A 139,999-nucleotide genomic window follows, 5' to 3' on the forward strand; every position below is an offset into this window, starting at 1 on the left:
GCAATGGCAGGGAAGGGTGTGGATGGTAAGGCTGGTCCCCCTTCCCTGCCATCCAGGGATGCAGCTGAGCCCTGGAGCAGGGGCACCCGGTGCCCTGAGGTGTGGGGACAGCACTATGTCCTTGTGCAGCTCTACCACACACACCCCCCAGCTGCCCCCACGGTTTGCTCTGCCACAGCCTGCCTTTGTGAAAAGCACCCATACCTGGCTCCTGGAAAGGCATCCCTGCTTTCCCAGCTCATTTGGCCCCTGGTTAAGTAGTCCCTTTTCATTAAAGGGATTTTAGGTGGCCATGCTGTCTAGGAGCACTGCAACTTGGGGTTTTTTTTATTACTTGAATTTGTCCAGCTTCAGTTTCTAGCTAGCAAATGTTTTTTTGCCTTTGCTTGGAAGATTAAAGAGCCCAATACTAGTTAGTTAATGAGTAAGTGAATTAATTAATGGTTCCTCATACCCTGTCTGCACTGATACCGCTTAGTCCCTGACATGGTTTGAACAGCTCTTGCTCTTCCCACTGACCTGGTCCTCCAGCACTGGTAGCTGCCACCACCCATGCAGGGAGATGGAGACAGTCCCTGGTGGTACTTGCTGTTCCTCCATGGATGCAAAAACCCTGTATACTGGCCAAAAGTGCAGGTTCAATCATCAGGACTTTTTCTTCCTTCAACATCAGTGAGTGTGTGGACCCAGCTGGGACATCATGGGCACCCAAAGACCCTGGGGACTGTGAGACATTGAGCCAGGGCTGGACCCAGGAGAGTGCTGGAGAGGGGCTTTAGAGATGGGTGTTTTCTTCCATTGTGCTGTTAACATGGGTGTTTTGGGTAGAAACCCCTGCTCCAAGCTAGCAAAGTCCCTGTGATAGGGATGTGCCTGTCCCTAGTGCCACCCTGCGGTCCCCTCAATGCCACCAGCCAGCTGGATGGAGGTGGGAGACGAAGCAGAAAAGGAGCAGTGCTGCCCTCGGTGTTGGTGCAGGAATGACTGCCCTGTCCTCCGCTCCAAGCAGTGGTCCATATGTGTCCCTGTCCATATGGGACTTCACTGAGCAGTGCTGTCTGGACACAAGGACAAGGCTGGAGCCAAGCGAGGTTTGGGAGCACCAGCCTCATGAGGTGAGAGCAGGTAGCCTGGATGGCCCAGCCAGACCATGTGGGGTATGAAGTAAATGTTGGGCTAACACACCAAGGCAATGCCAGGCAGGGAGAAGAGCTGTTTTCAGGTTAAATGTCATTATGACAGAGAAACAGTAAATGGGAAGGAATAAATGGAAGTGGCAAGAAAAGGCGTCTGTGCTGTCCAAGCAGAGGCTGCACCAGGGCTTGATCCACCAAGCCCCAAACCTCTTGGAAGATGCTGTCTTCCCTTCTGTCCTCTCTCTCCCTTTACAGAAACTGTTGGTCTTCATTGCAAGGCCAACCCCTGACAACTTTTCTGTGAGGTCTGCTTGGGGAAGGGTGCCCACTGCGTGGGGCGGGCTGTGTGATGCTGTGGCAGGGATGGAGCTCACCCAGGCCCCCTTGGGCATGCTCTGGCTTGGGAAGGAGGACTGAGGTGTTCGTTTATTGCATCAGGCTCAGCTTTCAAACATCTCCCTGCCATCCCCATCCCCCCCTTTAATTGATTCTGGGTAAGAAGTTCTGGCTTTATTGTGCCACCGAGCTGAGGTCTCCCTGTGGGAAAAGTCACACCTTCTGAACAGCTTCTGATACCATGCAAATGAAGGACAAGTCCAGGAAACGCTTTCATCTCGGACCTGTCCAGCCCCCTGCCCATTAATTACACACATTTCATTTGTGTGAGAGCAATTCTTCTCGAGGAGGGGGTGGGGGAAAACCAGGGCTTGTGGATCATCTCAGCCCCACTCTGTAAAGACCCCTCCTTGGAAGGAGGTTTACAGCCAGAAACAGGGATGCTCAGTGGGGGATCCTGTATTTCTGCTATCACACAACTACTCCAAATCAAACTGGCTCACCAGTGGGCTGCACGAGGCCAGTGGGGAGGGCTCAGCACTGCCCCATGCCCTGCTTGGTGCCAGCAAGCCCCAGCTGTGGACCCAAGTGTCACAGGAGCATCCTGGAGGGAGGTGCAGGGTGGAGCAGAAGTGACCTCAGTGCTGTCCCAAGGGAGCAACTGTCCAGGGCAAGAAGCTCATCGGTTGGGTAGGTGACCACAAAATGAGTCCCGTGTAGGGAAACATCTTTCCATGCTGCTACTGAAATGCATATATTGGGAGACTGCATTATGCTGTGACACAGTTCAAAGCCTTCTTGGCCATGTGTGGACCAGACCCAACTCTCCTGGTTAGCCTTGGTCTCTCTGTGCTACTCTCTTTTCTGACCATGGTGTCCCTGGCATGGCTGCAGCTGAAGACACCTCCAGGCTGGCTCCTGTTTTTCTGGGGCTGATGAGGAAAGTCAGCTCTAGATCCTGGAGAAGGCACAGAGCAAGGGGATGTGGAGTACTGTCAGTTTTCACAGCCCGTTTCCTGGCCATGATAATAACACTTGGCACTCTGTAGCACCTGGGATGCTCCAAGCACCTACACATCTGCTCCCCATTACCACCCTGCTTCCCATTTGCAAAATCTCTGCCCCCTCCCCATGCATACCTACAGCAGTAACAGCTCACCCCCTAGAAATGGCAGCACCTCCCATCTTTCCTCCTGGAAATCTCTTTCAGATCAGGGTACCAGGGAGCTGCAACCACATTCTGCTTTGAGGTCAAGGCTGGAGGCTGCCCTCCAGGACTGGGGTAAGCAATTCAGGGTGGCTTTGCTGTAGAAGACCTTTGGTGGGCAAGTTTTCTGTTTGCCTTTTCCTAGGGTGATGATGTGCAATCTGTATTCTCTGATGTTGTCCCCATGGGCCTGGGGAGACATGGCAGCTGTGGCTTAGTACATCAGAGAAGTTCTTGGGAGATATTGAAGAGATATTTGGGACTAGGTTAATGGGAACCTGCAGACTTTCTGGGTCAGTGTTAGCATGAAAGTTGCACCAGGCTCTAGCAAAGCTTCTTGTCCACCCATTGGTCCTGTGTCATGTCAGCCAGTGGATGAGAAGGGCTTATGTGTGGATAGGTTGAAGATTCCAACCACTTCTCCAGATTACCTGATTACTAGCCCAGGCTGCTCTGTAATGAAACACTCTTGAGATGTATTGTACTGGGGGAAGAGGGGTTGTTCTTTGGTTTCATGTGACTTATTGCATCTCTACTGTGTTCATAGTGGCTGCAGCACCAGAAGGTCCCTCCAGGGTGTTGGATTTGATGGCCAGGATATAATCTCTGGTTACAAAGTCCTAGCTCAGAGGCCGGAGGACTCTTCCCTGTGTTGGGAAGAACCATTCCCAGCCATGCTCAGGTATTACAACTTTGCTGAACTTGTGCTGTTGATCACTGTGGACTGGAAATGGGATGGCGAGGCTGTCAGAACTTCCCTGGTTCTGAGGATGCCATGATCTGTGCCCCTGCTCCTGTTCAAGTCCTCTGTTCAGACACAGAGTAACCCCTTTCAGCCATGCTTATGGCATTGCAAAGAGTCCCCACTTGCTGGGATGACCTCTCCCGACAATATGGCCAATAGTATTTTGTTTGTTTCTTTGTTTTTCTTAAAGCTTTTATAGGAGAAAGAAAAACTCAGCCTCACTCTTGCTGTGATTATTTTGCCACCACTTTCTGCTGTAGTAGTGCATCTTGGTGGTTGGAGTCTCTTCTTTTATGAGCTGCTCACAGAGTAAACGGCAGATGTGCTATTTTGTACAGTTGGCTGTAGCAGGTGGCCTAAACTGGTGAGACAGACCAAACCATGAGTCTAGTTGCTACTCCAGCAAAAGAGAGTCCTGGGAAGGGATTTGAAGGAGGGATGGAAGGTGTACCTGTGGAATTTAACAGCAAACATGAGAAAAACTCTAACCACACTATAAAAAATCCCCCCAAAAGCTGCTAGAGTAGCTGAAGTGCAGGATGATGAGACCCAGACTGTACTTCAATAGGAAAATTTTGGTTGCTGAGATGTGAAATGGGACCTTGTGTGCTGGCTGTACTTGCATGATCAGGCTTCAGGATGCGGCTGCGCTCCCCATCACCCCGTGAGAAGCAGATGCCCAGCTGGGAGCCGGCCCTTTGGTAATGGCCTGCGAATTTCCCTCCACTCCGTTAATTGCCGCTTGGCTGCTAGTTACAGCTCCAAGTCAATTGCTGGGAGTGTTGGGCCCTGCAAAACAACCCCTTGAAATCAGTTGTTAGCCCAATTAACAACCAGTTTGGCTTTGGTTCAGGCTGTTAACCATCAAACAGCTAACTGCTGGTAATGATTGATTTCTCAGCAGTTGGGGATGCAGTGGAGGAGCCAACCTGTTTCACAAAATGCCATTAAAGCCAAGACTTTGGGAACGCATCTGGCTCAGACAAACATTCAAGCTGTCCCACACCAGTAGAGCAGGTAAGGTGATGGACAGGATTTCTATCCATTTTGATAAAAACAGTTAGGTTGTTGTGGCGTGTTAGGATGAACAGGCAACCGGTGGACTGGTGCTGCCACTGCGTTCCAGGTAGGCATCCAACACTGCTTGTAGGGAAACAACTCATTGCCATGGAGCACCATGGTGTTCAAAGCCTCCGTGGACAGGAACAGCTCGGTGTCCAGCTCTCTTCCACAGCTGCTGTTCCAGATGGTGGACTTGCAAAGATTAGTTTGTCCTGTTCAGATGTTTGTTTCCCCAAATCACCTGGGCTGTTTCTGTCTGCACAACCAGTCCTGAACTTGTATGTGGAGAGTGGTTCCCATCAGCAAGCCCAGTGGTGCCTTGAGAGCAGCCTGAGACACTGGCCTGTGTCTGCTGGCCTGGCCACTGCAGACTCATCTGCAGATGTGAATATCTCTATAAAAGCTGTAAAATACTCTTTGAGTCACAGGGTTCAGGCAGGGGTTTGTTTAAACTTACTGGTCAGCTCTTCATCCAGTTCCTTCTGCTGTTTTAGGCCCTGGTTCTCTGCTGTGTACTGGCAGGTTGGTTTGAACATGTTGGTGGTGCTACATCAAGGGCTTTTTCCCCCAGGATGTTTCCCCCCTGATCAAAGGGGCCAATTCAAGCTGTAGCATGTATGAGGAGGAAGAAGACAGCCACCTGCTAGGGAAAACCTTTGAAAACACGGAGGATGCACAGCAGAGGTTGACCTTGTGAAATGTACGCTCCAATGGCGCCAGGTAACAGAGCAGTGCGGTGCAAGGTGTGAGTGCCTCAGCATACACCACCCTGTTCCTCACGCTTCTGAGGGCACTTGGAGCCTGTTGTCCTGCCAGGGCCTTGGCACTGTGGCCTGAGCTCTGTTTCTGAAGCTGGGTCCCGGTACCTTTGGGGACTACACAGGCACCCAAGGCCCGTGAAAATGTTTTGAAGATCTTCCTGCAAGGTTCCTCCAAGTGCAGATCTTGCTCCCCTCAATGCCATTCTTTTGCTGCCCTTTCACAGGAGGCACGGTCATCCCAGATTCCCAGCAGTACGTATGCCAGTCTAGCGCATTTTCTGTAGTTAGCTGTATTAGATATTCCTCGTGCAAGCAGGACAAAGTTGCTTATTTAATCAAATACCTACTAAAAGTAGCTCTGTGCTCTCCCATGTTGGGATTCTTGTGCCACCCTTATTGAGGAGACTGGGGAGGTTGGTTGCAACTGGGACTCCTCCTGTGCTGGGCAGTACACGTGCAGAGAGGTCCTGCATCCCTGGGATCTGACAGGATTTCTTCCTCCCATCCACACAAGGAGAATCTGATTCTCACAAAGGGAAAAATGAGAAGTTTGGGGTAAGCAGGAGACCTGACAACCCAGTTTTCCCATTCCTTCAGTCTGTTGGGCAAATGTTTTATTCGCAGCTTGTCTATTTAATTGGGCGGAATACAGCAGTCCCGGTCCGTGCATCTTCTGAGTGTCTCATTCTCCCTCAGCTGTTGCTAAATGCATCCTTCCAGGAGGTGGTGATGGGTGCCTCTCACCTGCTGAAGTCAGGCGAGCTCTGTCTGCTCAGACTTTTCCTGTATAACAGAGAAGGTCAGTTATAAACAGAAACTGTTGGTTTTGTTGGCGACTTTTTTTAGACATCAAAAATGCTGCATCATCATCAGGCTGACTTAGCTTTCAGCAGCCAATGCAAATGGATCAAAATCCTCAGCAGAGAATTCAGCAAGGGAAGCAGTGCAGACTTTCCAGGACTATTTTGCTGGAGTTTCGTATCCTCATTCCTCCTTATACTTTGTGCCACAGCAGCCGGTGCTGTTCTGGGCTTTGCCCAGACACAGGGTGAGTCCCGAGGAGCTCCCAGCTGGAGCTGAAAGCAAGTGGCATAGTCCTGTTTTAGAGGAGTGTGGGAAATTGGTGCACAGAAAGAATAAAATCCTGGCAGAGCAATGAATCAGCTGAATCAATTCCCAAGAGGCCAAGAAAAGGTGTGGAAGTGGTCCAATGGGGGAAGCAATGTATATATACAATAATCTGAGCTATAAATGAAGTACAAAACCACAAGACTGATCTTTTTCTAAACCTCAAGTCTGATTCCCCAGCTTTGACTGAAGGTTGGACTCTGTCCCATATCCAAGCTAGAAGGAACCTGCTTTTGTATGTGACTGGATTTCGAGGTCATGGGGATTACTTTGAATGTCTGTTCCAGCCTTCTATAATACTAAGGTGAGAGAATCCTGCTTATTGTATTTCAAGTGAAAGCCTGAGTTCTTGTTTACAGAAAAAGAAGCCTATCCTGCAGGGACTGCACATTTCAGTGTTATTTGGTATTTTTTGTTCAAAATTGCCTAATTTCAACTCACAGGACTTGATCTTCCAGCTCACAGTTTTATCCAACCTCACCAAGCTTCTGCAAGCACTGCAAGTGGGTTTTCCAGGTCTCTCCAAGCTCTTGTAGGGATTTTTTAAAGCTTATTCCAATCTGTCAACATCTCTTGTGAAGTGTAGCCAAGCATTTTGGCTGCAGTATCTGGTGGTGGAGCCCATTGTTGGTTTGGCTGTGTCCAGGATCTTGCGGGGAGAAATGCTGCAGTGACCACCCACTGGAGTGACCTCTCTCTGCTCAGGGATGTATTTTCCAAAAGGTTCTTGCAACAACTTTTGGAGTTATTGAAGCTGACTGTGGAGCTGTAACCCTCATTTGGTCTGGACCACTGTAACTCCAGTCTGTTTGAAGAAGAGAGGCATGGATGGACCCTGCAGGAGGTACAGCCACGACATGATTACAGTCTCCTGTCTCTTGCTTCCTGAGGCAAAGGATACAGCACATCACCCAAGCAAAGGTAGCATTTATTCTGTAATGAATCCTGAAATCCTGAGTCTCACACTTTCCCAGGAGGGCTCCACTTCTGGGTCATTCAAATGTGCAATTGGTGAAGTCTGAGCTATTTTTGCTCTCAGTTGTGATGAGTAAAGCTGCAGTTGTTCCTATGACTTTACTAGACTGACTCAGGATTAGTTCAAATATGAGAAGAGGTTGGTTGCCTCAACCTAATTATCCTCAATGCCCATATCTGTAATTATCCTACACTAAGCCAGCACAGCAACAGCAGTGAGCATGTAGGTTTTCATATACCTGAAGGTTTTGGCAGAATCTGTATTTGAGGAGCTGATTGCTGTCCCCAGATGTTGGAGAGGTAAGGTGCTGTGGAAAATGCAAATTCCAGAGACTGTGACTTGTGGCAGTATGTGAAACACCTGCCTCACTGACCCCAATCCCACCACTATCACAACCTGGTTAATCATAAGAAAATTTATTTTCTACTAATTGCTGCTGGCTAATAAAGAGGCACCCCCAGCTCCTAAAGGACTGGGGGAACAGAGATGGAAGAGCTGTGGTTGCTGACACATGCTGGGCCTTTGCAGCCCCATCGTGGGGCCTGGAGAAGTGTCCACACTTCATTCCCTCTCAGAATGATCATTGCAAGGAGCCGAGGGTTTCACCACCTCCCCCTGCAGAGCCGTGGGTTCGCCATGCACTTGACACCGGCACAGGCGGATGACTTGTACTTGATGACCATTTCCACTGTGGCAGCTGCCTGTCCTCAACCAGTGCTCCCCCCATCCGCCTTGCAAGAAGAGATACCATTCTTGACACAAGGCTGAACACCAGGGTGCTGCAGTGTGATTGTGGAGGTGCCCTCCCCTCAGGTCATGTTGCCAGCTGGTGTGGTGGGATGCAGCAGCCTTTAGGACAACATGGTCCCAGATACTCCAGTCCCCAGCTAGGGCACCCCAAATGAAGTCTGGGGCACCCTGGGGGACACAGTTTGTCTTAAGCCTCAGTGAAGGTGAGAAACTTCCCTACAGGGAGGAGAAAAGCACAGCTGAGATTTTTGCCCCAATGGTGTGGCTCTGTGAGCTGGAATTTCAGACAAACATTGCTGCGACATGGAATCACTTTACATGTAGTGAGGATTGGGTATTTCTTTTGTGTTTGCTAGCTATGATGTGGAACACTCTCCTGGTGGTGTGAGCAAAGGGCCTGACTGGAGGGGACAAAGCAGGCAGGAGGTCAAGTCCTACCTGGAAAGGCAGAAGAAGGCAGAGAAGCCCTCTCTGCCAGGCAGCTGGGCTCACCAGCAAGAGAGTGGAGGAGGGGCTGTGGGTCCCACCCCTGTGCTCCCTGAAGTACATTCCCTGGGAATGAATGTGAGTAGGAGAGGGAAACTAGAACCAAACAGTCAGTGAAGTACATGGGTTGTTAGTCCTCCTGTCACATTGAGGGCATCCAGAGATGACAAATGTGCTGCCTCTGCTATAGAGACCAAGTGAACTCCTAATGGGCTACTTCTGAGGACCCTCACTTAGAGAAATGCCAGCGAGGCAAAAGCTCTGTGACACAGGCAGCTGCTTTATGGCTAGTTTGCTGGGCAGCACCCACTGCTCGCTGCTCCACCCCAGGGCTGGGTGCACCCATGGCCCGGGACCTGGGCTGAGCCAGCTGTGCCCCATCCCGATGCGTGACCTGGAGGAGTTCCTTTGCCGCGTTGGGGAAGACACTGGACACCAAGTTCAGACTCTGCTCCTCTGTCTGGATGGTATCACAGGTACTGTGCATTCAAACCTTCAGTATTCATGGGTCTTCTGGCCTTCCTGGTTGCCATCTGCTCAGGGAAGCTCTGAGTGAGCTGACTTATTCTCAGGTGTGCTCCCATTGCTGTTTTTTATGCATGTGATACATACTGCCATTGCTCTTATCTGAAGCAGGTTTTGAACTTTTATTTGAAGCAAACTACCTGTTAAGTGGCCACAATGCAAAAAGCCACAAGAAGCCCTAAGCGGGGTCAGACAGACAAAAGGTAGGGCATGAAGAGCTCAGGGCAGGGAAGAGGAGATTCATCAACATGGTACAGAGCCCTCATTCCCAGGAACCTTCCTGTGCTGCTGCTTGCTCTGGTTTAAACCCACAGCTGGTCCCTACAAGGGTAGGAGCTTCTAAGTTATTAGCTGCTACAATGTTTAAGGGACACGCATTGTGGGGAAGCAAATCTTTCTCCATCAATGCAGTGAATTTATACCTCCACCATCAGCCTACACTGAGAAGCCTCAGCCCTAGACAAGTCTGAAGGCAGCAGGGTAAAATTCAGGGTGCTGCAGGACAGTACTGTGGACTTAGCTGCAAGCTGAGTGCCTGAATTAATGGCGAGAGCTGTCATTGCTGTTGTGGAAGGCAACAGGTCTCCTTGAGTAATTTGGCCTGTATTGAGCTGCTATGGAAATGTCTGACCTTCCTTGAAACTAGAGCATCCAGCCCAGCCTGCTTGCCCTCCACAGTGATCTCTGGGCAGGAAGCACAGACGTGAGCGATGAAGGCAGCAGCTTTGCTGAGGAAGTGCATTTAATTCGATCTACACTGCAGTTTTTGTTGGAAAAAACGTTGATGCAGTAACATTCTGCACAGTAACTGGGGGTGGATTAAAGGTCACAGAGATAATGTAACATGCTGAATTCATAGGCAGCAGATGGGAAGGGTCCTAGACCCACTGAAAAAGTCTCCCTGAAGTGTCTTCTCTGTAGCTTCATCCATTCTACTCAAGGACAGGGTTTACTTCTCTTTCCTAGAAAATTTCACTCTTGCCTGGACCTTCTTCCTGAGATTTAACCCACATTGCCCTTTTCTCGATTTATCCTAGCAGTCCTAGTTAATACAGTTCTTTGCCCTGCTAACTGTTTTTGCTCAGGGATGTTTTACTTCTGCGCACTGGGAATGCTTGACTAGCGAGACTGGACCTCAGGCTTTCCTCCGTGCTTTAAATTATGGGGTGGCAGCCTAGCATGGTGCAGGTGGAGCAGGGAAATATCTTCCACTTGTGATGCAGAGAAAGCTGTGCAGATATAGCCCCCTGAAGTAGGAGCTTTCTGTATATGCATCTGGGTCTTGCTGCAGAGCATGCTCATGGGCAAGAGGAGGAGAGGGTTTCCTCAATCTAATGCAACTTTTGTGGTCATCTAAGGCTGATGCATAAAGTCTCCTGTGATGGAGAGCAGGTCTGTGGCAGAAGCATTTTAAGGGACTGTTCTCAGAGGAGTTAAATCCAGCATTGTGGTGTGGGAACATGTGTCTTTGTGGACACGGGAGAGTGCCACAGATTTGAGCTCATGACATGGAACAACTGGTTGACCACCTGAGCTCCTCCTGCCCCCTGTGCAAAACAGATGTGGTGCCAAATCACTTAACAAGGCACTGGAAGCTTAATGCAAGTTTCACAGAGGTTTCGGAGCATGCAGTGAAGGATGCTGCAGTGCAAAGCATTGCTGTTTATTCCACTGTTATCACCCAGCAGAGAAAAATGCAGGGTTCACTATGACATCTACTGAAATGTCATGGGAAAAAAAGCCAAAATCCCGGCAGTGAAGTAACCCTGTCCTGCAGACAGACCCCCCACAGTATTTTGTGCTCTGTCCCAGCAGAGGGAGCCCGAGTTTATTAACAAATCCTGATCCCTGCGGTAGCACCTATCAAGGTGGTACCGAAGGCCCGGAAGGATGCGTGCTGGTGGAGGAAGGCTGCAGCAGGTGAAGGGTCCTAGCAGTGATGCCGAAAGCAGGGCTGAGTTTCCCACCAGAGAAGCAAGGTACTGGTTCACCAGGAGACCCTGCAAGTAACTCTACTTCTGGAACACTGCAACCACGCCAAGACATAGGTGGCCTGCAAGAGCTGGTGGATGTGCTCCTTGTGTGGGGAAAAAAATTTTGTACTGAAAGGTGCAGCAGAGCCATGCTCAGATGGATGCACTGAGTTGAGTTTGCTTCAGAGACTTCCTTCAAAGCACAGTGACCTGTGTACTGGGCCGGCCAGTTTCAATCCTGTCATCTGGACAGTTCTCCTGATAGTGTTCAAAACCATTGGTCACTGCGGTGTCACATCCATAGCTGTTTGCCACCTCGTGCCTGAATGTGATCCCGTTCTGGCTGCGTGGCAATGCTCTATAACCACTGCAAGCACCAGACTGTGCCACAGCTTTTAAACCCAGTGGGATTTTTTGCACTGATCTCCCTGGGTTTTGGAGGCTTTGTGTTAGTGCATGGAGGGCTCGTTCAGGGAAGCAGGAGCAGTTTTAGTGAATGACGTTCTCAGAGCTCATGGGAATGCCCTAAGTTTTCTATGCTGATAATGTGAGATGAAATGTCTCCTAGAGAGACAAATGAGTCTTGGCTGTGTGTTAGTTCTTACAGTCAGTAGTTGCACTGATGCCATGGATGCACATGTACAAGAGACACAGTACAAGATTATTTGAGAGATAAAGGTCCTGGGATTGGAACGCAGGAGGGTCACAGATAATTTTAGGCCAAATCCAAAGCCCCTTGTTAGCCCGAGTGAGCACAGAGATAATTGTTTTAGAAGCTGAGTAACAAACTGGGATGTTTCAGGGCACAGGGATGGAAAGACAAACAATTTGAACTGTGCTCTGCAGAAACCAGCAGATGGATATTTTCCAAGGCAACATTTGAAAGGAAGGTTAAATTTCTCCAAGATAAGGAGAGCTCCAGCATGGTGAAATGCATTGCACCCCCTTTCCCGCCCCCCCCCCCCCGCCCTGTCCCCCATCCTATGATAATAGCTGTTGCTGTTGTGTTGGAAACCTAATGCTGATGAAAGAGTTAAAGGCTGGTTGATGGGCAATATCGGTGACACACCTCTGAATTGAGCATACTCCTGGAGTGAGACTGCGGACTGGTGTTACTCAATGAATAGAGGCCACTCCAAGGGAGTTTTTCCTTCAATAGAATGGGGTCAGGGAGCTGCTTTGGGGAACAATGGTTGCCACCGGCTAGCTGAATTTCTTACAATCACACACCATACCCCCTGATCAAATAGCTCCTTTGTCAGTCTGATATAAAAACATGTCATACAATGATGATCTGGAAGAATGACAAGAGCTGGCCTTTCAAAGAGATCAGAAGGGCTTGTTTCACACAAAAAGAGCCCCCATCAGAGTTAAGACAGAAAAAAAATGGAGAATAAAAGGGGGTGAATGGAAACAAACAGCAATAACAACAACAACAGAAAAGAGGGCAAGTTGGAAACTTGGGTCTGGCTTGTTTCACAGCATCCCATGGCCGCAGCAGTGCAGCGCAGTCGAGTTGAATCTCTTTCGGTATGGACATGGATGTCAGATTGCGCTGCCATTGGGTTCCCATTGTCATTCTGCACTGGGACAGAAGAAATTGCTGGATGGGAAAAGGTCACTTGGCCCAACGAATCATCTCACCCCCCCGAAAGTGTCTCAACACCATCTCTCTGCTTTCTCACTGTAGTTCTCTCCTCTGCCTTTCAAATACAATGTTCATCTGCTGCCTTCATGCTCCTGTACAAAGTTCTGATTGCTCGGAAGACTGTTCTTGTCCATCTGTTTGTATAAGCAGGAAAATGTCTTTATTCTCCCCCATTCCCTTGTTAACTTTCATATTTTTTGTTTCTTGGAGTGTGTACCCTATTTTCAACCCTCTTCCCAGGATTTTCTGGGACATAATTGAGAGTCTGGATGGAAAGAGTTTTTCCCCAAATAACATTTTAAGATGTGCAGGGAAGCGGATCCCTCTTGGCTCCTTCAAGGGGAACTGCATTCCTACAGTATCTATCGCAGGAGTCCCAAGAGATGGCATTTACACACAATTATTTGCAAGCTAGAAAAGTTCAGCAGTCCTGGAAATGGGGAACTGGGGCTGCCAGGCAGCTACAGCACCTACAAGCATTTGAAAAAGCTTATATTAAAATTTTATTCTTGTATTATGTAAAATAAAGAGTCAGAGAAGTCAGAAGAAATCACAGCATGTTAGAGACTGAGCTCTTGGTGTACTGTTCCTGAAAATGCACCCACAAAAATAACAATTCACTGAAACTTTGCCCCATGTTTAAGTGTTTTAACATTTTTTTTTTAAATCTTATTATCACAGCTTTGTTTTCCACAAAATGAAAAATAAAAGAAAGGGAAAAAAAAAAAAAAAGATAAGAAAACCAGAAAGAAACGAACAGTGCTGAAGCTGCTATGAGACTGTTACGTTTGTATGATTAAACATGTTAATCAGGAGGTACCTCAAAGCAGACATAACTAACTCACTCTAACCATGTTCATTTATACTCTATGACAAATATCTATCATTATCTAGGATATCTTCATTGTACAATATTTTATTTGCCCTTTTCTGCAATTTTGTATAGAATCTATTTTGCTGCATGTTACTTGGCATATATTAATTTATAGGAAAAAGTACTTGGTAAACTGTATTTACACAATGTACCATATACAGAGAATATTTATAAACACACACAAAATACTGACATGTATAAAACAAATGAAATTGTTGTTGACCTGAACAGCTAGGCTCTTCAATTCCTTTACCTAAAAGTCTGTATTGCACACAATTAGGGTCAAAATTAATCACCTCTTCTCCTGAACTACAGCTCTGAAAAGCTGTGCAGCTGGCTCAAAATAATTAGGCCACATTCTGTATGCGGCCCAAATAAAGATAGTTAGAATACACCGATTACAAATCTCTGGTAGTTTAAGTTGCAAGGCAATTACTGGATGCTACCAGTGTGTTTGAGGTGCTAGAGGAAAAACAGCCCACGCTGTGTTGTGCTGATTGTGGAATGATTTGGAATTACAGTATTAAAGCTCACAGCAAAGTAGTGCAAAAGGCAGGTGAGTCATAGCACATGCAGTGTTAAAAGTCAGAAGTTAGATGCTGAAAACAGTATTTAGGCACCCAAATAAAATGACATTTCCAGTGGTGGTGAGCACCCAACAGCTCTGCTTGACTTTCACAGATACTCAGCAGGCAGTGGCAGACAGACAGACAACTGACCAAGTTTGTCAGTCTGGAAGACAGGTTTTAGTGCAATGGCTTGTATTTAGGATTGCTCCAGCTGGAAACTTCAGGTAGCACAGAAGGTGACAATTCAGTTCTTAAATGGGGTGTACCTGCCCTGGGACGAGGTGACGGATGACATGACCTGAGCTGAATGCTTTCTTAGTGGTGAGTGAGTTCCTGCTGTGCTGGGTTGGATCCAGCTGTTGTTCAAGTATATCAAGACCTTGATGTTTTGTGGTCAACTGGAGCTCCATGAGAAGAAGCTCTTGGAGTACTATTATCTTCTGGCTGGACTTTGCAAGTCCAGTTTGACTGGGAGAATGTTGATGTTTTTTTAGGGTGTGCTATAAAATCCTCCCTGGGGCTCAGGTCTGCTGGGTGGTGGTGATATCTCACAACACCCCTATTTTTCTTGCTTAAATTGCTTTGCCATGGTGGTGTTTGGCTTTCACTGGACATGTCTGGTTTGTGGTCAGTTTTGGTTGCTGGATTTTCTTTAATACGGAAGTTCTGGATAGGACAAGTGGATAATTTTTGTGTTGTTCTTGGGTGATAACATGTTTCTATGTAAAACAGCATAATTCTGTTAAATGCAGTGAAACTGTTTTTTATGGCAACATCACATCTGGCCCTGAGACCCTGGACAACTCAGGGAAAGAAAATATATGTTAAGGGAACACTAACTGTGTAACTAACTATTCCAAAAATTGGAAGGCATAAAAGTCAGGTTGCGCTCACATGTTAACTCTGTCCCTTTGTCAACAGGTGGTATGATCAAAATTTAAGTGACATTTCTGCATTCTTCAGGCTGCTGGCTCTGCTGTGCTGAATCTCGCCTCTTCAAATTTCCAGTGAACCTGTGTGCATTCTCCTCTGGTTCTTACCCTGCAGTTATAACCTCAGTATTGGGAGCAAGCCTGGAAAATTTCAGCATGAAAACCGAAACCTTCCAAAAGGTAGGAGCAAATAAAAAACAGAGGATATTAATATAGAAACAGCTGGACTTCAGCTTTAATAATGTATATATTTTAGAGCACGTAGCATTTTAGATCAAGTACAGGTATTTCTGTGTGCTTCTGTTGAATCAGGCCTCTTGCCAATAACACAATGAGAGGCTGGTAGACTATATTAAAATATTAATTACCAAGCCCTTTTCTTTTGACGGTTCTGCTAAAAATACTTCAAATGGATATATGAGAATTGATCAAAGATTCTACAGGTTGTTGCCACTGCTCACTAGGCATTTCAAACCAAAGAAGAACCTGACTCCCATGAAAAAGATACCATGTTTTTACAAGCAATAAAAAAACACTGGTCACTTGATTGCTGTGGGGATGGATATAACTAAACTGGGTTTTCTTAAGGCAGAGAGCACGATCTAAGAGAAACAAAAAAAGACATGGGAGAGGGAGGGAAAGAGTGAGCGAGTGAGAGCTGAATTGATTTCAGTCTGTTCAGGTCTAGCTGGAAAACACAATGCAGCGAAACGGTCCCTTAGTCGGCAAGCTTCTTTTCCTAGGTTTTTCCCATGGTTTGAAGTGGAGAGGGAGGGATGGCATTAGAAAAAGTGTGTGAGAGAGAGAAGGCTGTAGGAAAGGCAGAGAGATGAGAGACATCATTTGGAAGGGTGCAAAATAGTCTGTTCCTTCTGGAGAGTGGAAAACTTTGATGTCCATGTCTCTGGTTTTAAAGTGGCAGTGTCAGGTTCAGGCTGAAAGGCCCTGGTATTTGAATCTTTGTCCGTGCTTGTACTCAGGACTCTGCCTGTGCACACACCTGCACCTCCAAACACCTGCTAGTGCATCCATGCAGCAAATGGGCCTTGCACTTCGGAGCAGGCAGCAGAAAATAAGCAAGTAGATGGCTTCAGTGACTCCTTGTACCGAAGTTCATGCTGAAGAAAAAGCACACTTGTATATTTGTGCGCATGGAAAGATATGCAACAGGAAAAAGTGCTGTAGGCTTTGCTCCTTTTAAAAACCTATTCTCTTCCTGGCATTACCAGTATGGTTATAAGGCTCAGAGTGTGTTGCAAGGCTCACAATGTGTAGATGGATGAAAAAGCACAGTTACAGTAAGGAGAATAATCTAGAAGAAGTGCTGTGATCTGTCAGCCATGACACACTAGTAAATTCAGTTTCAAGAGTCACAACTGATGTCTCAAAGTCAGAAGCCCTTTCTCCTCTGCAGGGTCACAGGCATCTTGCACAGCCTGGCTGTTTTCTCCTTTGAACTATATTTCAGTATAATGCTACTAATAATTCAGACAGACTAATAATGATCATTCCAGTGTAAACCTGGAGGAAAAGAGAAAGAACAGGACCAAATTTATCACTCATGGCACTGAAGTGAATTCTGGTAAGAGCTGATCCAGAGTGCAAGTGACTCTTTCTCCTTTCCTCCCTTCCAAGAGCAGAAACCTTTGCACTCATGGTGGAGCTGAGAGGGCTCGTGCTCTGCTGTGTAGCAAGCTAATCTTACTGGAATCTGCACCCCAAAATTGCACCAGTCACCAACAGGCTGTGAAAGCAGAAAAGGTATTTGGGAATTCTGTAGAGTTTCAGATCAAGCCAACAAGAGACATAAATGTTACTGTGATGGTCTTGGACTGTGAGGTCTCAGTTTCTAGCAAGAATAGAGGCATAAGTGCATGGAGTGGCTTGTGGGCCCTGATGGGAGACAGACAATGGATCAATTTATGTTCAATTGACAGACCCCCTTTACTGGAGGGGGAGATTTTGACTTGAATCTCTGGAATGTTGGCATTTTCCTTTCCAATACTCATTTTCAGTTTAAATAGAGTGAAAGGCCTATTTTCATGGCAGGTGGGCTAGAGAAGGGAGGTTTTAATGACTCTTTATTCTTGGATTTATAATCCGACACGCTGTACGCACATGTCTGTGTCACAAAACTGTGTGAGGTGCCCAACACCCATCCACGCATTGTCCAGCAGATGTTAAAGCTATCAAGTGTGTTTGCTTCCAGTTCCAAAGGAAAACATTCTCTATTTTGGGATGTGGGATTTTTTTTTTAACTGATTTAAAAAAACAAACAGAAATAGTCTTGGAGAGGTAGGGCTTACATGATCATAAGAAACCTGTGTAAATGAGGATCTAAGGCCTGTTCCCTGACCCATAAACTGGGTTAGTAATTAGTTGTTCGTGCAGTTTGTTGTTGTCGTCACAAAACCCGAGGTTAGGCTGAGGACTATTTAAAAATCACATGCATTAGCAATATGGGATACCTAAACATACACTTACTGCAGTCACAGGGCATTAGTTGCTCCTTATAATAATACCTGCGAGTCCACAGTCACAGCAGAGGTCGTGTCACGAGAGGTGCTGTAGCAGCACAGAAAGCACAGTGTTTTCCCCAAGGGATTTACAGCTGAAGGCCCCAAACTTACAGATAAATCTGCCAGGTGGGACCTGGCACTAGTGTGGGGCTCCATTTCACAAGTAGGACCTACAGCGTATTGACAGGGTGATACCTTACTTCATATTTTTTTATATACATGTGTGCTTCATTAATAAGAGGATAGAAGGTAAAATTTGCCTTATGGCTTGGCATAAGCTGAACTAAACAGAAATAAAGTCTGTTTCTAGCACCCACCAGATTCCTGTTACTGCACCATAAATCTCTTAACTTCCAATTGATGAATTCTGTGTTTCAGTGATGAGATAGAACAGAATTAACCAGCTAGAAATAAGAATTGGCAGCCTCCCGACTGCAAAATCTTACCGTGTAAGAAAGGACTGCTAGTGAAATGTTGCCTCTGGGTGCAGCGGAAGAGAGAAGGAAGGCTAGAACTCTAGTAATTCTGCAAATTTGTAATTGCTGCAGGTAATTAGGCTCTGTCTGGGTTATCTTGTCAAGGAAGACCCAAAACTGCTTGTAGGATTAGGTTTGCTCACTTTTCTTGAACAAATTATTACCTTGTAAGTGATGTGACGGTGGAGCATCCTCCAAGAGCAAGGGACCCCTCTGTACCCGTGGACACACATTGAGTCAGGACACTGTCAGTCACTCGTGGCCAGGAACTGCGTGAAGTAGTCATGTAGGTGGAAGGCAGATGCAGGATAAAACAGTATCATAGTCACTGCTACACCGGGGATACTCTTACATTGCTTTACAAACACTCCAAAAAGTTGTGGAATAGCCTGTGGAATTAATGAAAACTGAGCTGAAAATCTCTAGAAACAACTTTGTCAGTCTTGATCTTACTCTCAAAGAAGCCAGTGGGTATTTGAATGTTTAGTTCCTCAGGCTCTAAGTATGAAAGGAAAAAGCCCCTAAAATATCTTCATAGGTAGCCCCTATAAAAGAACAAGATTCAAAAGCATTCCTTCAGGAGATCAAGGACGGTCCAGCCTTTGAAGCCTGGAGGACTGGGAAATTTAAAGATCTTTGTGGCAATCATATTGTGCCATTAGAAATCTACCATTTGGAATTGTAAAGTGTTTAAAAGGAATGATTCCAAATTCCACAGCTGTCTGGTGAGTGACAACTTGATGTGGCCTGGGGGGGAGGAAGAAGGTCATTGTTAGGAAAACAGTTAAAATGAACATTTTCTGAACAGAGACTTTAGATAATACTTTGATAAATGAGTTTTAAAACAAATACAATATTCTGGGTAACTTCCAGAAAATAACAGATTAGCAAAACAAACAAACATAACTCAAAATGCAAAGACACGAAATAGGTATGTGGTTGGTACTTAGAAAATAATAGAGGTTTGTTCAAAATAAAATGAACAATAAACAGAGTCTGAACCAGCAAGATGAGACAATTCTGCTGGCTATGGAGCTGATACTTTTTATTGCACTGCAGTTTTGCCAAGCAAGAGAGCTTCTGGAAGGCTTGGCTGTTCATTTTGATACACTAAAATATCTGAGAATCCGTTTTTATTGCCTTTTTTCCCAAACCATTCAAGCAGCTCGGCTGCTGATCAAAATACAAAAGCATTGCATGTGCCCTGCAAGTGGATAATGAAAGTGATTCCCTCAGTTTCAGTATCTTTGTCAGCAGTGTAGTGAGAAATGTAGACAAACAGCATCACCGATGACAAACTGATTTATGGAATTGTTTGTTTTCATAATTTTCAGCATAATTATGACTAAAGGTCCCGATCCTGTGACTGCTAAGAACCTTGTAGGGATGGCTGCTGGCTGGGTACCCTTAGTACTCATTAAAAGCTCCTTGTCAATGTGGTTTGGAAGCACACAGAATAGAGTCTGTATGGACTACTTTTAAGGGAATTTTTTTCCTCACACTTTAACAGGACCCATACCAAATAGCTTCTAATCCTGATTTCTTCTGGCAGACCTTTTATAGGTAAAACCAAATCAATATGTATAATTTGGGATAAAAAGGATAAAATTTACCCCTAAATTCAGTATAACCTTTTAATTTTATCCTCTTTAATCCTTTAATAATTTTTGTGCTTCTCCTGCAGAAAAGCAATTTTGCTAATCACCTTTGTGCCAATCCCTGCATTCCTGACAATAGCGTGAACAGCTTCCATCAAAGTCTTTGATGTGGGAAAGACACACACACATATAATCTGAAAACAATTCAGCTCCTTGGTTCTCAATGGTGAGCACTCTGCTTTAATAGAGTGCAAGTTCCGTGGAGGTTTCTAATCCTTTCTGCCAAACAGAAGAGACACAGTCAGGTAGCACACCTTATTCAGAAGTTAAAATAACATGTTACTTGCTCTCGGAGAAAATCAAAACAACTCAAGATCAAAACCAGATTCCGGCAACCCTAACAGGATAGACTTTCTACTCAGATAACTCTTGATCTAAGTGTGTAACAAGTAACCTGCTTTAATCCCTCAAAGCGATGGTGTTACAGATAAGTACTGTAGTAGAGAAGGTGTCTTAAGTTTCAGAAATACACAAAAGCAGTGGTTGGAAGGAAAAACAAAACAAAGAGCTGTCCACATGATTGTGTTTTTAGCTAGAAAGGTGTATTTGAGGGCACTGCAAATAATAAAACCCATTGAAGACAGAAAAAACCCAACCAAACAAACAAAAAAAAACCCCAAAACAAACACCCCCCCCCCCCAAAACACAAGCAACCAACCAAACAAAAAAACCCCACAAGACAGGCAGATATTGAAATGCTATTTCTTCCAAGCTGGATCTCATTGACTTACACTGTTAAATCACAAGCTTTACAGGTATAAGGCCCCAAATTTTTAGCTGATGGACCCTGCAAGCCATGATACTGGAATGGTCTGCTACTTCAGCACAGAACCCTACCCCATTTTCTAGAGGTTCAGAGTGGTCCTGGGCCATGAAAGGATTGGGGTCTTTGATTGTAAGATTTGGGAAGGACACATTATTGACTTCATGATTATACTGCACTGAGCACCTGCATGGAGTTCTTTATTAGAGTACAAACAATATAATGGAAATAATCACGCTACACATAGTTTTAGTAATGGTTCAGAATGTTCCTTAATTCTTGCTCCTGCAGACACCTACATAGGCACTTACTTCAGCATTGCTGGGAAGGCCGGTGCCATTGGGTTTTTAGGCTGTGATGCACAGCTTTGGCAGCTCCACAGCAGTTCCAGTAGCTGAAACCATGCCTGAGAACAACTGTATGCAGTTGCATGTCAGTTTCTCAAAAAAAAAACAAACCTAAAGGACAAGAAAATAACAGAAGATACCTATGTTTTGGGCAAAGAATAATTATTGTTACTATGTTGTAAGGCAATTATTCATACTAGAAAGCAATGCTACATTTAAGAGCAACATATTGTAATCTTTTCTTCATATTACTCTCTGTCCCCTATCTGGAGCATATTTGATCCTTTGTGTGATTACTGTGTGCCAACATTTTTCATCTTAGCCAAATATTTCATGGTGGTTTATACTTCCAGTCACAATTTGGAGAGCACCAAGGCCCTGCTCCTATAGATGCCCTCGTCCACATAGCTTGGTCCTGGTATCCCAGAGAGTCATGCTGCACGTGTTACTTTGCACCGAGGCTCCTTTTGGAGTTCCCTTGGTAAAGTGGTGCAGCCACAGACTGAAGGCTACTGTACACTGGAATTTGGGTGTCACACCGTACAGGGAGACACGCACTATGCAGGTGTTGTCCCCGTAGAGGAACAGAGTCTTAGACCAGAAGGGTCTTAGTCTGATATCCTGAGTTAGGACTCAATAGGTCAATTCCTGGCTGAAGTTTTAGTAGTTGTCATCTAGGTAGGCTCTCTATGGGGATAAAGCCCCAAAACAACCAAGCCAAACAAAAAACCCCCCCACCCAAACAAACAAAAAAACAACTAGTATTGGTTGTTTGTTTTTTTTTTAAATCCACTAACAGTGAATCTACCGTAACCTTCAATAAGTTGTTTCCAGAGTTAATTTTATTCACTAGCAAAGTATGCTTTATTTCTTATTTTGTTTCCCATCACCATCTGTCAAGAGATATTCTCTCTTTGTCTGCTGAATAGAAGATCCTGGTATCACTAGATTTTTCTTCCCATTTCAGTGCATCATAAGGTCTGATCACCTCGCACCTTAACCCTCTCTTTAGAAAGCTAAACAGACTGAGCACTTTAGGTCTCACTATAAAACATGTTTGACAGTCCTGTAATCATTCTTACTACTCTTCTTTGAAACTCCCCTAGTTTTTCAACATCCTTCTTGAAATGTTGGCTGGACAGATTATTTCCAAAGCAGTCACAACAGAGTCAAAAACCAGAGGTAAAAGAACTTCCCAGCTCTTGTTTGTTTCCCAGGACAGCACTAGCCCTTTGGTCACCGTACTGCCAAAGGAGCTCACATTCAGCTGATTATTCATCTTAATGAACTCTTTACGGAATTGCAGCTTTGCAGGATAGAGTTACATCCTTTCAGTGTGACCTACATTCTTTGTTCTGAGACATTACATTTGGCTTGATTGAAATACATACTATTTGAGTTCACTTAAATGTAGGGTTATGTAGCCATAAGCATCCTTCGCCTCTTGTCCCATGCTTTGTGCCTTCTGCAAAGCTTTGCTGTTAATGATTTCAGATTTTTTCAGGTTGCTAGCAAAAATATTAGTGCAGGGTCCATAAGCTGTCTCTGTGGGATCCTACTAGAGAAAGACCAACTTGTTAATAGATCTGTCTTTATGATAACAATTTAAGACGAAGAAGTCATTCAGCTTTTAATAACTTTAATGGTTTAGACATTGCAAAAGTGTCTTACAAAAGAGCTAAGTTTAATGTCATCAAAAATATATTGTTGATATTAAACTACATTCACACCAAGCTCCCATAATTTCATGTTAAGCAAAATTTGTGATATTACCTCCCTTTCAGTTCGCCACTTCAGAGCTGTGCCAGATGTGCTGGTATTTCACCTGAGCTCAAACTTAGGTTGAGAAATTTTTAATTACTTAGGCCATCTGATTCACTCATTATAAATGCTGATAAAACATTTGCTGCCTTATGGAACTTCCTTGACTTCTAGGGTGTATTGAAACTCAGTGTAAATGGACCAGACAGTTCCTCAGCCAGCGGTTTTGAACCTCTCAAATACGAGTCTTCCAGAGCTGGTGATTTTGTCGTATGAATATTTGAGTGCTTGGTTTACACAGACAAGATGACCTTCTGGAACAGGATGCAAGTACTGTCTAAAGGCCTGTATGCTATCGTAATCTCATTATATACTGAAATTTATTTTCATACTCTACTGTGCAAAAGGAGATGTGGACTGTGGGGGGTGATACCTGTTCAAAGCATTTTAGGCAGATGATGAACTTCTTATAACTTATCTATTTCTTAATTTTGAGGGAGAAACTTCCCTGAGCACTTCAGGCTTCTATAGAGTGTAAAGTACTATAAGAAGGAATAACACAACACTAGACTCATATTTTCCTGCTCCGCTCTCTGTGGATGGGTTCCTTTGCCATTTTGGACCAGAATCCTTCTGCGTTGTCAGTACTCCAGGCTCCTGTGGATGGCAACAATGACTCAGTTATTATGAACAGCTCTTTCGTGGCTGTATGCTTCTATGTATGTACACACGTGTGAAGTACGAGCTTTGTGGAGCCCTGGAAGGGAGAATGAACTGCATCTGAGGTTCCCAGGGAAAAGCCAGCCTTAAATCCACGGTAGCAGGGCCTGCTCTGAGGTGGGGAAGACTCATTCTTTTATGTGGCCCAGGAATTTGGGAGTGTTGACAACTGCTGTGCAGCACCAGATGACCCCTGCTGTCACTTTGTGGGTGACAGGCACTCCTGACCCTGCTCAAGGATAATTAATGAGCACTAATCACCTTGCTCTTCACCTTCCTTCGCAGGGGCGCAGTGCCTAGCTGGGGTTGCTCCAGGTGGTGGAGCAGATGGCCTGGTTACCTGGCATCACCGTTCTCACCATTAATTATTCCCGTTATCAAAGAATACATGCATCAGGTGACGTTACGGATCTCAGCTGGAGGAACACAGGCCCGTGCGCCGGGCTGCAGGGAGGGGAGTCCCAGCGGCTCCCGTTAATGAACCAATTCGCTAATAAGGGTGGGTTCGGCGGCCTCGTGCCCCCTCCCGCCCCGTCAGCCGCCTCCTCCCCCGGAGGGGGGCAGTGACAAGCAGCGGCTCCTGCCCCATGTGACTGGGGAGCGGCTGCCCCCGTCCATGGCTTGGCCTCCCCCGGGCAGCAGCAGCTCCGGCTCCCGGGGAGGAGGGGCAGGAGCTGCTGCTCCATGGGGAGGAAGGGCAGCCCCCGATCCCCCCAGGCGGAGGGGGGATCCCGGGCCGCCTCCCCCCCCACCTCCTGCCCCCCCTCCCCGCTCTGGGCCTTACCCGAGGAGCTGCTGCTCCTCATCTGCTCCTACCTGGACGTGCAGGCCTTGGGCCGCCTGGGCCAGGTCTGCCGCCGCCTGCGTTTCCTCAGTAGCCGCGATCTCCTCTGGAGGCGCATAGCCCGTGGTTGCCTCAACTCCGGCTTCACCCAGCTCGGCACCGACCTGTAAGCGCAACCTTCCCGGCGGAAGGGCGGGGGGGGAGGCGGCCGCGGCGGCTGGGAAAGGCCGGGGATGCTGCGGCCTAGCTGGTTGCTAAGGGGCGTTCTGCGCTGCTGGCGTAGTCGCTAAGGGGGGCTCCCTGCTGCCGTGAGGGGGCGGAGGGAAGGGGGAGCTATTCTCGAAGCGCGGCTGCGCTGTCTTTAGCCTACGCCACGAGGGGCGGCGAGGCCAGGGGAAGGGCCGTAGCGCCGGGCCCGCAGCGGGGCCGCCCCTGGGAGGGGAGGGATCGCGTGTGGCGGTCCCGGGGCGATGGGCCCGGACCCCGGCTCTGCCAGGAGGGCCGGGGTTTGTGGGAACGCTCTCCTTGTCCCGCGAGGAGGCGGGTGAGGGTGGCGGGGGCTTCCCGGGCCCCCTCACCGCCAGGCCCGGCGGGAGCGGCTCTCACATGGTGAGGCCCCAAGTCCAGATTAGCTGGGACTCCTGAACTCCTAGAAAAACACATAGGGCTGGGGGCTTCGAGCTGGGGGAGCACGAGAAAATGGACAGAGCCACCATGTGCACCCGGGGTGTCTGCTGCGTGCCCGTGCTCCATGCTCCCTGCCCCTTTCTGAGCAGCGGCCCCTTCCATGGTCTCGACACTTCAGAGAAGAAACTGCAAGGAGAGAGTCTGGGCTGGTGTCTTGCGTAAAGCTGGAGTGTGGGCTTGGGTACCTTAGTAGGTGCAAGAGCCTTCATGACAGGGCGCCCCAGAAGCGTGTTTCTTATATTCTTCTACTTACAGAGCAGTTTGCTGGTATGGCTGTCACAGAGAAAGTGACTCTTTGTTGCTTCTGGGTTTTGAAGTTTTGTGGATAAGAGGTTTTTTTGTTTGGTTGGTTTTTTTTGTGTTTGTTTGTTTGTTTTATTTCCCCAGTTCAACAGCACATCATAGGTTAAGAATAGGTGTGAGCCCTCTTGGCTTTACGGTATGTGACACTTGTAGACTAAGTACTTCTGGGGTTTGGGTCTTCACAGTGGTTGGGTAAGGACCCAAAGATGGCCTTTCCTGTCTCCTCAAATTTGCTAGTGTACAAGACGCTACTCTGAGGTAGCTGCTGTACAACATGGCCTTTTCATGCTACTTCAATTATCCCAAGAGGAAGTTTATGATCTTAGGATCTATGATTCCCTTCCTATGTTTCTGTTTAGCTGCTGACCCAGGATCTTTTTTGTCATCCAGTGGTTCAGAATTATTTCCCTAAACATGAATAAAACAAACAGATGTCAGGTTTTGAGGCCTATTTTGCTGTCTCACTGTCTCATCAATAGCACAGACCTTAGGGAAGCAATTTTGGCTCCTGCAGACAAAAGCAGAACTTGTTGGTGCTGAAAATCCTCATGTTGGGTTTTCAGGCCAGCACTTTAACCCATTCGGTCTTCATAGATTGGGGGCTGTAGCCAATAGAGATGACAGCCAGGCACTGAGCTTTGAAAGTTAAGCACAGTTGCCTTGGAAGTCAACAGGAGTAAGCACTGCAGAATGACTGTGCGTTGGACTCTGTCTGCTGTGATATATGGTTTTGTCTCCTGAGGAAATGAAGTTCTGTATTTTTCATTAAGAATAAGGTGATACTATGCTCTTTCAGTTGCAGGAGGGATCAGGTGTACAGCAAAGCGGGTGCAGCATATGCAAGGACTACCGCTTCCCCCTGCAGAGGAATGCAGGTCTATAAACAGCTACAGAATAGGTTTGCCAGGTCAGAGGGTTTAAGTGAAGGCTGCTTGAGCCTTCCTAGGGATTTTGGTGCTGTTAGATTTGCTATAACGGGTTTTTTTTTAGTAATTCTAGGCTGTGTTTTTGTGCCGAGTCCTATTTTCAAGTTTTCTTTAAACAACTTTAGTACTGAGTGCTGCTTTTAGCATTGGTCAGCACTGCTCTGATCCTAGGAAGTTCAATCATGGGTAACACGCCAAGTGACATTACAAACTGGTTATGCAGGAGTATAGACATATCTGGAGGATGAATCCTTTCATTACTTTTAACTTAATGGAAGGCTCAGACAATTTTCAGTTCTTTGAAATAGCATGCCAGATCTTATGGACAATACCTGAGAGCTACGTGTTTTCGTTGTGTGGAGATCCAGCATCTAGGGCCAGTTGCAGGTGTTTTCCTCCAGTACGTTTGACAGTTCTGGCAATTGATGAGAGACAAGGGCATGTTGCAGTACTGGGAGAGTTGGGAATCTGTACCTCTCCAGAAGAACCAATGTGAGTACATGTGTTGAGTTGTGGTACAGCTGTAAAATATGTACTTAGCTGAAGAAGAGTTCAGTACTCTCCGTGGCAGCTTGAGGGTTTTCAATAGCCATGTCTCTTCCATACCACTTGTTCCTCATGTACGTCTCCAAGATCAAGAGCAATCTCCAAGATTGCTGCTCTTGCAGTTGAGGAAGCAGGATTTGCGGAGAGAGGTTATATTTTATTTGACTGATACAAAATGCGGAGGGAGTTGAGGTAAGCTGCTGGGCATACAGCCTTTCTTCCTGATAGTAATTCTAAGTAGAAACCTGGTAGGTTGTTCACTGAAGTTTAAGTTTGAGCTGAGTAAATATTTAAGCTGAAATATCATTGGGTAAATAGAATGGTGCTGAAGATGATGCATACTTGGACCTTCTTGATGACTGTGCTTTCTTAGTGATACAGAGTAAATCAGGAGTTTGTCAAGCTTGGCTTTGACTTTCTCAAGAGTTGAAGCTTCTGCTGCACATTCTGGATAATGCTGCTGAGATGAACGCTGGTTTTTGCTTTTAAAATTTTTTTTTGTGCAATACTGTCTGCAATTGAGAAAGCAAAGGCTGGAACCGTTTATGGTTAATGTACTTAATGAAATAACGTGCATGGTTCTAACATTATATCTTAAACTGATGGTCCCTGGGAGGCTGGCATAAGTTAAAAAAATAGTCTAGGGAGTATTTACTCTTTAAAACAAAAAACCATCTTAGAATAGTTTGATCATTTCTACTGTTAAATGGCTTTTGATAAGCCATCTGTTAATGCTCTGTAAATAGAGATAAATTTGAGCCTAGAGTGTAAGATAGCCGTGAAACTTCTCCTCCTGCCCCCACTTCCTCATTTTTTTTAAACGGTGATTAACTTGAAAATTACACCATTTCTTTAAAATGTTGTTTCTCTTAGGTATATCTTCAGATAATTGTGACAAGAAGATCAGAGGGGGCAGGCTTTAGCTTGTATGTGAAACAACTGTTTGTGCAGTCAGCTTGCTTATAAAATATCTTCATGCCAAAATAGTGAAGAGAGGAAGTTTATAAGAAACCGGTTGTAAAACCCTAGCTATTAGCAGCATGGAAAAGATAAATTGTAGTATACCTGAAACTATTTGATTTCATTTTTAAAATTATCTACTTCTCATGTTGTCTACCTTTAAAAATTGCCAGCTGTGGTTATCTTACCCACATACTTAGGCTTAAACAATGTTAAATTGATTTGCTAATGTTGTCAAAGGAAGATGTGGACTTAATCCCAGACACGGGCTGTTATGCTGAAAAGCATATTCACAATGTTGACAATCTCTCAAATTTGCCCTTTCTGGTAGATTCAGCTGATCAGGAGCTGCTGGGGTAAGTGAAGTATTTAGGGTGTTGGTTCAATTGTGGACTTGCAGAAGAAGAAAGAAGTTTGCTCTGAGCAAGGTTTCTGTACACTTCATTCCTTAGAGGCGGGGTGGAAAAATCACTAGGTTTGAATCAATGTGAATTACTGTATATTAGGGACAGCAGGTCCTGACTTGAAAGTGTTCTTAAAGCACATTCTCAGTGTTAAAAGTGTGCTGTTTCTTCTCTGAATCAGCAGTAGGTAAATGTTTAAAAGAATGTTGTGTCACTGTTATGGAAGTATGGAGTGGATTTAGATGGATGTGGTTATTGGCACGTGTCCTACAAGTCTCTTTATGTCAGGCTGCCACTTATTCTGTACGGTTGTGTTAATTTTATGTATAGACCTGTACTGCAGTGAGACCTTGTCATGGGGATGGTAAAAAGATAGTCCCTGCGCTGAAGATTTTTGCTTCATTCAGTCATAGGAGCTGCTGAAGCAGGAGTTGAGCCCTGTCTTCATGACGTAAGGTGAATGGAGCATTTTCGTTCCAAAAACACATGTCAGCATATCACAGAAAAGTTATGGCTTAAGAACACTTTCTGCTGCTAGACTGTAGCTGAGAAGTAGCACAAAGGCTTTGGGGTTTTTGGTGAGTATAGTGATATTACAGTTGTGTCTGATAGACTGTGTCTGTTTTGCCAGCTGTTGTGCAGGCCCAGCAAGAGCAGTCTCTGCCCTGACGAGCATGCTGCCTAAATAGCCAGGGTAAACAAGGGCTGGGAGGGGAAGCAGAGGCAGAGAGATGTCAACCAAGCTGCCCTCTGAGCAGCAGGTCAGTGTCAGAGCCAGGAATAGCAGAGAGTGCTTTAAGCCCTTGTCCAGCGCCTGCCTGCTGGACCACCTTGGACTGGAGAAATCAGAGGGGCAAAAAGCTCATTGCAAGGTGGCTCTTTATTTAAAGTATGGAAGAAAGGAATAAAGTTGCAGCTGGGCAAAACTTATTGTTACGAAGGAATTTCAGAGAGCAAGTTAAAAGTTGCAGTCTCAATAGCTTGACGATATGCTCTTTGTAATATATTAATAGTTGTTGTCAAAATGTAGAAATGTTTCACTGCATGTTTTGTCTCTCCCTGTCTCCTGTTCTGCCTTGCGCATTAGGATCAGGGTATATTCTGAGGTTCAGAGAAACAGATTCATTAATGGATGAATTTATAGTCTTTGAGTATTTAAGCACTTGTGTAAGCATTTCTGTAAGTTAATAAAAGCTGTGTTTTCTCCAGATCTTGGAAAAATATATACACCTGCAGGAGCAGGAAATGGCCAATCTATGCAAGTCAAATCCAAATGCAAACTGCAGCAATCATAGGAGACCTCTGCGTTTGGTTCTGGAGGGGGAGAGAGTGTGAATGCCTGTAAAACTGCTTCAGTTTCCTTCATCTTTTAAAACTTGTTTTATCAAAATTTCATTACTTTAACTCAGAAACGAAGTAGGCAATGAACTGGTGCAGATTATGCAGAGGCGAATACTCTGGGGAGGATATTGCAATAACGGCAAAAGCCTGGAAGAGGGCACACAGCTATTGCTTTGTGCTGGAAAAGTCAGTGGTTTTTAGAAACTTCTGTAAGATCTGTTCTTATTCTGTCTTAAACTGTTAGCTCTGGGCAGGACAGATCTGCCAGGACAGCTCCACAATATCGAAACTCTTTATTGTTCTGGGAATGTGAAGTGTCTTGTACGAGATTTTTCAGGTCTGCCTACCCTCCCCTTAAAATCTTCACAAGTTCTAAGTGGAAGAATAACTTTATATAGTTCAGGGTTTAAAAAAATATGTGCTGTGCTTGTTACTATTATCCCTGTAACCTTCATAAGTAGATAAGCTATGGGTTTTTTCACTCTATCAAAATAGTACCCTAACAGTCCACTGTTTCAAATCAGAATATACATGGCAAATGTTGAGCAGCTGCAGATTTTCTCGGATCTTCCTAGGGCTCTGAATTTTGAAGCAGCTCAGATTTTTAGCTCCCGAAAGTCCGCTTAAGTCCTTGAGAGAGGCAAAATCCTGCCTGGAGTTTTTAGTCGTGGTCCCATTGCAATCATTTGTAAGGGAGAGGGCATCCAATGGCAGAGGGGTCTGGCTCAGTCTTGGCGATGATGTTTCTTTTGGGAAGCCCATGTGAAGGTGTGCGTCTTCGCTGTGTGTACAGAAGCTCGCCTGCAGCTCTGCTTTTTATTAGAGTCTCTGGCTTCTTCATGCAGGTGAATTGTTCATGAGAGCTGTGAGGTGGAGTGGTAAACCTGCACAGCCTGGTAATGTCTAATCGAGATAGTGCCAAAGCACCAAAGGAGGCAAGGAACAGTGAGAGAACAGCCTGGAGAGCTATCTTCCATCTCAGAGTTATTTGAACCCATGTCAAATAGGAAGAGGGGAGCTAAATAAGGGTCGTGCTAAAAGAATTCAGGTGGAATTTTTGTCCTGGAAGAGACATTTTGAAAGCCGGACGACTTGTTGAGGACAGCAACAGGAGCTCCTGACATAAATAGCTTTTCCCTCTCAGCTCTCTGTTGGTGGCCCTGCACTGAGATGCTGCCTCTCAACAGGTGCGTCCTGATTACACAAATAAGTGCAGTTGGTCCCTGTGTTAGCCATCCCTGCCACGGGGCCAAGGTTGAAAGTGAGGCTTAGCCACTATGACCTATTTGTTCGTCTCTATGACCCTTCCAGTTAGGCCTGAGGCAGGCTAGTGACAGCTTTTATGCAGATAGCAGGTTTTGTCCGCAGAAGAGATTCAGTCTCAGCAGGTTTCTGCAGATTTGCATTTCCAGATGAGCTCTTCAGCACTTAACATGTAGTAAAATGTGAAAGGCTTCATTGGGTTAGGATGCCCCATGCAGCTGGGAAAATAGACAGTATAACATGTTGGTGTTATCTTCTGCAGCACGGTATATGTTGTTGCAGGTACCATTGTTTTGGCACGTGCTGAAATTGTAGATGGGCAGTAAGAATCTCCCCAGGATTCAGTAAAGCACAGAAGCTCTTGCTGTTGCAGAAATACCATTTCTGGTGGCAAAGGACTTTGGCTGGGGAGGGGAAAGCAAAAACTGTTGGAGGTGAAGCTTTAGGAGGAGATGTGCTTAGTCTCTGGCTGACTGATTCTTGCTTTCATTGTTTTCTTTTGGGGCCCAGGCCAACAACTGCCATGGTGGCTGAGGTCACCTGGGTCAGTGGTACTGGTGGGGGGATAGTCCCAGTCTCTCACTTCAGCAGCTGGGAAGTGTGCTCCAGAAGGAATATTACATTTCTTTTGGTAACTCTGCCAAGAAAGAGAGGAAATCCATAATTTGAACAAAATACTTTAACTTTTTTTGGAGGGTGGGGTGAGGTAGAAAGGGGGAAATGAAAAATCTTTTATAATGGGTTGCTTGGGATGGATTTTATCCTGGAACTCTCTCTCAGGCTGTAAGAAATGTTCAGCTTCTCTTAGTGTAAGGAAAGCCTTTGTAAAGGGAGCTTCCGTCAGGACTGCATGCAATCCGAAATGTGCGTTAGCTCAGGTCATTTATTGCACTGCGTGGCTTGGGATCCTTTTTGGATTAATTTAGCTAATAACAAAGATACCCGTGCATGTTCTGGATCGTGTAACTTTGTGAGCTGTTGATAATTGTGATGCCCTAGCCTGGGTGGTAGAGTGATGGACTCTGATGCATTTTAAGAACATTTTGCTTGAATTTAATGGCATTTTCATATTTGGTGTTCACTGGTTCCTTCATCTTGTGTTTTCTGTGATCCTTCCAGGATGCTGGGCTGCACTTCAGTTGCTTTCTGATGCAGGGCTGTGAGGGTCATGTTAAAAATATCAGTCCTTCCTCAGTGAGTCAGCCTTCAGCAGTCTTGAAGTTCACTGTTGGGTGGCTTCCCTGAGAATGTGAACACCAAGATTTTGGTTTTACAGAGTACCTAAGCATTTTAAGCATGTGGCTTAGTATTTTGCTGGATTGCAGACTAAGAAAGGTCAAGGTATTAACTGGCTGATGGATAGTGGTCCCTCCACAGCATTTTATATAGCATTTGTCTTCATAAGGTGAGTTAGTCTCCTGAATCTTTGGATATTCAGACCAGTTGTAGAAGGGGAGACACTTGGTTAAGTCAACCACTCAATATAGATGTGTGATGTCTGTTGATTGTCCTAGGTCATCTATAAGATTTGCATGTATAGAAAGTGTGTTGATCATGATTGAAGCAAAATTATTTTTGTAGGGGAGAAAAGGATCTTTTTGTATCAAATTATTAAGTTTATACTGTGATGCCCTTTTTAACTTTATAAGATTTGAGAACTGCTCTCATGCACTGCAGTGATGCTCATCACTTTTTTATGTATTGTGTGAGTTGCCCTGGGGGTTGCTCTTGAAGAGGCAAAATCAAATTGCATCTTGGCACTTGATTCCATCACTGGGCTTGATTTAACTTCTCTTCTGGTATAGGAGATCAAATGTTTCTGACCAACACTTGAAAATCATTGCAATTTAGTCTCTGCTGCCCTGGTACTGGCAAATGGGAGGGATGTATCTGTCCAGTTTCTACCTACCCTTTCTCATGGCCTGCATATGTTCTGTCCACTTTCTTGCATCTCTTTTGAATAAATGTTTGCAAAAGAAAAGGTGGATGTTTCTAAGACATGTTTCAACTAGCTGGATCCAGAATTGCTATATGGAAGAGGCGGGCTAGATGAATAATATACCTAATAACAGTAAAACAAAAAGACAAAAACCAAACTTGCCAAAACCCTGCCGGACCTCAGCCATGTAGTCTTTCCCCCGCTGCCAGCCCTTGACCCTTCCAGACAGGAACCGCTGATTTGTGTTGAAGAATGAGGTGTCTGTTACAGGAGTAACTGCGATAGTGAATGGGTACTCTGAGGCAAGCCAATGTGTGGGTCTCTTCTGAAATTCCTCTTTCAGCTGCAGGAGGACCAAGGCCTCTCTCCCAACTGGAAAAGTGACCAGCAGTGTAAGAATGAGGCTGCTTTTTTGACCGTGGATTCACCTTTTTCAGGGCCTTGGAAATTACATCTAGTCTTAGTAAAGTTTGTGCACTGAGCGCAGGATGTCTGGTTGGGCCAGTACGCGTTGGGAGGGGGCTGTGGCGTGAGTGCATTTTCCATCACTGTGCAGGCTGGTGACTTAAAATCTGTACATGGGGAGAACTTAACTGAGGATTGAGTGTGGGGAGAAGAAGTGTTTTGGAGTAATGAATGGAATTGGATGTAGGCGGAGAGCCTGAACTCTGTCTGGGAGAGTAATAAGCAATGAGAAGGCTGCTGGACCTGACTTTTCAGTGCTGTACATTCCTCATCTCAGACACTATCTGGCTGCATGAGCTCCTGCAAGTGCTCTCTTTAAAAATGGAATTCCTCTTCTTGCAGCTTAGGCTAACTCTATAGTTATGTGGTTTTGTTGTGGTGTGTTTGTTATTTTGTTTTGTTTTTTAAGGGTTAGGAAGAAATAGAGCTTGTAGCTTCCTAAATTCAGTTTTATTTGGTGTAGCTCTGCTGATCAGAAACTTATAGTTGCAAAGCTTTATAGGGGATGAAAAGCTTTTCTGTGTGTGGTTTCTGTTTTTGTTTCAAATGGATCACATATCCAGGAATGCAGTCAAATTATGATGGTGACTAAGTGCCGGAAAGCATAGAAAAGGGGAGGGGATGGTGAGCAGAAAAAAAGGAGCCTGAGGCTGTGGAAGAATGGCTGGGAAAATGAGAATCTGGCCAGGCCCCAGGGCCAGGTTAGAGATTTCTACACCCATTAACAACCACAGGAGATGTTTATTTACAGAGACCTAATATTTGTTTTAAAAATGATGGAGTACCCCAAAATCCCACTTTCCAAAAGTGGTTTGGGGGCACAGTAGGGATGGGAGGAGGGAACCAGTCCTGAAAGGACACTAGTCCCCATCTCTTAAGGATCTTCCCTTCATTCTATGCATCTGGGAACATTGTTGAGAAATGCATTAAAGGGGGAAAATCTCTTGTAATCTAGTAAGTAGTTCACAATCCCCAGTTACAAAGGATAACTTCAAGAGTTTCTTCTTGTTTCTACTTTTCTGATATTTTCTATCTAAGCGGCTCTACCAAGGATATTGAATAATTAAGTGTATGATATGAGAAAGAAGGGAGCTAAAGCTGCCTTCCCCCACCCCTCTTCAATCAAACCTGGATCATGAAAGCAAAACAGATGTTGAACAGCTGCTTGAACTGGATATGATCATGTAGACTCAAAAGAGACCTTGGTTCCAGGTCTCTGTGGTACCTACCTTTTGTCACCTCTTGAGCTGTGTTGATCTTGGCTTGTCTCAGCTCATCCCAATAACTTTGATTTATATCCCAGCAACTGCTTATGGACTACAGTCTCTCTTTTAGTAACATTGTCTGACTGTAAGCAGAGAATTTTCCAGCAATGTGGTGGAATTCTTTATCCTTTGGTGAGCTGCTGCAAGAGATAGTCTTTGTTGGAGCATGTGTGCATTGGGTGGTTATACAGATTAACTAATTTTATTTTTAGTTTGAACATATCTTGATTTCTAATCATTGTATCTGGTTATGTGATTGTCAAGCAGGCGGAGGTCTGGAACAGTTTCTTTACTGGCCTTCTGGCTAGACACACTATTCTGGCTTCTAGTTTCAGTATTTTCCTGACTACTGTTTCCTCCGACTGTTCTTGTATGGTGGTGTCCTTATCTTAACTGGCCTTCTTTAGTCTCTATTGGAAGAGTGTTGTCCTCTTTCTCTGGTTGTTCTGGTATAATAGTTACTTTCTGTACCATCTTGTTTTGATTACATTTTGTCTGAACCTGTGTTGTGCTCAGTATACTAGATCAGGTCTTGATCAGATTTAAGAGTTGTAGACCCAGTGATCATCAAGGATGGCTTTCTGTGCTGATAAGCACCCACTCTATTCAGTGTTCCTTTCTTGTCCACTCTTAAAAGCGTGCTTGCTCTCATGTGGCATGGGCACCATCAATGTTTGCCACTCCATCATTTGTGGAGCCAGAGTGAGAATGTACCTGTGACCAGCTTGAGTGTATTTGTCGTCTGTATAACATCAGTCCTGGTTGCTAATCTCGTCTCTCTTCCTCTGTCTGCAGAGCGGCTGGCATTCCAGTGAAGGAGAGGGTGAAAGTATCTCAGAACTGGAGGCACGGACGCTGCCGGAGGGAGACAGTCCTGAAATGGAAATGCAAGCAAGTGGCTCCTTTCTCTTCTACTTTGTTCTGTGTCAGCTGCTGCGGGGCCTTGGGTTTGCATCTGTACACTGAAATGAGGTGTTTCCTGCTCCTTGTGATCCACAGGGTCTTACAAGTGACGTTGCTGGCTAGCTGGATGTGGGGTAACTGGAGTTGCTGTCTTGCCCTAGGTATCCTCTCTGAGAGTTGAGAGTTCCTTTCTTAGTAAGAGCTTGAATTTGTCATCGATCTGATCTGTGAAGTTCCAGTTGGATTTAGCAATCTTTACCACGGACTTGAAACTATTAGGTTCCTGTCTATTGCTGTATACCATTAGCAATTTTCTGTCCTCACAATGAGCATACGTTGGTCCCAGGTGTGGACTTGTTTGTCTCCCATGCTTTATCCTGGCCCCTGATTTGGATGTACAAATCTGAAATGCTAATTACCATCCTTCTACCTTATGCTGCTTCAGTCTCCTACCTTATGCATCTCTCTGTCTCAAAAATAAAAGAGAAAGTATATTTGACATTAATGAGAGGAGGCTGTTATACTATTGCTTGCAAAGATGTACTCAGCTTTCAAAGCAAAGCATAAGTCTCTTGTCTGAACAGTACATCTACATTTTCAGCCTTCATATCATCAGACAGAAGGAAAAATTAGACTATGGTTTGTTAGTTGCTGAAGAACAGGGACATGCTACTGAGCTTTCATGCCTTTCTGTGCTGTGTAGATTGAAGCGATGGATAATGTGCCACTGCTTGTCTAAAGTCCTGGGAGCAGCTGTAATGAGCAGAGTGTTTTTGGTGCAGGTTGTATACCTGCCTTTGAAGTGCTTGCGATCATCTGTGAAGACAGGTTCTGTGGATGTTAGAGATCATTACTAAACCAGCTTCCCAAGTAAAAAGGCAAGGACTGATTTAATGAGGCCACCATCCAAACTGCATCCTCTAATTTTCATTTATCCTGCTTCAAATTTGTCATTTTTCCTTATGAAAAAGCCATAGAAAAAGGTAAAAAGCTCATCTGCAGTAGGAGGAGAGCCACAGAGACTGGCTGTAGTCAGGTAAGCTGGATATTCACTTGCTTTTAGAGGGCTGCATAGGAGTGGAGGAAGGAAGTGGAAATCAAAGCCCACCTAAAACCAAAGCTGCTGCTACAAATATGCCTCTTATTTTTTCCATGCATATGAGCAAGTCCCAAATGAACATTATAACCTATGCTCAAATGCTTTGTCTCTGTGACAAAAAGCCTGTTACTGGAGGTGAATGCAGGCAAGCAAGAACCTTCTATCTAATAAACAGTTTGGCCTCTTGCTTGTTCTTGGTCCCTTGTTGTGATGTTATGAGGTGTGGCTGTGTCTAATAGCTCTGCTGGCACAGAAAATCATGACCCTTGAGGATGAACGATCTGCAAAAAAAGAGGGAGACAGATTTTTATGAGAAGTCACTCTGCTTTCAAAACAGTTTGTTCCTGAATAGTTTGAAAGTGGAAGGGCTGCTCTATAGAAAGCTTCTGGTTTTGCTCAATGTTTGCATGGGTATTGGTGCACTTGGCAAAGACTGTGGAGTGGAGACAATTTGACACATCCATGCCCCATAGGACATGAGCCCTGTATCTCTTTGTATCCGGCCTTGTCATATGCAGAAGGCCTATTTGCCAATTCTTTGGTGGCTATACAAAGGTAAGATCTTGAGCTAAGACTTGTCTGCCCAAGTATGCATTGTAGCCAGTTCTGTATTTTGGTTTTGTTTCAAGAATAAATAAACTTCTTGTGATGACAGACTTGATTTGGACATTGCTTGAGTGTCTCCTTCTCAGTCTCCCAGGAAGTGAAGTATATTTTCCACTTGTAGTTTCAGTGTTCAGAATACTTTGGAAGAACTCCTTTAGCAGTCCAGTGCTCTTGGGCCTGGCACCTGTCTGTGGGAAACCACCACTGTTGCATGGATAGCAATGAGCAGATCAGGTGTATAGGCTCTTCTGAAAGATGGGCAGCAGAAATCAAGAGATTGCTCTGCAATTGCTTTTGGCTCAGCAGTGGAAGCGTTCTACATGAAGAAAAATATCTTCTCTACATTATGAGAACAAAGTTCTTGGATAGCATCAGGCTTATCCTGCTGCTTTACATATTAACATACAGAGAAAGCAGGAGGTGGAGGACTTTGTAAGAAGACCTGTGTTATTTGGTGTGACCTGCTCCCCTGCTCAGATGCATGTGAAACCGTGGCAGCTTTGTGATCTTTGCTGGGGATCAGCAAGTAATGTGCAGGATCAAAACGGACTGTTTGCACCAAGAGCTTCATATTTAAGGCTCTGTTAGAAATGCTTGGCATAGCTTGCAAATGCCTGATAGTCTTAGTTTCTTTAAAAGGGCTCATGAAGAGGGGTCAGGGAGCCTTAAGTATTTCCTATCTAAACGCACTAGAGTCTTGGCCATATTCTCTTTCAGATATTCCATGCTTCCTTTTCTTCAGCTTTCGATTAGAAAAATGCCAGCAATGTGATCTGCTCTCTCTGTTGCTAGAGAAGCTTCACTTCATGGCTGTGCTACTATATTAAGCCCTGCTTTTGCATGTGACCAGCAGCTTGAATTTCAGAGTTTTCTTGACTGGACATTTGATTTTGTTGATATGTTTACATGTGCAATTTTTTTTTTCGTTTTTGTATGTGAGGCTTTTTGTTTTCTTCTCCCCACTCCTGCACCTCCCCAACCCGCTGTCTGTTTGCAGTTTGATGCCCTGGATGGAGCTGGATGGCGAGTATCTCTACCTGTCTCAAGCAGAGAACATCCAGGCCTACCGACTCTGTCCAGATGGTACAGGTTTGCAGCGTCACCCTCAGGCTATCTTCTCTGGCCACCAGGAGGACGTATGTCGCTTTGTTCTTGTCAACTCCCACATCGTCAGTGGAGGGGGGTAAGTTGGATGAATGAAGGAGCCCAAGGAGTGTGGCAGTGAAGTTGAAAAGGTTTTGTGTAACTTCAGCCCAGAGCCACAGGTTTGATCTTGCTACACAGCATCCTCATGCTTAACTGTGTTCAACTGCTGCTGCTTCATCTCTTATGATTTGATTCTGTCCTGAAAAGGCTTCTGCTGCAGCAGTGGTGGAGCTGAATCCCATGCTGTGGAACTTATAAAATATCCTTTTCTCTTTAGAACTTGTGCAGCTGTCCACAGGATTGTTGAATCAGGACTGACTGATCACACATCCAGGCTGATGTGCAGTTTTCATTTATTTCTCTGTTACAGTCAGGCTAGACAGACTGTGTGCTGATATTCAGAACTTCTAGTTAACTGGGACTGCAGTGATGCATAAAACTTTATAGAGACAAGTCTGTATTTATTAGACCTACTGATATAATTGTGGAGAGGCAAAAGACTGCCAAATATTCCAGCACACACATACTTCTCCAATCAATTTTGCATTTGACTGGCTTTTTTCAATACAGCAAATAACATAACTGTTATTTATAAAGTTTTAGCTATTAATATATACAGCACTTAAGCACAGAACTGGGAGATACAAGCGTGGCTGTCAGCCCTGGACACCTTGAGACTGTCCCCTGTGAAATGTAGCCCAAAATTCAGGTGAAAATGAAGGCATGCATTTAAAATTCCATTAACTGTATTGGTTGAAAAAAAGTCTAAATGTTTTTGTAGTTAATTCAAAGCACAACACCCTGCACAGCTGCTCTGAAATGAATGAAAAGTTGAGGCTTGGACATGGGTGAGAGTGACCTCTCACTTCTTCCTTTCCTCCAGCCATTCAGCATCCAGCCAGGATTCTGGCAAGCACAAAGCACTAGGAGGAATGGCTGCTCTGCTAGTTTCTGCAGCTTAACTGAAAGTGGAGGGTGGGAAGACAGCCAGGAAGATTTTTGTGGGCAGCAGATCAGGCTTTGACTGGCCAGGTGTGAGACTGCAAGAGAACAGGTGATGTGTGAGGTGTGGAGAGTTAATAATGCTCCCACAAGAGATCAGTCCCAGTCTTTTTGTGGCACTCCTAAGCACTAATGGGAAATGGGTATCCAATGGAGATGCAGCTGATATAGACTCCCTGCTGGGGGGTTTGTTTTTCAGAGATGGAAGTATTGTCCTTCACAAGATCCATGGCTCCTACAGTGTCAAGTTCTCTGCACATGAACAGGAGGTGAACTGTGTGGACTTCCAAGGTGGCCTCGTTGTCAGCGGCTCCAGGGACAGAACAGCGAAGGTGAGCAGTGATATTCCAGCAGCTGCAGGTGCTGCTGCAGAGGTAACCTCCGAGGTCTTGTACCACAAATGTTTAAGCGTCAGCAGAACTGTTGTGAGCCCTGTTGTGTGTGGCTGCAGGCGGAGCGCTGGGTATCTTCACGTAGGCATGTGTCTCTGAAAGGATGCTTGCTGTGCCAAGCTTATAAGAAAGAATTTTGGAGTCCTTTGCAACATCAACTGCTGTTTTAAACTAGAAAGTGCAAAAGGCAGCAGCTGTATTTTGCTGATTTTCCTGTACAGCCATCTAATGCTGTAGTAGAGATCCATGGCAATCAGTTTGATATTTGCCATATGTATCTCAAGCACATCCTTGCTTTGTGATGCAGCACTGCTTCATATGCTTTCTATTGTGTAGTTGATCTCTTTAAGAGATATCTTTTTCTAAGTATGTGGGGTTGTGATTTATTTGTGTGATGTGTGTGTTGGTTTTTTTTTATGGTTCTTGGTTTGTGAAGTCAGACTATGAATACTGTAAGCCCTCATTTTTTTCCTTCAGTTATCATTACTGGATCCTGTTACATAAATTTTGCCTATTTCTTTTTGAGGCACGACCTTGTTGGTTTTTGTCCTTCTGGATCTGGTTGGTGTTCCTACATGGACCTGGAAAGTTGTTCTCTTGAGCTGTAGCTATCTCTGTTTTAGTAGTTTAGGAAACTCCATGTGGTTGTTTCACCCTTGTCCTGCTATCATGATGCAGTACCTGTTGCATCTTCACAACTACTTGTTTCATTGTTGGTGGAAGTGATTGCTGTATGTTGAAAGCTTTGGCTGTTACACAGGGTAGGCTGATGGATACTCTTAGTCCCTGGTACCTATTGTAGAGCATTAATGGAGGTAAGAGGAAAACCTGCTCTTCCTGTTTTGCAAAAATGGAAGTTGAGGCAAAGAAAGATTTAAAGGTCACTTTCGAAGTTTTATAGGAAGTGTGTGGTAGTGGGTAACTAACTGACAGGCTGCTGAGCAGCATAACCCTATCTATTCTCATTGGTCCCTCTGTATGGGTGCACTTCTGGGTAAAATCACTCCCAAGCAGAGCAGTGTTCAGAAGCAAAGGGTGCTGTTGGGGTTGCTGCTTGCCTCCTGGGAGCAAGGCCTTGATGCTGCTTTGTCTCACACTTAAGCAGGGCTGCTCCTCTCTGTTCTATGGAGGCTCTTTGCTGGGAGAGTGTCTTCTTGCTGCTTCCCTGGCAGCTTGAGGACAGACCTCCCCGACCTTGAGAACAAATTCCTGAAGGCCAGAGGGGAATTTAAGGCTGTTTTTCTTGCCCACCCAGTGCCCCCCACAGCATAGGCTCTAGGGATGCTCACCTCGTATTTTTTATCATCTCTTTTGTAGGCTGCCTTGTTTGCATGAGTGAGACTCTTGGAGGGTGTAAGGGACTCCCTACCAGCCTTTTAAAGGGGCTCTAAGTGTCTAAGCTATTGAGGGCTCTGCTGAGTGTTGATTAGGACTAAGCTCTGAAGAGCTGCTAATGTACATTCCTGTGTGATAGGCACCAGATAGTGTGCTCTGAGCAATATTTTTAACCTGTAGGAGATAGGGATGCCTTAAAAGAGTTAAGCTTTTCTGCTGCTTTTGCTGACACTAGGTGCTAAATTCCCCGCTGACAAGAATAGCCTGCAATCCTGGGCATTATCAACAAACAAACAAATAGGGCACTCCCAGCTTTGAAGTCCTGAAGTGAAACATTGGGGGTTGGTAACAGCAAACTGGGGGACTCGAGTCCTTGCCAAGAATGAAGGCAAGGTGGAGAAAATGACAGCCAGAAGCAGAGGCCCCAGCGAGAATTTGGGGGTCTTTATTAGGACCCAGAAACAAAGGGGTGTGTGCAGTGAACTGGTGGAAGGGGCTGTGCAGGTACGCGCTGATGGGGGAGGGAAGAGATTGTCTCATGTTGTCAGTGAGCAAGGGGGGCCTATTTGAAAATTGCCTGGGGTACACTTAAGAAACTTGGTTGAAAGGGGCTGGGCTTATAAAACAAACAAACCAACAAAACAAAAACAGGATAGCAAATGATTAATTTTATAGATAATATGAATGGAAGTTTTTCAGGGATGGTATGAAGTCTTCACACACTCTTCAACAGAACAGCAGAGATTTGAGCAAATCCCACCTCTTGTTTATTTAATTACTGAAGATGAGAAATCTGAGTGCTGCCCTAGAGAGAATGTGGTGATAGGGGTGCTCTCTCTGTTACCAGTGGGATGGAAGGTTATACTCATAAGTTGAATCTTTGTGTAACTTTTAAGTGCTTGTTTCTGCCAGTGACTGAAGGTTCTGCTCCTCAAAAATAAGTCATGGGAATTCAGGGACAGGGTCTTGGGGAAGGTGAGCATGGCATTTTTGGCAGTTCTTCCAGCACAACATTAGCAGCATGTGTCCTGCCTTCTGGGTGATGTGGCATAACATGCATCTCTCTCTTTAGGTTTGGTCCCTGTCCACGGGCAGAGTTGGACAGTGTCTACATACAGTGCAGACAGAGGATCGAGTGTGGTCCATTGCTATCAGCCCATTATTAAGGTAACTGAGATCTTTTTATTCCCCATTTCTGACAGAGAGAAGTAAAGGAATTGGATAGGCTGTGTGCCCACAAGTCTCTCTGAGGGACCAGTGTGACACTTCAGGGCCTTGGTCTGGGTGGAGGCTCATCAGGTGCTTGTGCCTGCAGCAGGAGCTTGGGGAAGAGCATGTGGCCTTTTTTCCCCATAACAGCAGAGTGACCTGCTCATAAAGAGGCTTTGAAAATGGCCCTGCCTTCTTCCTGTTACTGTCTCAGGTAGGACCTGTTCGTTCTTACTTACAGAGTAAACTCTCTGATTTGCTAATTAGAAGCAACAAGCCAGATCCTCTTGAGGTTTTCTGTACTGGAAAGATGCCAACTTATGGCAGAAGAGATGCTAAGCAAAAAGCTCCCTGCTTGGGAGTTGTGTGCAGTGGGTAGAGCTCAGTTTTCTACGAGCATGTTGCACTGGGAAAGTTGGAAGTGGAGTTCAGGGATGAGGTTTTCCAGCATCTGTTGCTCGTAGTTCCGTGCTTGTAGTGCAGGAATAATGCTACAACTTCAGCATGGTAGGCAAGGGTGGTACCTACACAAGTGTCTTCCAGGGTGTTTCAGAGAGCTCCCGTTCTTGAGGAAGTAAATATCTGAGAAACTTAAAGTCTTGCTGTTAAACCAGTATGCTGACCAGCAACGATCTGTCTCTTTTGTTCACTGTTAAGCTGGTCTTCTGCATGCAAGAGAGATTCTTCCTCAGCCTTTCTCAAAGAAGGGGAGAAGAAGAGCTATTGTTGCTGCCCATGTGATGTCTGCAACTAGTTGTATTTCTGTTTTGCACAAGCCTAAAATTCTTCCCACAACTGCTGTCCTCATTAGATTTCCAAGTTTGTTTTGCAGGCATGAGGAAGCTAGTGGTATGGAGCTAATGGCATTATCAGGGAAATGACCCTTGAGGCCTGCTATGATTTTGCTATTCCCTTGTCCCATTGCTCTGAGTGTTTGAGACTGATAGTGTTTTTGAAGAAGTATCACGTATGTAAATGCTGCTGCAAGATGTTAGATAGAAGCCCTTTGCCATCTTCCGTCCTGGAGGGGCCCCTTTTCTAGCAGACAGACTGGCCCTAGCACCATGGCTGGTTAGAGCCCAGTGGCATACTGCTTCCTACTCCTAAGTGATGACCTACTGAGGTGGCCCCTTGTCAGGACGGTGTTCCTCTCCCTGGTGTGCACGCTTGTACACATTCTCTGTCACAATATTTACCCACAGTCTCCCCGCCCCCCCTTTTCCTCCCTGCAGGGTGATAAATGGGAGGTGGTGGTAGAACAGCTACCCCATGAACAAGCGGGCTTACGTTTTGCACTCCTTTTTTTTTTAATTTTTTTTTATGAGACTGTGGACTGTACCAGCCTCCTCTGCTAGCCTACCTTACCGCCTCCCCTTGCTCCTCCATATTTTGGAGAAGGGGGGGTAGAGAATTAGAGCCAATTAGCCACGTCATTAATTCTTCAATTTGACGGCTGATATAGCAGGGCCTGAAACACGCTGCTGACCTTGTATAATGGGAACCCTGCTCCTTAACATATTGACGATGGGAGAAGTTAATTAAAATTCCACAGAGAGAAGGTGTCGGCTAACCTATAAACCTGTCGCTTCTCAGAACAAATCGCGGCCATCCTAGAAAAGAGAGAGGATCAGAGCAGGAGGGCATGTGGTGGGGGAGGGCCAGGGCAAGGGGCAGGGGAGATGAATTTTTCACTAATAGGTTTTATTGCCTGCTGTCTAATGAGGATGAGTATCAAAAAAGATAATATCTGGTTTCTAGCAAGATCTACTTTGGGGAGCCCTGTGGTTTCTGTTTTGTTTGCAAGAGCCCATATTTCATCCGTGTGCATTCCCTATGCACTTGTATGTGAAGCTTTTCCTCCTTTGCAGTCCCCATCCTTCTTACTAGAGCTTGGATGCATTTCTTCCTCAGTGAGGCTGAACATGACCTATAACCTCCACTTCCTCCTAAACATTTGACGTGCCCTCCCGATTCTCCCTTCCCAATTGTGCCGCTGTAAACTGAGAGCTCCTCCATGAGAATGGTTAGGTCTGCAGGTGTAGAATCAGGCTCCAGCCACCGAAGTATTTAGGCCCATCATTGCTGAAAACCCATCAGCTCTCTCTACTGTGGCCACGTACGGCTCAGTAACAGCTCAAAGCAATTGTGTGTGGTGGGGTAGGAGCAGGGACAGTTCCTGCAGCTCTAGCCATTCAAAAGTGCTCTGGAGAGGCTGCAGTTTCCTGACCTGGAAGTTTGCCAGACTAGGACTCTCTAGAGTAGCCAGGGTTGTGCTCTTGCTGAACCTCAGCTGTTAGTGGGCAGGACTGAAACTTTTCTTCTTGCTTTTCAGTGATATCTTGCTCTGTCTGAAGCTCACTTAGAAAGTATCCCATGTGCTTCTGACGCACAGCTGGGTTTTCTGCTGTAGTCCTGCTCTGTCTGTACACCCAAACTAAACTTCAGAGATTTCTGCTCCTAAAGTACAGTTCCTCTGGCATCAGGCATCCTTCTTGGGTATTCTGCTTTGATTTGTCCACAGTTTCCCTGTGTCACTACAGAGATCCTCCTGCAGATGTGCTCAGCTAGGGAGGAGGCTTCCATGTTCTCTCTGTAGCGATGCTGGGCTGGCTGCTTGGAGGGTCTGCAAACAGCATGATTCCTGTAAGGGAGAATAAGTAGGGTGAAAGGGTACCAAGAGTACTGGATCTTCTCTTCTTACTGTGTGTTGGAGAACTGTGCTTAGTCCTTTGTATAACCTTTTCAGCCATGGAAGTGCCGTCACATCCCTATGGGTTATTGGAGCTTTACTGCTTTGGGGATCCCTATCAGTGCCTTGCAGGGTAGTGGGGATGGGGAGGGTATTGTGTTCCTTCTGGGTTTTCAGCAAATTTTCTGCATAGCTGTGCTGGTTGGTGTGCTTGCGACAGCAAGTCACATGTTGTGTGTCACATCAGGACTAGAGGAGAGTCTGAGAGTATCCTTAAAATTGGATACTTAAAATAAGGGTGCCTCAGCTTGCTGGGGCAGCTGGTTTAATAGGTCTTCAAAGCTGTGCTTCTCCATGCGTTAGTAAAATGCTGTACTTAAAGAGAGGCTGTGTACCCTAAACCATGTTTCTTAGCTGCTTGTAATCCCCTTCCCCCCAACTTCATTTGCCGTTTGAACTCTACGTCATGTTGATGTTAAACTTACATTTACTGGTGCTTGCTGCAGTGACTTATGTGTGCTCAGGGACCAGGGCAAGCCTGAGTGCAGTGGACCAATTCAAATGTGCAAGGTGAGGCAAACTGAGGGGTTTCTAGTGGAGCAGTGGCACCTTCATGCTTTGTGATTCCCTGAGGTGGCAGTAGCAAGGGAAGAGAAGTGACCACTGTACACTGTTTAATTTGAGGAATAGGTTTATGGAGAAAATGAGGTCAAATTGCCTGGCATTTATGGCTGCAGAAATGTAGGATTATGACATATGTTGTACTAATGAAATGTTCCTTTATTTAGGGGAAAATTTAGTGCATTTTTTTCCTACTGATAGAGAAGCTTGTAAACTGTAGCGGAAAGAAAAATGTGGACTTTATTATATTCTTTATTAATCTTGGATTTGGAAATTCTTTGGTGTTGGATTAAAAAAATATTCAGGTCTAACCTGGCTTTTTCTGCTGGGTCTGGCCACTGGCTTTTGCTGTTTGGATTTTAAAATACTTACCATGAGAGCTGTTTTTTCCATGTTGTACTTGAGGTGTATTGGATTTTAAACCAAGAGAAGAGATGATGAAGGTACAAAAATGTCTTTCAATGGGCAACTGTAATGTGCCCTGTTGCAGCAGGGGTGTGCTTTGGGTGTTCAAGCCCAAAAGATGGTCTCTCCTTTTCCAGCTGTGTCATTGATCTACTGCATTACTTGACCTCTCCTTGCAAATGTTGCCTTTGTGTAGGCGCAGGTTTACACCAGAGGGAAGGAAAGATTGTGCCAAAGACCAGCTATATGCACTGGATCTTTAAAGAAAAAAACAAGTAGTTCTCTGAGCAGTTGAATTTTAAAAGCCAGGCTTGCACTCTCTCTTCTATGTATGGAGTGTTGCAGTTGAGACCTGACTCCTCTATTTTAACATGCTAATTTGAATCTCTGTTAAGCTTATTCCCTCTTCCATGGAATATTATGAAGAGGTAATATCTGGGGAGACCTTTGCCCCTGTGGACAACCTCAGACAAATTGTAAAACATACCCAAAACTTGCTGGGGAAAGGAAGAAAGAGAAGGGTTACTGACAGGCACCTTCACTGAACGGGCCTCTCTTCCATGGGAATCAGTGAAAATGATTAATTTTGAGGGCTTCTTTTTAGTGGTCATCTGGAAGCTTTTTGTGAAAGTTAAACAATCTGATCTTGGATATTGCATTAGAACAAAACAATTCACTTGAGTCAGAACAACTTTGCAGTGGTTTTAGCTGTATAATTGAAGCCTTAATGTGCATCAGTTTAAATGTTTGATAATGTTCCCCCCACCTTTGTTTCTTGCTCTGCTTTTATCAGCAGGTATCCCTTATTCTGTATCAAGATGAGCTGTTGGCTCTAGCGGTGCTCTGTTTTGACCTAGCTTTGTGCAGTTAACCTCTCTGAGCCTTCTAGGAGTTGGGACAAGTAACTGGGTTTTATTCTGGTTTGTGCGTTGCCAGCAAAATAGCAGGCAGCAATAGCTCTGCTGTCCTTTGGGAGCCTGGTCGGTTTGAATAATTGAGAAGGCACTCTGACCTGCAGCTGTTTCTTCAGCAGGGGCAGGAAGAACCTGCTCAGCTGTGAGATCCCAGGGTGGACTTGCAGAGTTAGTGGTGGTGTTAACTACCATCTCTTTCTGGCCTTGGAGACTGATGTGGATGTGGGTTTCTAGATGTGTGCTAGTCATAACTGACTTGGTGCTCTTTCACCTCCAAGCTGAAGAGCAGGAAATGAGTATCGGTTTCTCCCCTCTGGAGCTAAAATGACACCTGTGTCTTGTCCATGTGCCCTGACTGTTCCCTTGATGTTGGGAGGAAAACGTCTTTATTTTACCTATTTTATTTGTGTGATAATGACTCTGTTTGGTCTTCTTCACATGGGTGAACACATGAACATATATGTCCCTTTTCCCTCTCCTCTGGAAAAAAACACATATTGCAAACACTTCGATAGGCTGAGAAACTGCAACTTATCTTTCTTTATTTCAGTTTCTTTCCTTTGCCCTCTAAAGCTCACATGGCTGATGACTTTGTTCCCTTTTTGTCACTTTTGGCCAATACTCTAATGTGTATATATATATATATATATATATATAATTTTTTTCCTGTGACTCTGTGAATTGGCTCACTAGCAGTTGTGGGCAGGTGAGCAGGTTTTGTGAGGCAGTAGCTGAGTTAGAACCCTGGCAGCTGTTTCTAATCCTGTTGAACAGTGTTGCATATTGAATTCTGTGCCCCTCCCCCCCCCCCCCCCGCCCAGTTTTTTCTCATCTTTCCCCTTGCTTGAGGGGAATGTCTGTCTCTGAAATCTTGGTGGAAGCATGTCTCTTGTGTTGCTTGGTTTGCACAGGAGAATCCATATATGTTTAATCTATGTGACAGAAGAAACTTAGTTGAGGGGGCTGGCAGCCTTATGGTTTGAAGTTTCTATTTCCAGTTTTCAGTCATTTTCTCTTTGCTTTTTAAATTGGCGGGGGGAGAAGGTAACTTCACCAGACCTTGGCTGCTGTTTACCTTTGCCCGGTTGTGCAGCGTGCCTTTGTTTTTCCACCTTTGATCAGTGTCCTCCAACAGATAATTTAGCAATTGCATCCTAGGGTGGAAGTGTGGAGTTAATGGTAAAATTAGGGTTTTTTTCCTTTCCTAACTTCTCTGGCTGATGGAGCAGTGAAGGGGAGAGGGGAGGTGAAGGGGGCCATAAATTCTAGACCTGGTGATTCCACTCCTTGTAGAGAAACGAAAGCCTCTGATGTCTCTTCAGCACTTTCATTAACATTTAAATTAAGGGTTTGTTTTCCAGGCGGCTTCAGTCGCAGCCCTTTCATAGCCTGACACATGGAGGCTCTTCTCTCTCTCTTTTTCTCTCTCTTTTTCCAGCTTGCAAATCAGTGTACAATAGTAATCACTGCTGTATTTTTTTTTCTGATCTCTCAAGAGGGCGGTGACCTGACAAGCTGTACCAGAGGTTCAAAGAGAATCAGAAACGGAGTGCAAAGGTAGATGAGCAGGAGGATGCCAGGTTTCACTCCTACAATTAGAGTGGTGTCTGTTCCCTCCCCTGCCTTTCAAAGGGCTACTTTTGGGGGTGGGGAGGGACAGAGAAGGATGGACCTTTCTTGCACGGTGAGAGCCCCAGGTGCAGGTGCCTCTAACCAGGCTCAGCTTCCACTGTTACTCCTCCCAAATGAGGCCGAAGGTGTCACTCAGAGGATGTGAGCTCGTGCCCTGAGGTAGGAAGTGGAGCTGTAGTGTCCTAAGATAGCAGCCTAGCTCCTCTAAAGGAGTGTTGATTTACACTAAGGACAGCAAGAGGCTGGTCCTCAGCCTGCCATTGGCATTTGAAAGGAGGGTGATTGTGGAGGATATTGCCTGTCTTCTGTGCTACAGCGCTGGAGTCATGTCTACTCTGAGCACTGCAGCTTATTGTAACAGTAGAGTAGATAGCTGGGTTGAAGTGTCCATTTGGATTTTGGCTTACAATAGCCTAATCCATGCCTTGTTGGAGCTAAGTATTTCTGGTATCGGAGCTAGCTTGTTTAACATCAAGAAGAAAAAACTGTCTTCTACCTGCTTCAACAATTGTGTAAGAGCCAAGGAACAAGCAGACAGTTTTAGGAAGGACAATGACTTGCAGTGGACAAGCAGTATGGTAGGATTTTTGTAAGCATGAGTCTTTGTCCTAAAGCTCATTTGGAATCTTCCACTTCTCATCTTACACCCAGTTGGTAAGCACTGGTAGGCTGTTACCTCTGTGAGCTCTCTGATGGAAGTTGGGGGACTCTGAGTAGCACTGAACTGGTGTCTTTCATGAGCTAAAAGTGGATAAAGGCAGAGAAAAATGAGCCAACACAAAAGTATTTAGCATAATGAAACCTTCAGCTTGCTTGCTGTGACTGTCACACTGTTTGTGTCTTTGTTCTACCACTGCCCCAAATTTGCTTGCTTTTCGCTGAGAGCTTGATCCAAATGGTCTTTGAAGGATGCCAGCAGGATGAGAACAGCAAGCTGGCAGTGGGATCAGGAAGGGTATTTCCTGTGTGCAGTTGGATATGATACATAAGGAGGCATGCCAGAACTTTCTGTTTCTTCAGGATTGGCCTTATGTGTGCTGGTGGTGGTGGCGATAATTTATACCAAGTGGCTCTTCTGGAGCACCTGATTCAAAACCATGCACTTTTAGAAGCCCTCTATACATGCTGAAAAGTGTTTCGGTTATGGGGTTTGGATTTTTTTGCCCTTTTGTGTGAACTACTATAGACTGTAGTCAGTCACTTCTTGTGTTACTGTTGTCAGCTTGAAGCATAATGTCTAACTGTTGTGCTACTGAGTGTATGGTGGTGGCTCTCAGACAGTGATACAGAGCAACTTTTCTGGGGCAGATGATCTTGTTCGTCTTCCAGGTGCTCCAAAGCTGTGTTGGGATGTGCTTCTCTGATCCCATCTGACCCATGCTCTGTGTTACACCACATGTCTGCTTGCTCTGACACTGCAGGTGGGTCCTAACTCCTCTCTGTGAGAGATTTCTGCATAGTCCTAAGAACTACCACAATCAATGTCATCTTGGTATCTTTATCCTGTATAATGCAAGGAGCATTCAGAATGCCTGCTCTGCACTGCTGGCATCCAGCCACTCTTCCAGGTGCTTCGGCTTTTGGAGGTTCATAGACTCATACCCTCTGAGTTTTTCTTCTTCAGGGCCCAGTGTCAGATGGAACCAATAATTAAAGGGTGTTCTAAATGTTGGTTACAAAGAGGATGGAGACTCCCTTTTTACAAGGAGTCACATGGAAAAGACAAGGAGTGATGGGTACAAGTTATTCCTAGGGAGATTCTGATTAGACACAAGAAGGAAATTTTTCGTGATAAGAATAATCAGCCATTGGAATAATTTCCCCAGGGAAGTGGTTGATTCCCCAACATTGGACACTTTTAAGATTCAGCTTGATAGGGTGCTGGGCCATTTTGTCTAGACTATGCTTTTCCCAGTAAAGATTGGACTGGATGATCCTTGCGGTCCCTTCCAACCTGGTATTCTATGGTTGTATGATGCTGAACTTGTTTTGTGAGGGCCACAACCTGCACAAACCAGAGCTATTGGGAATGGCAAAGAGGATGCTAAGTAGTTGTCACATAGGGTCTTCAGTCATGACTTCTGAGCCACCTCCAGTGTTGTTCAGTCTGTAACTTTTCAATGAGGAAGGCACTAAGTGGGGTAACTCCTACTAAATTCTCTTTGGAAGCTCCACTGTATTTATGGGTGGGGGGATGCCTCCCCTCCCACCTTCCCCCATGTTGTCTCAAAAGGCCCTGGTGCATCTTTGATTAGGTGTAGGTCAAAAGAATTTCCACATTGTGACCTTAATAACTGGGGTTGATTGGCAGGCGGTCTGCAGAGAGGGAGCAGCCTGTCCCTTTCATCTCCCTTGGTGCTGTGCAGGGACAATGGGCCAGCATATTTTCCTTGTTGTTCCTCATTTGAAAAGGGTCTGGTATCTCTACTAGGTACCTGTGACATGGGGGTCTTGATTGGGGTCTCATAAAGGGCCCTGTCAGTGTGTCCAAAGGCCAGGAATACAAAGGCGATCAGTGGGTGGGGGTCTCAGCTGACCACTGAAGAAGGGAGGGGAGGGTCCTGGAAGCAGTGGAGGGAGAAGCAACCCCTGATGGGAGACCTTAAAGAGGGGAGGGAGGTTGGAGGCGGCCCATTTTTGTCCCGAACTCATCAAGCACATCTGCAGAATTGTCCCAGCCACTGCCTCCCGGTTTCAAAAGAAAATGATCGTTTGATAAACCGTCCTGATTCACGACTTTCTCACAAGGGAGGGAGACCCACCTTTGACCTCTATGATTTCACATTGGGCCCAGCTCCCCCCCATCCAATTGCTGGAGAAACTTTGAAATGCATCCTTTGCGCTCCCTCTCTTTCTCTCTCTTTCCCTTCACTCTCTCTTTTTTTCCCCTCTTTTTTTTGTCTCCCCCTCCTCCTCTTCCCACCACCCCCACCTTCCTCTCTCTCCCGCTTTGTAAAAAAGTAGGCGTACTGCTTTGGAGTTTAGGCAAGTAATTAGTAAAATCTTTTCTGTAGCACAATAAAACCAGAGCGCTTGGCCTGCATATTCCCACAATTTACATACTCGCGGGCATTTGAGAAAACAGGTGGCATTCCTAGTGCATCACTGCCTATGAAAATCATTTGGAAGGCAGGAGGGGAGGGTGCTGGGACCCACTCGCTCCTGCAAGCTATAGGAATGTGCATGAATATATTAAAATGTTTTCACACAATGCGTGTATTTTCCAATGGGAAGAGGCGTCTTCTGGATGAAAGGCGGCTGGCCCAGACACAGGCCTCATCTGAACGCTCTTTCCCACTCGGGGTTTGTTTTCATGGACCATATAGAGAGGGGGCCTGGGGGGGGAGGAAAGGGCAAGGGTACTATCTATGAAGAGTAAATCTTTGTGTGCCTCTTACCCACTCCCTGTCTGTGGTCCCAGAAAGTCGAGTTATGAGGGAACAGTGTCTGCAGAGGGGGGCTGGAGTAGGGAATCATCAGGACTTTCTGCAAAAGCTTTTGGAGGCATTGCAAACATAGAGAGGAAATAGGTTGTAATGGAGCATATAGTGCTCTGACTGACGGGTTTCAGGGACTGCAGCAGGAAATGACTGGGAGGGAGCTGGCTATCTTGGGCAGTATTAGCAAACTGCCTATTCATAACAGAAAACACTCTTGCAGTACTTTTCCAGCTTCATCTTATTGTCCAAGAACAGGCTGCTCAATGCTCAACCTGGGCAATGTATCCAGCTGTTCCTTTCCTTTTTCCGAAAGGGTAATTGTTCCAGGCTGTGCCGCAGGTGGAACCCAGCACTTCCTGCTCCATTTCAGTTGGGTACCACTTAGCTGTGTTGCCTCCAAAGATGTTCTTTGGGTGCTTTCAACTTGTAGGGTGTTGAGAACATGTATGGTGAAACTTGTGTCGAGAGAGTGTAGATCAAGGATTTCCTTTCTAACGGACAAGAGTTGAAGGAGAGAATTGAAGTGAAGGGGGGGAGACGCTGAACACAAGTAATGAATGTCTTGACTTAGGAGCAGGGGGTGTGTGTGGGGTTCAGCCCCAGGGATACTGTTCTATTTGAGAATACTGGGGCAGACTGCAAAGGGGCCTTGTTGGTGGAAACGCTAGGTTGGTGGCTGGATTGGTTTTTTTTTAATTTTAATTAATATCGTTTTGGTGAAAATGCTTTTTGAAATTTCTATGGGAAGTGGTGTAGCGTCAGCATGGGGATCTGGATGCCTGTCTCATATGTGCTACAGAGCCTTTGTAGAAAGCTCTTCTGCGCAGTCATCCTGTCCAGATGGGTTCTGCCCTGAGGATTTACAAGCCTGCCTGCAGCCAGCCAGAGCCACGGCAGCACAAATTTATGGATGCCATGAAGAGCCCACACAACCCAGCTCAAGCCCCTGCTCTCCTGAAGAAACTGATCAAACACAGGTCCCAGAACAAGGCATAACCTATTTACAGAGGAGTAGGAAGAGTGTTACTGAGACATTTTCCTTAGCTAAGCCAATTTTCTTTGTCCTTTCTATTCTGAACAGAATATCTCTGTTGACAGGTGGGAGAGAACGTATTCTCCAACCCTGCAAAGAGCTGAACGATTCAGCATCTCAAGACCTTTTGCAAAAGAGTATTCTTGCATGGCAGCTATTCCTAACATGGATCTGCAGAAGTAGCAAAGCTCTGTAATGCATTTTCTCCCAGCTGGCTTGCACTGGTCATACTGGTGTTGGTCATGGTGCAAAGGTCTCTAACCTTTTGTTGGAAACAACCAACTACCCAGCTGGCAAGAGGGCTTATTTTTTATTTTTAATTATTGTCTTCCCAATTCCCTGCTCTCCCCCTTCATCTTTCTGCATTTCTTAAAGAGGCAGTGGAGGGAAAAAAAGCTTTGGTTTTTGTTTGGGAAGGGGGTTAGAAAGGGGGACATGGCCTCTGCAACCTCTCATAGGGGTGTCTTGTCAGGGCGCGGCATGAAGGGCACAAACAGATCATAACCTTTAAATGAAAATGCGATGGAGGGGAGAGATGAAAGCAGTGAAACAAATTAGATACATCTAGAGGGGGTGCTCAACTGGAGAAAATTAGCATTTCTTCCTAATTGGAGTGCAGGGCATTCCATTACAAGGTTTCATTACAAGGAGGGAAGCACTGGGCCTCTTTGGGGGATTCCCCCCTGCCCTCAGTTCTTCTAAAAGTAAAGAATATATTTGGGAGAGAACTAAGGGAAGGACGGAATTTATCAGAGTGAAGGTTGCAGACTGCTGCTGGAATAGGATTGATAGTAATACACCAGTTCTCTGTTTATTAAGAGAAGAAAGTGATGATTGTGTGCACTTGAAGTCAAGTGCTAGTCGGAGTTTTCCTGAAGGAAACTAAATAGTTTACAGGAGGCTGCAGGTGATGGTAACTTTCTGATGCTGGTACTTGCTGGATCAAATTTGTAGACTGTATCCAAAAGTTTGTTTGAAGCACAGGGATATGTGTTTTATGACTAAGTTCAGTGGAGTCAGTTCAAGTTTGCTTTCTACTGCATATCAAGTCCATGCTGTGCAAAACACTTGTTTGAGGCAAGTCTGTCTGATTCTGCCTCTTAACTAGGGCTGTTGTGTCCAACGGGAATTTGGAGAGATCCTTGGGAAGGCAGTGTCCATCTTCCAGTGCAGAATGTCTTGTGACGGCACTGGGGCTTGTGCATAGCTTTGTGGTCCAAATAGCTTGCACCAACTTGAGAAGCAGACATACATGGATGCTCTTTATATGGGCATATTTATGTATAAATGGGTGTTAAGAGTAACTTTGAGGGAATTTAAGTGACAAGGTTTTGCATTGCACCTCTGGATTAGGAGGGGAGGGGGAGGCAGTTTCTTTTTTCCAAGCAGGGACTGGATTATTTATCAGTCAGTGCTCTTGGGAGAGGGGGAGAAAAAAGAGGAAAAAAAAGAAAGGCAGATTTTCTTCAGCCAAGTGGTAGGCAACATATATTGCTTGGCTAATCTGTAGTTACAAAATTTCCTGTTCCAGCTGAGGAGAGGGAATAAATAAGCACAGGAATGTAGATTGTAGGAAACTGCTGAAGGAAGAGTCCTGTCCGCACAGAAAGTGATTCCTAGCAGAGTGGGACAGGGTTTATGGCAGCAGTGCTGAGCTGGCTCTGTCATCTGTGTGCCCAGGATGAGGTTGCAGATGACATGAATTTGCAGAATTCATAAACATACATCTCTGACTTAATCCTTGCTGCTGAATTTGGGTATTTTGACACAGAGCATAGCACAGCCCACAGGAATATCTTCAGGCCTAGAGAAAATACTGTTAAAATGAAAGCATGGCTCAGAGATGGGCTTTTCTCCCATGTTGAGTCTGGCGCTTATCGGGATGATGATGTCTCCTATCCCAGCCTTTTCCAGCCACCTGAGTTCTCACAAAAGCTGCTTTGCAAATTGAGAAAGTGCATCGGTATGACTCTAGATTAGTAAAGCAAACTATGTTTTAAACACTGGGGGACGTAGAGAGGAGATGGGAACAGCACCAGAGTGGCTGGAATCTGGAGAGGAGCAAATAACTAGGAGGAGATAGTCAGGTTTGAAGGGAAATTGGTTTCTCTGAAGAATGGGAATTTCTTTTCAATGTGCGCAGTTGTGCGCTAATATGCTTGAAATACAGCATGCCAGAGTGCCCCTTGCCTGCAGCTAAACTTCAGCTTCCCTTGGTAGCTGGCATCCTGCATCTCTGTTGTGAGTGGAATCAGACACTGGAAACATGTGGACAGAACTGTGTGGCTATGACTCTCTCCTTGGCTCCATTGCCTCTGGTTTCTTTTTCTTTCAGTGTGAAACTACTCCAGACTGGAAGGCAGATTGGAAATTCTGTTCCCTCTGCAGTATTGCCTGTAGTGTGTTCTGTGGTTCACTTTCTAGGATTTGTCAGGTCTTCTCTACCTTCCTTCCCATGTGCACAAAGCACAACTGCTGCAACCATTTTCTTGCTCTAAAGAGATGTTGTGTGTTCATGGCATTCCATTCACCATCTGTGCATCTGCCTCCATGTGGGATGTACTCCTACTGCTTTGTAGACATCCTGATGCTTCACAGGTGCAGGCTAATTTGGGGCCAGGTATTAAAGCCAGCTTTTAATGTGCATTGCCCTAATTAGTAAATCCTTGTTCTCTTCCCTCTGAGGTTGAGGTACATGTTCCTCTAAGTCTAGCTGTCCATCAAAGAGGACTTGAAATGAGGCCCTGCTATGGTTGGTAGATACAGGAGCTAATGAAGAGAGAGAGCCCATTTCCTTTGAGAAGAGAGACCTGTACCAAGGTGATTGATAGCCCAACAGATTTATTAGTGTGGGGGCTGGATAGAGGCTTGCATGCTGGAACCCAACAGCTTTTTTTTTCTTCAGGGGAAAAAGAAGTCTGGTGGTCATCTGTGTATGTACCTCTTGCCCCTCCTCCTCCTCCTGCAAAAAAAACCAAACCACCTAAAGAGAGAAGTGATCAGAGGATGCAATTACAGACTAATGTGTGCCAAGCAGCAACTGTTACTATTGCTGTGCTTGGTCTCTGCCTCCTGGTGCAGCTGTCTTAAGGTTTGCACCTGTGCTTTGTTCAGTGACCTGCTCTGCCTGTCCAGACTGATTTAATGAGGGATGGGGATGGAGCAGAACTGTCTGATGGAACACGATTTCTCTTGCTTCTTATTTTTTGTCTTGTGCAGAACATTGATTAACACATGTAGCCTAGAGCATGTTTTCCTTTTCCATATGCTCCACCTGTATTTTCTCCTCATTCTAGTATCAATGGCCTTGTGTGAAGCAGTAGCAAACCACTAGTGTTGGAAATACTTGCTGGCCAGTTGTTATTTACAATGGACTTCACCTGTAGGCATTCCTGAGATGTGGTAAGCTCATCATTTCTTTCCAGTGCAACCTCTGACTGGAGTCCACAGAGATGCAGCCTAACCTGAATTGATGGTCATGTAATTGGATCTTGTATATCCACATGATAAAGATCAGTGACAGCTTCAACTGGGACTAGCTTGCTGCAGAATCAAATACTGACACTTTAATGTGCTCATTGCACTGGAGGATGTGTGAGTGAGCTCGGTTCTGGCATTTCTTTATGTGGGTGTTTGACTTGCCAAGTCAAAATGGTTCTTTTAATAACTGTGGTTTTGGATGAGATTTCCTAACCTCTCAGAGTGCATGGGAATAGAGCAGGCCGTGGAGGGGGAAGGAGGAAACTGTGGTTTCATGCACCTGCCCACAAAGCTGCCTGTGCATCTAAAGCTTCCAGACTTCTGTTCCTTGAAGTGTTGGAGGACTGACTGCCAGCAGGTTGTCCTGTTGCACCTGGATAGCAGCTTACTAAGGGGCAGGAGCCAGTGTGGTACTTCATATTTCTTTATCAGATATTTCTTTATCAAAGGATGTGTTTTAGGGAATCCTCTGTTCCATTGCAGACTTGGGAGATGTGTGGCTGAAGGGACTTCTTCTCAATCCTTTCCAGTGAAACTCCTTCCCTCCTACTTAATTGTCTCTGTTGTCTGTATGTTGTTTTTTTTTTTTCCCCTCAGTATACTGACATTAAATGTCATAATAAATTATTATTCACCTTCTTGCCTTGTCCTTTCCCTGCCTCTACAGAATCTGTTTTGCCTGATCCCTTTCCTGTCTTCATCTGGCTAATCTCAGCTATCAGTGAAATTTAATAGTTCTTGACCTGCCTTGCAACCCAGCCTGATTACAGATACTGAAGATGATAACTTACACTGTGAACTTTTTTTGTTGTATATTGTTGTCAGGATGGTTTGAGCTCTGGCTCCTGCAAAACTTTTTCAGTGGCTTTTTGCCACTATGGGATCTGTGTGGGAGGTGGCCGCTAAACATCCTTATGCCTTAGACATGTGTTGTCTGGTTGTTTAATGAAGTCTCGTGTGCCTTTCTCTGCATGCAGGGCTGGGGCTTTCTGGCCTGACTGGTAGGTTTTGTTTCTCACTCTAGTGCTTGCTCACAACCAAGCTTGCCCTGAACCTGCAGACGGAAGGCAGGGGCTTCATCTGGGATCTTGGTCGCTTAGGGGCAAACAGATGAAATGCTCCAAACAGCATGAAAAGCCTGAAGCAAATCATATTGCATAGAGTGAAGAGCTGGGGAGGGGGAGGCTGCCCAGAGCTTTAAAGGCAAGTGAATTTAGGTCGTTGCAAGCGTGTCTGTGTTGGGGCTGGAATGATCAGAGCAGGAAAGCTCTAGGAGTCATTTCATGGCTGAGTTAAACACAGATGAGGCTTTGCTTGCCTCCTCCACAGAGCACCTGTGTCTCTATGCCTCAGTGTCCTGGAGCTCTCTGTGTGCAGCATGTGCTACATATACACACTTCTCCCCTCTCACATTTCCAGGTCTTTAGCTTCTTAAACCCCTCTGAGTATTATTTCCTACTCCTTTGCTGAACAACAAATTGAGACTTCATTTGAATTTTTTTTAATATCACAGAGCTGAGGAGGAAGATCAAGCATTCTATTTTTAAGTGATTTGGCTTGTTTCCCCGTAAGCATGAACAAGTAACAGCTCCTGCCTCTGTATGATGTGGAGAAAGAACTGCTGCCCTTTGTGGTAAGATGATAGAAGTCTACATTTGAGAAGTCCTCTTCTTCTTTCACACCCTGATAACTTGAAAAAGATTATCCCGAATTGGGAAGTTTGAATTTGGTATACGTGTTTGTGTATGTTTATGGCAAAAGGAATAAGAAAAAAATAATTCAGGACTTGTGGCACCAGGAAAACAGATTTCTTCCCATCTCTGCTTTTAAACTGAAACATTATTGGGTTTTAGTTATTCTGGCAAACCTGAAAGGATTTTCCCCTCCCCCTGACCTCACTGGCATGTGTGGATTGCTGGCTTATTGAAAAGTCATTTTCTGTCATATGTTCTAAAGGAAAAGTTTAGATAAGCTGTCAACATATATATGCATTCTTAAAAGAATACTTGTCAACTGAAAACTCTGCCAGTCACGTCTGAAAGTATATTGGGATTGGCAGTCCTGAAGCTTAAAAAATAGAAAGGAGATATTTTTAAAATAGGAGAGGTTTTGCAGCATGATTCCTTAAACATTTTCTGCTCATGGGCATGTGTTTAGATTTCTGTCCAAAGCAATGACAGCTGGACTATTTACTTAAATCAATTCTACATGTCCGTTTGTTGTAGAGTGTGGGGTTGTAAGAAGAGAAAGCCCTGGACACTCTAAGGTTTGTGATAAGGTGTGAGCATAGGAAACATTCCATGTTTTCTCCCACTTTGAAACGGGCCTGGTCAGCTTGGGTCTGCTTATATTTGTTCTTTGTGTCTGCTGCCTAGATGCTGGCCTTGATTTCATGGCAAGCATATTTTGTTCAGAAGTGTCAAAAGGTTTTTTTAGAGGAAAAACTCTCGAGCACTGATGAGCTGGAGGCGCACAGGATCTAGCTGAACTCATTTCTGTGGCAAGTACTTAAAACGGTTTGGGTGAGGCTGCAAAAAAGTTGGACTGAAGTTGAGAAATGGACCTTTCTGTGGGAGTCTTGAGTAAAATGCGAAAGATGTAAATGATCTGAAGAGAAACCAGGGTATTGTGAGACGGAGTTGGGCAACTTCTCCAGTTTGCCACCTGCTGCAGCATTGAGTCACAGCTGTGTATTTTAAGCAGCTCAGAAATTACAAGTCTGTGCCCTAGGGGTTGTGCTGCCTGTCTCCTTGATACATATTGAGTTTCTGAGGATCTCTTTTACTTGTTGTCAGGATTTTTGTGACTGAATCATCTCCTAGGGCTTGCTCAGCACTCCTGCGTAACTGGTGCTCTGATCAAAGTGGGCATCTTTTCACTTGCCTACTTTTCATTTGGTTGTTGTTGCAGAATAAGGACCAAGCTTTTAGATTGTCACAATTCTTGCTTTCCAGTAGTATGCTGCAATCATAAGGGACACAAGATGAGTATTTTCAACATATAATGACATAAAAACAAGAAGGCCTTATCGCACTGGAGTTGTGATCAAGTCAGCTGAGCAGGTTTAATTTGTCTATGGGCCTGGAGCTGACCAGCCAGGACAAGGACTTCTATTCTGATGGCAATGGTGATAATTCAAAGAAAGTGTAGATCCTAATAAGTCCTGAGAATCAACAGAGGTACTGTGCCACGAGATGGCTGTTTCTGGGTTGTGGGACAGCTGATGCTAAAGTCTGGTGTGACACAGGAGCAATACACTGGAAGTCATGTGGTTTGGTAAACACACATGCAGCAGGTTTCCTGGTAGATTCTGCTACAAGCCTTTGGTTCTGCAATAAGGGAGGTGGAATAAGTGAGGTCCCACTATGAAAAGCAGTTTTGCTTTGCTAAGGGAAAATGGCTCAACAAAAAGAGAACCTGGAGCTTTCATTGCTGTCCTCCTGGTTCTGCTTGTTGCCTGACTTTTGGGGCAGATGCTGAAAGAGGTGAATGATTCTTCTGTGATTTTTCTCAGCAGTAACAGTTGTCACTCTGTCCTTGGCACAGTTGTGGCTATCCTGTCTGGGACCTGTGATGTCCAGTTTCCTCTCTGCAAGTCTGTTGCCTGCCTTAATCTCAGTGCAAACGTAGTAGACTAGAAATCCTGTCCTGGGAGTGTAGACTACACCAGGCCTTCAAGAATCTGTCATGCATCACACCTCTTCACATGCTCCTATTGTACATCACTGGATCTCTTTTCTCCTTTACCCCTTTATTGGCATCCTGCACTATCCTGTTCCATGGGCTGGGAAAAGATGCCTGACATAAGCTGAGCTCCTCGATGCATGTCCCGCCGCTGACCGTGCCCCTGCTCTGCCAGGCAAGCTGTCCTACTGCAACCCCCTCCTCCTGCTCGCCCCAGATCAGAGCCCCCGAGAGGTCTTTGTCCGCCTGTTGAGAGCAGCCCCTGTCTCGCCATTCCCACATGGCGCACCCTCCCCAGCAGTCCCCTCCCCATTCAGCAGTTTGGGCTGAAAGAACCTTGGCTAATTACGCCGGGCTGAAAATTACCACTTTGCTGCGTTCTCCTGCTGCCGGGCCCATTTGTGTGGGGCCTGTAGTTAGAGGGAACAAAGTCCCCCCTGTGGAGCCAGGCAGGCCCCAAGTGTGAAGCTACAGGTACAAGCAAGAGGGGAATGAAGGGAATAATTACCAGCTTCTCCAGGTGAAAGCCCTGTTAAAACTTCAATAAGCCAATTAGGGGCCAGGGTGTATGTGGGGGGAGAGTCTCCCCCACCTATAAGTGATTCCCACCAGGCAATTAACAGAAATCATTTTGCAGAGGGGAGGGTAAGAAATGGCCCTTAGAAATTGTCTTGGGATAGGGGGGGCCTGAAGCAGCACAACTGCTGTAGTGGTCCTCGTGGACTCCAACCTCCTGGCTCACTGTGTGGCCTGAAAGTGTTGGTGGGACTAGGGGGAGAGGGAGGAGGGAGGAAAAATGGCAAAGAAAAAGGAATCGCTGGAGCTTTACACCTGGGCAAGCTTTGAGAAAGTGAGGGCTGGAGTTCAGGGCTTCTTGTAAGGCTGTGTGTGGGCCCAGAGCACTGAGCTCGAGGGGGACGCTGAATCTAAGGACGTGGGTGAGGGTCAGGCTCAGGGTGTCTTCCACCTTGTGGGGGAAGCTGATGGTGTCAAGTCCAGAAGGGAGGGGAATAGGTGCTGGGTGTAAAGGCTAGAGGTGGGTGTTCAGGTGGGTGAGAACTGGGTGCTGGGCCTTCAGATATCTGCCTGATATATTTGCTGGTCTGAGGGTGCCCTGCCTTCTCCCAGGGGCAGATGGTATCTCATGTCTCTCATCCATGGACCACATTTTGCTGCTGCTCCGCTAGCAGCTTCACCCATTTCTTCCTTTCAGTTGGTTCAATCAGTGATTTGCTCAAGGTAGAGTTTTTATGAAGTCACCTTGCACTTCCTTTGCACTGTATTGCAGATGGCATGTGCAGCAGTTGGGGGCGGAGTATGCTGTCTGGTGGATACCTAGCAGGAGTCTTGCCAGTCTGTTTGAATGGCTACTCTGGGGAGCAGAGCAAGAGTAGAACATAGGATGAAGTTGCTGCAGATGGCTGAGATCACCCTAGTGATGTTGTAAGGAAGAATGCATAGTGTAATTAAAGAAGTCCAGTACCAGCTTTGGTTATTTCACCTGCACTTGGAAAAGAAGAAGAAACAATTAAAAAAAAAAAATCTCTAAACTCCTCAAAACACAAGTGTAACCTTAGTAGCAACTTTCTTTGCCTTTCTAATGTTACAGCTACTGAAAATCAAAAATGTCCCATGAGGTTTTATTCTGATTACCGATAAGCTGAAATTACCTCACTGTAGTTGTTTTTAACCACCTGGACTGACCTGGAAGTCACTAGACTTCAACCTTTTATTTTATTTTATTTTCCCTCCTTTTTCTCCCCAAAAAGTTTTTTTGTGGTAGGACTGGAGAACTGTATTTCTTGTATAGCCCAGCTTTTAGACTCAGAAGTGGTTTCTCAGCAGTCACATTTCGTTTTGATTTGGTTTCCAAGGTGTAACGCAAGTGGGTGCCTGCAAAGAGAGCTCTTTTCGTGGAAAGGCCTGGTAAGAATGCAGAGACAAAACAGTTTTGACGTGGGCTTTCTGCCCCCTTTGTTTGGTATGTGTTGTTCAGACCAGTGCCCAAGTTACATACTGGATTACGTTTCTTCTATGGTTTAGGAGTCTCTTTTCCTGCAATAACAGTAATAACTTGATCATCAGTTGGGGATTGAGTCTGGATAGAGCTAGGGATGCAGGAGTTCTCATATAGAGACCTCTGTCCTGAACAAGTGCTTCATGCCTGGCAAGCCCAGATGTTGGGGGAGCAAGGAAGCATGATAAAGAGTGTTGGACATATCATACAAATAAGTATTTTACACTGTTAAACAAAGGTTATCAAGCCTTTCCCTTTCATGAAGGAGGAGGACTTATATCAACCCAGTAGAAATACTTGTGCAGCCACAAAGGCAATTCTGTTTGAGGTTCTGAAAAATGACAGCAGTGCTGTGAAAAGCACTGTTTGAATATCCCTCTTGTATGGGAACATCCAGGACCCTCAATCAACTTTATAGAGCTAGTCTGAGTGTGGTCCTGTTCTGGACATTTACTTCTTCATAAAAGTGTGTGTCATGTGGAGTATTGGAGGAAGAAGGGTGACATTTAGATGCCAGCAGCCATAGGAACATCAGGATTGTAGGTGGACTAACTCATTTCTAATAAAGAGTATTTTCCTGTTCAGTGCTGCAGTGTGGAACAGGCCTGTGTGCATTTGTCTGTCCTATCTGGAATCTCTGCCTTAAGTTGTTGAGCTCAGTTTTTCTCTGGAAATGGGGATTATGTTCTATGTCTGGTTGCATGTTTTCACAAAACTTACCTGCTGCAGGGTTGACAAAGTGACAGAGAACAAGATTATTAGGATGACTTGGGCAGACAATATGGGGTGGAACTGCAAAGCAATGAAGGCAAGATGAAGGTGTTTTGGTTGGGTACCTGCTAATCAGCTCGCTAGAGTAGGGGTGATCCATCTGCCATGCTGTGTATTGGGCCTTGGGGGATAATGAAGGCTTATTCTGTTCTTCAGCCTGTGGGTCTCTCAAGTCTAGAGCAAGACATTGGAGTTAGAGGCCAAGGCGGAGGGTTGGAGAGGTAAATCTCGGCATTCCTTCTACCCCGAGGCATGCAGTAAGTGATGTGGGAGACAATGATGCAAGCATTTCTTCTATCAGAAGCACTGGAGTTCTGCCTCAAATGTGAGACTTCACTGTTTCAACTCAGCATCTCTACAGTGCCCTTCAGTACAAAATGCAAATGCCTTTTTTCTGGGGACCACTTTGTGCTACTTCACTTGAGGCTCGAGGCAGCATGTGCATGAGCTGTTTGTCTGTGCCTGTGTCGCTGATTCTCTGTGCTAGACCATGCCGGTTCCTCTTGGAGCAGCAATGGTTGTAAATGTTGTGGCGTTCATGCAGCTGTCCTTATGCATTTTGTTTTCTCTCTGTGTGGAGTCTCTGGTGGGGAGTGGCAGAGCTCTTCTGTACTTTCTCTGTGGGAAATACACAGTGCATATTGTGAGTGTAGTTCAACACTGAGCTGACTGGTGCTCTGAGGGACACTGCAGCATATGCATGAGGCTTAAGGAACAAGGAGCAAATGTGCCAGCACTTTCCAGTCCATTTTTGGTACAAGCCTGGTCGTTTGCCTCCAGCTGCTGGTTCTATTCGGCAATGTTATTCAGCACTGAACAAAGATGAGGCTATGCTGCAGCGGGCCTCTGCTTGCTTAGGGGACCTCAGTCCTCTTATTGAGTCCAAATACAAGACTACCTTACATGCATGCAGGCAGTTGCCCCAAATATAAGCTCAGCTCCAGAGAACTCTAGAAGCAATTCTTTGTGCTGAGTCTGGAGTAATGCAGGGATTTGAGGACACTGTCAGCAGACTCCTAAAACCAGGCTTAAACAAAGTGCAGTGTGGATACCCTTGAGCCTTAGACAGCAGCCACCAGCACAGATAGAAAATATTTAAGTCAGTTGGATGGATGTTGTTTTGTTTTTCTTGCACTGGGGGTCTGGAGTTGAATCATTGCATGACAAGGATGCGGAGGGAACATGGTGCATGGGACTGGAAGGGTGGGAAGGCTCTTGAGGACTGAGGAATATGGAAAGACCTAGCCTGGAGCCAAAAGCCAGAGGGAAATTGCAGAGCTGTAATAAATTGGATACAATCTGCATTTGTTATTTCAGGCTTCAGACAGTTATATCATGTGTCATTGGCTTCTTTAGTTTTTCCAGTCTTACCATCTTCTAAATAGCCTTCCACTCCCCACATTCCCTGTTCTGGAAAGTTGTAATTTTGGCCCATTAACAGTGGCCAGATTTTTGGTGCAACTGCCTTACTTGCTGATTTTTGTTCAATTTGCTGCTACTGAGTTGTTAGTTTATAACCCAGCTGTCCTGACTGATTTCTGAGACAATGAAGGTGGTTCAGTTCTCCGGTCATCCTGCAAGAGGCGCAAAGTAGGGCTAAAGGAATTGGTCTGGGGCAGCAAAGTAGCAATACCAGCCCTGCATGCCCACCCGGTCCTGGTTTTGTCCAGCATTGCCTGAGTCAAAGCTAGGTGGGACGTCTTGCATGTTTGTGGTGCCTGCTTTCTCATGGAGAAGAAAATGCTCAACTGATGCTGTGCTTTTTTTTTTTCTTCCTGCAAATTAAATATCCCTGAGGAAGGAGCACCTGCTTCCCCGAGCTGTCTCCCTCGCTTTGTGTGTGTCTGGCCTGCTGGAGAAGCCTCATACTGGAGGTGCCAAAACTCCATGTGCTGAGTTTTTGACCCCCTCCTCTCCCCTTCACAATGTTGTTACTGTTGCATGTGCTCCCCAGCCTCCTGGGCTCTTCAGCAGGGGCTCCATCAAGTTTGTGTGACCTTAGCACTGTATTCATGCTGGAGGAGTTACCTTCCATAATGATGTCAACTGATGAGGTTAGAAGGATGGTGGCGGTCGCGATAAGACATGACATGTTCTAATGATTCGCCTTAGCGAGCTGCGTGTGTGTGTTGGGGGGGCACAGAGGGGCTTGGAGAGGGGAGGTGGGGGCCCCACAGGTGCCGACAAAGACTTTGACCTTTGCTGCTATAATATCAGTGTTTCACAGGCAGGGCGGTTTGCTAACCCACTTTCAGCCCATCAAAAATTGATTTAATTGCAATTTTTTCCCCCAATTAGGAGCACTGGAGCTTAACTAATTGGAGTAATAGAGAGTAATAAGGCTCTGATAAAAAGCCTTCCTCTGCCTCCTTTGTATCTTGTGTCATCGCCTGTCAGAGGTCAGAGAGCTTGCATATTCTATTAGGCAGAGTTGCCTTCATTTGTACAAATTAGTTTACCCAACAGTAATTAAAATGCCAGTGCGGGTCGGGGAGAGCTGAATACAATTGATGGGCACGTTGGTGAAGGATTTGACAGCTCTGGTGGCCTCCCTTGCCAAAGCGTGTCAGTGCTGAATCAAAGGCTACACAAACCCACAGACCCGTGCGTTTAACCCGCGGCACCATCGGCACCAACTGCTTTCTCTCTTCTCTGCTCTCCGTTTCAGACTTGCTTTCTCTTCTCCTTCATTTCTCATCCCACTTGAGACTTTTTAAAAAAGATGTTTCCCATCTTTGAGCTGTCCTTTCTGTTGATGGCTTTCATAACGCTGCTACCAGCCCCCCTGTCGTCTCCCTTGGTGCTCCCCCTCGTCTCCCCCCGCCTTCCACATTTGCAGCTGCAGGGCTCTGTTGAGTAATAACTTCTTTGTTTCCCGGTCCGATGAATCTCTGTATATAATAGTCTCCAAAATGGAACAACGATGTCCCATTCCAGGGGGCGGGGGAGCGTGCGAGGAGGAAGGAACAGGCTCTTGCACGTGTCAAGCAGATTCTGGATTTGAAATCCCTGAAGAGCAGAACAGGACTTGAGAAGCAATCTGTTTACAGTACAGGGGAAAGGCGCAAGCCTGGGGCACAGAGGAAGCTGAGAGAAAAGCGGTTGGAAAAGGCGTTTCAGCCAGGTTCCTTCAGTGACTTTGCATTGTAGGATTCCTATCTCAGGCAGTGCCTGCTCTGAAGGCTGCGCTGATGGTGAGGAAAGTGTGTTGTACAATGGGGTTTGTGTCTCTGGAGCTAAGACTGTCTCCAAGCCTCATGACAAGCAGCATCTTTCCAAAAGGACTGTTGGGCAGCTACATCTTACCCTCTGGTTCATCCACATCTGGCAATGTTCTGTCCACAATGGGGTAAAGAGGGATGCCACAAGTGGGGTGAAACTGTGTAGTTGGCACCTTGGGAGCAGGCATGGGATCATTGCAGCTGGACTGTAGCCAGAGCACTGCTGCTGTTGCCAGAAATGCCAGGGGATCTTCAACAACCACAAGTCGGTCAGATGGAGAGAAGTTCTTGTGTTTCTTCCAACAGCATTGCCAGGATGTGTGTTCTCTCTCATCTCCTGGCCCAGCTTCTCTTGTGGGAGAATGATCTCTATTGAAATATCTCAATATCTCTTCTGTAGCATAGAGGAGTTCTGCCTTCAGTAGAAGCAGTTTTCTTTTTATTTCTCTCCCTCCCTTTTCTGAGCGGGAAGTCTGAAATGGGAAAGAGAACATCAAAGTATCAGATCAGTTGGAAAATGCGTTGCTTTGGACAACAAAATTATGCCCTGTATGAATTGTGTGTCAAAGCTCTGCAAAACCCTTGCCTTATGGTACAGCAGAGGTGGAAATTCTGTGTCGTCTTGCATGTTTTTACCTCCTAGGGGATCCCTGTGAAGACAACATGCCCTGTTATGGAAGCCCTGCAACAGTGCTCCTTCTTCCATTAAAGGAGCCTTTTGTAGGAAATGTGTGGTCTTGGTACCCAGCAGGTTTCACAGGTCAGAGGAAAGCTTAGTAGTGACGGGACTTTGCACCTCTGAAGCCATATGAAAACTGGACACAGTACTTTTTATGAAGCTTGTATATGCATCTGGTCAGTGTCTGTGTACATCAGTAGTATCATATATACTTCAGAGAGATGGGTTGTCCCTGCCACAATGTATATTGAGTATCTTTTGCTCTCCTCTTGCCAATTTAGTCTCTCTCCAATCTCTCTGACTCCTGAAAACGTTGTAGGCAAAATAAATGATACTAACTTAGTAACTCAGCTTGCATTGTTTCTTTTGGGCAGTTGGCAAGAACAGTTGTGAAGATGTTGCATTCTCTTGGTCAGAGGTTTTTGGTGTGTGTGCTCTGTGCTTCCTAAGACAAAAAGCCTTGTTGAAGGTAAACTGAAAGAAGCAAACCTGGCATAAGGCTTCAGTTCTGCTGAACGATGTCTCAAGTTTTGGAGCTGAGCTTTACATGCTTAGCTCCAATTTGCAAGTTGATTTAGACCAACCAAAGCTGACTTGCGTTGCCCTTTTGCTTGGAGTGAAACTGTCACCTCTGCGAGGTTCCCAGTTAAGAGAAGCCTGGGGGTTGAAGGTGTGTACCTGCAGACCAGACTCAAGATGAGGGGTCCTATATCATGCCCCAAGAATCCAGACTTCCAGGTCACTTCCCTCCCAGGCTTTGACAATTTCTTATTGGTACCACTTCTTGTGCATGTCTTTTGAATGCTGCTTTCTAATCTTGGCAGTGAAGGTGCCCCACTCTTCTGGGAGAAGTCTTATCTTTGCTTGCTAATGGGCTCCAGCCTGTTAAAGATAAGGCCTGCAAACCTGATCCTGCTTAAGTATGAGACAAAATTCCTGTTGACTGAGCGGAGTCAGCTTTACCCAGAAGATACTTGTTTGTGGCTCTGAAGCCTGTATGCAATGCTGGAGAGAAATCTCTTTATTTAATTCTTTTTTTTTTTTTGAGGGGTTGGGGGTAAGCACTGAGGAAGGAAAGCTAAAGTCCAGAACTGACAGCATGAGTGGGGATTAGACCTTGCTGTTCCTCCCACCTTTTTCTCCCTGTTGGTGTGCCTCCATGCTAATTTAGACCTGTGGCAACCATCAAAGCCTTGTGCATACCTTCTGCACAAAGGAGGCCTGTCTCCCACGTGAGGGCGTTCTCTGCTGGGACAGAGTCAGTTTGTCCCCCAAAAGAAAAATCTTAAGCATCAAATTGCCTGCTTGACTGACTCTCTGACTGCTATTATGTTTCTAACCACGGTAATTGGCTTTAGTAGTTATTAATGGATTATGTTTGGGGAGGGAGGGACAAAACCCAACACCTAGCTTTGTAGCTGAGGGACTCCCTGACCAAAGTGCTGCTTTCCAGACATGGGGTTTGACCAGTGAGCTGTCAGAGTGCATGTCTCTTGCTTGTTTTCCTCTGAGATGGGAGATATTGGCAAAAGGGAAGCATTCCCTCTTGTCCTGCACTATGGTGAAGGGAAGGCAGCTATTGAGCAGAAACCCTGTTTCCAAATACAAAATGCTGCACACTTTCCAAATTGGTCCTCATGGCTGCTGCACAGCAGCAGGAATTGGTTTTCCTTAGGCTCTCAGACGTTGGGCAGGGACTTTCATGCAGTGGAAATGTGTGCACACTGCAGCATCTGTGTAGAGTGCCTTGTGTTACAGGCACATGAGGCCAACTGCATGTGCGCTGCCAATGAACCTGGGGTTTTACATGTAAGAGAGCCTAATTGGAGAGACTTTGAAATAGCTCTGGTGCTGTGGGCCTTGTCTGGCCCTAAAGGGCAGCTGGGAGTCACAGGACTTTTGGACATCTCCAGATATGTGAGTTTGGGTAGAATGGATAAAGATGGCAAAACAAGAGAGCCTCGATAGCTGTAGCTCTTAGGAGTCCTGAGTTCTGGCCCTACTTCCACATAGCTCTTCTCTGGCTTTGACTAAGTTGAGTGTGTGTTCACCACGTTGCTGCTGGGCGCCTTGTTTCTCGCAGAAGTCAAGGACACTACAGGAGTCCCTTCCTGGTACAGTAGAGGCTTGGAGACACCTTCTGACGATCAAAAGAAGAATGTTGTAGAGGATCAAAAAAAATGTTTAAAACCTGCTATTTTTACAGACATGATGTTGTGTCCTTATTTTGCTTTCCTCTTTCAGCTCCTATCCTCATGTCATGCTGCAAAAGATGTTGAGGCAAAGCGTAGAGCTGGCTTTTATTTAAAGCAAGGTCCATTTCCTGCATTCATGCCTTTCTTGTTGCGATGACTTTAACATAGCTTTGGCATTTTATTCTTGGTAGCTGCAATAAATGTGGCTTTTTGAGAGGTCACTTATAGCTTACTTAGAAATCTTTGTATGAGCTGCTTTCTCTTATTTGGACTGAGAATAAGAAGTTGTCACAAAACAGGCAGTGTGGTGTGGAGAGGTACAGCACCCAGGTTCCCACTGCTTGATTTTAATGATTTGTTCCTGTCTTATCGACTAGTTTGAGGCCAGTGTCTATCAGGTGACCTCTGGAGCCAGCATGTGCAGCTGGGACATAACATTGCCAAAGAGGACTTTGGAATGGACCCTGCTGGAGAGTGTGAACTGAGCCAAATATTGTTGCAGGAGAGCTGTGCTGCCTGTAATAGAGAGTGCTTGAGCACGGGGAAGGGCAACCTGATCCAGCTTTGAAATTGGCCCTGCTTTGAGCAGGCTGGACCAGAGACCTCTACCTCTGTTCTGTGATTTGTTAGGCCTGTGATGCTGCAGCCAATTCATGAGTGTGCTCAGAAGTTGCCAGCAAACAGAAGTGAGACATGAACTAGGAAGTAACAGGGAATTTTCCATGGGATCTTTCTGCAGCTTGCAGTGCTGACTGTTTATGCACTGTGATGACTACTGTGCCGACTGTTTTGAAAATGTTGTTGCAGTTTACAGCTGCTCCTGTTTTAGATTTTCCCTTTGCATATGCAAACACATCTTTGTCCTGTCAGTTCTCTGCAGTTGTGATCTGCTGCATCTGGGAAGCTGAGCTACTGGGAGCTCTGCAGCATGTCACCCTTTGCTGCTGCCTGCCCCTTGTGAAATGCATTGGAATATGCTGAAATAGTCTTGGACCAGAATTCAAATCTGTCTTGTAGCCTGTTTTCTCTGTCTTGCTCATGCACTATTTCTTCAGAACATGAGGATTAATAAGTATTTTTTTCTTGTTTGCCTTTTTTTTTTTTTTAACAGCTCATTTGTGACGGGGACAGCCTGCTGTGGACACACCTCACCTCTGAGAATCTGGGACATTGAGAGGTGAGTGAGCTTCAAAGTTACAGGGGAAAACTTGATGAGAAAAGTTAATAACAATGAGAAATGCAATATTTGAGATACCATAAAATCATTGCTTTTGTCCATGTAGGCAAGGGATTTTTAAACCTGAGATGTGAGATAGAGTGGGGGACAGAACAAACTCTTGTGGAAAGGTGTATTTAGAGGGTGTTTCTGGTTCAGTAGGGAGAAAAACAACTTTTCCCAGCTTTTCTAGTTGATGGCACGGCCATCTTCTTTTCTTCCCATTACCAACATACAATCCAAATATGCCCATTACACTTTCCTTTTCATCTGTCTCAGTTGATGCTTCAGCCTGAGCCAGAGGGGTGAGGAAGGTGACCTGCATCCTCCCACTCACCCACTTGCCCATAGTGCTCAGAAACCGAAGGCAAAGGCAGGCTCTACAGCCATCTTGTCCTGGCTGGTCTTTCTGGTAGCTCAGGGAGGCAAGGAGTGGTGACAGGTTATCTACTGGAGTGACTTGGGCATGTTGTCTTCTCTCTGTCTTAATAAGCATTGAGGAGGTTAATTGCTGTGGCCTCTGATTTGGGGCCATTGAGTAATTCCTGTTGGGTAAAGGTGCTGACCTTAGCAACTGGGGAAAAGTTGGGCTCAAATCCTGACGTGAGACTCAACTGCTGACAAATTTGAAACTCTCAGCCTGGGGGTCTTTGTGTAGTGATGGACACATAGGAAATATTTGGCAGGATTATTGAATGGCAGCTCAGCTTTCCAGGGCTGGTATGCCCTGGGTAGGAGTGGCCCAGCACAGATTATCAAGGGAGTGCTGTCAGGATTGAGGTGAGCTGGTGGGCTCTGGGAGAGGAGAGAGGAGAGCAATGGAAGAAGCGGCCCCGAGGGCTGGCAGCAGAGCTGTATTTGAGGAAAGGAAATAAAGGAGGATTGATGTTGATGCAGGGCAGGTCTGAGGATAATTGCCTTCTAATCTATAGTTGAGGTAGTTTAGATTGTCTGAGTTAACTGCTTCAAATACAAATATAAACCAGTTTCTTTTTCTCTGAAGTAACAAAAATAAAGACTTTGCAAAGGATGCATCTCACAAAGGACAAACTAGAGCAGGAAAGACAGTGCCAGTACATTCAGCTCTAGTGCATGTTTCTCAGTGACCTAGTCCAGTGGTGCCTTTGGAGTACCCCAGAAGGATGCAGGCTGTGCTGTGATACCCCTGCCCATCAAGTCTTCCGGCTGCTCTTGAATAGAGGCATCTGACAGGGGTGAGGAGATAGGCAACCTTCTCCCCCCTACTTCAGTCTCCCTGACAGCCTTTCCCAAGCAAGCCTGAAGAGATAATAAAGCTGTGTAGAAAATAGGATTAAGGTAATGAACAGGCACAACGGAGTTTGATCTTTCAATAATGTCAAAGCCTGAGTGACAGGCAAATAAAAAAGCCAAGGCAACCTAGGCCACTGGGCCTCTGTTGAGATGACTGCAGTGTCAAACTTATTCTCCCCTCTTCACCTGTCACAGCAGGAATGCACTGTGCCACTGGGTCTTTTCCTTTCTGGGGACCTGTGTTGAGCTGGAAGTCTTGTCAGCATGTGCAGGGCAGGAGACTGAGTAGGGAGCATGGCCAGGAAACTAGTGTGTGAAGCTTGATGTGGTCATTCATAGTGAGTACAGAGCTGTCCTTCCAGGTCTTGACTTCTCCATAAACTGTTCTTCCCAGCAGAGCTTTGAATTAATTTTCAAAGGCTCCAGTGGTTTCCAGAAGCAATCTCGTTGGGAAATGCTATTTCTTCCTTCGAGGCTTGTCTGTGTTGTCTCTCTGGTCAGACTCCAGAAGTGGGAGGAAGACATGGAAACTCAAAATCTTAGAGCTACTCAGGAGTGAAAAGCTCCTTCTGTGCTCAGTGTGTCCTAATAACATCTGGCAGACAGAACCAGGCCCTCCGAGTTTGCTGCTTACCCCTTCCGTGTGGCCACAGAGGGCCAGAATCTGACCCATAGAGGCTGAATGTGGAAAGGACATTATCTCTAAGAGCAGAGTATAAGCAACTTTTCTGTCAAAAATTGAGGCAAGATAAAGCAATGCTTAAGATGTGTTGTTTAAAACTACAGGATCCTTAGCACCACTTAAATGTTTAGTGCTGTCCAAGACCAGTTAGTTGAGATAACTGGTTTTTTCTGCATGGGTGTGTGTGTAAATAACATTGCAGCAGTTTCTGTGGCATTTTCTTCCTTTGGGGTAGGTGGTCTTTTTTTCCAACAGCTGAGAGGTAGAACATGCTACAAAAGGTTTTAAAGCTTAAATAACCTTTTGTGTACTGATCTTCTTAGTTCCAGGCCAGATAAGTCCTTGGCTGGTGCTTGTAGCTGTTGGTCATGGTATGTTTTCGTATTTATGACCTTCGCTGTTCCCTGACCCTGGGGTGGCCGTTCTCATCCCTCCAAGAGGAAGGGGATAATGTCTTGACCTGGAAATATGTTCTGGGCTTTGAAAAGGGCTTGGTTTGGTTTGGTGGTGAGGACATTTTTAGTGGAGAAAGGAAACGCCTCTTGCTGCAGCCCACCCCCACAACTGTCTTTCATTTCTGACTCTGCTGAGACAATGGTGTTGGATCAAAGCCACAACAGGCAGCAACAAGCAATTGTCAAGGGGAGTCTAAAGCAGAGGAATGACCACATAATGCCAGGATGCTGTCTCTGATGGCTGAAATTCCAGCTGCTGCTACACCTGGCCTTTTCTCCTGTAATGAAGGAGGATTTTTTTTTTCCTTATGCTTTTGAAGCTCGGTAGCTGCACCTCTGGAGGACATATCCCACAGATGCCAGATTGTGCCATCTGATTGCTTTTAGATGTGGAGAAGTTGCTGTGCACTAATTGTCACTAAGGATCAAACTGTGTGTGGGGAGGGGAGCTATGGATAATGTAGGTGATTAGAGGTCTGCATAGGAAAGGAGAACGATTTGCGGTATGGGCCACTGGATACTAACCTCCTTGCATCAATTGTCAGGCCTTGCTGATTCTTTGGCCTCTTGCAAGTCCCCTTGTCCCTCTGTGCCAGTGAGGGATATGACAGCAGCTGCCCCTCTTGCAGGTCAGGTAGTCCTGCTCCCTTTTGTCTTCCCCTGCTCAGACCTTCCTGTCTCATCTGCCAGTGCTAGTGTGTGGCTCAGCAGAACAGCCTGTTAATGGCAAGCAAGAGAAAAGGAAACTTTCTTCAGATCCTGTTCCTCTTTCTTTCTCTTTCCTACCTCCTATTTCCTTTGGGAATTTTATCTCCTTGGGAGATGAAGGTGATGCACCACTGGGAACAGCTCTAAGGCCAGCATTTGTCATTTGCCTGTGGAGAATTGCTGCTCCTCAGCCTGTCCTGGTGGTCTGCATGTCTTTAACTGAGAAATGCCCCTGCTTCAAGGATGCTTCTCCGTAAAGTAGAATATTCTAGAAGTCACATAACAGCAACTCTTGGAGCTATTCTGCTAAGCCCGATGTTTAAAATGGACCAGTGATCTGTCTGGCACAGTAGTCCTCAAGCTGTAAACACTTAGAATGCACAAGTCCTACGTGGTCCTTTCCTGTGACATGACAGATGCAGGGCACGAGAGCTGTTGTGAGAACTGAGCTCAAGTTAGCTATGCCCAGCAAGCCACCCCAGATCCTCTGCCTTTTAAATATCCAGTCTTTGTCCATCTTCTCCCCTCTTTTGAAAGCATTTTTGGCAGAGTGTTTTGTTTTTAAGAACCCTCTAATTTCTTGTTCAGTTTTTCTCCCTCTCCAGAGCCCTTTGAAAGTGGCTTTACACCGTCACTGACACCAAACTGACACTTTGCGTTTCCCCACTTCTTATCCCTTTATGGCAACAGATGTTGAAATTTTGTATCCCTTTTATCTGTCCCTCTTTGCCCTCTTCCTGTAATTAGGTTTCCCTTGTTAGCAGTACAAAGTGGCCTGGTTTGCTGCCTGGCCTTTTGAGCCATTGTGTCTGAGCACATTTTTTTCCTCCTCTTTCGGAAGAGTTCCTTCCCCCTTAAGTAATAGGCAGGGTGTGGGCCAGAGCTGTGTCTTTTTCTTGTTTCTTTGTTCTCCATTTATCTCTACCACCTTTTTCAAAGACCTGGGGAAAAAATAAATAGAGAGTGCATGAAAGGGGAAGATACAGAGTTGCATTTCTTGACCATCAAGCCCCCCTGCTTTTAAGGTGTGCAAGGCAGGTGCCTTTGCAAGTTTTGGGGGGGGTGGGAGGTAGAAGATTCATGAGAGTGGCTTGAGAGTGGAGGAGAAGGGAGATTCAGGTGTGTGGCTGGTGCCCTCAGCAGAGGGATGGAAAGGAGTCCTTCAGGGCAGCTACTGAGCAGGTTAGTAATCTGTATTTGCCTCTAGTGCTATTGCATTGTGCTTTTTCTCTTTGAGAGCCAGCATGAGTGTTACCATCATAAGTAACTGGCTGAAGTTTGCTAACCTGCTGCTGCTTGATCTCTGGTATGTCCTTCCATGGGACCCTCGCTAGGTTACATCTGTCTGTGCAGTGGGGTGGGCAAGAATTAGTTGCTATCTTTCAGATTTCAGTGTATGTCGATCTGCATCCACTTTGGCTCATTAGGGCCATTGAGAGAGTGAACATGAGCAACTCTTAACAGTTTTGTTGCTTTAAAACTTGTACTTGCCGTGCTGTTCTTAAACAGCAAGTATAATTTGACAGTTGCAGCGTATGGCACTGAACACCCTGGCTAGCTGATCACTACTGATGCTTCCCTGTTTAAATCCAGTGGCTTTGTGTCCCATTGTGCTCAGATTTTTTAAGTAGATAAATGAGAATCTGCAGGTCTAGTTCTTGGTAATAAAGCTTGTGAAATGTTTTCAACAAAAGTTTCTAAGGTAGAAGCGTGGCCCAAAATGCACAAGCAGACTTGTTAGCATTGTGTTCTAAAACAAGTTCTGTAGAAGGTAATTCTTTCCACAGCTTTGATTTCCAAGGTTTAAACAAGTTTGAGACCCTCTAATTTAATAACAAAAGGAGGTTGTTGGGCAAAGGGAACAAATAGATTCAGAACTGGAGTTGCTAGATCGAAAGGAAAGGTAACTGACTCCAAGTGTGGAGAGTCTTTTTCACCCAGGTGTTTAAGCTGGATTTATCGAGTCACAGAGAAGTGGGTGGATATGTCTGGTAACAGGAGAGACAAGTGATAGCAAATATTATCCTGGCACTGATAACATTTTCACAGGATTTGGGGGCAGAAGAACCATACTGTGCTGTAGATGCAGAATCCCCTCTCCTGCCTTGCTTTTCTGTAGATTCGTCATGCCAAGGAAGCTCTCTCTAGGCTCTGTGGGAAAGATGTTCCCCACTCCTTTTGGGATTTGGTTTCTCAGCATCTCTGTGTTGGCTGAACACAGTTTTGAATCACAATAGCCAATCCAAAACTTGTACAACAGTGAGCTGAACAGCTTTCTGGGCTGTGCTTACATCAGGTAAGTGAATGCAAATGTGTGCCTTCTGCTGCCTTCACTCACTGCAGTGGAATGGTCCACAGGTAGTTGCCCTTCCTTAGTTGGCTGCTCATTCTCTTTTCCCAAGGCTCTCATGTTTGATTTTTGCCCCGCTGTTTTTCCATCCTGTTTTCCCGGCTTTGATTACTCTTTTCAAAGTATCAGTTCTGGGTATTCCCATTTACACATTCTTTAGTTAATCAGAAGCAGAAATGCCATGCCTTCTTTCTGAAATTCAAAGGAAATAGGGTTGGGGAAGTGACAAACTGGGATCTGTTGTAGGGGAATTCTTGTCTTCAGGTGAGCCCTTCTGTGGCCTGTTCATATTAAATCAGTTTGGCACAATGACTGTCTTTAGATTTCTAATTTGGTTCTTGGGAACTATTCCCTCTACAGTAAGGTAGGTAAGATGGAGACCTCAGCTGTAGATCCAGGCAAAGGGAAAAAGGTCCTTCTTCATGGACCTGGCAATCCTACTTGTGACTTGGGCAGCAAGTCTAGGTATAAACAGGTCTCCTGCCTGCAGGTGTGAATTAATCACTTGACTAGGCCAGAAGGAAAATCCTATCCCAGTTCTGCAGCTATGAACTGTAGGATTTGATTCCCTTGCCTGTGGCCAACTTCTTGAGCCAGTGCTGGAGAAAGCTTGCTGCCGCAGGGAGCCCCTGAGGTCACAGTCTCTTGGAATACTGTTCATTTTAGCAGACTTTGCTGTGTTCAGAGCTGTCTCCTGGCTATAATGCATAGCTTCAGTCTTGTCTGTGCAACATATTTCCTGTGGTATATATGTGTTCTCAAAACTGTTTGGGGCCTTGTTTCTTTACTGACTTCTGGGTTTTTTTCTTTGACATTGTCTTTCTGAACCCACTCACATAAGCTAATCATCTTCTGCTGCCTTTTTTTTTTTAAGAGGGCTCTGGTACATCTCAACCTAACTGTAAAACTGTTGTAGAGCATACAGGTGTTTAGATTAAATCCTTTCCTCCCCATGGCAGTCTTGGTCCTGTCTCACTACAGATGACCATGAGGCCAACTCCTGCCCTTTGGATGTGTGCATGTCCAGAGCACGCTGTGGCCTTTGCACTCCTGTTCAGGCGTATTTATGACAACTTTACAAGGACTCGAACAATCAGAGAGCGTGGGTGGGGGCTGGACACTTCAAGCACATCAATCAGTTTCATCCCTCTAAGCTAAAGCAAAAGCAATCTTTATTTTTCCCTGGGTTGAGAGAGAATCAACAGAGGCAAGAGAGAAGAATGGGAAGGAGTGAATGAGGAACCCCCTCTGCCACTGACTAGCAGTAGCTCATTTAAACAGATGGCTTTGTTTTGATTTGGACTCTCCATTTTTTTGTCTCCCCGCTAAAGGAGACCTGCAGAGCTCTGCCCAGAAAGGGAGGAATACAGGCGCCTGTTCCCACACAAGTGGGGCGAAAGGCGAGAGGCTTTGAGAATTTCCTGCTTCTTTTCCTTGCCTCCCTCTTTTTCTCTTCCCCCAAGAAATCACAGTTTGAGAGAATTCCCCCCTACTCATCCTGTTGGAAAGAAAGACAGAGAAGACATTCTTGACATTCTTTGCAGAGAAAAGGGGTTAAATGTCTGAATTTGGGGGTCACCATGTTATACAAATTGCAATCTAATCGTTTTTACAAGAACACACGTGTGCTAAGAAAAGGAGCCATGGACAAGAAAGAAAAGGGGACAGACAACCTTTTTTGTTCTATTTTTTTTTTTTTCTTTCCCCTGAGGTTTTGGACTATTGTAATGTCCTGTCTCTCTCCCCTCCTCACCCCCGAGAGGGAGAACATTGGTTTTATAGTTAAATTGGTTCGTAAAGCAGAAGGGCTTGGTGCCATTTCTGTTTGTTTTCCCAAATAAAAGCCCCAGCAGGGTCTCTTTTGCACCGTCGTGGCTTTATTTGAAGAAACTGGCTTTTTCCCATAGCCCAGTGTGTCAGTTTATCCTCTGAACTTCACCTTACGGGAACCCGAACAACAAAAACTCACAGGGTCCCAGAGCTGGAAAGGTAAAGAAATTGTATCTTTTTATTGGACCATTTAAAGTGTGTGTGGGCCAATTCAGAGAAAGCAGAAGAAAAGAAGGCAAAGCTCCCTCTTCTGTCTCTGCCCCCTCCACACAATCTCAAACTGTGGTTGGTGTCATTCCCCCCTACTGCCTCAAGTCCCTTCAGCTGTGCTGGGGAAGCAGAGAGAGACATTTCTACTGAAAGTCACTTACAACAGCATCTCTGAGCCATTTCACATTTCCACAGGCCAGTCCCACATCTCTCTGCAGGAATTAGTAGTCGTGGCTAAACGCAGGGGTGACCTTGGGGTAGGATAACTCTATGAAGAGTAACTTTGCCAAAGATCTATGCTTCTCCCTACAAACATTATAGATGTTGGTTGACCAAGCCTTTTACTTCTTCGCTCACATAAGCTGCTGCATCCTCTGGGTGCCTCAGCTGCTGTTGCAAAGCACCTGGAAGAAGTGACAGCTCAGCTCTTCGTTTTGGTTTTGGTGCACTCTCCAAACCAGATGACAAAAGTTGTGCAAATGCTGCACTCTGGGTAATTGTTTTTAAATACGTTTTGTTTCCTTTCTCTGTTTGATACTCAGCTCAGATATCCAAGTGTTTGAACCAAACAGTGCTCTTTTTGCTTTTTTTTTTTTAAGTATATGCTTCCCACCTGGCTTGCTGCAAGTAGTTATTGGAGCTAAAATATTGGTCTAGATCTCTGCTTGGTTTCTGAATAGTCACCTGCTTATGTGCAAGGGCTTCTCCTCTTTGATGGATGATCCCAGTTCACAGATGAGGTTTCCAGAGGGAATGAGTATGTCCTCAATTTTGCACATCTGTTTTCAGCAGATGTTCTGAATTCAGCAGTTTCCTAGAATTTGCCTAGTGAATTGGGGTCACCAGAAATTGAAGATGGGGAGAAAAGCATCTGTTGTTTCATTCCAGCTTTTGGAGTGTAGTTCATGTGTTCTGGAGACAACTGCCCAAGACCTGCAGCAAATGGGCAGGGTACAGGTAGGGAGGTGCAGACTTCTTGTGGACTCCAGCTATCAGCAAGGTCTCAAGGAAATCCTGAACCTTTATGGTCCCACAAATAATCGCTGTGGCTTGGGAGGCTGTATATGGTTTTAACTTGGTGACAGCAGCATCCCATGAATTATGCAAAGACTAACCATCTGGGCTCTGCCATGACCTTATTTTGTCTTCATATTGCTGGGATGAGAAAGAATAGAGCTGTAAGCTGTTTTGAGAAAGGAAAAATAACAGTTTCAATGAACCACCTTGTTTTTGCTGTTCCTTGGAAGTTCACTTTCCTTCCAGGCTAGAAGGCTTCTGTCTGCTGGAGGTGTTGTGATAGCAGTGCTCACAGGTAGGTTTCCAGCATGGAAAGAAACAAGTGAAATGTAAAGTCCCAAACAAATAGTTTATTGAAAAAGTAATTTTTAAAAGTCTTTTTATAAAGAACGTGGGAATTGATGGAGATGAATCAAAGGATTCTCTGTAGTGCATGAACAAAATGCATTTCATTTTTGGATTCATAAGTTTGATACATTTCCCAGACACAGGGACTCTGTTTAAACATCTTGTTCAGAGCCTGCTGCTAACGCAGCTTTCCTGTGCTGGGAGTGAAATGAGCTGCTGGATGTGCTCAGTCTCTGTTCCTTGTGGGCTGGCACTGAATTACTGCCAATATGATTTCAGTCTGTCTAGATGCTTAAGAGAAAATAGAAACTAAGAATATCTACGAGTTTCCTGCTTGACACTGGAGGCCTACCTGTGTGTCTGTAGGTGCTGCATTGGCCCAGGTGGTTCGTGGTTAAGATGCTGAAGCTGAGAACTCTGGCTCTAGACTGGGCTTTTCAGGAAAACTGGTCTGTCACATTTGTGATTCTGCTGCACAGAGCTCCACGGGTTGTTTCTATCAGTCCCACCAGCATTGGGACAGAACCCTTGCGCTGTCTGGTCCAGGCTGTCCTGTACAGAAAACAGAGCTCCCACCATGTGCACAGCTATCTACCTGGCTTGCCCCAAGAAGGCCTGGGCGTGAAACAGCCTCTGCTTGCTCTTGCTGGTGGGCCAGGGAGTGGTGGGGAGGTGGTGTGGACCTTCCATGCTTTGTCACACTTGGGCTTCAACTGTCCTCCAAAGTGCTGAGGATCAGCTACTTGTTTTTGGAAGGTTTCTGGGTGCAGAGGGGGAACAAGAGCCCATAAAGAAAAGGAGAAAGATGTTCCCTGTTGCATTTGGCTGGTGCTGGTGGTCTCTGCAAGCTAATGAGAAACAAGGTTTAAGATAGATGTCACATCTCTTTCTGTTCCTCGTTGAGTTGATGTCTTTTGCCAATGTAAGTTGTTAGAAAAGCGTCAGTGATATGCTGCTGTATCTGCTGTTTTTCTTTTGCCCATTGTTGGGTTATCTTGATCCTTTATGGCTTATTAAGGATTAGCAATGGGTTTTGCTCCTTGGGAAGTGGAAGCTATTGGGGACTGGCATTTGAGGGCATGGAGTATGTGGGATAATGAAAACTGGACAAATTGTGGGCACTAACTTGTGATCCCAAGGCTGGGAGAGTTCTGGTGGCAGTGTTCCCTTCCCAGCATGGCTGTGTATGTTGCAGGGATGTGGAGCAGCCTGGCATAGTTGGTGGCTGGTCCAGAGGCACCTTCATCTGCTGAAAAATGGGGGGAATATTAATCACGTTCTGCATCTTTATCAGTTTTAGTGTGCCCATGTCAGAACAGTTTAATTTTTTGTTTTGTGTGCCCAGTGTGCAGCACAAAATGATTTTTCCTCTGGTGTCGGATTGTAAGTGCTTCACTGTAGCAACTAATGTGTTGTTTCTGTAAACTGCTGGAGGACTGCTGCTGCATGCAGGGGCTGGACCTCCCAGTTGAAAGCTGCTTTGGCTGACCAGTTACTTGGGCAGGAGAATGAACTGATTAACAAACCAGGAAAGCAACGTTTGCTTTGCTGCAGTAACTTACAAGTATCTGTGGTCCTTTCCTGCCTACAGAGAAAAGCTATTTTTTTTCCCTTTCTTTTTTCTTCTCTTTTTTGTTGCCTAGGCTGCAAAGGGAAGTGGAGGGAAGAAAACAGGTGTGTCTCTGGGATGTTTGGGTACCGCTGCAGTGAGTTGTGGAGGCATGGGGAAACACTGGGAGCAAGGCACCTAGGTGGTGTTCAGTGCTGCAGAGGAATCTCTGAAAGCAGGAATCCAGACTCTGTGGCTTCTCCTGTCCCTTTAATGTTGAATTTTTTTCCTTGGAGACATCACCAGGCTGCCACTAAAAATTGCTGCCATCTTGCAGCACTGCAGACTGAGGTCTGGTCTGGGAGATAGAAGACAAGCTGTAGCATAACCAGGCCCACTCTGGACGTGAAGGGTGCTTGTATAAAGGTGGGAAGTTGTGAGGCGTCTGCTGCAACCTGTTTCAAGCACCTGAGAGGAAGAAGATGGCTGGTCCCAGTGAGTAAAAGATCTCTGGATGTGCTTCTGCATCCTGCTAACTCTTTTCAGCAGAGTGCTCCTCTCTCCCTGAGCTCACTTAGTTCTTTACATAATAAAGGTGTATAAGCAGGAAAAATGGTAGAGGGTAAGTAACACAAACAGGCTTCAGCTAGCTAGCAGGAGATATTCACCAGATGTGCTGCTGGGCTGTGTGGCCCATTGTGCAGCTGTCTGTCCTGGTTTGCTCTCCCAAAGTGCCACATGCTCAGAGCCCCAGTCCAGGGACTACCCTGTGAAACCAAGAAAAAAAAAAAAAGGCAGCAGTATGCGCAAGTGGGGAGAGAGGGGTCCAAGCTGCTGGTGCTGCCTGGGGCTTGCTGAGTAGCTCATCTCCTGTGAGGAACTCCCTGCTCCCACCTGAGCAACTGGCTGACTCTGCAGGCTGGACAGTCTGGCCCCTTATGCATCACACAGGTAGTCCAAAGGTTCTTGTTTGGGAGAGCAGCTGACTCCTCCTCACACCTCTGTTGTATGTCTTACAATTATAGGCCACACATATAACTTGTAGGATGCGGAAGCCTTGAGAAGGGTTGTATGCATGTCCATCTGTCCTGCTGGCTTTGCAGAATGGCAGATGGAGGGGATCTGTGTGCTTGAGGGGAGTGCCAGAGCTCAGAGACACCCACCCACGTCTCTTCATGGTGGAGCTGAGGACCCATCTGCCCCAGGCAAACCCCACAGCTCTTGTTCTCAGTGCTCAGACTGCGAATGCTTCAGCCTCCCAACCTGCACACAGGTGCAGAGTTGTTGGTGGGTTGGATTGCAAGTAACCTTCCAAGGGTTAATGTATTGTGAGAAGGTTGCAAAGGGCTGAAGCGTGGAATCCCCTCGATCCCTTGCCTGGAGAAACACAAAGTCCAATAAGCCAGCACCCCTGGATTCATGTTGGGGGGGATTAATTCATGCACTTGATGTTAAAGCTTGTCCGAGAGGTTTGCACAGGGAGGCCATCGCTAGGGCTGGTTGGCCTCTCTAAATGGTTGCTAGGGCCTTGGCATCAAGGGCCAATGTAGCTGCCCACAGCCACGGTCACGGAGGGAATTACACAGCCACAAAGAAATTGTTATTCTACATAATCTGCTCTTTGGAGAGTGACTGCGGGGAAACAGGCTGGCCTCAGCATGCCGCCAGCTCTGTGATCATAGAAGCGTGCTGGCTGCAAAGATCGGCCAGGGCTCGCCTTCTGATCTGGGGACACCAGGGCTCGAGGCACTAATCTGCTTTATCAGCGATTTCTCTCTCCTGACACAAAGGTGTTTACTTGTTTTAACATCTCCCAGGACTCTATTTCTCCTTTTGTGTGGTCTTTATCCCCCAACGAGGGCTTTAGCCCAGATTACAGACAGAATTAAGGCATTTGGCGATGTGCCTCAGAACTGTGTGATGCTGGATCAAGGAGCAGAAAGTAACAAAATAATGGGGGGAGATGCTGGGAGTGACCCCACTGCAGGATCCATGCTGTCGGCTTTCAGGACCACTTCATTGTCCTGAGAACCAAGAGCCTGTTGGAGAGGGGTGGCCATGCAGCAGGGTTTGGAAAGCAGGTGCTTCAAGGTTTATTGTGTCCAGCATTTTTGATTTACAGGGTGTGAGGAGGAAGAAAAGGAGGGGTTGCAATAGGTGGCCATTTCAAGCAGCTGGGCTGATTGTCCCCTCCATTCCCAAGAGTCTGCCGTGGCTGGGTGTTGCTGGCTGCTGGGGTAGGTGGAGTGATACTGGGGACGGACTATGCCACGTGCCTGATGCAGTTTCATGTGGCCTAGGGAAGGGGCTCAAGCTCCTTCTTGCACTCTGGCAAGGTGGACCCTCACCAGGCACAATCCGCCTATGAGCTGCTGGTTCTGCATGTGAACAAGCAGCAGCATGATACAGCCACAGCACATCTGGCTTAGATCTTGCTTTTGCTCTTTCACAGTAAGCAGGTAATTAAAAAGGAGGAGGGTGTCAAAAAAAAAAGTTCTGGCTGTTGGAAGTCATCTCCAGAGCAGCCCTGGGGTGGTTGCTCTTGACCTGTCACGTTCAGGCCCAGACATGGTGTTTGCACTAGGCGGTGTAACTGGAGGGGGTTGAGGAGAACAGCTATGGCAGACTGTGTCAAGAAAGCCTGATTTTCCTGTGGATCTGAGCTGTGTGTCAAAAATAAGGGCAAATATCCCAGTGGGCAGTATTTTGAAGGATGGAGTCTGGGATGGTGTGGGATAGGAAGAGATTGGCCAGGTAAGTGGCAGGTTATCTGGAGTCTGACTAAGTTGAAAACTCTTTCTCATGGAAACAAGGCCCCTCGTATTGGTCACTTCTCCCAAGGAAAATGACCTTGTTCTGCTGGGGGTCAGCTGTGCCTGTTCTTGGCTCTTCCTCTTAGAGCTGTGACTCCTGCTGGTCACCCTCCATGACAGTAGTAGCCCAACTGATAGCAGAAGCCGGGGAGGGAGAGGAAGACTGTGCAGGCTTTTGCATTCTGTTAAATCACAGAAATCAGATCTAGGAGACTTCTGTGACACCATCTCTGCTTTGGCCAGCTGAATTGGAAGGGCACTTTGCTCTGAATGACTCTTCCCATATTGTTTCATTGCAGCGGTCAGCTGTTGACCTGTTTAGGGACTGACTTCCACCATGGAGCCGGAGTCCTTGATGTCTTCTATGAAACGCCCTCTCTTCTCCTTTCATGTGGGTATGACACCTACATCCGCTACTGGGACATACGGACCAGCACCAGGTGAGCCTCCCCTGCTGGCATCTAGTGCCCATGCAAGGCTCCCGGGCTCTCCTTGTGCAGTGACCGGAGACTCGCCTGCAGCTGAATGAGCCGCTTCGGGCAAAGTGGGTCCCAGTGCCAGTGGTGGAGCAGTGGAGGCTCAGCCCTGCTCTGGTTTGTGTTGCCCTTGCAGGAAGTGTGTCCAAGAGTGGGAAGAGCCTCATGACAGCGCCCTGTACTGCATAAGGAGCGATAAGAACCATATGATTGCCAGCGGCTCTTCTTACTATGGTGTGGTGCGCCTCTGGGATAAGCGGCAGACTCGGTGCCTGCAGGTGAGGGCTGGCTGAAGGCCAGGCAGCAGCAGAGCTTCTGAGTTTTTCTCTGGAGCGCAGTGCCTGTGTCTCTTTGGAAGAGGGAGAGAGGGGCTGCTGGGCTGTCTTTGGGGTGAGCCCGCCATGGGGAATCTAACCTGTAGACATCTCAGCCTTTGGGTCTGTAACACTGGTTGGGCTCTTTGGGCGAACCTCTTATTTGAAAGTTTGATTCTCCTATTTTCTTGCAGAGCTTTCACCTGTCTTCACCCACCAGCAGCCCGGTGTACTGCCTCCGCTTCAGTACCACCCACCTGTATGCTGCCCTGGCGTCAGCCCTGCACGTCCTCGACTTCACAGCCCCGTGAAGGGCATCACAGCTGCTTCTGGTCACCCCAACTCAGCAGAGCTGACACCTGGCTCAGGGAATTGCAGGGCAGGAGAGGTGAGAATGGCCCCCAAGGCTTCTGGGAAGGGGATTTTTTTTATTATTTTTTTTTTTTCCTGCCAGAAAGCTACACTGAAGAGTGCACAAAGGGCCAGACTTCTCAGCATCACCTGCCTGTTAGTGGAAATAAAGGCCAACTGTCCTTTACCCTTTTTATTTTGTGCAAGTCAGGGTTTGTTTTATTAACTGTGTTATTTTTTTTCCTTTTTTCTGTGGATACAGCGTTTGAGGGTCAAGCTGAGCTGGGATGCTGTGTCAGCTGTGTACTAGTTAGGTTGAGATCAGCCAGGCTCTGAACCATGTGAAGCAAGTCTAGGCTGTGTGTGGGGTGGAGTGATTCGGTGGAAGGGAGAAGCACCTGGAGTGGGGCCGACCTTTCACCTGCGCTTGCTCTCCTGACAGATGCTTGTGTTGTCCTTCACAGCTAAGAGCAAGAATTGAGCTAAAAGGCAGAGCCAGCCCTGCTATCAGTGTTTGCCTCCCCAAGCTGGCCATCAGGTCAGGCTGTGCACTTGGCAGGGCTGAAACAGTTGTGTTTTGCTAAATAAAACTCTGAAGGGAAACAAAAGAGACTGTGTGTTTTGTTTCAAGTGCCAAAGGGGCTGTGATGTTACCTGTTGATCACAGAGGAGGCTGGGCCTATTTTCACATGCTGTCTACATGTCTAACAGATCTGTCTCCCTGGCTAGACCCTGTGACACTGCTGTGTTGAAGGCAGTTACTGGGATCTTGGATCTGTGTCACTTTTTCAAACAAGAATTCAAGAAGTAAGACCTGCATCTGGGTTGCTGCCTGCATAATGAAGCAGCAAACTGGACTACTGCAAACACTAAAGCCTTGATGTGATTTACTGGGATCCTGTAGGCACATCTAAAGGACCTTTGCTCCTTTTTTGTGTCAGCCTTCTAAACCCAAGCTGGGTCTCAGAAAACCATAGCTTTCACTGTGCTCTGTCCTGTCTGGATGAATGTGGGCATCTGTAGATGAATGTGCTGTGTGTGAATGCAGCAGTATCTGGGGTCTGGTTGTCCTTGAGGAAGGAGGTGTGTGAACCCTACTTGGCCATGAGTCTGGGTGTCCTGGATGCGTAAAGGAGAGGTTTTGTATTACAAACTGGGAGTGCTTCTAAGGTAAAACACTCAGCATGGTGCTTTGTTAGAACTTAATAGGTAATTTCCACTGCCAAGAAGCTGCTCTTCCCTTGTGATCCTCAAAAATTGGAAGATGTTTGCTGGAGCCCCTGCCTGAGCAGGGAGGGATTGGAACCTACCAGCTCCTCACCTTCTTGAAGGGAAACCTCCATTCCCAGTGGATGAGAGACAGCAGCTCAGGGTGCAAAGTAGTTTAAAAGCATGGCTTTGCTGCAGGATCACATTCTCACAAGGATCTTTCCAGCACAGTTCCCTGTCACAGTTTCTGATCTGTGCCTATCCTCTGCCACTCATGCCTGCTTGCTGCCAGCTCCCTTGTAGCTACTGTGATGCTACACCTTCTCCTCATATGGAGTTGATGTCTAAGTGCCCCAAGCAATTATCTACTGCTGTAAAAATGTGTCATGGTTGGAACAATCTTCTGTCAGCTCAAAACTGTAGATCCCAAAGATTGTTATCCCAGGATAATGATTCTGGGGTGACCTCTGGTTTATTTGTAACACTGAGCTGTTGCTGGAAACACGGTGCTTTGCCTCAGGGCTTGCTAAATCTTGCTGTTGTGTTCAGGTTCTGCATGTGAGGAGAGCTTTAGGTAAAGGATTAGGCATTAGATGGAAGACTAGAGAGAAAGAGAACTGGCAGAGCTTGGGAGTGGAGGAGGTCTGGTTTTTCTCAGGTCCTGGTGTATTACAGGTCCTTTAATGAAATTGGAAGGGATGGAGATATTAAATGTCTTTGGCAGTGTCCCTAGTGAGAGGCTGTGAAGGAACTGGAGTAACTGTGGGGTGGGAGGAGAGGTTCTTTATTGCACTGGGACTTGGGCAAGGCCCAGAGTAGGAATGAGTATGTCAGCTGAACAGGTGAACAAGTATTCCTGGTGCAGGTGCCCTGTGACAGGCTGCTGCTAGTCCTGTCTCTTGTCTGCAGCCCATGTTTGGTGGGTCCTGCACTCTTGTAGCTGCTTTTTGATTCTTACTGGCTGGAGGAGAGCTACCATGGTGCTAGCACAGGTAGGTTAAAGGATGCACCCTCCCACCTCAGATGCAGATCTCCTGTGACAGGGAGATATGCTGGGAGCCCACAACCTCCTCACTTAAAAGTAGTGTTTGTTTGGGTATGAGCTGTTCAAATACAAACAGGGATGGAAGGAGATGCAGTAATCTAAGCACAGGGATGGCTGGTGCAAAGTGGAGATGGTAGCTGTTCGCAGTGCAGATTGCTAAAGCCACACTGCTGGGGTTATCCCTGTGCCCAGGGTGCTGTCTGTGCAGGGAAGTTTGTGATGGGCCATGTCTGTGCCCTCATGGAAGGGGTGTGCTACTGCTACTTCTGAGCTGGTCGCTGGTCCCTGTCACCACTTTCCCCTCTGTGCCATGCAAATGAAGGCAGCTGCATTTGGTTCCTGCACTCTGCAGAGCTGCCTGTGTTGTGCGTGTCACGTTGCGCATGGCTGGCGGTAAGGAAGTAGCTGGGTGTCTTCCTCTTCACCCTGTTTCATAGGCTGTGTCCATCCAGGTCTCAGTATTGATGCTGTTTGCAGAGATACCACAGTTACCAGAGCATCCCTCTAACTGCGTGGAGGACCTTGCCCAACAACGCAGGAGGGAGTTGTTTCCAAGCATGTCCCATGCAGGTAAGGGGTGCGAGGAGGGGGGTTCTTGTTTTCCAAATGTTACTGCCTTCAGTGTTGGTGGCAGACAGAGAGAATTCCCAAGGGGAACTACCCAGCTTTCATGTCTCTTCTGTGCATGGAGGATGGGGAGATGGCTGCTGGCTGTGGATGCGGTGCACCTCCTTTGTGTGCTCTAGCTTCCCACAGCTCACAGAAGGATTATTAATGTCTGCGTACATCAGATCAGGCAGTAAAGAGACTGACTGCCCTGCCATCTCCCTGGGCCTAAAAAGATTCCTCCAAACAGCTCTATTAACAACAGGAGTAATTTTTTATTAGAAAAGGCAAAATAAATACCATGAAGCTGTGCGAGGGAGCTGCCCCGCACCTCAGCGTCTTAGTAGCCACTGCCTATTGGGTCTTACAGTCGCCATCCCCACTGTTTGCTGCCTTTATCTTCTTCAGCTCCTTCTGCAGCTGCTCTTCTGCAGCCAAGATCTCCTTTGGCTTCTGGTACTGTAGGACAGAAAGAAATGCCCTTAGCACTCCTATGCAGCCTCTGCTCCAAGCAGACTGACTGGGGCCAGGAGCTACCATCACAGCTGGGGCCCTCCTGCCCAGGGAGGCCTTTCTGTTACCAGCTGCCTCCAAAGCCCGTTTGGAGAGGTGGTGCCAACAAATTTAGGGATGTTTGCCAAGATCTGGAGAGCCTTTTACAGAGCAAGTAAAACTTTCCGGTTGGATGTGGAGCCCTGGCCCTCAACAACGCCTCTGGAATATCCTGGCAAGCAGTGTTGTGCAGGTCCCTGGTGTGTCCACTGACTGTATGCTCACACGTGCTTTATATTTATATATATGTAAAATATGCATTTTAGAAAGGCAGACAGAGAAGTAAGAGCTGCAGTTCCTCTGTCCTCCCCTCAGAGCCCCCTTGCCCAGCTGCAGTTCAGCGGTGGATGCAGGTGCTTTTTGGCCAGGGTTTGGCCGGTAGCAAAACGGAAGCTCAGAAGGACTCAAGATGTTCCTCATGGCCTATTTCCTCTGCACGTGTACCCCCAGCTCTGCTGCAAGGTTTCCCTTGGAGGTGATGTTCTCTGGGCAGCCAACTTCTACATTTAAGATTAAGAGCACCTGCTGCTCAAAAGCATCTGTCTGCCTCTGTTACTTGCAACAAGTGCCCATTTTCCTCATCTTTCACTTCTGCCATGTGTGTGGAAGTGTCCCCTCTTCATGTGTCCTCTTGATACAAAGCAGCAGGTGATGATATTTTTTTATGACTGCAAGACACCTCTAAGTGCAGGAGGTTCTCTGACTCTTAACGCTTATGTTCTGAGGCAAGAGAGAATTGCTGTAACTTAGAGCAGAGGCTTGCTCAGGCCTGATGGAGGGGATATGTGGAAAACAGGGCATGACAGACCTTGCACCTGCAAGTCACCTTGAGTAGCAAGCAGGGCCCCCTTCTGCAGTCTGGGCTGTCCTGGCTAGTGTCAGCATGCCCTGTGTAATCTGAAACTCCCCCTGACTGCGTGACAGAGAAGGGGGCTCATCAGTGACCCTCAGCAGATCTCCCTGCTCTGCCTCATTTCCCCACATGTAAGAGTCTTCTTTGTGGAGATAAAGAGAAGGGCAAAGTGTGCTGTTCCATGTGGTAAAACCTCACCGTGATGATCAGGGTGTTGTTGGCGTGAGTGAAGCTCAGTGCAGCTGCATCCAAGGGAAGCTGGTATCGGTCCAGGTCAGGAATAGAGAACTTCTTGTAGTACCTTCAAATGAGAGAGGAGACAGAAGTAAGGAGGGTGGGTTCCTAGTCCTCTGCCACTGGTGCTGAGTCATGCCGTGCTGCTCTGCAAGGCATAGATGAAGACAATAGACCTCTCAGGGTTGGCAGGAGGATGCTGTGCCATGCTGTGTGCCTGCTGGCACCCCCAGACTGGTGGGAGCACCAGAAACAAACCTCCAAAATAGAAACTGGTTCTGGCAAAGTTCTGAAGGGCTTTGGCATTTGAGAGCAGGCTTGGTCCCTCCAGCTTGTCCTTGAGCAGTGCCAGACATGGCTAGGGACAGAGCATTCAGCCCTACTGAGAAGGGTCCCTTCATCCCTGCTCATCACCTCTCATTCCCTCTAAGTACCAACTCCTGTTAGCTCTTGTCAAAACAGCTGTCAAAGCCCTTCTGCTGTGTGACTGACTTTCCTAAGTGATGCACCATTTTGTGTTGCAGTCCTTCCTAAATCTACCTTGGCCTTTGCTCAGTATGAAGGAAAGGGGATATGTCTCAGAACTGGAGAGGGGTTATAAGCTGTCCAGGCAGCTATGAGATTTCCTAAGACTTTGGGACCAGAACCTTGTAGACCTGTGTCTAAGACCTTTCTTGCTTGGCATGGCTTGCTCTGCATCTGCTGCTTCTGGGGCAGCACCAAATACAGTAGCTGGTGGTCCTCTGCCCATGTAGAAGCATCGCTGGATTCTTAAGTCGCTTCCATCACTCTCCTGGGCAGTGCTGCCCAAGAACTGACCTGTAGCTGGTGCTGAGGTGTCCAGAGCAGAGCGAGAACAGGCAGCAGCTGCTGTCATGCCATAAGGGGTTCTCCATTCATCTGGCTGTGTGTGAGGTTTGGCCTCTCTAGCTACCTCTGCCCAAATTGCAGTTTATTTTCCAAGTCATGGTGAAAATAGCTACAAAGGGCAAATGGCTCTCCTGGTGCAGTGGGAGGAATGTACGCAGCTTGTTACCGCAGGGCTCAAACCGTTCTGTGTTGTCACTGCTGTCGGTATTTGGAAAAGGTGGCAGACGTGGATAATAAGGGAGATGTCAAAGGTTAAACAGCAGAGATTAGATGAACACAAAGACATGTTAAGGAAGTGTTAACTTCTTACCGATTAGACAAAAAAAAAAAGCAGTACACAGAAAAAAACACTGTTTCAAAGGGCCTTGGGAGTCATCAATGAAACAGCAGCATTCTGCTGCCCCAGGACTAAGGAAAAGGGGAGAAGAATGGCTTTGGCTGGCCTCAAACTAAAATCTGTGACAAGATCAAAGGAAACCAGATCTGCCTGGCCACCCCCTCCTCCTCCTAACGTTACCACTGCCTCTCTCACTACAATAATTGAATCAGGTTTGGCGTTTGGGGAGGTGGCTTTCTGGGTTTGTTTTTAGAGTTTAGTTTAATGGATTTATTTTACAGCAAGAGGTTTTAAGCAAATCCCACTTGAGCAGCCCTTGCTATGGCCAGAGGGAATGTGAGTGACTGTTGGAAGTGAAGAGCTCCTGTCTGGGCTGGGGAGGTAGCTGATGGGTAGTGGGTTATCGCTGCTGAAGCAGGCACATTCTCTGCCCTCGCCTCTCACCCCATGGCCAAGGGCAGTATTGCACTCTGAGCGTGGCTTCTGGCCCAAGATCCACAGTGCATATGTGAAGTCACCTCTATTATTTTCCTACTGGAAACCCACTTTCTGTCAGCCTGTAGGGAAAACTGCTACTGGTATGCTGAGAATTTAGAGCTGAGCTACTCAGTAGTGACTTGGCAGCCCATCCCATTGCTTGTGCCTCTAGCTGGAGGTCAGCACTGCTGTGCTCCTCAGAAGCAGCGTGGCTGACGTCCAAGGGCTGGAGAGGCTCTGCAGCTTCTTTTCTCTCCCGTAGCGATGCACGCTCTCTCTGTGGACTCCGTGCCTTTGTTACTATCTTGGAATGAGTTGCTGAGCGGTGCCTTGCCTGGCTGAGACCCAGAAGAAATTATATAAGGTGTTCTGGAGCCTGTACTAAGTGTTTTGGTGCTGGAGTCTGTCCCTGCACCCTGCTGACAGCAAAGCTGGTTTTGTCCCAGTGAGGAAACTTTGACCTTTAATTCCAAAAGTCCTTAACTTTCATATGCAGGCCATAAGCTACTGTCAGGTCCTTCCGCTCTCTGACACTCACCTACAAGTGTGTAGGTGTCGACTGCTTGCAGGGGACTCTACTGTTTTCCTGAGAGTGGTACAAAAAAAGCCTTAAGTCAGGTAGGGCATGGGTGAAGCCTCAGTGATACCTTACAGCACCTACATAGTCGAGGAAGTTCCCACATACACGCTAATATCAGCATGACTGGGAGCAGATAAGCCTGTCTGTGACTGATAGTATGTGGCTGGACTTGGGCTCACGTACTCCCTTTCCTAGCTCCATGTGTATCCACGTGTGGCTGATGGAAGCTTCATTCATCTTTGCTACATAGGTCTCCCTACTCAAGTCCCACTCTACTCCTGCAAATCCCTCTGTGTGCATTCAGGCCAGCATCTTTCTGCATTAGAGCTTGCCTGAAGACTTGCTGTTCTGATCTGAAAGGCATTCAGCCGCCAGAGTGGAGCAGTTCTTTGCCAACAGCACCACCTACAGCGAGCTACAAAAAGCATCTTAAGGAGGGTGGGAGGCAGACTGGGAATCGCCGTGGCTGATTTTACCTGTGAATCTCATCCATCTCTGTTCTGCAATAATGCTGGGAGGGAAGGCAAGCAGGGAGCAGCCTGCCCAGTTTTCCATACTGGTGTATTAACCCTGTTTGTAAATAGCTTTCACTTATCCTCCAATATTCTGCCTTGTTCTCCCAGTACTTGCTCCTTGCCATCTCTTCCTATACTATTGCTCATCCTGGCTTATTTCACTGAGGTTGTAAATACTTTGGGGCACAGCGTATGTTTAATTCCATGAGAGATGGCACATACTGACACTGTATAAGATGATGCTTAAAAGCCTTTTCCCAGCCCCACCTCCCCACCCACCCCATCTCAGATTTCTTTTGGCAGAATATTGTGGTGCTTCCTTTCCAGATTCAGTCTGCCTTTTTTTCTTGCTACCTCCAGATCATGTCACTGGCACTGTGACTACACAACAGGTTTGCACAGGGAGATCTGTCTGCCTGAGTGCCCATGACTTTGCTGCACCTGTTGGATCCTGCAGCTCTGCATTCTGAGGCTGATCAAAGCATTGTGTCAAGCAGCAGAGGGATCTTCTATCTTCAAAAGGTCTGCAAGGCTCTTTATTGCTCTGAGGGAGCAACATTTGACAGGGAAAGAACAGAGAAAACACCATGGTACTGGAACTGTGAGATAAGTTAGCAAAGGCCAGCACAGAGCTTGATGGGCTCTATCGTAAGCATGTCTGGAACAGTTGGGAGTGAAAACTGGACAGCAGGAGACACACAGCTGTGAGCTGGGGTTCCTCAGCCCTTGCACAGTGGGGAGAGAAGTCAAGAGAGGACAACCCCCCCTGTGCCATCACTAGCCTGCCCCCTGTGCCAGCCCACCCCGAGGGACTGTCAGCACTGGCAGTGCTGTCCTTACTGACTTCTTGTTGGTGGTCTGGATGACACAGCAGCGCTGCTCCTTCTCCACGGAGACGCTGTACACTTCCTTGGGGTAGGGCAGGTTACGGATCCGCCACTGGAAGCTGCTCAGGGTATCCTTCCTCATGAAGACAGGCTGCGACAAATAAGTACCTTTAGCAAAGCCCCTCCAGCTGTCTCCTATCCTCCCTGTCCCCTTCCTCCTGCACTACTTTGGGAGGCTCCAAATTGGCATAGCTCTTCCTTCACCCTGCAGCATTAGGAAGTACCTCAGCATCACTTTCCTAGAGCTTGCACTACTCTATGTTTACCCAGGGCATTGCCTGCCCTGCTTGTAGGAGTCTTGCAGTACAGGGTTACAGGGAAATTGTACCAAGCAGGCAACCACATAGTGGGCTCTGCCTGCCCTAGGGACCTGCCGGATTCAATCCTGGCTCTGCCCCAGTTTGCTGTGCAGGGCTGTGCTTGTGTTTCAGGCTATGTTAAGGAGCAGCCTGCTATGTACTGCCTGTGTCACCCTTGCGTTGTCATTGCTTCTGCTTTCCATCCACTGAGTTGTCCTGGCGCTGCCCTTCCTTTCAGCCTATTTTTCTGGAAGCCAGAACAGTAGTTAGCCAACATGCAGTACAGTTTCTCTACTTAAGGAAACTACAAATCTGTTGAAGACCTCAAAAGAACCTCAGCTGTGCCTTCTTTCTATCCAGCCCTGCACCTTTGGGATGATTTGTAGCAGAGTACTGGGCATATTAACTTTGGCTCTTGGGGCTGTGAGTAATCTGCAATCTACTAGCTACTGCTGTAAGCACAAGAGTAGGTAGGTTTTAGGTGTAGTGGTGCCAGCAGACCCTTACATACATTGGAGCTGCTTTCTTTTATGAGCTCTGATTCCAGTGCTCCCAGGAGCGGGGAGGTTGGCTCTCCCACTTCAACCTGCCATTTGCCAGTGCCCCCAAGGGTGTTCTTCTCTCGCCATTTCCTACCTGTGGAAGGTAGAAGAAGGATTTTAATTATTCTGCTCCATAAGAAGAATTCCAGCAAATGACTGCCAAAGCTGCCCAGCACACTGAGATGATATGGAAATACATATCTTAATACTAGTGGCTAGCACTTTGGCGTGAGTTGATCTGTTAACTGGCCTATTCCTGAAGTCAGAAATATTATAGTAATACTCTTTTTTGTTACTTGGCGCTGAAGCCATGGTAGGATTGCAACATGGGCCGTACCACAGCTGATGTGGTTTTGTACAAGAGCTATAACTGACACCTTGCTTGTTTGTGGTTGCAGAAGCCACCAAAAGGCATATTTCACCCCAGCACGTGCTACAGCCTTGGTGCCTGGTTCCAAGATGGCAGTCCCATTTAGTCTGTCCAGATGAGCTGTCTGGGGGAGATCCTGGGCTAAAGCAAGATCTGCTACAGCAGCCCTGTGCCCCAGCTGAACCATACTTATGCCCTATAAAATTCAGCTACAGGCATATTTGGGGGCAATCTGTTCCTGACCAAATGGTCCCTTCAACACCCCTGTCCCGAAAGGGCAGACCTGCTGCCATGGGTGCTGCAGTTCTGCTCTGACCCACGTCTGCTGGGGCCCAGCTGGGAGGTCCACTTACTCACTAACTGACCGGTCTTCACATCGTACTCTTCAGCCATCTCCTTCCCATCTTCGAACAGGTAGTGGACCTTCCGCTTACCTAGAGGCAAGGCAGGTGCTGAGGATAAACAGGAATACAACTATCCTTGGGCGTATGGCCCTGTCTCCTTGTCTGGGTCCCTGTCCCCTTGTCTGGGTCCCTGTGGTGAGGCCCTGTCCCGGGTGCAGGGCCGTTCCCGGGAGTGCTCCGTCCCCCCGCCCGCTGCAAGGTCACCCCAAAACACGTCGCAGGGAGAAAAGAAAGAGGGGGCTATCCCGCCTGGCCGCCGCGGTTACCGTCCTGCACCAGCGCCGTCTTGCTGGCGGCCCGCAGCCTCTCCAGCCAGCTCGGCACCGCCATGGCCGCTGGGCTCCGTCGCCACGGCAACGCCCACACTTCCGGTCGTCACCCGGAAGCACTTCCTAACGCCCCGGTCCGTAGGTGAGCGCGACCCCGGGGCCCGTGTCCCCCCCCTCGTCCCCGGCCTTGGGGAAACCCCCGCGCCCCGGCCGGTTTGGGGGAGGGGGGGCGGGTAGCCTTCCCCTCCTCGGGGCAGGGATCGCGGGGGGTTCCGGGTGCTCCCCCGCCGGTGCGGGGGGTCTCGGTCCTCGCCGCGGCCTCCTCTGGCTGGGGCGCGGGGTGGTCCCGTCTTGCCCCCGGCTCCCCGCGCTCGGGAGGTTTCGGGGGGTTGTTTCCGTCCTGGGGTCAGCCGGGCTGGGCTGTCGGAGCCCTCACAGCCCGGGGATGCTGGCGAGGGCAGCTTGGTGCCTGGCGGGCATCTTTGGTCTTAGATATTGGAACTAAAACACTACCTGGGAAAACACTTCTCTGAGTCGTGAAGAGGCCCTGGGCACCTAGTAGCTTAGAGGGGTTTGGTGCTGGTTTTTTTTATTTGTATTTGGTTTTGGGTTTTGTTTTGGTTTTGTTTTGTTTTTTGTTTGTTTGTTTTTTTGTTTTGGTTTGGTTTTTCTTTTTTGTTTGTTTGTTTTTTGTTAAACGGCCTGGAAACAGACACTTTTCAGTGAAGCTGAGTTTTAGCAATGTAGCAAGGTTTCTTCTTCCCTGAAGCTGAATTCTTCCTTGGAGAATCAAGGATATGAGTCCAGCTGTGGGCTGGTCTTCAAGAGGATTGTGTTTAATGCTCGGATGAGAAGGTGACAGGTGACACCGTTTTCAGCTCTTCTAGGCTTAGGGTGGTAGGTTTGTGCTGGTTTTTGTGTGAGAAACCTTAAAGCAAAACATGAAGTGGTTCAGAGAGAGGAATTCAAGTTGGTATTAGCTTAATGCTGCAGCCGTGTGGGCTGTTGGGCTATGCTGCGATTCGGGGGTTTGTTTGGGCTACACAAAACCAAACTTCCTGGTTTCCTGGGCTGGTAGTTAAAGCTCCAAAGTTCTCTTTTGCAAGGCTTGTGATGGGAAATGTACAGTTGTAACTGTGTTGAGCTCAGCTAGTTAATCTTTACTGATTTGCTGCTTGCAGCTGAAGCTGGGGTGGGGCTTTTTCCCCTATGGCTGTGTGAAACACTTAGTGTCAATCAGCTGCTCTGTTTCTTCTCATTGATGACTTCAGCCCTAGCAGGAGAGGCGTTCCCTTCTTGGGAATGTGCTTAAGAAATATCTGGTAAATAAAGTCGCTTCTGTTGGCTGGGCAGGCAGGAGCTCCAAAACGTTAAAGCAGTGGAATACTTTCTGTTATAAGAATACAGCTTGAGTGGTTTCTAAGATATTCAAGCAAGGTCTTCTCAAGTGGCTTTTTGGTGGTTTCTAACTTGGATTTTTCTGACGTTGTGGGCTGTAATTCTTGTTTCCAGGTGCCTTCCTCAGGGTGTTTTTGAAAGACAACAATAACAACAACAAAGGAAACCCCAAACCAACAAAGACAGCAACTAAAATGAGCGAATTTCAAGTTGTTGTGATTGTTTAACATTGTTCTAAGCAATCTCTCTTTCTCTTATTGGTATTCAGCAACCGCAGCTGAACTTCTCACTAGGCCTATGGAGCCACGAGGGATTGTCAAAGCCTTTCCCAAGAGGAAGAAGGTGAGGGATGACTTGGGGAAAAGCGTCCCTCCAAAGATCTCAAAAGAGGAAGGAAGAGAGATACCTGAGGGTAAGCCCTGCATGCCCGTGACATGGAATACAACACTGCCACCCCATCTTGTTCACTGGAGGCGTTCTTCTGCCAAAGGCTGTGTTTTCTGTAGAGTCCATGGCCAGCTTGCTTTGCTGTGTCCACCTGGTACCCTCCAAGGGCTGCCTGTCAGTGTTTGTGCCATCCCATCCTGCATGAGATCTGTAGCCTGGTTGGTTTGGGACACTGTTTCTCTTGTCACTGAGCTTCTGCCCCTGTGTTTTCTTCAGGAGAGTGGCTGAAACCTGTCACCGCTTACGTTTTGCAAGCTGGCATCGGCCAAGCCAGGGCAGAGATCTTCCACAAGCAGATTGTCCAGAACGGCGGTTTTGTACACAACCAGCTCTCCTCAGAGGTGACACACATCATTGTGGCTGAAGACATGGACTGTAATCGGGCCCTTCGGCTCCTTAAATTAACCAAGCTGCCTCCAGGGTTGCAGCTAGTGAAGGCATCCTGGCTAAGTGCTTGCATCAGAGACCAGAAGCTGTTGAGTACAGCTGGCTATGGTGTCTTTATCCCTTGGAGGTATGCAAATGCCATGCTGTTATTCCTACGTGCAGTGCTTCTCTCCTAAACCGAACAGCACTAAACCTCTGCTCAAAATTTTGACTGCAGCTCCTTGCAGCTCCTGTGGATGTGGCTTAAAGTCACTTTCCTATATAAAGACAGTGAAATTTAGTGACTTTGTGAGCAGTTGCTATTCTGTGGGGTGGCAAAGCATGGAATACAGCCCTGAGGTGCTAAGAGGAGTCCTGTAACTTGCTACAGGTGCTAATGGCACCTTTTCCTAGTTTGTCAGTGATGACAAGGAGATTTCTTTTAAAAATGCTGAGGATTAAATGCTGTTTCTTACTTATTGCAGATGAAAAGTATAGACAGAATTGACAACTAAGCACAAGAGGAAATAAGGAATGGAGCAGCAGGCAGCCACAGGTTAGGATCAAAATATTTTGGCAAAGTTTTGGAGAAATAATCTAAGAGTGAGGTAAATAGGAGTGGAAGTTGCAGGTTAGCTAGGTGGATGGAAATTGGGGAATTGAATCAAAACTAGAGTAATTCAGCTGTGATCTGAGAGAGTATGATTCATATGGGTTGTTTGCTCTGTCCCAAAACATGCAGAAGGATTTCTCAGTCAAAATTCTGGGGGCTCAGAAGTCTTCCTTCTCCTGTACTAAGGCATCTGATCCACAACAGGTACCTGGAGGATGGAGAACGGCAGAAAGAGCAGCAGCAGGTACTGGGCAGTGAAGAGATCCAGCCCCCAGCGGAGGAGGCAGCAGTGAATCCAAATACTGAAGCACAGGTCGGGGATTCCTCGCAGCAAGGCCTGGGCACCCTTGGACAGCAGCAGCTGGCTGAGGTGAGGCTTCCTACACAGGCTCTTCTCCTCATGAACAGATCCTGTGTGCTGCTTTTCCTGGCTCAGAGCATTCCTGCAGGGAGACAATACCAGATTATCTCAGCAAAGGGAAAGCGTTTGGGTGTTTTGGGTTGATGCCGGCAGACTCAGGCTGCGGACATGATTACTGCTTCTCTTTGTCCCTTTTAGATGTTAAAAGTGGAAACAATACCCCTTAAATTCCTGTCCCCATCAGAACATTTCCAGCTGAAGCAGTCCTGATGCTGTGATCAGCCCATGTCTCGCTCTGGTGATCAAGTTTCCCCTGTGTCCTTTTGAGGAATATTCCCTAGCTGAGAATATCTCCCTTTCAGGAAGCTGTCTCTGATATTTCATCCGGTGTTCCTCCTTGAGCCACGCTGACCCATTCTCCACTCCTTGGCAAGCACGCTGTTCAGACACATATGTGCAGTGGATCAGGTTGCCACTTGAACGATTGTGGTGGTGTGCTTAAAATATCTGTGTTGGGTTATTAGTGGGCTCTGCTGTGAGTCAGCTTCTCCAGTCTGTTAGCTTTCTTTCCTTTCTCTGTATTTTTGCTCAAGTGTGCCAAATTCTTTTTGGGCATTGGTATAATTCAAATCTATCTGTAGTAAAGTCACCTCAGACCTCTTAGAGCAGCAGCTGCCTTTTAATGCTGGCATCTGTTTTCTAACACAGTCCCAAATTTTGTTTCACAAAACCCTGTACTTACTGCCTAACTGACAGCCTGCTGGGGGCTCCTTTATTTTAAGCTTCCTCTTGAAGATGTGTAGGAAGGGATGTTTTCTCCCCAGGCTTACTATCCGGTGTGCTGTAGGCAGAGTTGGCTGCTTCTTAACTGTGTCACCTTTGCAGTTACCCCATCTTTGCTGTTTCTTGTAACTCTAGTTTAGTGGCAATCACTACTAACAAATCTCACACTTTACAGGAGAAATGATCTTTTGTATTGTTACGAATCCTGTGGTATCTGCCCTGCTTTCTGCTTGCATTTACTTTGGGTGGTCAGACAGCTGCTGGAGTCTGAAGCCTTATTGCCTTTTTTCTTTTAAATACGATCTAGTAATGATGTTTCCCGTTAGTCTGTGTGCAAAAGCAATATTTGTGGACACTTCAGTAAAATCCTTGTCCTAAGCTTTGGACTGTGTAGGTTTGGGGAGGAGAAAAGAACCCATGGGATACGCTTTAATGACAGTATCAACCACTTTTAAGACCCAATTACAGCAGTAAAGCTGAAACCGAAATCTCAACGTAGAAGTAGCCTCTATTTAAGTATAGAGTCTTTTGAAACTTGGGTGGATGATTTTTGTCTAGGAGATGATGAGTGTGCCAATGTCTCACACTGAACAGGGGCTGCTCTGGGCGTTCTGCGTTGGGATGTAAACTCCTGCCATTACCATTGCCAGTCAGACTGCAGTAGCTGCTTTGTGGCTGCGGCCTGGCTGGAGTAGTTTCCTGTGAGGCAACCCAAATGGTGCCTGTTGTTCACTGGCTGAACCCTGGGGCTGTTACCCCAGGCTGCCCAACTTCTTCTCAAGTGGCCTCAGCTACTGGGCTGCAGCTGCTCTCCTGGCTCCTGTGCTGTGCCCCAGACAAACCATGCACATCCCATCTCACTCAGCTCTAGCAGAGCTGTAGGATCCTGGAGTGTCTTAGAAGCTAATGGGACTGGCTGCTTTTGCATGTATGATTGTAAAGAGTCCATTGGCTTTGTTGGCAAAGCACAGAGACTCAGGGGGTTGTGTGCTGTTTTACCTATGTGGCACTGCTGGCTGAGAGGGTGGGGACTGCATGCTCCAGCTGCAGGGTTGTTTGTGTTGTGGTCGGATAACAGGCTTCTTAAATGCTTTTAAGGGGCTTACTAACTGATCTGAACACTCTGAGGCTTTGCTGCCCTCAGAGGGAACAGTGTCTTAAGGGAGTTGCATTTCAAGGCAAATGAAACTTCATTAGTCTATCGAATCTTCAGTCTGACTCAGTTTTCAGAGTTATAAAAGGTTATAGAGAAACATCCTGCCTTTTTTGCCTAAAGACTTCAGCTCTGTATCTTGCAGCAATTATCTCCAGACCTCCTTAACCAGCAGAGGTTGTAAGGATATGGCTCTGACTTATGAGTTTCTGCAGAGCATCAGTCTAACAGGATTTGTGTGCCACAGGTGATCTCTGGACTGATCCTAAACAGCTCTGTGCCATCCAGGGTTACTTCACTCTTGGATCTTCGTGGACTCCTGTGTCTATACATCAGGAGAGAGGAGGACCACAGTGAGCAAAGCAGTCAGCAAAGCCTCTGTGTGGCTTCCCACTTCTATCCCCTTTTGTTCCTTACCTGAAGCCAAGACTCATTGTTTCTTAAGTCTACACAGAGGCATCTTAATGCTGAGGGTATCAGCAAATGTATACATTGGTTCTTTCTTCTGTCACTGAGGAATGTGGAGTTCTTTGTGTCATTCCTTCCTCCTCCTTTTCTCTTGTAGATAGCCATGGGGAAAATGGGGGGGTTGTAATTTACTACCCTGTTAAGATTTTGTGTCTAAAACATGAAAACAGAGTTCAGTGCCTATCTCCTGTCATCTCCATCATGGGCTGGAACATGCAGGGTCTGAATGCAAGAGTTGTGTCTGTGCAGCCACCAGACCAGTGAAGGGTTTTGCAGCGGGAGCAGGGAGTCAGGATCCCCCGCAGCCAGGGATTTGAGCATTGTCATACCACGCTGCTGGCAGCAGTTGCTCACTTAACCGATGTCTTCCCTCAGTCAGGTCTCAGGGGCTTAGCTGCAGGAGGTGTGTGTGTGCTGGGACCACAGGTGAACAGCAATCTGTAATCTCCTGTGCTTTGTGAGAAGTGCATGTAGCTTCAAGGGGTGCATGTGTAGCTTGGGGCATGAAGAACTTTAGTGTGCGTGTAACCAACAGCTTCCAGAAATGACATTCTGAGCATTTCACATGCTGGAGGCTGGTTAGAGCTCTTACTTCCTGCTCTCTGGAGCAGCCTCTGCTAAGGGGACATATGTGAGGCATGCACTTATTCTCATGTGGCTGCTTTTCTACCTTTCCCTAAAGAAAGTCTCCGATGAAGAAGACAGTGAAGGAGAAGATGCTAGTGTCACCCAGGGAGATCTGGAAGCACTGATGTCTGGCCGCTACCCTGTGAAATCATCAGAGGAGACCAGTGACAGCTCTTCCACAGTGGCACAGCCTGCCAGCAAGTGGGTGTGTGCCCATTCCTCCAACAGCAAGAAGGAGAATCACAACCAGTGCATCACAGAGAAGCTGGAAGTGCTGGCAAAGGCCTATTCTGTCCAGGGTGACAAATGGAGAACTCTGGGCTACACCAAAGCCATCAATGCACTCAAGAGCTACCACAAACAAGTCACCTCCTTCCAGGTAAAACGCCTTGGCAGGGTGGTGGAGCAGGGAGATAGACTCAGCATCCTGACTCTGTTATGAGCCAGATTCCTTGCTCTTTTTGTACGTGGAACAGGTTATCTTCAGGCCTTGGCAATTCTCTCCTGTGGGAGGGTTTTGATGGAAGTTGTGTAGCAAGTGTAAGTTGTATTTATTGACCAGCTGTGGTGTTTTCAGATGAGCAGAAAAGGGAAGTCTGAGACTTTTAGGGCCAGATCTAAGTACCCACTGGATAAATGCCTTCTCCAGGCTCAATGCAGAGACATTTTCACCTTCCTCTTAAGCATCAGCAGTTGCTACCATTGGAGATAATATGTAAAACTAACTGGATCTTGGACTGATTGGCTGTGACAGTCCAGCCATTCAGTGTGTTAGTGCTTCAGTCCTGTTCTGCATACTTGTTCTTTTCCATTTGCCATTGTACTGATGTAGACTGTGTAATCCTGGCCTGGAGAAGAGAGCAGCAGTCAGAACTAGTCCTGCCACTTATCAATCACTGATCAAATGGCTGACCAGTCTGACTGGGTAGCAGCTCCTCAGTTTGGCTGTAGCCTTCACTTTTCCAGTAGTGGTTCTGGTTTCTTGCTAGGAAGCCTGTAAAATCCCTGGAATTGGGAAGCGAATGGCAGAGAAGATCCTGGAGATCTTGGAGAGTGGGCATCTGCGCAAGCTAGATCACATCAGCGAGAGCGTGCCTGTACTAGAGCTGTTTTCCAACATCTGGGGAGCAGGGGCCAAGACGGCTCAGATGTGGTACCAGCAGGTAAGTTTAGCACCTTACACAAGAGGTTCTCAGATGAGGGTTTGAAGACTGCTTCTGAGTGCAGGAGAGTTACTTTCACAAATAGTTTCCCATTGTCAATATCCATATTTGGGATTTGATTCTGGTTTTATGGGAGGAGCTGTGAGGCTGGGTCCCATTGTGGGTGTGTTTGGGGAGAAGGAAGCACATCCAGCTGAGACTTGAGTTTGGTTGGAGGATGGGCAACAGACACACGCCATAGAAGGAGGAGGGGGCACACTGCCTTGTCCGTTAGCATCGCTGCTTGGAGCTCCTCTCATGCTGTTCACTGCAATGACACTGGTAAGAGTCAGGCTTGAGCCAGGACATCATGGCCGTGAAAGCTCCTGGTCCCATTGCTGGCTTGTTGGCCTGGCTGGCTCCTGTAGCTGTCAGCGGAGCCGTCCACCTTGTCTGGCAGTTGTAAAAATGATGTTAAAGTAATCGTGCTAACATGAGCAACCCAGGCCACTGGGTGGGCTCCTTCTTTAAAAATAGTTTGTTTCCTGAGCACAGAGCTAATGAAGCCTGGTTTCCTGTAGCATTGGGTTTGTAACTGGATTCTTTGCTGTCTTAAAAATGTGTTTGTGTTCACATGGTAGGCTTTCCCTCATTGGGATATTCTGGGTGTTTTTCCTTTGTCAGCATCACTTGTTTTCATCCAAGCTGTAGGAACGCAGTGCCTTAAGAACTTCTGTCAGGTTTAGTTAAGATTCAAAGTCATTTTCAGGTGGAGATTAGAGGTGTGTGCAGGTAGTGAGATTGCCCAAATTCCTTCTTTTAGGAACCAGGCCCTAAATGATCTCTACATGTGCTCTCAGAAGTTGTGACTGGCCTGGACTTTAGATGGGTTAAATACAACCTCCCCAAATTTTTGTCAAAAGTATTTGAAGAGTAGAGTCTTGGTAGATGTTTGAATGTCATCATGTGACCTGCACTAGGGTTTCCGGACGCTGGACGATATCCGCACCAAGGCGACTCTCACCAGCCAGCAAGCTGTGGGGCTGAAGCACTACACGGATTTCCTGGAGCGCATGCCTCGGGAGGAAGCTGCAGAGATAGAACAGACCGTGAGTAGCTTGGACCTAGACCCTCAGAGCAGACTGAGTACCTGCTGGGACCTGACAGGAGGGTGCGTGCTATGGAAATGTCCCTCACTGTTATACCTGAGCTCTTCAACATCTCCTCTGAGCAGGGTCAGTGCTTGGGGGCTGCTTTTTGGGCACAGGCACACAAGGCACCTACTTTGACCTGTAGGAAGGTTCAGTTTGAGTGCCTGGCGAGGAGGAGGGTACTTCAGTTCTACACACCGCTTTGAAAAAGACTGTGTGTGGTGTGGTGGGATGAGCAGGTTTCCAGCTCCTCTTCCCTGCCTCTCATCTCCTCCGAGATGTCTGCTTTCAGCCAAGGCCCCTGAGGTGTTTCCCAGGTGCTGCTTCTCCAGAGGAAGCTGTGAGCACCCTCTGAGCTTGGTGTCAGTGGGGAGACTGAGCATGGATATCCTTCCTGGAAACAAAAGGGATTCAGGTTGCAGATGGGTTCTGCTTGCTCTTCTATGCCATAGCATTGCAGAATTATGGGGTGCTAAGCCAATGTACCCTAATGTGAGCGGAGAGCTTGGGGTGGGACACTGTCATTGCTACCCCTGTGCTCTCTGATCTCCATGGAAGCAGCAGCCAGCGTGACCCTGTCACTCGGCCACAGGGCCTGGCCACGAAGAATACGCTCCTGCCAGGCTCCTGCTGGGGTGTCACTCCGTGTGCCGGATTAGCCATTTTGGTGGTGAGTGGTCCCTTTCCCAGGCAGGCTGGGTCAAGGAGCTGGCTCTTGGGGGTGGTTCTATTGTTATCTTGATGGGATTACTGCGCTCCCCTCCATACACACACACACACACACCTCTGATCCAGGCCCAGGAGAGAGAATGAGGGATTAGTCACTGTCTGTGCTGCCTGTCACAGTGAGATCTGAGGAGCTTTTAGGCTCTCGGGTGGGGCTGCGAGTTTTCTAGAAATCTTCATTTAAAGCCAGAAGGGGACAAGGACACCAGAGGAGGGCTTGCTTCGCATGAGAAAGGCTTGTGTCTTCTTCGAGCACCTTTGGGGCAAAGGTTAATGGGTTTATCTCTTGCTAATGAAGGATGATCCCCAAGAGTGACAAGGGGCTGTGGGCATGGACACTGCCTTCCTGAACCCCAGCCTCTGTGATGGCCTCGTCACTGGGAATTGCTGAGCCCCTAATTATTTACTGCCAGCAGGATGACTGGCACAATCAGACCAAGAATACTCTACTCCTCTCCAAGGACCTAAGAGCATTTCTTAAGCATTTAATAAATGAAGCCATCAGAACTAGCACTGTCTGCACAAAACAGGAGCTGGGGTCCAGCCTGGAGGTGGCTGCATTAGGGGAAGTTCTGATCATATGTGTCTGACTGCTGGCAGTAGCATGTTGGCATCCCTTCAGCCTATAATGCTCGGACATTTGTGTTTTTTCTGGGTCACGAAGCTCAGCTCTTCTGCAAAGGCAGAGCTCCTGGCACGAGTGGACTCCAAGGGACACTTGCAGATTTTCTGCTGTCTTGGGTCCTATGAGAGAGACTCTCCATGAGCCCATCTCTGCTTCCAAAACAGGATCTGTGACCATCGTGCGTTGGACTGGTTCTCTTTGAGGGCAGAGCTGGTGATTTTTGCCCTTCTGGCTCTGCTGTCCCAGAAGAAATCAAAGGCTCTGAAAGGTTGTCCTGTACTTTGCCTCCTCTGCATTGCTGCATCTTCCTGCTTGTCCCAACGCAGCTCCAGCCCAGCACTCTCAAGAGCTGATGACTGCTAGTAGCACTGTAGTAGATCACTGTATTGTGTGGCAGTGTGCTGGGTATTTGCAGGACTGGTTGGAGGCCACCCTGGCTCCTGCGACCCCCAGCAGCAACCAGCCTCCTTGGTGGGGCAGTGTGGCCTGCCTGCCAAGTGTCTGCTCCACATGGAGACCCTGGAGATGCAGGACAGGCCACGAGGCAGGCACGATATCCTTTGCTGCCTTGGTGGAAAGGGCACAAAGAGACTGGTCTCTGACTCCTCATCCCTCTTTCTTTTCTTGAAGGTCAGACGAGCTGCACTGGCCCTGCAGCCTGGGCTCGTGTGTGTGGCATGTGGCTCCTACCGTCGGGGGAAGCCCACCTGTGGAGATGTGGATGTGCTGGTCACTCACCCGGATGGGCAGTCTCACCGTGGGGTGTTCAGCAAGCTGCTTGACAGCCTCCACAGGAGCGGTAAGGGCTGGAGCACATGGTGCTCAAAGCTGTTCTTAGTATGGCCAAACTGAGAAGGCAGTGAGGTGAATGGTATTTGTTGGAGGGCAGGTGATCGCTTTTCCCAAGGACAGGACATCTTGTAAGTCCTTAGAGTACTGCCCTCGGTCCTGGCCCTGCTCCAGTGACAGCTCTGCAGCCAGTGTTGAGAGGAAGTGTTGCTGCAGCTCAGCATGGCTTCTGCTGTCTGCACAAGGCTGTCTGGCCTGAGGCGGGGTTGCCCTTGGGGTCACACAGCACCTTATGAGACACCTCAGCTGCTGGTCTGGAGAGTGGAGAGTTTGGAGTGGGGGTGTCAGTGTCTGCCACTCAGCTCCTCTCTGCCTGTTCCGTCTCCCCAGGCTTCCTTACAGATGACCTGGTGAGTCAGGAGGACAATGGTGATCAGAAGAAGTACCTGGGAGTATGCCGCCTCCCTGGGCCAGCCCAGCGTCACCGCCGGCTTGACATCATTGTGGTGCCTTACAGTGAGTTTGCCTGCGCTCTGCTCTACTTCACCGGCTCGGCTCACTTCAACCGCTCCATGCGCGCCCTGGCCAAGACCAAGGGTATGAGCCTCTCAGAGCATGCCCTCAGCTCGGCCGTGATGCGAGGCCCTGGAGGTGTCAAGGTGGCCTCTGGCCATACAGTGCCCACCCCTACAGAGAGAGATGTCTTCATTCAGCTGGGGCTGCCTTATCGGGAGCCCTCAGAACGGGACTGGTGACAGCCAATTGTCACCCAGCATTCTAGGGCCACTGCAGTGCTGCTGTTTTGAAGGGCGCTGGTTTCCCCAGAGCTGCTGTGTGGTGACTGCAAACTGGGGCACTTATCCCAGCAAACTGGGGCACTTATCCCAGCAAACCAGGGCACTTATCCCAGCAAACTGGGGCTCCTCACAAGTGCAGGGCCCTGCTGCTAGCAGAGCTGTGTGGCATCACACAGCAGAGGCTGTGGGCTGGAACCTTCCCGGAAGTGCTGCCTGATGCCCCACACAGCCTCTAGTGTCCCTGCTCTTAAGCAGCCCATGGCTACCAAAGGGGTTCACTGCCCATCAGCTGCCCTGGCCCTGCTCTCCCCAGGGAAAGCTTCTGAAAGCTAGGCTGCAGAGCCTTGTGATCCAACCCCTCCCAGTGTGTGGGAAGGGGAAAGTGTGATGTGTCTGTGTCTGAGCAGACATTCCAAAATCTCTGGCCTGAGCTATGTATGAAGGCAGCCAGGGTCTGGCTTGGCCCTGGAGCGGGCCTTCCCCTTCTCACTACTGCTGACTGTTGCTACTGTGGGGATCGTGAAGGGTCCCCCTGTGCTGCTGCTGTGTCCTCTGTCCGTCTGAGCTGATCTGTGCCCTCTGGTGGATGTCACTGCACAGGGCTGGGCTGCCACCAGCTTCCCCTGGGGCGAGGCCAGCCTTGAAGGAGGCGCAGGGACCTGATGTGCTGTGCTGCTTGCTCTCAGCCCGTTGTGTGCTGAAGATCCTCGGGTGCAGAGCTGTCACCCCCTCAGTGTGGCCCAAAAGCTCCTTTCCTCTCAGTGCAGGAGAGGAACAGATCTCATGGCTCAGGGGAGCTGTGCTCAGGAAAGGTTTGAATGTAACGGCTCTGAGTGTAACCCGGCAGGGCTGTGTGCTTGTGCATAAGAGGCAGAGAGAAGGACAATGAGGTAGTTCTAATTTTGGCAAAGCAAAGCTTTCCCTTTGTGTGTGTCTAAGCCATGGAATCATCTGGTCTTTGATCAGAGAGTTTGTGTGTACTTGAGTGTACATGTACCTGTGTGCTGGACCTGTCAGTTCCACGGGAGTGAAGTTTGTTTCTCAGGAAACCTCAACTATTTTTATTCTGGAGATGAATGTCCCAAGACTTGCAGCGCTCTGTCTCTGTTATGGGTATTGCAGCAGCTCCTCCTGTGACAGAGGTGCTGCTCTGCAGCATCAGCTGCCAGGAATGCCATGGTGGGCATTTCTGTGACAGGACCTCAGGGTCCGCTCTGGGCCTGGCCTGGCTTCCCACGCCTGTGTCTTGTGGGGGAACCGGTCTGTGTCACGTGGTGTGACAGGCTGTGTGTTTGCTGCCAGGGCAGGCACAAGGGGATTAAACCTGGTGAGTTTGCAGTTTCCTGAGGCAGCATCAGCTGTGGCTGCCGGGCACTGATCATGGGGCTGGGGTGTTTGCTTGGTGGGTCGTGACCCCAGCAGTGTCATTTGTCAGCCCAGGCTTTCTGCTGAACACCTGTTGGAAATGAATGACTTGTGGCATGTCTTGCTGCTTTTAAATTTGAAGTATAATAAATTCCTTGTCTCTTTCCTCCTTTGCATCTCTGTCTTTTTGCACTCTGCCGTGTGACTCTTGGGTCTCTTCCCTCTGGCTGAGCAGGAGCCCTGCCTGTGCTGGTCTGGCTCCCCATTTTCAGAACAGGCAGGGAGAAGGCAGTGGAGACCTTCATGCTGTGGGATCACCACTTCTAGCTCTCATGGCTGGGAGTTTCTGGCCACCTTCCTCCCATGGCAGAACGGACCTGGCTCCATCCTGGCATCCAGATGGCCACACGGCTGAGCTGGGGCTGGCCATGCCCAGAGAAAGGAGCAATACCTGAGCTCTGAGCCTTGGGCTAAGCTCTTACTCCATCTGTGGGGTCAGGAAGGGATTGCTATCATCTTTTCTGTATTTTTTCAAAAAGTAAGTGTTGGGACTTGGCTGCTACACTGTCTCCTGTGCCTAGAACAAAGCTCAGTCTCCTGAGCATGGAAATGGTTTTCTGAGGGGAATCCAAACAGCCTGGAAGCCAAGGGAGCACATGGAGATGAGCAGCAAGAAACACTGGCTCAAAAGGCAGATGCAGAAACTGGGGAGGACCAGGGGCTGCTGGGGTTGGCAGAGGCTGGGACAGAGCCAGCGCAGCCTGGGCTGGGTTCTCGGGGAGTCAAAAGCGGGTCAGCCCCAGACTGGGACCTGGGGTGGTCCAGGGAGAGCGCTCCCTCCCCAGGAGGGCTGTGCAGCCCTGGGAGCGGCCGCAGGGAGGGTTGAGTCCCCATCCTTGAGGTCATCTGGGCTTGGCTGGGCAGGGTCACAGCTGGCCTCATCCTGTCCCAAAGGGAGGTTGGATGGGGGCTCACTCTCTCTGCAGTGCTGCTGGGATGATCCTGGAGGATTTTCCTAGGGCCTTATGGATGGCAGCCCGGGGCACAGGGCTGTTTCTGCCTGGGCTGGGGCAGGGAGTATGGAGGTGCTTGCCTTGGCCCCTTGATGAACGCATCCAGAGCCCTAGATGCTGAGATGAGCTGTTCCTGGGGGGCTGGGGCTGGCCCTCTCACCAGAGCCATGTGCTGGGGACATCACTGGAGGTGAGGGACATGTGGCACTGCTGGCCCCCAGCTCCTTCCCCTTTGTCACCCACATCTCCAGGGACATAATTCACACCGTGGTGCAAAATGGGTGCTGCAGCAGGTAATCAAAGCCCTGGCCCTGCTGTTTGTGCTGCTTTTACTCGGGGAGGTCAGACTTAGGGGTGTGGGGCCAACACTGCTCAGGATCTGGATTGTTCACCCAGCCCCTCAGGAAATGGCAGTGAGGGTGGCCCTACTGTGCACGTGTCAAGTCCTTCCAGCACCCTGCTTTGTAAGGCAAGGGGCCTGATGGCTGTCTGCCCCCTCCCACCCCACAAATCCCTGACCAGGAGCTTTTGAGGGGGCAGAGGGCCCTCCTGTGGCCAGGTGGGCCAAGGATGGATGGGGGTCATCTCCCCTGGGTACAACTGCGGCAAATGCAAAGAGGTGGGAGGTGAAGGAGCGTGAACAAGCTCTGCTGGAGCAACTGGAGGTGACATTTCTGAATGCCGAAGCCCCCCTCTTCATGCTGGTACAAGGTAAGAAACACGAGGAGCTGGACTGCGCTGCCCCTGTGAGTCAGCCCTGGGCTGGGCAGTCCCTCCTGCCCTGGTTGAGGGGGACAGAGCTGCCCTGCATGGTCTCCTCCTTGTGCCCCTAATCCTGCCCTCCAACCTCCCAGTCACTTACAGACCCCAAGCCAGGGGCAAACTCTAGCCTGGCCCCCCCTGAGGCCACATGCTCCTCTGAGACCCCTCTCTTGCCTGTGCAGCAGGGAAGGATGTGGCCACCCCCTTCCCCCAGCGCAGCTTCTTCCTCTTCCAGACCCTGGGGTGCCACACTTACGAAGAAGGTATGAGCGATGGGGCTCCCGGGGTGCCTGGGCTGAGGTCGGTGCTAAGCCCCCAGAATGGGTGCAGGGAAGGTGAGCATAGATGGTTTTAGGCAACTCTAATGAGGTGTCTCCTGGTTCTTGCTTCCCAGGAAGGGACTTCAGCTATTCCTCCTCCCAAGCACACCCCCTTCTCACCCTCCCTGGCTGTGAATCTGATCATCCTGAAAATTAAACCCAAATACAGCAGCATTTAGAGACTGAGTGGAAAGTCAAGGAGCCGGGATGGAGGTTCAGGTCCTGCTGCAAAGCTCCTCGCTCCCACTCCCCCCACCCGGCACCCCCAAGGTGGATCCAGACTGGAGGCTCAGGCAGTTCCTGTTCCCCCATAAAGGTCTGTCTGCTCCTTGGGCTAAAAGGAAGAAAAAGCCTGGGCCAGGTTGCTGCAGCTCTGAGCATTAGGCAGCTCTCCCCACGCTGGTCCCTACTGTGTGGGGAGGACAGTCAGCCTTATTCTTCATGCTTGTCCTCGTACAGGGGTGGAGGGTTCTGGGGCTGGGGAAAAAGGGATGCAGAGGGGGTGGTTTGACTTCTTAAGGCTGGCACTTCATATTCATAAGTAAATATTTGCTAATGGCAGCATGGCTGTGCGAATGCAAGGGAGCTGCTCCCCCCGCCGGAGCAGGCAGGGAAATGAATATGAATTTATCATGATTAGGTGAACCCAGCAGGGAGAGCGGGAGAGAGAGGGCTAGGCAGGGAGGGGGTGGGCGAAGATGGATCTCTGCAATAAAATTAAATAAGGACACCAAATAGAGTCACTTCTCACATGCCCGTCTGCCCTCCCGCGTGCGGGGCCTCTCCCGCCTCCCGCGCTCCTCTGACTTTGCTGATTTCTCTCTTTCCTCAAATTTATGAGGCCAATTATGAAGATGAGGTTGGAAGTTCTCGGAAGTTCACTAAATGCAAAGTGCGGTCCCTGCTGTTCACATCAAATTAATTAACCAAGCGCTATTGATGGCCGGGGCGACGTTGGCGAGGCGTGGAGCTTGAGGTAAGGGCTGCTGGGGTGCAGGCAGGGGAGGTCTGGTAGGGGGGCAGAGCTCCCTGCAGGGTCTCCCCAGGGCCAGGGAATGCCCGGAGAGCCCTGCCTGGGCAGCCAGTGGGCAGCGGGAGCAAGGGAGGCAGCAGGTCCTGCTGTCAGTGCTCTGTATTGCAGTCTCTGTTTCCAGCGCTGGTGGTCTCTGGCTGGAGGAAGATCCACCCAGGTGATGGCAGGGCTACTGTGGTGGGAATGTGGCCTGGGTATGTGGCAGGATGCTGTGCTGTGTCCCATGGTGGAAGCCATGGCAAAGGTTGTTGGTTGGTGCGAGCCTGTGTCTGGAGGAGCACAGCCTGAATCAGGTGCCCTCTCTGGCATCCCAGGGTCATTCCCCCAGCCAGGCAGGGGGCTGCTGACCCCAATCCCATGTGAGTGGTCTGCACAGGGGCCTCACTTTTAGTAGACAAGTGACTTTCCCTATGGCTTAGCAGTGATAGTGCAGCCAGGATAGGCCCACTGCCACCTTCCCCTGCTCCCTGAGTCCCAGCCTCCCTCTCTGCCTCAATTACCCTACCTGTGCTGTAGGAAACAACCTGCCTGTGACTTACAGGTAAGATCTCATGAGCTGAGCACCCTGACCCAACACAGCCCCTTGGCCAGCCATAACCTCTGCATGAAGCAGCCTGGCTCTGTGCAGCGTTTATGGAGAGAGGGTAGGTGGCTTGGTGGTGGGGGCAGCAACCACATGCCTAAAGCAAACCAGTTCCTGTGAGGCACTGTCCTTCCCCTACCCAGGGAATAGCTTTTTGAGGGGGGGTTCTAGTGTGGCCCCCATTGTCTGCCCTGCCCCTTGTTGCTGAAATGCTTCCTCTGTGCTCCCTGCACATGGGAGCAGCTGGGCTGCTGCAGAGCTGTTCAAGGAATGAAAGAGGCAGGCTGTGTGTCCTCAGGCCAGGGATGTCACAGCAGGGAAAGGACACAGAGGTCCTGGGGGAGGCCAGGACCCAGCATGCACCCAACTCCTGGTCTCCTGGCACGTCATGGCTGTGTGTCCCATGAGGATGCACCAGCTCCATGTACCGCTCTGGTTGTATTCTTCTGCCTTTTCTGCTCCTGCCTCAGTGATCAATGGGCTCTGGTCACGCTGGAAAACAGCACAAACAGAGACATTTACAAAACTGCTGTCTGTCCAACAGGGGCATAACTCAGGGTCTCTGTCACCACAGGGATCGAGAGGCAGGTGCTCCTGCTCCGGTGGTGGCAGCAGCACTGACGTTTCCTCTGTTGTGGTAAACACGTTATTTGTGGGCATTTTACCTGCTTATGCTGAGTTTTAAAAAGAAATAGACTAGTTGCTCTGCAGTTCCTGACACTTGCAGCATGCATGTTTGGACATATATGTACACCTGGAGAATAAAACCCACCTAAGCTGAAATGAGTGGTTTGCAAATGCCCGGATTTTGGAGCTGCAGTCCCTGCATGGAGTCTCTGGTGTCTAGTACTGAGCTTGAGCTCTCACCACGATTTGTCCTTACTTAGGGTCTCCAGGGTCTGCAGCCACTCACTGACCCTTGCAGGGCTGCCCAACCGCACCGAGGGCTGCTCAGGGCTGAGTGCCACATGTTCTGCACAGCGTGCCAGGGCCCTCCCCTGCCCGCACCCCCTCTCCGGGACAGCAGTCTGGGGGGGATGCTGGTGTGGCTGCCCCATCGCCCGTCTGTGTAGACCTTGCTGGAGACCCTGGGTGGCTGAGAAGCTTCTGCTGGACGGCCCAGCCCCGATGCCCCGGGCTCGGGCAGCTGCCGTCCTCGCAGGCAGCAGAGGGAGCTGGAGGACCAGGTATCGGCAGCACCGGGCAGGCTGCGGGCAGCGCGGGCTCTGTCGGAGCCCTCCGGGCTGGGCGGCTCAGCCAGCCCCGTGTCGTGGGGACAAACCCCCCTCCATCCCGACTGACCCCAGCAGGGCAGCAGGGGGTGTCACCAGCCTGCAGACTGTCCCTTCAGTCCCATGGTGACATTCCTCCGAGCCGGTTCCAGACTTGCCACCCCTGTGGGCACCGAGCTCTGCCGCAGACACCCCCTGAGCTGGTCCTAAATCCTGCCTCTAGGCTTTCAGGGGCTCAGCCCTCCTGCTTCATTTTGGGGGGCCATGCAAATTCCCTCTGGCTGAACCAAGCTGTGTCCCTTGTCCCCGCCGTGTCTGGCTGAGGTGTGTGGCACAGTGCTTCCCATCACTCTGAAGACCGTGGGGGGACAGCATGGTCCCCGGGGAGCCTGGTGGGACCTGATGCAGGGGTAAGGTCTCCAACCCTGGGCAGCATCCCAAGGCCAAGGGGGTTCCTGCAGCATGTGACGGGTGTCTGTCACTGCCGTCCCCCGGTCTCCTCACCCGTATGCAGCTGATTTATGTCTGGGCCAGCCTGTGCTGACCTCCTACTTTGGCTCAGGCATTATAACTAATGGCAGGTCAGCAGAGCTACAGCAAAAGTGAAGTGGCTGGTAGGGGGTTGAGGAGGGGGGACGTGGGGCAGGGGGGCTGCTGAGACTCCTGGTTGCAATGGCATAGCTACTCAGAGCAGGGACAGCAGGGCTGGAGCAGATGTAGCTCCCAGCATGTCCTCCTCCACCCTGTCTCTGTCCCCTTTCCCAAGGGCTCTTCCTGACTGTGCTCTCCTCCTGTTTTACCTACAGAGGGGTCCTGTGTCAGCAGCATCAAGCCTGGAGGGGTGGCTCCTTGTTGGAGAGAAACTGAGGCACTCACGAACTGATGGCTTCATGAACATTAACACCAGAGACAGAGAGGACACAAGGTATCTGAGTCCAGCCGCTGCCCAGGACCTGCTGGGAAGAGTGACCAGGAGGACCTGACACAGGTACAGCAGAGTGCAATGCCATGGTCAGTGGTGTGAAGCATTGCCCTTGGTCTGTTGCCCTCAGCTCCATGATCCATAAGCTTTGGGGTGCAGAAATCTCCTTTGGGTGTTACACTCCTTCTGCCTCACCCTTGGGACGTGTGTCCCTCCAGGTCCCAGACCCCACCACCCCAGCACACATGGGCCCTGTGTCACTCAGCCTCACCATGGCATGCTCTCTGAGTGCTTTGGAAATGAGCTGTTTGCTTTTCTAGCTGGGCAGGATAACCAGTTCAGCAATGTGGCCCAGATTGTGGGAGCTGAGCTTTGGGGACACCTATTTCAGCTGCAATCCCAGTCTCTGCTTCCAGCAGCTGCTGAGGTGAGACCTCAACCTTGGTATTTGCAAACCCACCAAGCAGCTTCTCCCAGTCCTGTCATGATGCCAGCCTGACCTGCAAGTCTAGGTGGTCTGAGAGGATTGAGGAGAGCCCTTGGGAACACTATAAAAACCTGCCTTGCTCCTGGCTGCACACTGAAAGCTCTCCGCTGTCCAGTGATAAGGGTGAACAATTTAAAAAATTACAAGAACACAAGAAGGACAAGGTTTCTGACTCTGTGGGAGTGTTTACACAGTGATTCTCTCCCTGTCCTGTGCTTGGGAAGGACCTGAGTGTCCCCCAGGGGTGGCCCTGCCATGGCTATTGTCATTGTTGTTTCCTGGGCTGGGGTTTCCCTGCCATGGCAGGAGCCCAGCTTTTCCCAGACAGTGGAGGGAAAACTGGGAACAAACCTGATGATGATCCCATTGCCTGGAGGGGTCCCACCCTTTGGCAGGAGCTCCCTGCTTGCCCAGTTCCTGGTTCTCCTGATTTGGCTTTATTTTTCTGGGAAGAGCTCTCTCTGTAGTGTATTTTCCACACAGCATGTGCTGGTTTGGTTGGGGACACACGTGATCCCAGGGGCAGTGCAGAGTCCTGAGGCTAAGAGACAGTCCCTGAGGTGAAACCTGCATCCACACGAGACGTGTGCACAAACTTCTCGCTTAACACCACCTCTGAGACAAAGCTGGGGCAAGGTTTTTGTCAAATCTTTGTACTGCTGTTGAATGGAGTTAAACTCCACTGGTCTTGCCTGAATTTCAGGCTGATGTTGCGTATGTGACACAGCCTCGCTGACACCCTGCCTTTGCTTTCTCATGGGGAAGGATGAGAAGGTGGCAAACCATATCCATGTAAGCTGTCAGGATTTTCCCCTAGAGAGCAATATCTGCCTGCCTGTGGTGAGAAGGGCTCATTTTTGGTGAGCTATATTGCCAAGGGCTGGGGTGCACTGGCTGTCATCCCCTCGGCCAAACAGACTCTGTGAGCTTCTCCTGGCACTGCCTGACCATCCCACAGATGCAATGAGTCTGTCATGGTCCCACCAGGCTTCCTGCTGCTGTTTGTAAGCTGAGGGGTCTGCTGGTGTCTGGACTGACACTTGTGCTTTTTGACCCAAAATACACATTTCTGCTCCCTGTTTCTCAACCAAGGAGCATTAACTTCACACGACTGCAGTCAAACCTTGCACCTTTGCAAGTAGTCCCTCACCAACATATTTATCATGTCCTTCACATGACCCCATTGCAGGTCATTTTGCAACATTATGTGTTTTTTGATTGATTGATTGCTTGATTGATTGATTTTAGGGTCCTTCTTAGGGCTAAGCCAGATTCAGGCAACAGCAGCTTGTGGCTTCCACCACCCTTGTCACTGACAGGTCTGGGTGTAACATCCAAAGCTCAGTCCAGCTGGGGAAGCATGTCCTCTGTTCTGAACCCACTGCAGAAGCAGGAGCTCAGCGTATCCCCTGCTGGCTCTCAGCAAAGGTGATTTGCTTGAAATAATTCCCATGGCTTCTGTGCTTATTTTGGCTGCTGGCTTCAGGAGAGCAGGTTAAGCCTGTGCTGTTAGGCAGCACTGGAAGCTGAGAACTTCATTCTGAGAAGCTATTGGGGGACAATGCTCGGTTCTTACTGTGAAAAGGCCTAAAATTAGATCTAAGATGTAAAGTTTGATGACTACAGATATGTGAGTCCAACTCCAGATTAGCAGCTTTTACTACAGAGCTGGGATATTCCCAGTGAAAACCATTGCCCTTTGGGATCAGTTTTGCTCCAGCAGTAGTTCAAATTTGTCAAAGCCCCTTTGAAGGCCTAGGTAGCAAGGAAAGAACGTGGGGAGCCATAAATAAGTGAGAGCTTTAAAAAACTCCCTGAAGTGACCAATAAATCCCCCAGGACATGACAAGGATCACTCACGGATCCATCCTGGGGAAACCCAGCTCTGGACTGAAAAGTAAAGTACTTGCAAAAGCACAGTCAGAGCATCATAACATGGTGCCTGTGCAGGGAGCAGCTTTCAATCCAAGCCGTCTTCTCCATCACCCAAGGACAGTGATGTCCCATGACAGGTCCTTGTGCCACCCACTCCCTGTGCCTCACTCTGTCCTTCCTGGAGTTACGGGGATACATGCAGCAAAGCAAAAGAAATGGAGAGTCTGAGGCTACAGACTGCCTGGTACAAGGTGAGTAACAGACACTGGATCCAGCTTTAACCCCATGCAGGAGACAGCAGCTCTGTGTGGGCTAAAGAGCGAGTGTGGGGGCTGCATCCTCTTGGCATCCCCCACACTGGGTCTGGCATGGGATGCGAGCTGCACAAACCTTCCCTGCATATGGAGAAGACAGAAAAACCTCCCTGTGTCTGCAATGTGCCAGTGGGGCTGGATCCAGCCACGCAGAGGGACTCTCATGGCTGTGCAACTGCTCCTCACCTGGGACCTGGGCTGAAGGCGCTGGTGAGGTATCTACAGCCCATGGAGACACCTGTAAGTCTGGCCACATCTGTGGATGCTCTTCAGGTCTCTGGGGAGACGATGGGGAATGAGTTGCTGCTTGCATATCTCCTCCTGCACCCCAGTGACAAGACCCAAGGGGTCCAAGGATATGAGGTGGGGAGGGAGACCAGACCTGCCTTCTTGGCAGGGCACTGAGAGGGGCTGAGGGGTGTGTGGGCAGCTGGGTGGGTGTGGGGACAACCATCTGCAGCGGGTGGGTGGCAGCGAGGAGGTGTGGGGTCTGTTGGGAGAAGCACCTGCATGTGCAGCCTGGGCACCCTGTCCCAGGGTTGTGGGGTGCTCATCCTCATTGTGCATTCCACAGTGTGGGGGGGCTCACTGCCCCTCTTCCCCAGCAGGTGCTGGATGCAGCCCTCTCCCACCCTTGCTGGCAGATGCGTCTCTCTCCTTGCCACCAAGGGCACAGCCATTGGTTCTCTCAGTGAATATCCATGTCTGTGAGCCTTGAGCCCCCCAAGATGCCTCTCCCCAACCCCATCCCAAAGCAAGTCGCTGCTTCCCATGAGCATCCCAGGGGCCCCTCATGCCCTGTTAATCCCCCGATGACCATCCCTTCTCTGTCCCCACAGGACCTGGTGGCTGCTGTCGGTGTCTGTACTGTTCAGTGGCTGAGTCTCCTCCTGGGGTGACACTGTCCCGGCCTCTCTCCACCATGCAGAGCTCTCCCCTGCCTTGCACACTGCAGCAGATGGTGGAGGTGACATTTGTCTGCGAGTGACGTGCTTGACGGTGGCTGCATTCCCCCCCCTCCCCAATTTGTCCTGGATGGAGGAACCTTGAGCCTACCCAGAGGAGGTAGGATGGGCAGGCACAAGCTGGGGAGTCCCCCTGGCCCCCTCCTGTACCACAACCCCCCTCAGACTCTCATCTGTCTGCATCCTTCCCAGATCCCTCTCCCAAAGGGCTGGGGCACCAAGGTGGCCGGGGGACACCATCCCTGAGGGCAAGCACCCATCACTGAGGGTTGTTTGACTGGGGGGCCGGGTGGGAGCCGGGCACTGGGGACTCCTGTTCGTTCTCCGTTTTCTGCCTTAATTAGAACCCGGAGAGACCAGGCAAAATCGCATTAGCGTGGGGCCCCGGTGTGCTGAGCCATCCATCTTTTTTTATTACAGCGTAATGGGGCTGCTCGCGAGGCGCCGTGCGATTTGTCACAGGCCTCGTTCCCTGATAACGGGCATTTGTCATCACTTTCTTCCCGTGTTAATGTCATCATCGGCGAGCTGACAGGCAGACCCGTTGAGGGAGCACTGGCGACAGACCACATCCGTCAACCTAATATTTCCATGGCTGTGGGGATCAGCCGGGCTGCGAACACACATTAAAGTGCTTATGAGGGGAGAAAAAAAAAGAAAAAAAGAAAAAAAAGGCGGTTGTCATTAATTAAAATGTTAGTGTGTGTGTGTGAGCGGGTGTGCGGGTGGAGCTGTGTGGGGACGGGAGAGCTGTGGTGCGGGGAGACGTGGGGCAATGCGCGTGTGATGTGGTGGCCTTTTAACAGAGCGTGCATCAGCTCCTGAAACCCATTTAAAAGATATTTGGGGCTGGGGAATCGGCGACGAGCGCGTTGGAAAGGTCATTGTTAATAAGGGAGAACACGCGGGAAGAGTGTGGGCATGGCCAGTGGAGGATGGCGGAGATGGTCACCCCCACCTTGTGCCCAGGGGGACTTGTCCTGTTGGGTGTATTTGAGCCACTCATGTAATGAAGTGAGTGGCCTCAGCCCTGGGTGGCATCAGGAGAGGGGCTGAGGGAAGGTGACCCTCGTGGTGGGTTTGCCCTGTGGTGGGGGCCAAGGCAAGAGGAGGCTGAGCACCCCACAAACAGGCTTTTGGGGCAGGGCCCGGCAAGCGGGAAGCTGAGTGCATGGGCATGGCGGGAGGGTGCAAAGCCCCTGCGAGAGGTGGGAGAAGTCTGGAGAGCCAAACGTGTGAACACCGTAAGCAGCCAGAGAGAAGGCCTTGCCGGGGGCTGCGGCCAGTGGGGATGGGAAGGGACTCAGCTTCTCACCCCATAATATTGGACTGTTGCCATGGAAAGGGGTGGTGGTGATGGGGAGGTGTGTGGGCATCAGTGGGTGCATAGCACCCTGTTTTCTGGGGAGGAGGAGAGTCTGTTTTCTGTGCTTTTCTGGAATTCCTGTGATCATACAGAATAGGAAGATTTCAGTGGTGCGCTTTTTTTTTTCCTTTTTCTATCTTTTTTTCTTTTTTTTTTCTTTTTCTTTTTGTTTTCTTTTTTCTCTCTTTTTTATTTTTTCTTTTCATTTATCTTTTTTAATTTTCTCTTTATTTCTTGCATTTTTTTTTTACTTTCTCCTTTTTCTTTTCTCTTTGCTTTTTTTCCCTTTTATTCATTCTTTTTTCATTCTGTATCCTTTTTTAATTTTTTTCTTTTCTCTTTTATCCTTTTTCTTTTCACTTTTTTCTCTTTTGTCTTTTTTCCTTTTTCTTTTTTTTTTTTATTTTTTTCCTCTTCTTTCTTTTCTCTGTTCTCTTTTTTCTCTTTTTATGTTTTTTTCTTTTCTCTTTTTTTGTTTTTCTTTTTCCCCTGTTCTCTTTTTTGTCTTTTATTTTCTTTATTTTGTTTTTCCTTTTTCTTTTTTGTCTTTGCTCTTTCATTTTCTCTTTTTCTTTTTATGTTTTTCTTTTTTTGTCTTTCTTTTTTCCTTCTTTCTTCTTTTTTCTTTATTTTTTCCTTTTTCTTTTTTCTCTTTTTTGTTCTCTTTTTTCTTTTCATTTTTTTCCTTTATTTTATTTTTTCTCTGTTTTCCTTTTTCATTCTTTTTTTTTCCTTTTCTCTTTGCTCTTTTCTCTCTTTTCCTTTTTCCATTTTTCTTTTTTCTTTATTTTTCTTTTTATTTTTTTTCTTTGTTTCTTTCTTTTTTTCCTCCCCACCCCATGCCTCCTCCTAGGAGCCATGTTTTTTAGATACCTGGGCCTTTTATGTGTGTGCATATAGGGGTGCACAGACACAGACTCATTTCTGCTGGTGTCTCCCAAAAGTCCGACTCCCTGGCTTGTGCTTTGATCTGTCACCCATGCGGGGAGTCTCTGGGATGGGGAGAGCTGGGAAGGGAGTTCTTATCCCCAGGTACTGATGGGGAAACTGAGGCACAGAGCAGAGGCTTGTGGTCCTCATCCACAGTGTGGCTGTGGGTCATCCTATCACCAACAGCATTCGACAAGTCTGCAGATGTCAGGGAAAAAGTGTCAGGGAAGTTTTCCCAGGGCTACCTGGTGGTGGTTGGGCTCCTAGCCCTGTGACATCCCCAGACAGGTCCCCAGCCCCCTGGCTGCAAACCTGGCCACCAAACCTTCCTCCACCCGGCTCCCCACCATAAATCACTGCCCTCCATTGGCTGAGGACCTTTTAAAAAGGATTTATTAAGGGGGGATGTAAGCACAGGCAGCGATACAGTTTCATAAATCGAAAGGCAATAGCGCTCATCATTACTGGTTTGTTTGGGGGGTGGTGCAGGAGCATCCCTGCTCCCCGCCATTCCAACTCTGTGTTAAAAGCCCCCTCCCCAGCACCGCTGCCTCCATCGCTCCCCTTCGCCTCCCAGTCTGTGGAGACTGTGAGCGTGGAAAATCCCCAGACAGGGAGTGTAAATGCTTGTTCTTTGTAAATGAAGAACATAATTAACATTAAATTAAGGTAATACAAATGAAGACAACACAGAGCCTGACAGGATGAGTGTTTGGGGAGGCAGTAGAGAGAAGTGATTCATATTTTTAATTTACTGTACAAATAGACTAGCAGGGCTGGGGGGAAAAGGGCCATCCAAGTGGAGTGGGGATTTTTTTTTTTTTCCCACTGTTGTTTTGCTGTGCTTTAAGCACACAATGACTATTAAAGTCAACTGCCCATATAATAGGACATCTCCTACATGACTGCTCTCCGAGAGGCAGCTTGCTGTAGCAATAAATTCTGGGATCGCCATCTGCTGGTGCGCACCCTCCGCCGGGCACCCTCGCCTTGGCCATCCCGACGCCAGGCACCGACACCCCGACCAGCCCCAGCACCCCTCGGTGGCTGCAGAGACCTGCTCCTGTAGACCATCAGACATGAACATCCTGGCATCAATATAGAATTATTATTTTTTTCCATAGGGTAACAAACATATTCCATATTCCATATGCCCTTAAATTGGTCATAGCCCATAGCCTTTTTTTTTTTTTTGAGGGGTTGGGGGAGTCTAGTTGATGCCTGGGAAATGCCTTAGGCTTTTAAAAGAAACAAATCACTGTGCTCCATCCCTCCAAAGTGCTGGATTTCAGCTGAGTGCCCATTACCCAGAATAAAGTAAAAAAAATAACCTGTTTTAGGTGTTTCCCTGCAAAAACATGCTTCACCAGAGCTTGTGTAAACCACAGGCTTGGCTCGAGCCAGCTCTGCGCTTTCAGGAGATGAGAGCTGTGGGAGATGTCATGGAGAAGAACTGGGTCCTTTCTGTTGACCAACGCTGGCTGCAGGAGTTGCAGCTGTCGGTGCATCTCATCAGTTTGCTGAGCATACTTCTCAGATGGAATGGTTTCGTAGGAATTCAGAAAGCTGGAGCGGATCAGACCATCACACAGTGACCATGACCTTTTTTTGGTGCAAGTTTGGCTTTGGCAAGTGCCTTGGAGGTTCTTCTCGGTCCAACTACTGAGCTGGTTGTATAAAATCCACTTTTCATCACACAGCACAATCCAGTCTAGAAATGGGTTGTTGTGGTTGTGTAGAATAAGAGAAGATGACACTTCAAAAAAAACGGGTTTTTTATTTTTCAGTCAGCTCATGAGGCACTGACTTATCAAGCTTTTCCACCTTGCCAATTTGCTTCAAATGCCGAACAACCTGAGCTCTTTGGCAACTTCTTGTGTAGTAGTAAGAGGATCAGCTGTGATGATTGCTTTCAATTGGTCATTGTCAACTTCTGATGGCCACCACTACACTCCTCAGTTTCAAGGTTCTTGTCTCTGTTGTGAAACTTGTTGAACCACCACTGCACTGTACCTGTTTGTTAGCAGTTCCTGGGCCAAATGCGTTATCGATGTTGCAAGTTTTCTCTGCTGCTTTATGACCCATTTTGAACTCGAATAAGAAAATTGCTCAAATTTGCTTTTTGTCTAACATAATTTCCATAGGCTAAAATAAAAAATAAAGACCAAGTAAATGGTCAGTAATGAAAAAAAAGATAAATCGAGAAAAGCACATTCGAATGATGTATAACATAACCACATGTATTCCGAGATCAAACAGCAAATTTCAACAACGAAAAACCGCAATTTCTTTTGCAACAACCTGTCTGGTTGGGTCAGCGGTGGAGAGGGGCTGGTCCCAGCTCCTTGTTCCATCATTTGCCGTGTCCTACTCCCTTGCTGTCTTTTCCTCTCCCCTTCTATGCTCGGCTCCCAAACCCCCTCCAGAGTGCCTGGGGCAGCTCCAGCCCATCACCTGAAGCTTTGCAACCCCAAATTGCAGCCAGGGCCTCTGTAACCACTGCCCAGGGGCACTGGGCGGAGCAGAGAGACTGGGGCAGGACAAACCCTGTATCCAAAGGAAAGAGGTTCATCCAGTCCTCCACAGGCATAAGTCAATACTTAAACTCACCCACCCTTTAGCATTGGGTACATTATAGCAAGGAACTTACGCATTTGAAGAAAGTCACTTTCATCTTCATTTCTGCAAAGTTTAAGAGGATCAGGAGCATTTCCAAGCATCAAAGCAGTTTCTTGGGCTCTTCTTTGCACCTTCTCTAATCTTTCAAAGTCTGTTTGACCCTGCTAGAGGATACCTCTACTCTCACCAAGCAGAATCAGTGCTTTTGGAGGCTTGAACCCAGAGACCTGCTTTGGACATGGGGAAGGAGACTTGGACATGGAAAAGCAGCCCAGAGCCCACTCAGCTGTACCCTCCTCAGGACAGTTGGACTGACAACCCCAAAAAGAGAACCTGCCCCAACATCCTGAAGAAAAATACTGATAAGAAGCTAGTGTCCTGTGAGCATGAGGTTTCCTCACTCTTATCCTTTCAGGTCCTGAAGGAGGATGAACATGGCCCTTGGGAAGGGTTCTCAAGAGCAAACGCACCCAAAACGCATCATCAGATTTTGCCAGTGACCTCCAGTCCTAGAAAGAGAGGACTTCTGGCTCTGGTGGTGTCTGAAGTCCTGGCAGAAACGAGTCCTGATCCCATGTTCCCCATGTCTGCCTCATCTCAGCAGCCAGCACAGAGCAGTCCTTGGCCATAAGGCAACACCCTGGCTCCTTGACCATGCCAGGACCCTGGGATGGGGGGCTGCTGCCAGCAGGGCTATTGCCTCCTATGCAGAGGGAGGGAGGCATCTTCCAAGCCCCCCACACGCTGTATGGGAAGGATAAATAAATACCAGAATAAATAAATACAAGTGGCAAAGAGGCCTGAAATGATGCTGTCGTTTGCTGGGAATGAGAGACACAAGTGTAATTTAGGTTTTGATATTATGAAAGTCTCGCTGCTCTAAAACAGCAGGGCACTCAGTGCCTCATTAATAAAGGATAAACTTGGAGTCTATTTACAATGCACTTTTTGGGGTTATTTACACTCCATTATACATATGTAATGCTGCACATATTTACCGCTCTGTTCTGCTGCCGAGAGCAGCCGAGTCGGGAGGGAAACGGAGTGGGAAGCGGCTGATGCTGTGGAGCCATGACCCCTGCTTTGACTGATGTCCTTTAAATGGCTCAAGATGCAGGAGAGCCCCAAGCCAACTGCTGAGGATGGAGGGGCTGGGACCAGGTCCTCGGGGACCCAGTGTGGCCCAGTCCCTGTCCCCATGGGCCCAGCACCCCCTCACCCCCAGAGGCACCCTGAAGTAATGGAGAAAGGGTGAGCTCCTCAGTGTGGGCTGGGGCCCAGCACACTGACAAGTGACCACAAGCACCAAACATGCAAACCATGAGACCATGAAGGAGGGAGGAGCTGAAAAAAAGAGGGCTATATTATTTGCAACAAAATAAATCATGTCTGCATTGGCATTAGAGGGCTTTAGCCATGCAGCCCTCCCCACCACACAGCTTTTACCTCTTACTGAAGTAAAACATTGCAGTTTCCCCACAAACAGCAGCCCCTAGCCCTGTGGTGTTTGTGGGGGCTGCTGTGATGATCCGGGGCCCTGGCAGCCCCAGGGAACAGGGCAGCCTCCACCACAGGATCCAGGGCAGTATCATGGGACAGGTCATGCTCAGAGAGCACCCTGGTGTCACAGCAGTTTGTGGGGTGCAGCAAGGGGATGTGTGTGCACCCAGGATCCCTCTGTCCTCAGCAGTTTGGGAGGGTGCAGGGGTCCTGTCTGAGCACTGTCTGCAGCATGCAGGGCTGGGCAGAGAGGGGCTGCGGCAGGCAGTGGGGTAAGGCGGGGTATGGCGGCTGGATTGACACCTCCAGCTCTGAGCTGCTCCATGTCATCTCTGCAACACAACCTATATTTGCATGACCAACATGTAATGAAATACAAGAGCCTGGGAGTCACCCTGACCACCTGTCCTAAAAAAAATGTGAGGTGACTCTGACCTTCCTGGCCAGGCACAGCAGGGAGGGACACAAGCCCCTCATCCCATCTTGCTGCTCACCAGCACTGGGGAAGCACCCACCTGTGCCAGCACACTGTCATCCCAGGCTGCACTCGCCAGACACCAGCTCTGGAGGCAACACTCTTTATTACACACCTTGTGTGGGCAGCTTTCGGCAAGTCCATGTGCCCAGGAGTGGTGTGAACCCCCTGCCCCAGGAGGTCACACTCTCTCTGGGAGGGCACCTCTTCCAGCACAGGGGTGATCCGCAGTGGTCGGTGCAGCCCTGCCACGCCATCAGAGAACATCCTGGCCACAGGCTGTGGTGTGGTGAGGGGTCCTGGAAGACAGAGCTGGCCGAGTTCGAGTAAACTGACTCTCAACTTTTTTCCCCAGCCCTGAGCCTCCTCTGCCACCCTTGTCCCGCACAACCCACACAGGGCAGGGGTCTCACAGTGGGAGGTGGGGGACAGGTCAGGGCAGGCTGGAGCCTGAGCCTGAACCCTCCATGCTCTCCAAGGCCCCGTAGCCACTGAACTTCATCATCCCGATGAGGCGGGATGGGATGGAGAAGAAGGAGCGACGGGTGGCAAAGATGTGGCTGATCTCCATGAAGGTTTTGTTCTTGGTCTCAGGGACAATGAGGTAGATGTACAAGGCCACCAGGAAGCAGATGCCACAGAAAATCAGGTTGCAAAAGGCACCAGCTGACATCTGGGGATAATGAGAGAATATGGACAAGGCAGAGAGTCAGAGACCCCTGAGCTGGACATGACATGAGGCAGAGTCCCCTCCCATCACCCCTCCCTGGGCTGTCCCTAGCCAGCACTGAGCTGAGCCAGGAGCATGGGCATCCCTTTGGTTAAGCCTGGCTTGGCACTCTGTCCTGCAGGAGCAGCAGGGCCATGTCCATCCCCTCTTCCCTGCACAGTCCCTCTACAGCAGTACCTGCAAGAAGGGGAATATGAAGCCGATGGTGAAGTTGCAGAGCCAGTTGAGGGACCCCCCCACGATGTAGGCGGCTGGGCGGTGTGACTGCGTGAAGAGCTCGGCTGTCATCAGGAAGGGGATGCCAGCTGCAAAGGGAAGGGACAGAGGAAACGTATGGCGGACAGGCTGCTTCAGATACCCCTGGGGTCAACAGGTCCTGCCCATCTAGTCCTGCAGCCAAACAGCTGAAGCCCAGCAAGACCCACGGGTCAAAGTGGTGATGCTGGGAGGGCTGGAAGAGACAGAGAGTGCAGGAAGGAGTGGATCAGTGTCCTGTCCTTAGCCTCCCATTGGGATCTGTCTCAGTGGGTGGGTGATGTCCCTCCTAACATACCACAGTTTCACTTTGCTGAGTGCTGAGGCCAATTTCACAAGTTACTTGACAGGGAAGTTTCAGATTGAGTCAATATCAAAGTTGAACAATTTATCTGAATTTTCATTTTGCAATAATTTACTTAAATGCTGATATATTTAATCTCATGTAGACCACAGGCATAGAGAAACATGCTCCTGGCGTCCTCCATAATGCCCTTCCCAGCCTCCCCTCATCAAAATAGTTTAGAAAATTTCCTTCTATTGATTAGCTAAAGGCTCAGATGCCGGGATTGATTTAGGTAGGAAAGAAGCACACACATTTCTGAGCATCAGAATTTCTCACAGGACACAGAAATATAATTTTTCAAATGTTTTTTTCTCATATATGCTGAAAAAAACCCAACAGAACAACAGAAGATGATTGCGCAAGCCAACCTTTATACTAAAAACTGGATGCTGGTTGTGGCTACTTCTCCTGGAAGGAATCAGCCTCACCTGACACGTGTCATTGAGCTGGCAGCCCTGGATCCCAGGACTGTCCCTTTGCTGGAGGGCAGGATCCAAAGCCCAGCGCACGCCCTGGGGCACACAGGGATCTGGCAGGGGACTGTATTTGATGTGGTGACATAGCTGAGGTCCCACTGCCCGGGACAGGGCTGACTGGAACTTCTTTATAAAAGATTCTCCAATGGAAAAGGCAAACAAAAAGAAGTGCCAATAACTGAGGGAGGAGTGGAGCCCCTGACAGACTCTTACTCACAGCTCACCCAGAATAGAGATATGTATTTTTTTGTTTTAAAACTCCTATTCATCATTGTTTGTGAACAATGAGCCATTAAAATCCTAATTAAAGATCTAATTACAGTGAAAAAAAATCTGGGCTGAGAATGAATTATAGACCTGTTAACAGCTCTGCTAATACATCAGCTGGGTAAATCAGTCCAGGTTTCACTCCTCACTGTTCAAGCCCACTCTTGCACCCATGCTCCATTAGGGACAAGATGATGTTCACCAGTCACAGTGTGATGGAAGTGGGTGACACCTCCAGAGAGGTCTGGAGAAGGCTGCTAGGGCTTTCTCCCTTCTTGGCCCAGGAGCAGGGATGAGGAGGAGGTGCAGTGTGCCCTGGGGATCATGGGGCTGGAGGGGCTTGTGGTGGGGTCTCGCTCGCAGGGTGCAGCATGATAAACCAGGACCTGCAATCCCCACTGCTCCCTGATGCCCTGGGCTCCCCACTCTCAGCCCTCTGCGCCGCTTCTCCCACCAGCCCCAGACCCACCTGGTCCCATGCAGAAACCAGCGATGATGCCAACCACACAGGTGACGCTGACATAGCACATCCAAGGCAGGGCAGTCTGTGAGGGGACACAGGGCTGAGGGCACCACCAGGACAGTGGATCCGAGCTTCCCGCTGTGTCCCCAGGATGGGGCTTCATGACTCCTCCTTGGCTCAGCAGCAGCCCTTGGGGACAGTGGCCATGCAGGATGTGTGGGGCAAAGCTGCTGAGGTTCAGCCTTGGCAAAGCTTCGCGACTTGTGGTGCTAAGACATCCCCAGAGCTGTGGGAGCATCCTCTGGGAGCTGGCAGCAGAGGAAGGATCCTGCAGACCTCTCCACCTCCCCTCTCATTTCATAGCCACCTGTAGAAAAGCTGCCAAAAGTGGCAGGACTTTTCTCATATGGTTCACTTTTGTTGTTTTTCTTTGCTCTGAATTTTCCTTCCCTTCAAATCTGAAGGGAAAATTTTGCTTGGAAAGAGCCATCACGTCTCATATTTTCATGCACACTCCTCCCCTAGGGTAATACCCATCCCTTTATCACCCAGCCCTCATTAAAGCACCCAGTGTTCCAGCCCCAGCCATGTCAGTGCTCCAGGGGGTGGTGGCCAGAGCCTACCTGCAGCAGCAGGGAGATGGTGATGCCAGCCAAGCAGATGCCCATGGTGCAGAATCCAGTGATGATGAGTGGCCTCCGGCCCAGCTTCTCAATGGTGAAGCACTGCCAAGGAACAGTAAAGACTGATGGGTTGGTGGGGAGCTCCCCACCGGGATAGTGGCACCCCTTGAACCCCAGATCCAGCTGCAGGTGGAGGGATGCTCCTGCTGGTATCTGGGGAATGGGGGCAGCCCCAGCTCAGAGCTCTAGGTTTGGGGATGGGACATGGGAAGACCAGAATCCCCAGCTCCTGGGGTGAGCACGCAGCAAGCAGCAGTGCGGTCCCACAGAACCCCGGGAGGGTGCAGGGTTGGAGCTGGCCTGGTCCCACAGCCACATTTGCAGTGGCACCAAGCAGAAGTGCTGGGCTGGGCATGGGGCGTTTGTGGGGCAGTGGGCAGAGGAGGCAGAGCAGGGACAGGCAGTGTGGTTGGCGACTGGAGCAGGCAGGGTATTGACAGCAAAACAAATGCTTGTAATTTTATAACCAATCTCAGTACGTCCGTCGGGGGCCATTTACAGGGCTGCTCCTGAGCAATTCACCTGCACGTCGGGTGGCTGCCAGGGCTGGGGCAGCCCCACGGCCAGGGCAGGGGAGAAGGGTAGAAGGGGCATCCTTTGGAGGGGCAGTGGGGTAACTGGGGAGTCCCACTCTGCTGTGGGCTGACCTGTGGGGAGAGGAGAGCAGCCCCCTGCTCAGCCCCAATTTTCTGAGTGTAGTGACCCCCACATCCATCTCTTTAATTGTCAGGGAACAGATTTAGTGCCGGGTGGCTCAGGCTGGCCCCAGGTGACACTCACAGATGGGACAAGGGACATAAATCTGCCTGGCCCAGTGCTAACTCTCCAGCTAAATGAGGTCTGGCTGGGGGGACGGGGGCTTAGTACTAGCTCAAGCCCAGGCCAGTGCTTGGCTGGAGGGGCAGATGGGGACATGTGGTTCTGCTGAGGGAGTGACAATGAAATCAGGGGTTAGAAGGAACCGCTTAGCCCCTCCATTACCCCCAACCTGCGCTCCTTGCCTGGCATCTCCCCCCCCAGCCTCCCACTCTACCCCCAAATTGTCCCACCCCTCCTAGATGGGACCCCACAAATCGAGCCACTCTCATCCCATCTCCCCACTCCATTTCCCTGCCAAACCCTCTGCCACCCAGCAAAGGGGCTGTGCTGTGGCACAGATGGCATTTAGGTTCCATCCAGCCTCCCCCCACTTGATGGTGCTGGGAGCTGGAGACAAGGCTCTGGCACTGAGGGGCTGTGTCCATTCATCTGTTCATCACTCACCCCGATCAGCCCAGCAACAACTTCAGTGGCTCCAGTGCCCATGATGGTGTAGGGGATCTGGGATGCTGGGATCCCGGCATTCTCAAAGATGGTGTTGGTGTAAAACCAGATCTGCCGAGGAGGGGACTTTGCGTCAGCCAGGAGGCACTTGCTGAAATAAGTTTCCAGGTCTCAGCTCAGCCTCTGCAGAGCCAGGTCCTGGGATGAGGACCCTGCAGGACTTACGGCATCGATCCCTGAGAGCTGCATGCCGGCGTTCACCACCACCACCGAGAGGGTTTGCCAGCGGACGGAGCGGTCCCGCAGCAGCTGCCAGACAGAGACCATCTCCATGGAGGAGAGTGACTGCTGCTCCTCCTTCATTTCCTCAATCACATCCTGCACATTGGGTGTCCCCAGGAACCGGTGCAGCGCTGCAGGGAGAGCGGGGGTCACAAGCATGTGTTTCCCCATCACAGGGCAGATGTTCACAGGTATGGTGCAGGGCAGGGACAGGGCCTTTGCTCTGCCCTGGCTCAGCCTCCCCAGGGGACCTCTCTGACCCATGGGGCTGAGTTCATAGGAACTGAGGAGATGCCTGACACCATGGTGATCGGCACCCTGGAAATGCTGTAGTGCAACTGGATGGGACAGAAGGGCTGAACCATAAGGACTATGGTTGCCTGTCAGGTATGGGTGTGAAAGGATGCTGCTGGGATGCGCCTTGGTCTTGGGAGACCTTGGACCACCAATCAGCACCTCCCAGAGCCAGTCTCCACCCCAGGACACCCCCTCACCCGCGGTGGCCCCGAAGATGTCATTCCTCTCTATCAGCAGGTACCGCGGGCTCTCGGGGAAGCAGTGCAGCAGCAGGAGCTGGAGGGAGGCAGGAATGACCCCCATTGACAGGAAAAGGGGCCAGAACCTGTCCTAAGAGGAGTCAAAATAGGACAAGTCACAAGGAGGGCAGAACAGAGTCCAGCATGCGTGGGCTGGGGTATTGTGCTCACGTTGCCCAGCAGCTCCGGGAGGCTCAGGACCTGCGTGAAGAAAACCCCCAGGCAGATGAAAATGCTGGGCACGAGGCCCAGAAAACCCCGCAGGTTCTTGGGGGCAATTTCTCCCAGGTAGAGGGGGACCACGCTGAGACAGATACCTGGCGGGGACAGGAGAGACTGGGATGGGAGAGGCAGCAAGGAGAAGGGTGCCCAGCCAGACCTTCAGTGCATCTCCTCTCATGCCCAGCACCATCCACAGTGGGGACCCTATGGCCAGGGACATGGTCCTCTCTCTGCCCCACTGAGCCCCCCACCACAGAGCCTGGGGCCATGGGGAATACGAAGCCTTCTCTAGCCTCCTGGGAATGGGTTGTAGGGGACCAGACCCTCAGAAGGGGCCATGCACAGCTTCACAGTCCAGGCAGCACCTACCTGAGTGAAGCCCCATGATGCAGCGGCCGATAATCACCATCTCAGGAGAGCCCAGCTCCCGGCTGAAGCCCATGAAGCTGCTGGCCAGGAGGACGAGGAGAGTGCTGCGGCTCAGCACAACGTTCCTAGCAGTGCACAAGCAGCAGTGTAGCCCCTCCAGCCCCATCCCATCCCATCCCTTGATCATCCTGTCCCATGCCACCCTCTTACCTGCCGTATCGCTCTGTCAGCACACCCACCAGCAAGGAGCCCACCAGTCCACCCAGGGCAAAGATGGAGACCGTCAGAGAGTAGAGGAGGGTCAGGGGGCCAGAGGCCAGTCCGTGTCCATACCGGTGGGACCATGTGGCATTGTAGAAAGCTTTTATGTGCTGCATGGCAGAGAGAGACGCACATTCACTAAATGTGTTGTGAGAAAGGGGAAGACAAGGGAAGACAGGCCCCACAGGGAAAGTGTAACAGGTTTAACAGCAATGCAGGAGTTGCAGGGCAGGATGTGCCTGGGGATGACTGGGATGTGCTGGTCTGGTTGCTCAGCTAGTCGCAGCACCAGAGGGTTTTAAGGACAACTTAGAGAAATGCCACAGGCAGAGCTGGAGCTGGACCAAGGAGGTTGTAGGGAGCTTTCCCCAGCTCCTGCCTTCCAGGAGTGACCAGCGTGGGAGGGTACAAGCACACAGGCTCCAATGTCCCTCCCATGCCATCCTTCTCCTCAGACTGCTCTCTGTGAGCAACTGCCCAAGGGAAATGCCAGCATTTTGATGCAGGGTTGCCAGGCAGTGACCCCTCCACCCTCCCTGGGAGGGACGCAGAGCCCTTCCCCTGCTCCCAGGCAGGCTGGCCCTTCCTTACCACCGCTGGTGAGTTCACCATGGCCAGGTTGTAGCCATAGAGCATGGAGGAGCCAAAGGACACCAGGAGAGTGACTGACACCAGGGGGAAGGTGAGGTTCTGTGAGAGAGAAGGAAGATGGATCAGCACAGCCCTGGCCAGAAAGGCCAAGGACATACGTGGCATGAGCTGTGTTGAGTCACTGCCCCTTTGCTAGCAGGGATGTCCTTGGCCCAGAGCAAAGCCTCCAGCGTGATGGAGCCCTGTGCTGAGCACCTCTTCATGTCACTGCCCAGCACCCAGCCCAGCCGATCTGTTTTTCCTGTGGCTGGTCTTGTGGCTGTGGCACAAGACTTGACCCTGGTGGTGGCCCAGCTCAGGCTACTTGTCCCAGCTGCCTGTCCTAGGCATCCCTGCCCTCGGGCTGGGAGAGGGCAATGGGCAGAAAGGGGCAGGAGGAGGAGAGACGTACAGCTGCCCCCACCACACCTCCCTGCCTGGAAGTCCCAGCACCACTGAAAGCTGCAGTTCACTTCGGCAAGTCCCAGCCCTCCTAAAATGCCACATGCACCCACTTCCTAAAACCCTCACCAGCACCTCTGTCACCTGCTCCAGCTGCAGGCAGGACCTCGCTGCAGGGAGCTGACGGTTGTGGAAGGTCACCCGGCAGCCCCGACCCAGCCCAGGGGGTTTAAATCAGCTCACCCCGGGATCGGGGTGCCCAGAAGGACCCAAGAAGTATCCAGGGCACCCCTCCAGCCACAGGGGCACCCCTGGGTGCTGCACCCAGCCATCTCCCCTGGAGCTACACGCACCCCACGATCCCACAGCGACAGGATTGTAGTGGGGTGGATTATGAGTCTGTGTCGCCCGGGAACATCCCCACGTCCTAGCACTCAGACATCAGCCCCGCAGCACCCCAGCCGCCCCCGCAACTCCCCCCAGCACGGCAGCCCGATCCGCAACAACCAGCAGCTCCCGGATCACACACAGCAAATCCCAGCTAAGCCCATCAGGAATCCCGAGCCCGGAAAAGGAGAGGAGGGTGGAAGGGGTGTCAGGCCAGGGGCTGGGGGAAAGTGGGGAGGGGGCTCCCCCGAGCCCACAGGGAGCTCACCCCAGTGATGTCCCCGCCGGACTGCGGGGTCCCTTTTCCGACCGTCGGGGCGAGTCTGCAGCCGGAGCCGGGGAAGGGAGGAGGAGTTGCGAGGGAGGAAGGCAGCCCCGGTCCGGCGACCTGGCTCTTCTGTCCCATTTTTAGATGGAAGAATGAGAGGGACAGGAAGGGAAGGCAGAGCAGGGCAGGGCAGGGCAGGCAGCCTGAGTGCCCCCGGGGCTCATTGGAGGCGCCTGAGCGGCCGGAGGAGGAGTCCGGGGGCCACCCCGCCTCGCCGGGGGGTGGGGGCAGAGGCAGGCGGGCACCTCCGGGCTGTCCAGCCTGCCGAGAGGCCATAGCCAGGCCTGAGGACAGCGGGACCACCGATGTGATGCTCTGTCACCGTGGAGAGCTCTCGCACGTTCCCTCCAAAGAGGGGTGGCCTCAGGGACTGTAAGCAGGGCAGCATCCCTGCATCACCCCCGAGTCTGGGGGAAAACGGGCAGCCTCACATCACCCAACATTCCCCAGCCCCCTTCCCACCCTGTCAGACTCATGGGGCAGATGTACCCCCTCTGCTGTGTCTTGGGTCATAAGGCTGGTATACACACAGACACCGCCCAGGGCACAGAGGGACGCAGCCCCCAGCCCCAGAGAGGAGAGACTTGGCCCATGGCAGCTCAGAGGAATCTAATTTTGCTGCGGCCAGGAGTTGCCTCCCCTGCTGCTAATGAAGTGCTTTTAATTAGCAGCCTAATAGCAAGCTCTTAATTTGCTGAACAGCCAGTTGAAAGGATGGGGACCCCACTAAGACACGGCTTGCAGCAGCTTCAAGGGCTTAAAAGGAACAGGTCCTGGCTGGCTGGTCCCACCTCGGGAAGGGTCCCATGGGGACAGGGGCAGAGGAGCAGGGCTAGAAGAACCCTGTGGGCATGGGCATCTCTGGGCCTGCTGTGCCCAACCCCAATGAGGCTGTCTTGGATGATGGAGAGCCTGGGTGCTTTATCCTCCCACAAAGGATGCACCAGTTCCTGTCTCCTCCCTTCACATGAGCCTCTATCTCTCCTGGAAAGCATTGTGGCCTCTCCCCCAACCAGAAGCCCTTCCCAGCCTGACAACATTCAGCCTTTCTCAGGGCAGGCATCCACTCCAGAGCTCCTATGTCTTGCTCAGACTCAGTTTCTCCATGTCTCAAATTGGACATCAACTTTACCTTTGTGCAGGTGGGCTGTGCAGGTGCAGAGGCCTTGGTGTCAGGACCATGGTACGGACAGCCCTGTGGGGAGCTACAGTCCTTCAGGGTATGGTCCCATCCTGTTCCCAGAGCAGATCCATGGAGGAAGATCCATTTATCAGACATAGCAGTGGGTGAGAAGGCCTGGCATGAGGAGGACATGCAGCCTGCGGGTACCAACCACGCCAAAAGTTCTTTCAGTGCTGCAGGCAGCCCAAAACACCCCCTGGACTCACCCCAAGCCGTGTACTAAGACATGACAAAGCAGCATACCCCAGACAGGACAACAAGCTGGGCCACGCTGTGTCACACAGCCATGCTCCCACCCTGGTCATCCAGGTACATGGCTTGTCTCTGGGACCAGCATTTTGGAAATTAAGTGTGCCCAGTCCAGTGGTCTCTGCCACAGGGAGAGGAAGAAAAAGCAGGAGCCATAGCCCACCCATCTTGAGTCATCCCAGCATACCCACCTAAACCTCCTCCTTGGAGCTTTCCAGCCCCTCTGCCCTGACAGGTCCCCAAGCCCAGTGCTTGGTCACACAGCCACAGTCCCCCTCCAGCTACACAGCCTAATGCTGGGGCCTGGACAGGGACATCCTCAGGATGCCATCCTCAAGACACTGCTCCAAGCTAGGGGGGTGGCCACTGCCTTGATTTAGGGGGTAAATGTGGGTTATTGCCACTGGTTCCCAGCAGCGTTCGGGATGCCAAGAGCAGAAGTTTAGCAGTAGATGTAAAGGTGAGAAATACGTGCTGAGGGAGGAAGGAAGAAAGCCTGGGGCGTCAATTAAGGGCCACCAGGGAACTGGGATAATTGGAGACACTTCTGTGACCTGACTCAGTGACTGTGGCACTGGTAAGACAGAGACGAGTGCTGGTGACTAACACCCACTGCTCTGTGCTGTGAGGAAGCTCGTCTCCACAATTTACGGGCGTCCCCATTCCTCCTCTGTTTCCGTGCAAGGACTCCCTGGCTAGAACATCCTCCTTGGCTGGGAAAGCAGCTGTGAGCCCACAAACCATGCTCTTCCCCTCCCACTGTCACTCCTGGGAGCTCCTGTCCCCCTCTTGCCTCACTGCTACCCCTGTTCCCAGGTGCAGCACTGGGCCTGTCCCCATCTCAGTGCTCCACACCGTGGGATGCTCGCATACCTCCTTCTCCTCAAGGCATCGCGCACACAGTGCCTAGGACATGCAAAGAAAGCCAGGACCGGGAGAAGCAGAGCAGCAAGAGCAGCTCACATCCTACATAGAGCGATGGCATTTGCAAAGGCCAGGAGGACAGAGATGGTGTTGGGAGCCCCATGATCCCCTGAGGGCTTTCCCTGGACTGATGGTGCCGTGTGGGTCCCAGCAGAGCCCAGCTGCCCATGGTTTGGGCAGAGCCAGGATCCAGCCCACCCCAAGGAGGTGTGTGGAGGGGAAGGACAGAGCCAGCCCTGCTGCAATGGCAAAGCCCCTTGTGCCCCCTGCCTCCCTGCCCAGCTCACCCAGGACCAGGCACTGGCCAGCCACATGGGACCTCACACCGAAGACACCGAACACTCACAAAAAAATGGTATGAGGATTTCTGCAGGACTGGGGAATACGACAATGGGGAGGATGCACTGTGAGAGTCTGTCACCTTTTCCAAGACGAGATGGAAATCCCTCAGTGATGCCTCTTGGTGTTTGCCCAGCACTAGTCCAAACTAGAACAAAGTCCACAAGGAAGCAATAAGCAGCTCAAATAAATGTAGGTGTAAAGAGCATTGCTTAGCAGGCAGCTTTCCCTGCACTGGAGGAGAGGAAACAGCACGGACACAGCAGGCAGAGCTGCTTGGGCATCTCTGCAGCTTGAAAGGTCAGAGCAGTTTGCTGGTGCTGCCCTTTCGGAGTTGACACACCAGAAACAGAGATGGTCAAGCAGCTTTCCTGTCTGTCTCCTCAGAGAAGAAGCCTTGATCTGCCTTTGTAAATGCCAATAAGGGTGCTTTGGGCACAGAACAGGGAGCTTCAGACACATCAGGGCTCAAGTTTCTGCAAACCACAGTGGCTTCCAGAAGAAACTCAGGTGTGTCCTTAGTGAGAGCGCTGCTCAAGCTGCTGGCTCTGCCTTGTTGCACTGGAAGGCCCATCCAACTCTGCTCTCCAGCTGCGGGAAGGCTATTTACCTGTACAGGAGAGGCCTTTTCCAGTTCAGGTTTTCATGGTCATATACCTTATCCAACTGTAGTGGTCCCCAGCAGATCAACCCCACGGCTCAGCAACCTTTCTCTGGTCTGGAGATTTCTAGCTGTTCCTACCAGTCAGGTGCATGTCAGCAAAGCCCTTAGGAGACAAGCTCAGGATGGGAAGATAACACTGGTAAGAAACAAAGAGTATCCCTTGGGGATACAACAGATGTGTGTTCAAGCTCTCTTAGGGCAAAGCCAAGTGTCTGGTACTCACACGCACACTACCTGGAGCTTGCTAGAAGGGCATCACATCCCCGTCCATCAGATGTCATCAGCTGTTCTCACCAAGGAAGGACCAGCCAGCCGGAGGGACAGGATGAGACCTCAGATGGCTGCAGCCCCTTAGGGGGTTTAGATGTGCACGGGATAGTTAGCACAAGCAGGATCTTATTTTCTGCTGCTAGTTTTCTCCTCCAGCAGCTCAGGTGCTTTCCTCCTGGGACAGTGTCCTGGGCAGGGTGTGTGCTGGCTGCAAAGCAACTTGAGCACTTGGAAACTAGAAATCTTCTGCAGGCACTGCTATACAGACAGAGCACCTGGCTCTCAAGCTCAGGAGTGGCATCTTATTCCCACCAAATGCCGAATCACTTCCGCACCCTCCTGGGCACTGACAGGTCCCACATAGCGTGGGGGGAGTTCTACTGCACACAGCCTTGGAAAAAACAGGGCCGGGACATTGCCAGAGCTGGGGACAGCCCGTACCCAGGGCTGCCGGGACAGTTCGCCCACAGAAGTCGATGGCAACACTAGAGCATGTCTCTCCACTCAGGGCTTTTGTTTTCTCAGCTGTGCTCTGCTGAGAGGTCGCCATCCTAACCCACTTCAAACTGACAGAGCACCACTCAGCCCTGAGTTCAACCCACGCATTTTTTTGGTAAGAATACATTAATTCTAGCCTAGCAGGACTAAACTGGCCTACTCCCTTTCCAAAACCTGGCTTACTGCACTCTTGAAAGTGTGTATATATATAAAAAAAACCAAACAAAACCCAACAGAAGATTTTATTTTAAAGCTCTGGGTTGATCAAATGCTGTTACTCTGAAGCTACGGCAAACATTACTTTCCTCCTTCATTTGAAGCGGAAATAAGGCACACATTTTTAAACAGAAAGGGTAATTAACCACTGAATCTATTTAGATAAGCTGTCTGGTGTTCATTCTTCTCCAGTGTAAGTTTATAACTGAGATTGCTTTTCTTTCTCAGGGACTCTCTTTAGCACCCAAGTTTTTGGATGTGATGCCAGAATTCTGGGAGAAGTCTTCCAGCCCATGACCTTCAGCACAGCACTGTTCCAGTCCTAGAAATCTGCAATAAATACTCTGATCTTCACCTTTAAACATCAAGAATGACTAGATAAGGATGGCTACAAATAACCCACAAGGAGATCCTGTTTCTCATAGGATTGGGTACTGTTTGTGTTGTCTGGGTACACGCAGAGACCTGGGACTGAGAGTACGGAAGGTAATGAGTCTCATTTGGGTGTGCTGGCAGACACAGGTTAAGTGGAGCTGCACCCTGCATTACAGACTGATCCAAAACGATGGATGAAGCCTGTCACTGCAATCCCTTCTCTAAATCTATTATCAGATGGGAGAAAAGAGCAGGGAAGGAACAGAAAAAGTTAAAGCGGTGTAAAAAAACCCCAAAGAAATAAATAAACAAATAATATATATACACACACATAAAAACCCCAACCCTTGCCAAACAAAGCACAGGGCTGCTGGGAACCCTGTCAGAAGGAGAGATGGGGATTGGAAGTGACGGGAATCCTGCTCCCAGCGCTTCAGAAAAGCAGGAGCCTTCGCAATCTCCAGTCCCCCGCTGGCTCCCAAGAATGGAGCCAGCAGGGAGAGAGGCGGCGGGAGTGCAGGGTTTGTTTGTTTTCTGACCACCCTAGGAGTCAGGATCTTAAAACTGCGGTGGCCTTTGTTTTAAAAGAGGCTGTTAAGTAAAACGGAAAGATCCAAGGCTGATAACTGAGGAGCGCTTTTAAGAGAAAGGTATTCTGAGGGCAAGGGTGCTTGCGTTAAAATTCGGGCGAGGCATAAGCGTGACAGCATCCCCAGCCATGGAGCAGCAGCGTGGCGGTGCTGTGATATGTCAATTACTCACTCATTATTGAACAGTAGGATTCTGATTAGCTTATAAAACAAATTTGTGCTTCTCCTACCAGGATCTTGCAACAGTACCCAGAAAAACAGTTTTTATAGCTTCTCCCTCCTCACTTTTTTAATGGGCAGGATGGCTCCAGTTCTTCTCTATCAGTCACATCCATTCTCCGGCTTACAGGGCAGACTCATTTGCCCCAGCCAGAGGCCATCAGCTATGACGGGAGAATTTGTTAATTAAAAAGTATGCTGTGGTTTTAGGAATAAGTGTTTTTTTCCGACTGCCAGAGTGGTCCTTTTATGCTGCACTCATCAACGAGCAGCAGCTCTAAGGTGGGTCTGACCACTACAGACTCCATGTGACGTGAAGTGGCATCTACCCCAGCCTTGGGGCCACAGCACTTCCAGATGCTTGTGCTGCAAATGTCCTGTACAGTGCACGTGTAGCAGAAGTGTGACTCATGTGCATGGTGCTCGAGGAAGATATAAGATTGATATTTTGACAGTGTCCTTCACCCCAAAAGGAAAACAGGAGAGATTCACAGCTTAATCTTTGTATTTGTATTTAAGTTATTTTCTGAACAGATAAAAAACCAAAACAAAACACACTGTTACCATGATCCTAGCTCAAGTGAACATTAGTACATTAACTACACACCACCGTAACATGATCACAAAATTCAAAGCACTCATTACTTAAGAATCCAGATAACAAATATAGCAGAGTAACAAACAGAAAACTCTGGAGAAACCATGTTCCTTCTCAACTTTCCCACTTCCACACCCACCTCAGCCTGAGCAGGCAATAACGATGCAGCACAGGCTGGCCTGGCTGTTGCGCACCTCTCCTAAATGGAGCGATGTAAAATGACTGGGAGAAACTGGATCTGCTACTCTTTGCTGAGGTCCACATTGTTTTTCTGCCATGCTAAAACTGTGGCGAGGCTGAGCCCTGCGATGCCTTGCATTATAAAGTAGCTGACAGCTAAGTTTTACACTCAAAAGTAGCTCCAGTTTTTCACGCTGAATTGCCCAAGAGTCCTCACAGCTAGTTCCTTGTAAAAGCCACTCAAACAGCTTGGACAGGCTGGCCTGCCTTCCTCCTGCACGTGGAGCTTTGCTCAGACATAAACCAGCACTCGAGTGCTGGCAGATTAAAACACTTTCCCTGTAAACGCAACAAATCATTATTCATCATACAGGTACGAACAGAGCCGCTCTGTGATGAAGACTGGTATTTCATGATGATTTTCTGGCCATAGATGCACTTGGTTCCTGCTTGAGCAGAATCCGGGACATTTTTAAGGGCGAAAGGCTATTAAAACAAGGACCTATTTAGGAGCTGTCTACAATATGTAAAGGGCTTGTTGTACATCCATGTATATCAGCGCTCCTCTGATTTTGAGAGTATCAGCTTAACATCACCAAGGATTAACCAGTGCTGCCAGCTCCCATGTGACAACAAACTGGACAACAACTGGACAGCTCCCACTGGACAACAAACATGGGAGCCCAGTGGTCTTCGGGAACAAGCATAGAGCCATGGAAAGACTTTTCTGACATGACAAAGGACAATTTATGCTGGCAGTGTGCCAAGGCTCACCCTGGGAGAGACGCTTTGGGAATTTACCAGTAGATGGCTACACCTCATTTAAAAAACAAAACAAAACAAAACAAAAGCAAAACACCAATGGAGTGAGGGGAAAAGGAGGGGAAGCCAAATGCTCAGACTCAGCAGGCAGCTGCTCCTCTCAGCCCACTGCTGGGGTTCTAGAGAAGGAACGCACCTGAGGGACCTGTTGTTTCTGTACATCGCTGAATTAAAAGGGAGGACAGAAAGACTGTGGACTCCTTACGCTAATCAATCCGTGAGGGATTTTCCGGCAGGAGGACGGAGGGATTTCATATGGAGACCTCCTTTGGGGACAGCTGGGTCACTTGCTGTTCCCCTCTCCTTCTGGGAAGCTGCTGCTTATTGCTTTGGGGGGAACAGTAGGCAAGGCTCAGCATGTCAGATGCGTCATGCATGCCACTTTGAGACCCCAACAAAGTTCATTCTCTTGGCAAGTGTAGTTTAGACCATCCCTTTCTCCTTATGCCCTCAGTGTAACCTAAAATCGGCATCAGCTGACAAGTTCAACACTAGGAGGTCTTAATTACCTCCCGATGACTTGTGATGTTCTCATAGAAAACCTCTATTTTTCTGAGTCAACTACACCAGCCAAGAGATCTATTTTCAGCATTGTCGCCACTTCTGTAGAGATCCATTTCCACCCCTGTACCTCCTCCTAGTTTTCAACCGCTTGGGTTGTCTCTTCCTGTTCCTCACACAGTTAAGAGCAAGCCTGCAGTAGGAAGGCAGGCTGCTCCTTCTTGTCTGCTTCTCTAGCTCTAGGAAGAGCTGCTAGTGTTTGTGATGTATCAATCACAAATGTTCACTCCCTGCCAAGCACCCACAAAAAAGATCTAAAATGGTGTTAAAGGAAGGTAACAATATTAGGCAAAGAGCCCAACTTGGAGATGTGCTTCCCATCAGAGTCGGGATGCCAGAAAACTCAGAACCAAGCCTGGAGCTCTGCTCAGACTGAGAAAGGAACATGTGGCAGAAAACACATACCTGGGAGTGAAGAAATGCACATGATATTCTCCAGCTTTTTCAGTGTTCAAAAAAAAAAAAAAGAAAAAGGATCCTTTGGAGCAGGTGGCGGGTAGGTAGAGTATGGTGGTCCAAGTCAGCTTCCAGTTTAGAAACAAGTGTAAAGCGTTTCAATGTTTCCGATGATCACGGACTTCCACTTGTCACCTGAATCCTTCCATTCCAACAGCAGATGTGTCTGTCCCTGAACATAACGAAGAGCAGAGGGAGCTGCTCCAGAGGACACAGCTGCAGAAGTTTTCTTGCTGCAAACTCCTTCATGCCATTTTCTAGTACATATATTTAAAGCAAGCCGTATTCCTCTGAGGATGAGAAATATTTGCAGCGAAACTGTGCCCTATTGCAAAGGAGTCACAAGCAGGAGATGGTGTGGCCATAATGGATTGTCCTGCTCTGAATGTCCCACACCTCC

General features: G+C 48.3%; 4 protein-coding genes across 4 annotated transcripts; 2 read left to right on the plus strand and 2 right to left on the minus strand.

Annotated features, from left to right (window-relative positions):
• Positions 1-23,938: 23,938 nt before the first annotated feature.
• On the plus strand, positions 23,939-84,907 carry FBXW4 (F-box and WD repeat domain containing 4). Its single transcript, XM_080347459.1, is given in 10 exon segments — positions 23,939-24,109; positions 24,112-24,302; positions 35,031-35,126; positions 37,841-38,026; positions 39,191-39,323; positions 41,791-41,885; positions 69,820-69,885; positions 83,458-83,598; positions 83,771-83,912; positions 84,143-84,907. Coding segments are annotated over 10 exon segments (1,308 nt in total). The 5' UTR covers positions 23,939-23,968; the 3' UTR covers positions 84,260-84,907.
• A 2,507-nt stretch (positions 84,908-87,414) lies between these two features.
• Positions 87,415-94,433, minus strand: DPCD (deleted in primary ciliary dyskinesia homolog (mouse)). The gene is made up of 6 exons (XM_080347460.1): positions 94,346-94,433; positions 94,029-94,109; positions 93,275-93,399; positions 92,422-92,555; positions 88,763-88,865; positions 87,415-87,618 (listed from the first exon to the last, which is right to left on the minus strand). The coding sequence occupies exons 1-6, from the start codon at positions 94,407-94,409 to the stop codon at positions 87,514-87,516; spliced, it is 612 nt and encodes a 203-aa protein (XP_080203586.1). The 5' UTR covers positions 94,410-94,433; the 3' UTR covers positions 87,415-87,513.
• Positions 94,434-94,463: 30 nt separating this feature from the next.
• POLL (DNA polymerase lambda) lies at positions 94,464-106,085 on the plus strand. Its single transcript, XM_080347458.1, has 9 exons — positions 94,464-94,490; positions 96,015-96,158; positions 96,410-96,707; positions 97,377-97,542; positions 100,620-100,943; positions 101,554-101,727; positions 102,687-102,815; positions 104,839-105,007; positions 105,388-106,085. Exons 2-9 carry the CDS (start codon positions 96,044-96,046, stop codon positions 105,750-105,752), a joined length of 1,740 nt encoding a protein of 579 aa, XP_080203584.1. The 5' UTR covers positions 94,464-94,490; positions 96,015-96,043; the 3' UTR covers positions 105,753-106,085.
• Positions 106,086-123,779: 17,694 nt separating this feature from the next.
• On the minus strand, positions 123,780-131,533 carry LOC308042658 (solute carrier family 2, facilitated glucose transporter member 5-like; the record flags this gene model as incomplete). Its single annotated transcript, XM_080348244.1, has 12 exons — positions 123,780-124,228; positions 124,463-124,590; positions 126,099-126,174; positions 126,716-126,817; positions 128,039-128,149; positions 128,264-128,451; positions 128,815-128,947; positions 129,028-129,173; positions 129,448-129,572; positions 129,658-129,818; positions 130,300-130,398; positions 131,396-131,533. The coding sequence occupies 12 exons, from the start codon at positions 131,531-131,533 to the stop codon at positions 123,989-123,991; spliced, it is 1,647 nt and encodes a 548-aa protein (XP_080204370.1). The 3' UTR covers positions 123,780-123,988.
• Positions 131,534-139,999: the final 8,466 nt, after the last annotated feature.

This window comes from Nesoenas mayeri (genome assembly GCF_963082525.1).
Source record: "Nesoenas mayeri genome assembly, chromosome: 7".
NCBI classification, from domain to species: Eukaryota; Metazoa; Chordata; class Aves; order Columbiformes; family Columbidae; genus Nesoenas; species Nesoenas mayeri.

What these genes read in the sequence shown, in the direction of transcription:
- DPCD (XM_080347460.1), bottom strand. Translation starts at nt 94,409, where the DNA reads ATGGCGGTGCCGAGCTGGCTGGAGAGGCTGCGGGCCGCCAGCAAGACG. An exon ending in GACGGCGCTGGTGCAGGACG is followed by an intron (nt 94,110 to 94,345) that starts GTAACCGCGGCG and finishes CCTTGCCTCTAG; the next exon opens with GTAAGCGGAAGGTCCACTAC. An exon ending in ATCCAGACCACCAACAAGAA is followed by an intron (nt 88,866 to 92,421) that starts GTCAGTAAGGAC and finishes TCTCATTTGAAG; the next exon opens with GTACTACAAGAAGTTCTCTA.
- POLL (XM_080347458.1), top strand. Translation starts at nt 96,044, where the DNA reads ATGGAGCCACGAGGGATTGTCAAAGCCTTTCCCAAGAGGAAGAAGGTG. An exon ending in CTGCAGAGATAGAACAGACC is followed by an intron (nt 102,816 to 104,838) that starts GTGAGTAGCTTG and finishes CTTTTCTTGAAG; the next exon opens with GTCAGACGAGCTGCACTGGC. An exon ending in TGACAGCCTCCACAGGAGCG is followed by an intron (nt 105,008 to 105,387) that starts GTAAGGGCTGGA and finishes CCGTCTCCCCAG; the next exon opens with GCTTCCTTACAGATGACCTG.